Source organism: Caloenas nicobarica, unplaced genomic scaffold (assembly GCF_036013445.1).
Source record: "Caloenas nicobarica isolate bCalNic1 unplaced genomic scaffold, bCalNic1.hap1 Scaffold_96, whole genome shotgun sequence".
Lineage (NCBI taxonomy): Eukaryota > Metazoa > Chordata > Aves > Columbiformes > Columbidae > Caloenas > Caloenas nicobarica.
In genome coordinates this window covers 364,832-506,524 of record NW_027017725.1, presented here as the reverse complement: position 1 = coordinate 506,524, position 141,693 = coordinate 364,832, and positions in this window count along the sequence as shown.

Here is a 141,693-nt window from a genome sequence, read left to right as displayed (position 1 = left end):
GCCTCCCGTGTCCACTGCCAGAGCTGGCCCGGGGGCAGCCCCAGCACATCTGACAGGAAGCACTTGAGGAGCTGCTGGAATCACAGGCCAGGGGCTGAGGGAAGAAAACCTTGCATGAGGCTGCTGGAGGTTCTCCGCTGCAAGACAATCTGCTGGCAGGGCCACCTTCCAAGCTCGGCTCATGGATGCAAATCCTTTTCAACTGGATAGCAGTGGCAAGACCAAGGCAATTCCTTCTTGAGGAGCACTGCACAGCTCACCATCCTCATCTCCTACAGAGCAACGCTCAGGAGCCGTAAGAGATAGGATGTCGAGGGCTTGCAAGGGCTTGCAAGGGCTTGCAGTGCTTTGGAACACCCACTGCTGTCCTACACAGGGACAGCAAGGATTCTTGCCCACAAGGTCTATCAGCTCAGAGGCACTTGGGCACTCTGGCAAGTCCGCAAGATAGCTCCAGCTCAAGGGAGGATAGGGCTTGGGCAGCTCCTGGGAAGCATGAGCAGCCTGTGGGACAAGGAGCCAGGTCTGGCTCACATGCTCAGGGAACAGCCCATGGCCAGCACTGGGCTCAGCAAGGAACTTTTTCCCCCGGGGCACATTGGCACTGGTCCCCGGCGGTTTTTTGCCTTCCTCTGCAGTTCTCAGCACCGCCCCTTGCCACCCTTTCTTTGGGCCATTTGGCCTGGGAGCCAGCTGCTCATGCTCCACCATGCTGGCAGCCGCAGCTGCCACTTCTCAGCTCTTCCTGCAGGTAACACAAGCGCCTGGCAGGGACCAGAGCGCTTCTCATGCATCCCTGCCCAAGAAGCACAGCAGCCAAACAAATTGTGGAAGGCAAAAAGTCTGCTCGTCATCGCTACATGTCACGCTTTGGAAGAGATGCCACGGTACCACTCACCTCTTCTTCCTCTTCTTCTTCTTCTTCTTCTTCCTCCTCTTTTGTGCATGGTCAGTCCCACAACTCCTTGTCAAGGTTCTCCCTCTGCAGGAACCGCGGACAGCTTGGCCTCTATTCCTGCAGCTGCTCTCTGCAGCTCTGGGACTTGCCTTTGCCAGCCTGCAAGGGATCTTTTCTCAGGCTAAACTGAAGAATGCCTCAGCCTACTCCTGGCTACACTTGGGCTTGAGCTAATGCTTGTGAGCCTGGGTTCTGAAACAGAGTCACAAAGGGAAAAAAAATGACACGAAGAAACATAACATGAATTAACATCAAATCAAGAAAATTAATAAATTAACAACAAAATAAAATCATATTCATTGTGTTCTGTGTCTTTGAAATTGATTTTGGAACTGAAAACCCTCTGTCCTTTCAGGCAAACAGTCTCTTAGATATTGGACTGGCGGACAGGAGAGAAGAGAAGAGAGGAGAGGAGAGGAGAGGAGAGTAGAGGAGAGGAGAGGAGAGGAGAGGAGAGGAGAGGAGAGGAGAGGAGAGGAGAGGAGAGGAGAGCAGTTCTGCTCTGTCAGGCCTGCAGTTCTGCGTGACAAGCCCTGAGCTAGCCCTGAGGCCTCCATACATGATACTACAGGCAGTATTGCTACTGGAAGTAAGGCTGCACTGGCTACAAATGCACACTGTCTTTTTGCAAAAAAGGGACTCTATTAGGTTGCTTGCTCCCCTATTTTGTAGGTACAGGGACTGATTTGGAGCCAGCACCCCAAAGGCTTCCTCCAAAGGGCTGCACATATGCGGCTGTGTCACCCCCATGTCACAATGCCAGCACCCGGCAACGCAGTGGTCACCAGGCCCCACGCAGGATTCAGAGGAGCAGCCTCCCGTGTCCACTGCCAGAGCTGGCCCGGGGGCAGCCCCAGCACATCTGACAGGAAGCACTTGAGGAGCTGCTGGAATCACAGGCCAGGGGCTGAGGGAAGAAAACCTTGCATGAGGCTGCTGGAGGTTCTCCGCTGCAAGACAATCTGCTGGCAGGGCCACCTTCCAAGCTCGGCTCATGGATGCAAATCCTTTTCAACTGGATAGCAGTGGCAAGACCAAGGCAATTCCTTCTTGAGGAGCACTGCACAGCTCACCATCCTCATCTCCTACACAGCAACGCTCAGGAGCCGTAAGAGATAGGATGTCGAGGGCTTGCAAGGGCTTGCAAGGGCTTGCAGTGCTTTGGAACACCCACTGGTGTCCTACACAGGGACAGCAAGGATTCTTGCCCACAAGGTCTATCAGCTCAGAGGCACTTGGGCACTCTGGCAAGTCCGCAAGATAGCTCCAGCTCAAGGGAGGATAGGGCTTGGGCAGCTCCTGGGAAGCATGAGCAGCCTGTGGGACAAGGAGCCAGGTCTGGCTCACATGCTCAGGGAACAGCCCATGGCCAGCACTGGGCTCAGCAAGGAACTTTTTCCCCCGGGGCACATTGGCACTGGTCCCCGGCGGTTTTTTGCCTTCCTCTGCAGTTCTCAGCACCGCCCCTTGCCACCCTTTCTTTGGGCCATTTGGCCTGGGAGCCAGCTGCTCATGCTCCACCATGCTGGCAGCCGCAGCTGCCACTTCTCAGCTCTTCCTGCAGGTAACACAAGCGCCTGGCAGGGACCAGAGCCCTTCTCATGCATCCCTGCCCAAGAAGCACAGCAGCCAAACAAATTGTGGAAGGCAAAAAGTCTGCTCGTCATCGCTACATGTCACGCTTTGGAAGCGATGCCACGGTACCACTCACCTCTTCTTCCTCTTCTTCTTCTTCTTCTTCTTCCTCCTCTTTTGTGCATGGTCAGTCCCACAACTCCTTGTCAAGGTTCTCCCTCTGCAGGAACCGCGGACAGCTTGGCCTCTATTCCTGCAGCTGCTCTCTGCAGCTCTGGGACTTGCCTTTGCCAGCCTGCAAGGGATCTTTTCTCAGGCTAAACTGAAGAATGCCTCAGCCTACTCCTGGCTACACTTGGGCTTGAGCTAATGCTTGTGAGCCTGGGTTCTGAAACAGAGTCACAAAGGGAAAAAAAATGACACGAAGAAACATAACATGAATTAACATCAAATCAAGAAAATTAATAAATTAACAACAAAATAAAATCATATTCATTGTGTTCTGTGTCCTTGAAATTGATTTTGGAACCGAAAACCCTCTGTCCTTTCAGGCAAACAGTCTCTTAGATATTGGACTGGCGGACAGGAGAGAAGAGAAGAGGAGAGGAGAGGAGAGGAGAGGAGAGGAGAGGAGAGGAGAGGAGAGGAGAGGAGAGGAGAGGAGAGGAGAGGAGAGGAGAGGAGAGGAGAGGAGAGGAGAGCAGTTCTGCTCTGTCAGGCCTGCAGTTCTGCGTGACAAGCCCTGAGCTAGCCCTGAGGCCTCCATACATGATACTACAGGCAGTATTGCTACTGGAAGTAAGGCTGCACTGGCTACAAATGCACACTGTCTTTTTGCAAAAAAGGGACTCTATTAGGTTGCTTACTCCCCTATTTTGTAGGTACAGGGACTGATTTGGAGCCAGCACCCCAAAGGCTTCCTCAAAAGGGCTGCACATATGCGGCTGTGTCACCCCCATGTCACAATGCCAGCACCCGGCAACGCAGTGGTCACCAGGCCCCACGCAGGATCCAGAGGAGCAGCCTCCCGTGTCCACTGCCAGAGCTGGCCCGGGGGCAGCCCCAGCACATCTGACAGGAAGCACTTGAGGAGCTGCTGGAATCACAGGCCAGGGGCTGAGGGAAGAAAACCTTGCATGAGGCTGCTGGAGGTTCTCCGCTGCAAGACAATCTGCTGGCAGGGCCACCTTCCAAGCTCGGCTCATGGATGCAAATCCTTTTCAACTGGATAGCAGTGGCAAGACCAAGGCAATTCCTTCTTGAGGAGCACTGCACAGCTCACCATCCTCATCTCCTACACAGCAACGCTCAGGAGCCGTAAGAGATAGGATGTCGAGGGCTTGCAAGGGCTTGCAAGGGCTTGCAGTGCTTTGGAACACCCACTGCTGTCCTACACAGGGACAGCAAGGATTCTTGCCCACAAGGTCTATCAGCTCAGAGGCACTTGGGCACTCTGGCAAGTCCGCAAGATAGCTCCAGCTCAAGGGAGGATAGGGCTTGGGCAGCTCCTGGGAAGCATGAGCAGCCTGTGGGACAAGGAGCCAGGTCTGGCTCACATGCTCAGGGAACAGCCCATGGCCAGCACTGGGCTCAGCAAGGAACTTTTTCCCCCGGGGCACATTGGCACTGGTCCCCGGCGGTTTTTTGCCTTCCTCTGCAGTTCTCAGCACCGCCCCTTGCCACCCTTTCTTTGGGCCATTTGGCCTGGGAGCCAGCTGCTCATGCTCCACCATGCTGGCAGCCGCAGCTGCCACTTCTCAGCTCTTCCTGCAGGTAACACAAGCGCCTGGCAGGGACCAGAGCGCTTCTCATGCATCCCTGCCCAAGAAGCACAGCAGCCAAACAAATTGTGGAAGGCAAAAAGTCTGCTCGTCATCGCTACATGTCACGCTTTGGAAGAGATGCCACGGTACCACTCACCTCTTCTTCCTCTTCTTCTTCTTCTTCTTCTTCCTCCTCTTTTGTGCATGGTCAGTCCCACAACTCCTTGTCAAGGTTCTCCCTCTGCAGGAACCGCGGACAGCTTGGCCTCTATTCCTGCAGCTGCTCTCTGCAGCTCTGGGACTTGCCTTTGCCAGCCTGCAAGGGATCTTTTATCAGGCTAAACTGAAGAATGCCTCAGCCTACTCCTGGCTACACTTGGGCTTGAGCTAATGCTTGTGAGCCTGGGTTCTGAAACAGAGTCACAAAGGGAAAAAAAATGACACGAAGAAACATAACATGAATTAACATCAAATCAAGAAAATTAATAAATTAACAACAAAATAAAATCATATTCATTGTGTTCTGTGTCTTTGAAATTGATTTTGGAACTGAAACCCCTCTGTCCTTTCAGGCAAACAGTCTCTTAGATATTGGACTGGCGGACAGGAGAGAAGAGAAGAGGAGAGGAGAGGAGAGGAGAGGAGAGGAGAGGAGAGGAGAGGAGAGGAGAGGAGAGGAGAGGAGAGAACAGGAGAGGAGAGGAGAGGAGAGGAGAGGAGAGCAGTTCTGCTCTGTCAGGCCTGCAGTTCTGCGTGACAAGCCCTGAGCGAGCCCTGAGGCCTCCATACATGATACTACAGGCAGTATTACTACTGGAAGTAAGGCTGCACTGGCTACAAATGCACACTGTCTTTTTGCAAAAAAGGGACTCTATTAGGTTGCTTACTCCCCTATTTTGTAGGTACAGGGACTGATTTGGAGCCAGCACCCCAAAGGCTTCCTCCAAAGGGCTGCACATATGCGGCTGTGTCACCCCCATGTCACAATGCCAGCACCCGGCAACGCAGTGGTCACCAGGCCCCACGCAGGATCCAGAGGAGCAGCCTCCCGTGTCCACTGCCAGAGCTGGCCCAGGGGCAGCCCCAGCACATCTGACAGGAAGCACTTGAGGAGCTGCTGGAATCACAGGCCAGGGGCTGAGGGAAGAAAACCTTGCATGAGGCTGCTGGAGGTTCTCCGCTGCAAGACAATCTGCTGGCAGGGCCACCTTCCAAGCTCGGCTCATGGATGCAAATCCTTTGCAACTGGATAGCAGTGGCAAGACCAAGGCAATTCCTTCTTGAGGAGCACTGCACAGCTCACCATCCTCATCTCCTACAGAGCAACGCTCAGGAGCCGTAAGAGATAGGATGTCGAGGGCTTGCAAGGGCTTGCAAGGGCTTGCAGTGCTTTGGAACACCCACTGGTGTCCTACACAGGGACAGCAAGGATTCTTGCCCACAAGGTCTATCAGCTCAGAGGCACTTGGGCACTCTGGCAAGTCCGTGACATAGCTCCAGCTCAAGGGAGGATAGGGCTTGGGCAGCTCCTGGGAAGCATGAGCAGCCTGTGGGACAAGGAGCCAGGTCTGGCTCACATGCTCAGGGAACAGCCCATGGCCAGCACTGGGCTCAGCAAGGAACTTTTTCCCCCGGGGCACATTGGCACTGGTCCCCGGCGGTTTTTTGCCTTCCTCTGCAGTTCTCAGCACCGCCCCTTGCCACCATTTCTTTGGGCCATTTGGCCTGGGAGCCGCCTGCTCATGCTCCACCATGCTGGCAGCCGCAGCTGCCACTTCTCAGCTCTCCCTGCAGCTAACACAAGCGCCTGGCAGGGACCAGAGCGCTTCTCATGCATCCCTGCCCAAGAAGCACAGCAGCCAAACAAGTTGTGGAAGGCAAAAAGTCTGCTCGTCATCGCTACATGTCACGCTTTGGAAGACATGCCACGGTACCACTCACCTCTTCTTCCTCTTCTTCTTCTTCTTCTTCCTCCTCTTTTGTGCATGGTCAGTCCCACAACTCCTTGTCAAGGTTCTCCCTCTGCAGGAACCGCGGACAGCTTGGCCTCTATTCCTGCAGCTGCTCTCTGCAGCTCTGGGACTTCCCTTTGCCAGCCTGCAAGGGATCTTTTCTCAGGCTAAACTGAAGAATGCCTCAGCCTACTCCTGGCTACACTTGGGCTTGAGCTAATGCTTGTGAGCCTGGGTTCTGAAACAGAGTCACAAAGGGAAAAAAAATGACACGAAGAAACATAACATGAATTAACATCAAATCAAGAAAATTAATAAATTAACAACAAAATAAAATCATATTCTTTGTGTTCTGTGTCCTTGAAATTGATTTTGGAACTGAAAACCCTCTGTCCTTTCAGGCAAACAGTCTCTTAGATATTGGACTGGCGGACAGGAGAGAAGAGAAGAGGAGAGGAGAGGAGAGGAGAGGAGAGGAGAGGAGAGGAGAGGAGAGGAGAGGAGAGGAGAGGAGAGGAGAGGAGAGGAGAGGAGAGGAGAGGAGAGGAGAGCAGTTCTGCTCTGTCAGGCCTGCAGTTCTGCGTGACAAGCCCTGAGCTAGCCCTGAGGCCTCCATACATGATACTACAGGCAGTATTGCTACTGGAAGTAAGGCTGCACTGGCTACAAATGCACACTGTCTTTTTGCAAAAAAGGGACTCTATTAGGTTGCTTACTCCCCTATTTTGTAGGTACAGGGACTGATTTGGAGCCAGCACCCCAAAGGCTTCCTCCAAAGGGCTGCACATATGCGGCTGTGTCACCCCCATGTCACAATGCCAGCACCCGGCAACGCAGTGGTCACCAGGCCCCACGCAGGATCCAGAGGAGCAGCCTCCCGTGTCCACTGCCAGAGCTGGCCCGGGGGCAGCCCCAGCACATCTGACAGGAAGCACTTGAGGAGCTGCTGGAATCACAGGCCAGGGGCTGAGGGAAGAAAACCTTGCATGAGGCTGCTGGAGGTTCTCCGCTGCAAGACAATCTGCTGGCAGGGCCACCTTCCAAGCTCGGCTCATGGATGCAAATCCTTTTCAACTGGATAGCAGTGGCAAGACCAAGGCAATTCCTTCTTGAGGAGCACTGCACAGCTCACCATCCTCATCTCCTACAGAGCAACGCTCAGGAGCCGTAAGAGATAGGATGTCGAGGGCTTGCAAGGGCTTGCAAGGGCTTGCAGTGCTTTGGAACACCCACTGCTGTCCTACACAGGGACAGCAAGGATTCTTGCCCACAAGGTCTATCAGCTCAGAGGCACTTGGGCACTCTGGCAAGTCCGCAAGATAGCTCCAGCTCAAGGGAGGATAGGGCTTGGGCAGCTCCTGGGAAGCATGAGCAGCCTGTGGGACAAGGAGCCAGGTCTGGCTCACATGCTCAGGGAACAGCCCATGGCCAGCACTGGGCTCAGCAAGGAACTTTTTCCCCCGGGGCACATTGGCACTGGTCCCCGGCGGTTTTTTGCCTTCCTCTGCAGTTCTCAGCACCGCCCCTTGCCACCCTTTCTTTGGGCCATTTGGCCTGGGAGCCAGCTGCTCATGCTCCACCATGCTGGCAGCCGCAGCTGCCACTTCTCAGCTCTTCCTGCAGGTAACACAAGCGCCTGGCAGGGACCAGAGCGCTTCTCATGCATCCCTGCCCAAGAAGCACAGCAGCCAAACAAATTGTGGAAGGCAAAAAGTCTGCTCGTCATCGCTACATGTCACGCTTTGGAAGAGATGCCACGGTACCACTCACCTCTTCTTCCTCTTCTTCTTCTTCTTCTTCTTCCTCCTCTTTTGTGCATGGTCAGTCCCACAACTCCTTGTCAAGGTTCTCCCTCTGCAGGAACCGCGGACAGCTTGGCCTCTATTCCTGCCGCTGCTCTCTGCAGCTCTGGGACTTGCCTTTGCCAGCCTGCAAGGGATCTTTTCTCAGGCTAAACTGAAGAATGCCTCAGCCTACTCCTGGCTACACTTGGGCTTGAGCTAATGCTTGTGAGCCTGGGTTCTGAAACAGAGTCACAAAGGGAAAAAAAATGACACGAAGAAACATAACATGAATTAACATCAAATCAAGAAAATTAATAAATTAACAACAAAATAAAATCATATTCATTGTGTTCTGTGTCCTTGAAATTGATTTTGGAACTGAAACCCCTCTGTCCTTTCAGGCAAACAGTCTCTTAGATATTGGACTGGCGGACAGGAGAGAAAAGAGGAGAGGAGAGGAGAGGAGAGGAGAGGAGAGGAGAGGAGAGGAGAGGAGAGAACAGGAGAGGAGAGGAGAGGAGAGGAGAGGAGAGGAGAGGAGAGGAGAGGAGAGGAGAGGAGAGGAGAGCAGTTCTGCTCTGTCAGGCCTGCAGTTCTGCGTGACAAGCCCTGAGCGAGCCCTGAGGCCTCCATACATGATACTACAGGCAGTATTGCTACTGGAAGTAAGGCTGCACTGGCTACAAATGCACACTGTCTTTTTGCAAAAAAGGGACTCTATGAGGTTGCTTACTCCCCTATTTTGTAGCTACAGGGACTGATTTGGAGCCAGCACCCCAAAGGCTTCCTCCAAAGGGCTGCACATATGCGGCTGTGTCACCCCCATGTCACAATGCCAGCACCCGGCAACGCAGTGGTCACCAGGCCCCACGCAGGATCCAGAGGAGCAGCCTCCCGTGTCCACTGCCAGAGCTGGCCCGGGGGCAGCCCCAGCACATCTGACAGGAAGCACTTGAGGAGCTGCTGGAATCACAGGCCAGGGGCTGAGGGAAGAAAACCTTGCATGAGGCTGCTGGAGGTTCTCCGCTGCAAGACAATCTGCTGGCAGGGCCACCTTCCAAGCTCGGCTCATGGATGCAAATCCTTTTCAACTGGATAGCAGTGGCAAGACCAAGGCAATTCCTTCTTGAGGAGCACTGCACAGCTCACCATCCTCATCTCCTACAGAGCAACGCTCAGGAGCCGTAAGAGATAGGATGTCGAGGGCTTGCAAGGGCTTGCAAGGGCTTGCAGTGCTTTGGAACACCCACTGGTGTCCTACACAGGGACAGCAAGGATTCTTGCCCACAAGGTCTATCAGCTCAGAGGCACTTGGGCACTCTGGCAAGTCCGCAAGATAGCTCCAGCTCAAGGGAGGATAGGGCTTGGGCAGCTCCTGGGAAGCATGAGCAGCCTGTGGGACAAGGAGCCAGGTCTGGCTCACATGCTCAGGGAACAGCCCATGGCCAGCACTGGGCTCAGCAAGGAACTTTTTCCCCCGGGGCACATTGGCACTGGTCCCCGGCGGTTTTTTGCCTTCCTCTGCAGTTCTCAGCACCGCCCCTTGCCACCCTTTCTTTGGGCCATTTGGCCTGGGAGCCAGCTGCTCATGCTCCACCATGCTGGCAGCCGCAGCTGCCACTTCTCAGCTCTTCCTGCAGGTAACACAAGCGCCTGGCAGGGACCAGAGCGCTTCTCATGCATCCCTGCCCAAGAAGCACAGCAGCCAAACAAATTGTGGAAGGCAAAAAGTCTGCTCGTCATCGCTACATGTCACGCTTTGGAAGAGATGCCACGGTACCACTCACCTCTTCTTCCTCTTCTTCTTCTTCTTCTTCTTCCTCCTCTTTTGTGCATGGTCAGTCCCACAACTCCTTGTCAAGGTTCTCCCTCTGCAGGAACCGCGGACAGCTTGGCCTCTATTCCTGCAGCTGCTCTCTGCAGCTCTGGGACTTGCCTTTGCCAGCCTGCAAGGGATCTTTTCTCAGGCTAAACTGAAGAATGCCTCAGCCTACTCCTGGCTACACTTGGGCTTGAGCTAATGCTTGTGAGCCTGGGTTCTGAAACAGAGTCACAAAGGGAAAAAAAATGACACGAAGAAACATAACATGAATTAACATCAAATCAAGAAAATTAATAAATTAACAACAAAATAAAATCATATTCATTGTGTTCTGTGTCCTTGAAATTGATTTTGGAACTGAAACCCCTCTGTCCTTTCAGGCAAACAGTCTCTTAGATATTGGACTGGCGGACAGGAGAGAAAAGAGGAGAGGAGAGGAGAGGAGAGGAGAGGAGAGGAGAGGAGAGGAGAGAACAGGAGAGGAGAGGAGAGGAGAGGAGAGGAGAGGAGAGGAGAGCAGTTCTGCTCTGTCAGGCCTGCAGTTCTGCGTGACAAGCCCTGAGCGAGCCCTGAGGCCTCCATACATGATACTACAGGCAGTATTGCTACTGGAAGTAAGGCTGCACTGGCTACAAATGCACACTGTCTTTTTGCAAAAAAGGGACTCTATTAGGTTGCTTACTCCCCTATTTTGTAGGTACAGGGACTGATTTGGAGCCAGCACCCCAAAGGCTTCCTCCAAAGGGCTGCACATATGCGGCTGTGTCACCCCCATGTCACAATGCCAGCACCCGGCAACGCAGTGGTCACCAGGCCCCACGCAGGATCCAGAGGAGCAGCCTCCCGTGTCCACTGCCAGAGCTGGCCCGGGGGCAGCCCCAGCACATCTGACAGGAAGCACTTGAGGAGCTGCTGGAATCACAGGCCAGGGGCTGAGGGAAGAAAACCTTGCATGAGGCTGCTGGAGGTTCTCCGCTGCAAGACAATCTGCTGGCAGGGCCACCTTCCAAGCTCGGCTCATGGATGCAAATCCTTTTCAACTGGATAGCAGTGGCAAGACCAAGGCAATTCCTTCTTGAGGAGCACTGCACAGCTCACCATCCTCATCTCCTACACAGCAACGCTCAGGAGCCGTAAGAGATAGGATGTCGAGGGCTTGCAAGGGCTTGCAAGGGCTTGCAGTGCTTTGGAACACCCACTGGTGTCCTACACAGGGACAGCAAGGATTCTTGCCCACAAGATCTATCAGCTCAGAGGCACTTGGGCACTCTGGCAAGTCCGTGACATAGCTCCAGCTCAAGGGAGGATAGGGCTTGGGCAGCTCCTGGGAAGCATGAGCAGCCTGTGGGACAAGGAGCCAGGTCTGGCTCACATGCTCAGGGAACAGCCCATGGCCAGCACTGGGCTCAGCAAGGAACTTTTTCCCCCGGGGCACATTGGCACTGGTCCCCGGCGGTTTTTTGCCTTCCTCTGCAGTTCTCAGCACCGCCCCTTGCCACCATTTCTTTGGGCCATTTGGCCTGGGAGCCGCCTGCTCATGCTCCACCATGCTGGCAGCCGCAGCTGCCACTTCTCAGCTCTCCCTGCAGCTAACACAAGCGCCTGGCAGGGACCAGAGCGCTTCTCATGCATCCCTGCCCAAGAAGCACAGCAGCCAAACAAGTTGTGGAAGGCAAAAAGTCTGCTCGTCATCGCTACATGTCACGCTTTGGAAGACATGCCACGGTACCACTCACCTCTTCTTCCTCTTCTTCTTCTTCTTCTTCCTCCTCTTTTGTGCATGGTCAGTCCCACAACTCCTTGTCAAGGTTCTCCCTCTGCAGGAACCGCGGACAGCTTGGCCTCTATTCCTGCAGCTGCTCTCTGCAGCTCTGGGACTTCCCTTTGCCAGCCTGCAAGGGATCTTTTCTCAGGCTAAACTGAAGAATGCCTCAGCCTACTCCTGGCTACACTTGGGCTTGAGCTAATGCTTGTGAGCCTGGGTTCTGAAACAGAGTCACAAAGGGAAAAAAAATGACACGAAGAAACATAACATGAATTAACATCAAATCAAGAAAATTAATAAATTAACAACAAAATAAAATCATATTCTTTGTGTTCTGTGTCCTTGAAATTGATTTTGGAACTGAAAACCCTCTGTCCTTTCAGGCAAACAGTCTCTTAGATATTGGACTGGCGGACAGGAGAGAAGAGAAGAGGAGAGGAGAGGAGAGGAGAGGAGAGGAGAGGAGAGGAGAGGAGAGGAGAGGAGAGGAGAGGAGAGGAGAGGAGAGGAGAGGAGAGGAGAGGAGAGCAGTTCTGCTCTGTCAGGCCTGCAGTTCTGCGTGACAAGCCCTGAGCTAGCCCTGAGGCCTCCATACATGATACTACAGGCAGTATTGCTACTGGAAGTAAGGCTGCACTGGCTACAAATGCACACTGTCTTTTTGCAAAAAAGGGACTCTATTAGGTTGCTTACTCCCCTATTTTGTAGGTACAGGGACTGATTTGGAGCCAGCACCCCAAAGGCTTCCTCCAAAGGGCTGCACATATGCGGCTGTGTCAGCCCCATGTCACAATGCCAGCACCCGGCAACGCAGTGGTCACCAGGCCCCACGCAGGATCCAGAGGAGCAGCCTCCCGTGTCCACTGCCAGAGCTGGCCCGGGGGCAGCCCCAGCACATCTGACAGGAAGCACTTGAGGAGCTGCTGGAATCACAGGCCAGGGGCTGAGGGAAGAAAACCTTGCATGAGGCTGCTGGAGGTTCTCCGCTGCAAGACAATCTGCTGGCAGGGCCACCTTCCAAGCTCGGCTCATGGATGCAAATCCTTTTCAACTGGATAGCAGTGGCAAGACCAAGGCAATTCCTTCTTGAGGAGCACTGCACAGCTCACCATCCTCATCTCCTACAGAGCAACGCTCAGGAGCCGTAAGAGATAGGATGTCGAGGGCTTGCAAGGGCTTGCAAGGGCTTGCAGTGCTTTGGAACACCCACTGCTGTCCTACACAGGGACAGCAAGGATTCTTGCCCACAAGGTCTATCAGCTCAGAGGCACTTGGGCACTCTGGCAAGTCCGCAAGATAGCTCCAGCTCAAGGAAGGATAGGGCTTGGGCAGCTCCTGGGAAGCATGAGCAGCCTGTGGGACAAGGAGCCAGGTCTGGCTCACATGCTCAGGGAACAGCCCATGGCCAGCACTGGGCTCAGCAAGGAACTTTTTCCCCCGGGGCACATTGGCACTGGTCCCCGGCGGTTTTTTGCCTTCCTCTGCAGTTCTCAGCACCGCCCCTTGCCACCATTTCTTTGGGCCATTTGGCCTGGGAGCCGGCTGCTCATGCTCCACCATGCTGGCAGCCGCAGCTGCCACTTCTCAGCTCTCCCTGCAGCTAACACAAGCGCCTGGCAGGGACCAGAGCGCTTCTCATGCATCCCTCCCAAGAAGCACAGCAGCCAAACAAGTTGTGGAAGGCAAAAAGTCTGCTCGTCATCGCTACATGTCACGCTTTGGAAGACATGCCACGGTACCACTCACCTCTTCTTCCTCTTCTTCCTCTTCTTCTTCCTCCTCTTTTGTGCATGGTCAGTCCCACAAGTCCTTGTCAAGGTTCTCCCTCTGCAGGAACCGCGGACAGCTTGGCCTCTATTCCTGCAGCTGCTCTCTGCAGCTCTGGGACTTCCCTTTGCCAGCCTGCAAGGGATCTTTTCTCAGGCTAAACTGAAGAATGCCTCAGCCTACTCCTGGCTACACTTGGGCTTGAGCTAATGCTTGTGAGCCTGGGTTCTGAAACAGAGTCACAAAGGGAAAAAAAATGACACGAAGAAACATAACATGAATTAACATCAAATCAAGAAAATTAATAAATTAACAACAAAATAAAATCATATTCTTTGTGTTCTGTGTCCTTGAAATTGATTTTGGAACTGAAAACCCTCTGTCCTTTCAGGCAAACAGTCTCTTAGATATTGGACTGGCGGACAGGAGAGAAGAGAAGAGGAGAGGAGAGGAGAGGAGAGGAGAGGAGAGGAGAGGAGAGGAGAGGAGAGGAGAGGAGAGGAGAGGAGAGGAGAGGAGAGGAGAGGAGAGGAGAGCAGTTCTGCTCTGTCAGGCCTGCAGTTCTGCGTGACAAGCCCTGAGCTAGCCCTGAGGCCTCCATACATGATACTACAGGCAGTATTGCTACTGGAAGTAAGGCTGCACTGGCTACAAATGCACACTGTCTTTTTGCAAAAAAGGGACTCTATTAGGTTGCTTACTCCCCTATTTTGTAGGTACAGGGACTGATTTGGAGCCAGCACCCCAAAGGCTTCCTCCAAAGGGCTGCACATATGCGGCTGTGTCACCCCCATGTCACAATGCCAGCACCCGGCAACGCAGTGGTCACCAGGCCCCACGCAGGATCCAGAGGAGCAGCCTCCCGTGTCCACTGCCAGAGCTGGCCCGGGGGCAGCCCCAGCACATCTGACAGGAAGCACTTGAGGAGCTGCTGGAATCACAGGCCAGGGGCTGAGGGAAGAAAACCTTGCATGAGGCTGCTGGAGGTTCTCCGCTGCAAGACAATCTGCTGGCAGGGCCACCTTCCAAGCTCGGCTCATGGATGCAAATCCTTTGCAACTGGATAGCAGTGGCAAGACCAAGGCAATTCCTTCTTGAGGAGCACTGCACAGCTCACCATCCTCATCTCCTACAGAGCAACGCTCAGGAGCCGTAAGAGATAGGATGTCGAGGGCTTGCAAGGGCTTGCAAGGGCTTGCAGTGCTTTGGAACACCCACTGGTGTCCTACACAGGGACAGCAAGGATTCTTGCCCACAAGGTCTATCAGCTCAGAGGCACTTGGGCACTCTGGCAAGTCCGCAAGATAGCTCCAGCTCAAGGGAGGATAGGGCTTGGGCAGCTCCTGGGAAGCATGAGCAGCCTGTGGGACAAGGAGCCAGGTCTGGCTCACATGCTCAGGGAACAGCCCATGGCCAGCACTGGGCTCAGCAAGGAACTTTTTCCCCCGGGGCACATTGGCACTGGTCCCCGGCGGTTTTTTGCCTTCCTCTGCAGTTCTCAGCACCGCCCCTTGCCACCCTTTCTTTGGGCCATTTGGCCTGGGAGCCAGCTGCTCATGCTCCACCATGCTGGCAGCTGCAGCTGCCACTTCTCAGCTCTTCCTGCAGGTAACACAAGCGCCTGGCAGGGACCAGAGCGCTTCTCATGCATCCCTGCCCAAGAAGCACAGCAGCCAAACAAATTGTGGAAGGCAAAAAGTCTGCTCGTCATCGCTACATGTCACGCTTTGGAAGAGATGCCACGGTACCACTCACCTCTTCTTCCTCTTCTTCTTCTTCTTCTTCTTCCTCCTCTTTTGTGCATGGTCAGTCCCACAACTCCTTGTCAAGGTTCTCCCTCTGCAGGAACCACGGACAGCTTGGCCTCTATTCCTGCTGCTGCTCTCTGCAGCTCTGGGACTTGCCTTTGCCAGCCTGCAAGGGATCTTTTCTCAGGCTAAACTGAAGAATGCCTCAGCCTACTCCTGGCTACACTTGGGCTTGAGCTAATGCTTGTGAGCCTGGGTTCTGAAACAGAGTCACAAAGGGAAAAAAAATGACACGAAGAAACATAACATGAATTAACATAAAATCAAGAAAATTAATAAATTAACAACAAAATAAAATAAAATTCATTGTGTTCTGTGTCCTTGAAATTGATTTTGGAACTGAAACCCCTCTGTCCTTTCAGGCAAACAGTCTCTTAGATATTGGACTGGCGGACAGGAGAGAAAAGAGGAGAGGAGAGGAGAGGAGAGGAGAGGAGAGGAGAGGAGAGGAGAGGAGAGGAGAGGAGAGAACAGGAGAGGAGAGGAGAGGAGAGGAGAGGAGAGGAGAGGAGAGGAGAGGAGAGGAGAGGAGAGCAGTTCTGCTCTGTCAGGCCTGCAGTTCTGCGTGACAAGCCCTGAGCGAGCCCTGAGGCCTCCATAAATGATACTACAGGCAGTATTGCTACTGGAAGTAAGGCTGCACTGGCTACAAATGCACACTGTCTTTTTGCAAAAAAGAGACTCTATTAGGTTGCTTACTCCCCTATTTTGTAGGTACAGGGACTGATTTGGAGCCAGCACCCCAAAGGCTTCCTCCAAAGGGCTGCACATATGCGGCTGTGTCACCCCCATGTCACAATGCCAGCACCCGGCAACGCAGTGGTCACCAGGCCCCACGCAGGATCCAGAGGAGCAGCCTCCCGTGTCCACTGCCAGAGCTGGCCCGGGGGCAGCCCCAGCACATCTGACAGGAAGCACTTGAGGAGCTGCTGGAATCACAGGCCAGGGGCTGAGGGAAGAAAACCTTGCATGAGGCTGCTGGAGGTTCTCCGCTGCAAGACAATCTGCTGGCAGGGCCACCTTCCAAGCTCGGCTCATGGATGCAAATCCTTTTCAACTGGATAGCAGTGGCAAGACCAAGGCAATTCCTTCTTGAGGAGCACTGCACAGCTCACCATCCTCATCTCCTACAGAGCAACGCTCAGGAGCCGTAAGAGATAGGATGTCGAGGGCTTGCAAGGGCTTGCAAGGGCTTGCAGTGCTTTGGAACACCCACTGGTGTCCTACACAGGGACAGCAAGGATTCTTGCCCACAAGGTCTATCAGCTCAGAGGCACTTGGGCACTCTGGCAAGTCCGCAAGATAGCTCCAGCTCAAGGGAGGATAGGGCTTGGGCAGCTCCTGGGAAGCATGAGCAGCCTGTGGGACAAGGAGCCAGGTCTGGCTCACATGCTCAGGGAACAGCCCATGGCCAGCACTGGGCTCAGCAAGGAACTTTTTCCCCCGGGGCACATTGGCACTGGTCCCCGGCGTTTTTTTGCCTTCCTCTGCAGTTCTCAGCACCGCCCCTTGCCACCCTTTCTTTGGGCCATTTGGCCTGGGAGCCAGCTGCTCATGCTCCACCATGCTGGCAGCCGCAGCTGCCACTTCTCAGCTCTTCCTGCAGGTAACACAAGCGCCTGGCAGGGACCAGAGCGCTTCTCATGCATCCCTGCCCAAGAAGCACAGCAGCCAAACAAATTGTGGAAGGCAAAAAGTCTGCTCGTCATCGCTACATGTCACGCTTTGGAAGAGATGCCACGGTACCACTCACCTCTTCTTCCTCTTCTTCTTCTTCTTCTTCTTCCTCCTCTTTTGTGCATGGTCAGTCCCACAACTCCTTGTCAAGGTTCTCCCTCTGCAGGAACCACGGACAGCTTGGCCTCTATTCCTGCTGCTGCTCTCTGCAGCTCTGGGACTTCCCTTTGCCAGCCTGCAAGGGATCTTTTCTCAGGCTAAACTGAAGAATGCCTCAGCCTACTCCTGGCTACACTTGGGCTTGAGCTAATGCTTGTGAGCCTGGGTTCTGAAACAGAGTCACAAAGGGAAAAAAAATGACACGAAGAAACATAACATGAATTAACATAAAATCAAGAAAATTAATAAATTAACAACAAAATAAAATAAAATTCATTGTGTTCTGTGTCCTTGAAATTGATTTTGGAACTGAAACCCCTCTGTCCTTTCAGGCAAACAGTCTCTTAGATATTGGACTGGCGGACAGGAGAGAAAAGAGGAGAGGAGAGGAGAGGAGAGGAGAGGAGAGGAGAGGAGAGGAGAGAACAGGAGAGGAGAGGAGAGGAGAGGAGAGGAGAGGAGAGGAGAGGAGAGGAGAGGAGAGGAGAGGAGAGCAGTTCTGCTCTGTCAGGCCTGCAGTTCTGCGTGACAAGCCCTGAGCGAGCCCTGAGGCCTCCATAAATGATACTACAGGCAGTATTGCTACTGGAAGTAAGGCTGCACTGGCTACAAATGCACACTGTCTTTTTGCAAAAAAGGGACTCTATTAGGTTGCTTACTCCCCTATTTTGTAGGTACAGGGACTGATTTGGAGCCAGCACCCCAAAGGCTTCCTCCAAAGGGCTGCACATATGCGGCTGTGTCACCCCCATGTCACAATGCCAGCACCCGGCAACGCAGTGGTCACCAGGCCCCACGCAGGATCCAGAGGAGCAGCCTCCCGTGTCCACTGCCAGAGCTGGCCCGGGGGCAGCCCCAGCACATCTGACAGGAAGCACTTGAGGAGCTGCTGGAATCACAGGCCAGGGGCTGAGGGAAGAAAACCTTGCATGAGGCTGCTGGAGGTTCTCCGCTGCAAGACAATCTGCTGGCAGGGCCACCTTCCAAGCTCGGCTCATGGATGCAAATCCTTTTCAACTGGATAGCAGTGGCAAGACCAAGGCAATTCCTTCTTGAGGAGCACTGCACAGCTCACCATCCTCATCTCCTACAGAGCAACGCTCAGGAGCCGTAAGAGATAGGATGTCGAGGGCTTGCAAGGGCTTGCAAGGGCTTGCAGTGCTTTGGAACACCCACTGGTGTCCTACACAGGGACAGCAAGGATTCTTGCCCACAAGGTCTATCAGCTCAGAGGCACTTGGGCACTCTGGCAAGTCCGCAAGATAGCTCCAGCTCAAGGGAGGATAGGGCTTGGGCAGCTCCTGGGAAGCATGAGCAGCCTGTGGGACAAGGAGCCAGGTCTGGCTCACATGCTCAGGGAACAGCCCATGGCCAGCACTGGGCTCAGCAAGGAACTTTTTCCCCCGGGGCACATTGGCACTGGTCCCCGGCGGTTTTTTGCCTTCCTCTGCAGTTCTCAGCACCGCCCCTTGCCACCCTTTCTTTGGGCCATTTGGCCTGGGAGCCGGCTGCTCATGCTCCACCATGCTGGCAGCCGCAGCTGCCACTTCTCAGCTCTTCCTGCAGGTAACACAAGCGCCTGGCAGGGACCAGAGCGCTTCTCATGCATCCCTGCCCAAGAAGCACAGCAGCCAAACAAATTGTGGAAGGCAAAAAGTCTGCTCGTCATCGCTACATGTCACGCTTTGGAAGAGATGCCACGGTACCACTCACCTCTTCTTCCTCTTCTTCTTCTTCTTCTTCTTCCTCCTCTTTTGTGCATGGTCAGTCCCACAACTCCTTGTCAAGGTTCTCCCTCTGCAGGAACCGCGGACAGCTTGGCCTCTATTCCTGCAGCTGCTCTCTGCAGCTCTGGGACTTGCCTTTGCCAGCCTGCAAGGGATCTTTTATCAGGCTAAACTGAAGAATGCCTCAGCCTACTCCTGGCTACACTTGGGCTTGAGCTAATGCTTGTGAGCCTGGGTTCTGAAACAGAGTCACAAAGGGAAAAAAAATGACACGAAGAAACATAACATGAATTAACATCAAATCAAGAAAATTAATAAATTAACAACAAAATAAAATCATATTCATTGTGTTCTGTGTCTTTGAAATTGATTTTGGAACTGAAAACCCTCTGTCCTTTCAGGCAAACAGTCTCTTAGATATTGGACTGGCGGACAGGAGAGAAGAGGAGAGGAGAGGAGAGGAGAGGAGAGGAGAGGAGAGGAGAGGAGAGGAGAGGAGAGGAGAGGAGAGAACAGGAGAGGAGAGGAGAGGAGAGGAGAGGAGAGGAGAGGAGAGCAGTTCTGCTCTGTCAGGCCTGCAGTTCTGCGTGACAAGCCCTGAGCGAGCCCTGAGGCCTCCATACATGATACTACAGGCAGTATTGCTACTGGAAGTAAGGCTGCACTGGCTACAAATGCACACTGTCTTTTTGCAAAAAAGGGACTCTATTAGGTTGCTTACTCCCCTATTTTGTAGGTACAGGGACTGATTTGGAGCCAGCACCCCAAAGGCTTCCTCCAAAGGGCTGCACATATGCGGCTGTGTCACCCCCATGTCACAATGCCAGCACCCGGCAACGCAGTGGTCACCAGGCCCCACGCAGGATCCAGAGGAGCAGCCTCCCGTGTCCACTGCCAGAGCTGGCCCGGGGGCAGCCCCAGCACATCTGACAGGAAGCACTTGAGGAGCTGCTGGAATCACAGGCCAGGGGCTGAGGGAAGAAAACCTTGCATGAGGCTGCTGGAGGTTCTCCGCTGCAAGACAATCTGCTGGCAGGGCCACCTTCCAAGCTCGGCTCATGGATGCAAATCCTTTTCAACTGGATAGCAGTGGCAAGACCAAGGCAATTCCTTCTTGAGGAGCACTGCACAGCTCACCATCCTCATCTCCTACACAGCAACGCTCAGGAGCCGTAAGAGATAGGATGTCGAGGGCTTGCAAGGGCTTGCAAGGGCTTGCAGTGCTTTGGAACACCCACTGGTGTCCTACACAGGGACAGCAAGGATTCTTGCCCACAAGATCTATCAGCTCAGAGGCACTTGGGCACTCTGGCAAGTCCGTGACATAGCTCCAGCTCAAGGGAGGATAGGGCTTGGGCAGCTCCTGGGAAGCATGAGCAGCCTGTGGGACAAGGAGCCAGGTCTGGCTCACATGCTGAGGGAACAGCCCATGGCCAGCACTGGGCTCAGCAAGGAACTTTTTCCCCCGGGGCACATTGGCACTGGTCCCCGGCGGTTTTTTGCCTTCCTCTGCAGTTCTCAGCACCGCCCCTTGCCACCATTTCTTTGGGCCATTTGGCCTGGGAGCCGCCTGCTCATGCTCCACCATGCTGGCAGCCGCAGCTGCCACTTCTCAGCTCTCCCTGCAGGTAACACAAGCGCCTGGCAGGGACCAGAGCGCTTCTCATGCATCCCTGCCCAAGAAGCACAGCAGCCAAACAAGTTGTGGAAGGCAAAAAGTCTGCTCGTCATCGCTACATGTCACGCTTTGGAAGACATGCCACGGTACCACTCACCTCTTCTTCCTCTTCTTCTTCTTCTTCTTCCTCCTCTTTTGTGCATGGTCAGTCCCACAACTCCTTGTCAAGGTTCTCCCTCTGCAGGAACCGCGGACAGCTTGGCCTCTATTCCTGCAGCTGCTCTCTGCAGCTCTGGGACTTCCCTTTGCCAGCCTGCAAGGGATCTTTTCTCAGGCTAAACTGAAGAATGCCTCAGCCTACTCCTGGCTACACTTGGGCTTGAGCTAATGCTTGTGAGCCTGGGTTCTGAAACAGAGTCACAAAGGGAAAAAAAATGACACGAAGAAACATAACATGAATTAACATCAAATCAAGAAAATTAATAAATTAACAACAAAATAAAATCATATTCATTGTGTTCTGTGTCTTTGAAATTGATTTTGGAACTGAAAACCCTCTGTCTTTTCAGGCAAACAGTCTCTTAGATATTGGACTGGCGGACAGGAGAGAAGAGAAGAGGAGAGGAGAGGAGAGGAGAGGAGAGGAGAGGAGAGGAGAGGAGAGGAGAGGAGAGGAGAGGAGAGGAGAGCAGTTCTGCTCTGTCAGGCCTGCAGTTCTGCGTGACAAGCCCTGAGCTAGCCCTGAGGCCTCCATACATGATACTACAGGCAGTATTGCTACTGGAAGTAAGGCTGCACTGGCTACAAATGCACACTGTCTTTTTGCAAAAAAGGGACTCTATTAGGTTGCTTACTCCCCTATTTTGTAGCTACAGGGACTGATTTGGAGCCAGCACCCCAAAGGCTTCCTCCAAAGGGCTGCACATATGCGGCTGTGTCACCCCCATGTCACAATGCCAGCACCCGGCAACGCAGTGGTCACCAGGCCCCACGCAGGATCCAGAGGAGCAGCCTCCCGTGTCCACTGCCAGAGCTGGCCCGGGGGCAGCCCCAGCACATCTGACAGGAAGCACTTGAGGAGCTGCTGGAATCACAGGCCAGGGGCTGAGGGAAGAAAACCTTGCATGAGGCTGCTGGAGGTTCTCCGCTGCAAGACAATCTGCTGGCAGGGCCACCTTCCAAGCTCGGCTCATGGATGCAAATCCTTTTCAACTGGATAGCAGTGGCAAGACCAAGGCAATTCCTTCTTGAGGAGCACTGCACAGCTCACCATCCTCATCTCCTACAGAGCAACGCTCAGGAGCCGTAAGAGATAGGATGTCGAGGGCTTGCAAGGGCTTGCAAGGGCTTGCAGTGCTTTGGAACACCCACTGCTGTCCTACACAGGGACAGCAAGGATTCTTGCCCACAAGGTCTATCAGCTCAGAGGCACTTGGGCACTCTGGCAAGTCCGCAAGATAGCTCCAGCTCAAGGGAGGATAGGGCTTGGGCAGCTCCTGGGAAGCATGAGCAGCCTGTGGGACAAGGAGCCAGGTCTGGCTCACATGCTCAGGGAACAGCCCATGGCCAGCACTGGGCTCAGCAAGGAACTTTTTCCCCCGGGGCACATTGGCACTGGTCCCCGGCGGTTTTTTGCCTTCCTCTGCAGTTCTCAGCACCGCCCCTTGCCACCCTTTCTTTGGGCCATTTGGCCTGGGAGCCAGCTGCTCATGCTCCACCATGCTGGCAGCCGCAGCTGCCACTTCTCAGCTCTTCCTGCAGGTAACACAAGCGCCTGGCAGGGACCAGAGCGCTTCTCATGCATCCCTGCCCAAGAAGCACAGCAGCCAAACAAATTGTGGAAGGCAAAAAGTCTGCTCGTCATCGCTACATGTCACGCTTTGGAAGAGATGCCACGGTACCACTCACCTCTTCTTCCTCTTCTTCTTCTTCTTCTTCTTCCTCCTCTTTTGTGCATGGTCAGTCCCACAACTCCTTGTCAAGGTTCTCCCTCTGCAGGAACCGCGGACAGCTTGGCCTCTATTCCTGCTGCTGCTCTCTGCAGCTCTGGGACTTGCCTTTGCCAGCCTGCAAGGGATCTTTTCTCAGGCTAAACTGAAGAATGCCTCAGCCTACTCCTGGCTACACTTGGGCTTGAGCTAATGCTTGTGAGCCTGGGTTCTGAAACAGAGTCACAAAGGGAAAAAAAATGACACGAAGAAACATAACATGAATTAACATCAAATCAAGAAAATTAATAAATTAACAACAAAATAAAATCATATTCATTGTGTTCTGTGTCCTTGAAATTGAATTTGGAACTGAAAACCCTCTGTCCTTTCAGGCAAACAGTCTCTTAGATATTGGACTGGCGGACAGGAGAGAAGAGAAGAGGAGAGGAGAGGAGAGGAGGGGAGAGGAGAGGAGAGGAGAGGAGAGAACAGGAGAGGAGAGGAGAGGAGAGGAGAGGAGAGGAGAGCAGTTCTGCTCTGTCAGGCCTGCAGTTCTGCGTGACAAGCCCTGAGCGAGCCCTGAGGCCTCCATACATGATACTACAGGCAGTATTGCTACTGGAAGTAAGGCTGCACTGGCTACAAATGCACACTGTCTTTTTGCAAAAAAGGGACTCTATTAGGTTGCTTACTCCCCTATTTTGTAGGTACAGGGACTGATTTGGAGCCAGCACCCCAAAGGCTTCCTCTAAAGGGCTGCACATATGCGGCTGTGTCACCCCCATGTCACAATGCCAGCACCCGGCAACGCAGTGGTCACCAGGCCCCACGCAGGATCCAGAGGAGCAGCCTCCCGTGTCCACTGCCAGAGCTGGCCCGGGGGCAGCCCCAGCACATCTGACAGGAAGCACTTGAGGAGCTGCTGGAATCACAGGCCAGGGGCTGAGGGAAGAAAACCTTGCATGAGGCTGCTGGAGGTTCTCCGCTGCAAGACAATCTGCTGGCAGGGCCACCTTCCAAGCTCGGCTCATGGATGCAAATCCTTTTCAACTGGATAGCAGTGGCAAGACCAAGGCAATTCCTTCTTGAGGAGCACTGCACAGCTCACCATCCTCATCTCCTACACAGCAACGCTCAGGAGCCGTAAGAGATAGGATGTCGAGGGCTTGCAAGGGCTTGCAAGGGCTTGCAGTGCTTTGGAACACCCACTGGTGTCCTACACAGGGACAGCAAGGATTCTTGCCCACAAGATCTATCAGCTCAGAGGCACTTGGGCACTCTGGCAAGTCCGTGACATAGCTCCAGCTCAAGGGAGGATAGGGCTTGGGCAGCTCCTGGGAAGCATGAGCAGCCTGTGGGACAAGGAGCCAGGTCTGGCTCACATGCTCAGGGAACAGCCCATGGCCAGCACTGGGCTCAGCAAGGAACTTTTTCCCCCGGGGCACATTGGCACTGGTCCCCGGCGGTTTTTTGCCTTCCTCTGCAGTTCTCAGCACCGCCCCTTGCCACCATTTCTTTGGGCCATTTGGCCTGGGAGCCGCCTGCTCATGCTCCACCATGCTGGCAGCCGCAGCTGCCACTTCTCAGCTCTCCCTGCAGCTAACACAAGCGCCTGGCAGGGACCAGAGCGCTTCTCATGCATCCCTGCCCAAGAAGCACAGCAGCCAAACAAGTTGTGGAAGGCAAAAAGTCTGCTCGTCATCGCTACATGTCACGCTTTGGAAGAGATGCCACGGTACCACTCACCTCTTCTTCCTCTTCTTCTTCTTCTTCTTCTTCCTCCTCTTTTGTGCATGGTCAGTCCCACAACTCCTTGTCAAGGTTCTCCCTCTGCAGGAACCGCGGACAGCTTGGCCTCTATTCCTACTGCTGCTCTCTGCAGCTCTGGGACTTGCCTTTGCCAGCCTGCAAGGGATCTTTTCTCAGGCTAAACTGAAGAATGCCTCAGCCTGCTCCTGGCTACACTTGGGCTTGAGCTAATGCTTGTGAGCCTGGGTTCTGAAACAGAGTCACAAAGGGAAAAAAAATGACACGAAGAAACATAACATGAATTAACATAAAATCAAGAAAATTAATAAATTAACAACAAAATAAAATAAAATTCATTGTGTTATGTGTCCTTGAAATTGATTTTGGAACTGAAAACCCTCTGTCCTTTCAGGCAAACAGTCTCTTAGATATTGGACTGGCGGACAGGAGAGAAGAGAAGAGGAGAGGAGAGGAGAGGAGAGGAGAGGAGAGAACAGGAGAGGAGAGGAGAGGAGAGGAGAGGAGAGCAGTTCTGCTCTGTCAGGCCTGCAGTTCTGCGTGACAAGCCCTGAGCTAGCCCTGAGGCCTCCATACATGATACTATAGGCAGTATTGCTACTGGAAGTAAGGCTGCACTGGCTACAAATGCACACTGTCTTTTTGCAAAAAAGGGACTCTATTAGGTTGCTTACTCCCCTATTTTGTAGGTACAGGGACTGATTTGGAGCCAGCACCCCAAAGGCTTCCTCCAAAGGGCTGCACATATGCGGCTGTGTCACCCCCATGTCACAATGCCAGCACCCGGCAACGCAGTGGTCACCAGGCCCCACGCAGGATCCAGAGGAGCAGCCTCCCGTGTCCACTGCCAGAGCTGGCCCGGGGGCAGCCCCAGCACATCTCACAGGAAGCACTTGAGGAGCTGCTGGAATCACAGGCCAGGGGCTGAGGGAAGAAAACCTTGCATGAGGCTGCTGGAGGTTCTCCGCTGCAAGACAATCTGCTGGCAGGGCCACCTTCCAAGCTCGGCTCATGGATGCAAATCCTTTTCAACTGGATAGCAGTGGCAAGACCAAGGCAATTCCTTCTTGAGGAGCACTGCACAGCTCACCATCCTCATCTCCTACAGAGCAACGCTCAGGAGCCGTAAGAGATAGGATGTCGAGGGCTTGCAAGGGCTTGCAAGGGCTTGCAGTGCTTTGGAACACCCACTGGTGTCCTACACAGGGACAGCAAGGATTCTTGCCCACAAGGTCTATCAGCTCAGAGGCACTTGGGCACTCTGGCAAGTCCGCAAGATAGCTCCAGCTCAAGGGAGGATAGGGCTTGGGCAGCTCCTGGGAAGCATGAGCAGCCCGTGGGACAAGGAGCCAGGTCTGGCTCACATGCTCAGGGAACAGCCCATGGCCAGCACTGGGCTCAGCAAGGAACTTTTTCCCCCGGGGCACATTGGCACTGGTCCCCGGCGGTTTTTTGCCTTCCTCTGCAGTTCTCAGCACCGCCCCTTGCCACCCTTTCTTTGGGCCATTTGGCCTGGGAGCCAGCTGCTCATGCTCCACCATGCTGGCAGCCGCAGCTGCCACTTCTCAGCTCTTCCTGCAGGTAACACAAGCGCCTGGCAGGGACCAGAGCGCTTCTCATGCATCCCTGCCCAAGAAGCACAGCAGCCAAACAAATTGTGGAAGGCAAAAAGTCTGCTCGTCATCGCTACATGTCACGCTTTGGAAGAGATGCCACGGTACCACTCACCTCTTCTTCCTCTTCTTCTTCTTCTTCTTCTTCTTCCTCTTTTGTGCATGGTCAGTCCCACAACTCCTTGTCAAGGTTCTCCCTCTGCAGGAACCGCGGACAGCTTGGCCTCTATTCCTGCAGCTGCTCTCTGCAGCTCTGGGACTTGCCTTTGCCAGCCTGCAAGGGATCTTTTCTCAGGCTAAACTGAAGAATGCCTCAGCCTACTCCTGGCTACACTTGGGCTTGAGCTAATGCTTGTGAGCCTGGGTTCTGAAACAGAGTCACAAAGGGAAAAAAAATGACACGAAGAAACATAACATGAATTAACATCAAATCAAGAAAATTAATAAATTAACAAAAAAATAAAATCATATTCATTGTGTTCTGTGTCCTTGAAATTGATTTTGGAACTGAAAACCCTCTGTCCTTTCAGGCAAACAGTCTCTTAGATATTGGACTGGCGGACAGGAGAGAAAAGAGGAGAGGAAAGGAGAGGAGAGGAGAGGAGAGGAGAGGAGAGGAGAGGAGAGAACAGGAGAGGAGAGGAGAGGAGAGGAGAGGAGAGGAGAGGAGAGCAGTTCTGCTCTGTCAGGCCTGCAGTTCTGCGTGACAAGCCCTGAGCGAGCCCTGAGGCCTCCATACATGATACTACAGGCAGTATTGCTACTGGAAGTAAGGCTGCACTGGCTACAAATGCACACTGTCTTTTTGCAAAAAAGGGACTCTATTAGGTTGCTTACTCCCCTATTTTGTAGGTACAGGGACTGATTTGGAGCCAGCACCCCAAAGGCTTCCTCCAAAGGGCTGCACATATGCGGCTGTGTCACCCCCATGTCACAATGCCAGCACCCGGCAACGCAGTGGTCACCAGGCCCCACGCAGGATCCAGAGGAGCAGCCTCCCGTGTCCACTGCCAGAGCTGGCCCGGGGGCAGCCCCAGCACATCTGACAGGAAGCACTTGAGGAGCTGCTGGAATCACAGGCCAGGGGCTGAGGGAAGAAAACCTTGCATGAGGCTGCTGGAGGTTCTCCGCTGCAAGACAATCTGCTGGCAGGGCCACCTTCCAAGCTCGGCTCATGGATGCAAATCCTTTGCAACTGGATAGCAGTGGCAAGACCAAGGCAATTCCTTCTTGAGGAGCACTGCACAGCTCACCATCCTCATCTCCTACAGAGCAACGCTCAGGAGCCGTAAGAGATAGGATGTCGAGGGCTTGCAAGGGCTTGCAAGGGCTTGCAGTGCTTTGGAACACCCACTGGTGTCCTACACAGGGACAGCAAGGATTCTTGCCCACAAGGTCTATCAGCTCAGAGGCACTTGGGCACTCTGGCAAGTCCGCCAGATAGCTCCAGCTCAAGGGAGGATAGGGCTTGGGCAGCTCCTGGGAAGCATGAGCAGCCTGTGGGACAAGGAGCCAGGTCTGGCTCACATGCTCAGGGAACAGCCCATGGCCAGCACTGGGCTCAGCAAGGAACTTTTTCCCCCGGGGCACATTGGCACTGGTCCCCGGCGGTTTTTTGCCTTCCTCTGCAGTTCTCAGCACCGCCCCTTGCCACCATTTCTTTGGGCCATTTGGCCTGGGAGCCAGCTGCTCATGCTCCACCATGCTGGCAGCCGCAGCTGCCACTTCTCAGCTCTTCCTGCAGGTAACACAAGCGCCTGGCAGGGACCAGAGCGCTTCTCATGCATCCCTGCCCAAGAAGCACAGCAGCCAAACAAATTGTGGAAGGCAAAAAGTCTGCTCGTCATCGCTACATGTCACGCTTTGGAAGAGATGCCACGGTACCACTCACCTCTTCTTCCTCTTCTTCTTCTTCTTCTTCTTCCTCCTCTTTTGTGCATGGTCAGTCCCACAACTCCTTGTCAAGGTTCTCCCTCTGCAGGAACCGCGGACAGCTTGGCCTCTATTCCTGCAGCTGCTCTCTGCAGCTCTGGGACTTGCCTTTGCCAGCCTGCAAGGGATCTTTTCTCAGGCTAAACTGAAGAATGCCTCAGCCTACTCCTGGCTACACTTGGGCTTGAGCTAATGCTTGTGAGCCTGGGTTCTGAAACAGAGTCACAAAGGGAAAAAAAATGACACGAAGAAACATAACATGAATTAACATCAAATCAAGAAAATTAATAAATTAACAACAAAATAAAATCATATTCATTGTGTTCTGTGTCTTTGAAATTGATTTTGGAACTGAAAACCCTCTGTCTTTTCAGGCAAACAGTCTCTTAGATATTGGACTGGCGGACAGGAGAGAAGAGAAGAGGAGAGGAGAGGAGAGGAGAGGAGAGGAGAGGAGAGGAGAGGAGAGAACAGGAGAGCAGAGGAGAGGAGAGGAGAGGAGAGGAGAGGAGAGGAGAGAACAGGAGTGGAGAGGAGAGGAGAGGAGAGGAGAGGAGAGGAGAGGAGAGGAGAGGAGAGGAGAGGAGAGGAGAGGAGAGCAGTTCTGCTCTGTCAGGCCTGCAGTTCTGCGTGACAAGCCCTGAGCTAGCCCTGAGGCCTCCATACATGATACTACAGGCAGTATTGCTACTGGAAGTAAGGCTGCACTGGCTACAAATGCACACTGTCTTTTTGCAAAAAAGGGACTCTATTAGGTTGCTTACTCCCCTATTTTGTAGGTACAGGGACTGATTTGGAGCCAGCACCCCAAAGGCTTCCTCGAAAGGGCTGCACATATGCAGCTGTGTCACCCCCATGTCACAATGCCAGCACCCGGCAACGCAGTGGTCACCAGGCCCCACGCAGGATCCAGAGGAGCAGCCTCCCGTGTCCACTGCCAGAGCTGGCCCGGGGGCAGCCCCAGCACATCTGACAGGAAGCACTTGAGGAGCTGCTGGAATCACAGGCCAGGGGCTGAGGGAAGAAAACCTTGCAGGAGGCTGCTGGAGGTTCTCCGCTGCAAGACAATCTGCTGGCAGGGCCACCTTCCAAGCTCGGCTCATGGATGCAAATCCTTTTCAACTGGATAGCAGTGGCAAGACCAAGGCAATTCCTTCTTGAGGAGCACTGCACAGCTCACCATCCTCATCTCCTACAGAGCAACGCTCAGGAGCCGTAAGAGATAGGATGTCGAGGGCTTGCAAGGGCTTGCAAGGGCTTGCAGTGCTTTGGAACACCCACTGGTGTCCTACACAGGGACAGCAAGGATTCTTGCCCACAAGGTCTATCAGCTCAGAGGCACTTGGGCACTCTGGCAAGTCCGCAAGATAGCTCCAGCTCAAGGGAGGATAGGGCTTGGGCAGCTCCTGGGAAGCATGAGCAGCCTGTGGGACAAGGAGCCAGGTCTGGCTCACATGCTCAGGGAACAGCCCATGGCCAGCACTGGGCTCAGCAAGGAACTTTTTCCTCCGGGGCACATTGGCACTGGTCCCCGGCAGTTTTTTGCCTTCCTCTGCACTTCTCAGCACCGCCCCTTGCCACCCTTTCTTTGGGCCATTTGGCCTGGGAGCCGGCTGCTCATGCTCCACCATGCTGGCAGCCGCAGCTGCCACTTCTCAGCTCTTCCTGCAGGTAACACAAGCGCCTGGCAGGGACCAGAGTGCTTCTCATGCATCCCTGCCCAAGAAGCACAGCAGCCAAACAAATTGTGGAAGGCAAAAAGTCTGCTCGTCATCGCTACATGTCACGCTTTGGAAGAGATGCCACGGTACCACTCACCTCTTCTTCCTCTTCTTCTTCTTCTTCTTCTTCCTCCTCTTTTGTGCATGGTCAGTCCCACAAGTCCTTGTCAAGGTTCTCCCTCTGCAGGAACCGCGGACAGCTTGGCCTCTATTCCTGCTGCTGCTCTCTGCAGCTCTGGGACTTGCCTTTGCCAGCCTGCAAGGGATCTTTTCTCAGGCTAAACTGAAGAATGCCTCAGCCTACTCCTGGCTACACTTGGGCTTGAGCTAATGCTTGTGAGCCTGGGTTCTGAAACAGAGTCACAAAGGGAAAAAAAATGACACGAAGAAACATAACATGAATTAACATCAAATCAAGAAAATTAATAAATTAACAACAAAATAAAATAATATTCATTGTGTTCTGTGTCCTTGAAATTGATTTTGGAACTGAAAACCCTCTGTCCTTTCAGGCAAACAGTCTCTTAGATATTGGACTGGCGGACAGGAGAGAAGAGAAGAGGAGAGGAGAGGAGAGGAGAGGAGAGGAGAGGAGAGGAGAGGAGAGGAGAGGAGAGGAGAGGAGAGAACAGGAGAGGAGAGGAGAGGAGAGGAGAGGAGAGGAGAGGAGAGGAGAGGAGAGCAGTTCTGCTCTGTCAGGCCTGCAGTTCTGCGTGACAAGCCCTGAGCTAGCCCTGAGGCCTCCATACATGATACTACAGGCAGTATTGCTACTGGAAGGCAGGCTGCACTGGCAACAAATCCACACTGTCTTTTTGCAAAAAAGGGACTCTATGAGGTTGCTTACTCCCCTATTTTGTAGCTACAGGGACTGATTTGGAGCCAGCACCCCAAAGGCTTCCTCCAAAGGGCTGCACATATGCGGCTGTGTCACCCCCATGTCACAATGCCAGCACCCAGCAACGCAGTGGTCACCAGGCCCCACGCAGGATCCAGAGGAGCAGCCTCCCGTGTCCACTGCCAGAGCTGGCCCGGGGGCAGCCCCAGCACATCTGACAGGAAGCACTTGAGGAGCTGCTGGAATCACAGGCCAGGGGCTGAGGGAAGAAAACCTTGCATGAGGCTGCTGGAGGTTCTCCGCTGCAAGACAATCTGCTGGCAGGGCCACCTTCCAAGCTCGGCTCATGGATGCAAATCCTTTGCAACTGGATAGCAGTGGCAAGACCAAGGCAATTCCTTCTTGAGGAGCACTGCACAGCTCACCATCCTCATCTCCTACAGAGCAACGCTCAGGAGCCGTAAGAGATAGGATGTCGAGGGCTTGCAAGGGCTTGCAAGGGCTTGCAGTGCTTTGGAACACCCACTGCTGTCCTACACAGGGACAGCAAGGATTCTTGCCCACAAGGTCTATCAGCTCAGAGGCACTTGGGCACTCTGGCAAGTCCGCAAGATAGCTCCAGCTCAAGGGAGGATAGGGCTTGGGCAGCTCCTGGGAAGCATGAGCAGCCTGTGGGACAAGGAGCCAGGTCTGGCTCACATGCTCAGGGAACAGCCCATGGCCAGCACTGGGCTCAGCAAGGAACTTTTTCCCCCGGGGCACATTGGCACTGGTCCCCGGCGGTTTTTTGCCTTCCTCTGCAGTTCTCAGCACCGCCCCTTGCCACCCTTTCTTTGGGCCATTTGGCCTGGGAGCCAGCTGCTCATGCTCCACCATGCTGGCAGCCGCAGCTGCCACTTCTCAGCTCTTCCTGCAGGTAACACAAGCGCCTGGCAGGGACCAGAGCGCTTCTCATGCATCCCTGCCCAAGAAGCACAGCAGCCAAACAAATTGTGGAAGGCAAATGTCTGCTCGTCATCGCTACATGTCACGCTTTGGAAGAGATGCCACGGTACCACTCACCTCTTCTTCCTCTTCTTCTTCTTCTTCTTCTTCCTCCTCTTTTGTGCATGGTCAGTCCCACAACTCCTTGTCAAGGTTCTCCCTCTGCAGGAACCGCGGACAGCTTGGCCTCTATTCCTGCAGCTGCTCTCTGCAGCTCTGGGACTTGCCTTTGCCAGCCTGCAAGGGATCTTTTCTCAGGCTAAACTGAAGAATGCCTCAGCCTACTCCTGGCTACACTTGGGCTTGAGCTAATGCTTGTGAGCCTGGGTTCTGAAACAGAGTCACAAAGGGAAAAAAAATGACACGAAGAAACATAACATGAATTAACATCAAATCAAGAAAATTAATAAATTAACAACAAAATAAAATAATATTCATTGTGTTCTGTGTCCTTGAAATTGATTTTGGAACTGAAACCCCTCTGTCCTTTCAGGCAAACAGTCTCTTAGATATTGGACTGGCGGACAGGAGAGAAGAGAAGAGGAGAGGAGAGGAGAGGAGAGGAGAGGAGAGCAGTTCTGCTCTGTCAGGCCTGCAGTTCTGCGTGACAAGCCCTGAGCTAGCCCTGAGGCCTCCATACATGATACTACAGGCAGTATTGCTACTGGAAGTAAGGCTGCACTGGCTACAAATGCACACTGTCTTTTTGCAAAAAAGGGACTCTATTAGGTTGCTTACTCCCCTATTTTGTAGGTACAGGGACTGATTTGGAGCCAGCACCCCAAAGGCTTCCTCCAAAGGGCTGCACATATGCGGCTGTGTCAGCCCCATGTCACAATGCCAGCACCCGGCAACGCAGTGGTCACCAGGCCCCACGCAGGATCCAGAGGAGCAGCCTCCCGTGTCCACTGCCAGAGCTGGCCCGGGGGCAGCCCCAGCACATCTGACAGGAAGCACTTGAGGAGCTGCTGGAATCACAGGCCAGGGGCTGAGGGAAGAAAACCTTGCATGAGGCTGCTGGAGGTTCTCCGCTGCAAGACAATCTGCTGGCAGGGCCACCTTCCAAGCTCGGCTCATGGATGCAAATCCTTTTCAACTGGATAGCAGTGGCAAGACCAAGGCAATTCCTTCTTGAGGAGCACTGCACAGCTCACCATCCTCATCTCCTACAGAGCAACGCTCAGGAGCCGTAAGAGATAGGATGTCGAGGGCTTGCAAGGGCTTGCAAGGGCTTGCAGTGCTTTGGAACACCCACTGGTGTCCTACACAGGGACAGCAAGGATTCTTGCCCACAAGGTCTATCAGCTCAGAGGCACTTGGGCACTCTGGCAAGTCCGCAAGATAGCTCCAGCTCAAGGGAGGATAGGGCTTGGGCAGCTCCTGGGAAGCATGAGCAGCCTGTGGGACAAGGAGCCAGGTCTGGCTCACATGCTCAGGGAACAGCCCATGGCCAGCACTGGGCTCAGCAAGGAACTTTTTCCCCCGGGGCACATTGGCACTGGTCCCCGGCGGTTTTTTGCCTTCCTCTGCAGTTCTCAGCACCGCCCCTTGCCACCCTTTCTTCGGGCCATTTGGCCTGGGAGCCAGCTGCTCATGCTCCACCATGCTGGCAGCCGCAGCTGCCACTTCTCAGCTCTTCCTGCAGGTAACACAAGCGCCTGGCAGGGACCAGAGCGCTTCTCATGCATCCCTGCCCAAGAAGCACAGCAGCCAAACAAATTGTGGAAGGCAAAAAGTCTGCTCGTCATCGCTACATGTCACGCTTTGGAAGAGATGCCACGGTACCACTCACCTCTTCTTCCTCTTCTTCTTCTTCTTCTTCTTCCTCCTCTTTTGTGCATGGTCAGTCCCACAACTCCTTGTCAAGGTTCTCCCTCTGCAGGAACCGCGGACAGCTTGGCCTCTATTCCTGCAGCTGCTCTCTGCAGCTCTGGGACTTGCCTTTGCCAGCCTGCAAGGGATCTTTTCTCAGGCTAAACTGAAGAATGCCTCAGCCTACTCCTGGCTACACTTGGGCTTGAGCTAATGCTTGTGAGCCTGGGTTCTGAAACAGAGTCACAAAGGGAAAAAAAATGACACGAAGAAACATAACATGAATTAACATAAAATCAAGAAAATTAATAAATTAACAACAAAATAAAATCATATTCATTGTGTTCTGTGTCTTTGAAATTGATTTTGGAACTGAAAACCCTCTGTCCTTTCAGGCAAAGAGTCTCTTAGATATTGGACTGGCGGACAGGAGAGAAGAGAAGAGGAGAGGAGAGGAGAGGAGAGGAGAGGAGAGGAGAGGAGAGGATAGGAGAGAACAGGAGAGGAGAGGAGAGGAGAGGAGAGGAGAGGAGAGGAGAGGAGAGGAGAGGAGAGGAGAGGAGAGGAGAGGAGAGGAGAGCAGTTCTGCTCTGTCAGGCCTGCAGTTCTGCGTGACAAGCCCTGAGCTAGCCCTGAGGCCTCCATACATGATACTACAGGCAGTATTGCTACTGGAAGTAAGGCTGCACTGGCTACAAATGCACACTGTCTTTTTGCAAAAAAGGGACTCTATTAGGTTGCTTACTCCCCTATTTTGTAGGTACAGGGACTGATTTGGAGCCAGCACCCCAAAGGCTTCCTCCAAAGGGCTGCACATATGCGGCTGTGTCACCCCCATGTCACAATGCCAGCACCCGGCAACGCAGTGGTCACCAGGCCCCACGCAGGATCCAGAGGAGCAGCCTCCCGTGTCCACTGCCAGAGCTGGCCCGGGGGCAGCCCCAGCACATCTCACAGGAAGCACTTGAGGAGCTGCTGGAATCACAGGCCAGGGGCTGAGGGAAGAAAACCTTGCATGAGGCTGCTGGAGGTTCTCCACTGCAAGACAATCTGCTGGCAGGGCCACCTTCCAAGCTCGGCTCATGGATGCAAATCCTTTTCAACTGGATAGCAGTGGCAAGACCAAGGCAATTCCTTCTTGAGGAGCACTGCACAGCTCACCATCCTCATCTCCTACAGAGCAACGCTCAGGAGCCGTAAGAGATAGGATGTCGAGGGCTTGCAAGGGCTTGCAAGGGCTTGCAGTGCTTTGGAACACCCACTGGTGTCCTACACAGGGACAGCAAGGATTCTTGCCCACAAGGTCTATCAGCTCAGAGGCACTTGGGCACTCTGGCAAGTCCGCCAGATAGCTCCAGCTCAAGGGAGGATAGGGCTTGGGCAGCTCCTGGGAAGCATGAGCAGCCTGTGGGACAAGGAGCCAGGTCTGGCTCACATGCTCAGGGAACAGCCCATGGCCAGCACTGGGCTCAGCAAGGAACTTTTTCCCCCGGGGCACATTGGCACTGGTCCCCGGCGGTTTTTTGCCTTCCTCTGCAGTTCTCAGCACCGCCCCTTGCCACCCTTTCTTCGGGCCATTTGGCCTGGGAGCCAGCTGCTCATGCTCCACCATGCTGGCAGCCGCAGCTGCCACTTCTCAGCTCTTCCTGCAGGTAACACAAGCGCCTGGCAGGGACCAGAGCGCTTCTCATGCATCCCTGCCCAAGAAGCACAGCAGCCAAACAAATTGTGGAAGGCAAAAAGTCTGCTCGTCATCGCTACATGTCACGCTTTGGAAGAGATGCCACGGTACCACTCACCTCTTCTTCCTCTTCTTCTTCTTCTTCTTCTTCCTCCTCTTTTGTGCATGGTCAGTCCCACAACTCCTTGTCAAGGTTCTCCCTCTGCAGGAACCGCGGACAGCTTGGCCTCTATTCCTGCAGCTGCTCTCTGCAGCTCTGGGACTTGCCTTTGCCAGCCTGCAAGGGATCTTTTCTCAGGCTAAACTGAAGAATGCCTCAGCCTACTCCTGGCTACACTTGGGCTTGAGCTAATGCTTGTGAGCCTGGGTTCTGAAACAGAGTCACAAAGGGAAAAAAAATGACACGAAAAAACATAACATGAATTAACATCAAATCAAGAAAATTAATAAATTAACAACAAAATAAAATCATATTCATTGTGTTCTGTGTCTTTGAAATTGATTTTGGAACTGAAAAACCTCTGTCCTTTCAGGCAAACAGTCTCTTAGATATTGGACTGGTGGACAGGAGAGAAGAGGAGAGGAGAGGAGAGGAGAGGAGAGGAGAGGAGAGGAGAGGAGAGGAGAGGAGAGGAGAGGAGAGAACAGGAGAGCAGAGGAGAGGAGAGGAGAGGAGAGCAGTTCTGCTCTGTCAGGCCTGCAGTTCTGCGTGACAAGCCCTGAGCTAGCCCTGAGGCCTCCATACATGATACTACAGGCAGTATTGCTACTGGAAGTAAGGCTGCACTGGCTACAAATGCACACTGTCTTTTTGCAAAAAAGGGACTCTATTAGGTTGCTTACTCCCCTATTTTGTAGGTACAGGGACTGATTTGGAGCCAGCACCCCAAAGGCTTCCTCCAAAGGGCTGCACATATGCGGCTGTGTCACCCCCATGTCACAATGCCAGCACCCGGCAACGCAGTGGTCACCAGGCCCCACGCAGGATCCAGAGGAGCAGCCTCCCGTGTCCACTGCCAGAGCTGGCCCGGGGGCAGCCCCAGCACATCTGACAGGAAGCACTTGAGGAGCTGCTGGAATCACAGGCCAGGGGCTGAGGGAAGAAAACCTTGCATGAGGCTGCTGGAGGTTCTCCGCTGCAAGACAATCTGCTGGCAGGGCCACCTTCCAAGCTCGGCTCATGGATGCAAATCCTTTTCAACTGGACAGCAGTGGCAAGACCAAGGCAATTCCTTCTTGAGGAGCACTGCACAGCTCACCATCCTCATCTCCTACAGAGCAACGCTCAGGAGCCGTAAGAGATAGGATGTCGAGGGCTTGCAAGGGCTTGCAAGGGCTTGCAGTGCTTTGGAACACCCACTGGTGTCCTACACAGGGACAGCAAGGATTCTTGCCCACAAGGTCTATCAGCTCAGAGGCACTTGGGCACTCTGGCAAGTCCGCAAGATAGCTCCAGCTCAAGGGAGGATAGGGCTTGGGCAGCTCCTGGGAAGCATGAGCAGCCTGTGGGACAAGGAGCCAGGTCTGGCTCACATGCTCAGGGAACAGCCCATGGCCAGCACTGGGCTCAGCAAGGAACTTTTTCCCCCGGGGCACATTGGCACTGGTCCCCGGCGGTTTTTTGCCTTCCTCTGCAGTTCTCAGCACCGCCCCTTGCCACCCTTTCTTTGGGCCATTTGGCCTGGGAGCCAGCTGCTCATGCTCCACCATGCTGGCAGCCGCAGCTGCCACTTCTCAGCTCTTCCTGCAGGTAACACAAGCGCCTGGCAGGGACCAGAGCGCTTCTCATGCATCCCTGCCCAAGAAGCACAGCAGCCAAACAAATTGTGGAAGGCAAAAAGTCTGCTCGTCATCGCTACATGTCACGCTTTGGAAGAGATGCCACGGTACCACTCACCTCTTCTTCCTCTTCTTCTTCTTCTTCTTCTTCCTCCTCTTTTGTGCATGGTCAGTCCCACAACTCCTTGTCAAGGTTCTCCCTCTGCAGGAACCGCGGACAGCTTGGCCTCTATTCCTGCTGCTGCTCTCTGCAGCTCTGGGACTTGCCTTTGCCAGCCTGCAAGGGATCTTTTCTCAGGCTAAACTGAAGAATGCCTCAGCCTACTCCTGGCTACACTTGGGCTTGAGCTAATGCTTGTGAGCCTGGGTTCTGAAACAGAGTCACAAAGGGAAAAAAAATGACACGAAGAAACATAACATGAATTAACATCAAATCAAGAAAATTAATAAATTAACAACAAAATAAAATCATATTCATTGTGTTCTGTGTCTTTGAAATTGATTTTGGAACTGAAAACCCTCTGTCCTTTCAGGCAAACAGTCTCTTAGATATTGGACTGGCGGACAGGAGAGAAGAGAAGAGGAGAGGAGAGGAGAGGAGAGGAGAGGAGAGAACAGGAGAGGAGAGGAGAGGAGAGAACAGGAGAGGAGAGGAGAGGAGAGGAGAGGAGAGGAGAGGAGAGGAGAGGAGAGGAGAGGAGAGGAGAGGAGAGGAGAGGAGAGGAGAGGAGAGCAGTTCTGCTCTGTCAGGCCTGCAGTTCTGCGTGACAAGCCCTGAGCTAGCCCTGAGGCCTCCATACATGATACTACAGGCAGTATTGCTACTGGAAGTAAGGCTGCACTGGCTACAAATGCACACTGTCTTTTTGCAAAAAAGGGACTCTATTAGGTTGCTTACTCCCCTATTTTGTAGGTACAGGGACTGATTTGGAGCCAGCACCCCAAAGGCTTCCTCCAAAGGGCTGCACATATGCGGCTGTGTCACCCCCATGTCACAATGCCAGCACCCGGCAACGCAGTGGTCACCAGGCCCCACGCAGGATCCAGAGGAGCAGCCTCCCGTGTCCACTGCCAGAGCTGGCCCGGGGGCAGCCCCAGCACATCTGACAGGAATCACTTGAGGAGCTGCTGGAATCACAGGCCAGGGGCTGAGGGAAGAAAACCTTGCATGAGGCTGCTGGAGGTTCTCCGCTGCAAGACAATCTGCTGGCAGGGCCACCTTCCAAGCTCGGCTCATGGATGCAAATCCTTTTCAACTGGATAGCAGTGGCAAGACCAAGGCAATTCCTTCTTGAGGAGCACTGCACAGCTCACCATCCTCATCTCCTACAGAGCAACGCTCAGGAGCCGTAAGAGATAGGATGTCGAGGCCTTGCAAGGGCTTGCAAGGGCTTGCAGTGCTTTGGAACACCCACTGGTGTCCTACACAGGGACAGCAAGGATTCTTGCCCACAAGGTCTATCAGCTCAGAGGCACTTGGGCACTCTGGCAAGTCCGCAAGATAGCTCCAGCTCAAGGGAGGATAGGGCTTGGGCAGCTCCTGGGAAGCATGAGCAGCCTGTGGGACAAGGAGCCAGGTCTGGCTCACATGCTCAGGGAACAGCCCATGGCCAGCACTGGGCTCAGCAAGGAACTTTTTCCCCCGGGGCACATTGGCACTGGTCCCCGGCGGTTTTTTGCCTTCCTCTGCAGTTCTCAGCACCGCCCCTTGCCACCCTTTCTTTGGGCCATTTGGCCTGGGAGCCAGCTGCTCATGCTCCACCATGCTGGCAGCCGCAGCTGCCACTTCTCAGCTCTTCCTGCAGGTAACACAAGCGCCTGGCAGGGACCAGAGCGCTTCTCATGCATCCCTGCCCAAGAAGCACAGCAGCCAAACAAATTGTGGAAGGCAAAAAGTCTGCTCGTCATCGCTACATGTCACGCTTTGAAGAGATGCCACGGTACCACTCACCTCTTCTTCCTCTTCTTCTTCTTCTTCTTCTTCCTCCTCTTTTGTGCATGGTCAGTCCCACAACTCCTTGTCAAGGTTCTCCCTCTGCAGGAACCGCGGACAGCTTGGCCTCTATTCCTGCAGCTGCTCTCTGCAGCTCTGGGACTTGCCTTTGCCAGCCTGCAAGGGATCTTTTCTCAGGCTAAACTGAAGAATGCCTCAGCCTACTCCTGGCTACACTTGGGCTTGAGCTAATGCTTGTGAGCCTGGGTTCTGAAACAGAGTCACAAAGGGAAAAAAAATGACACGAAGAAACATAACATGAATTAACATCAAATCAAGAAAATTAATAAATTAACAACAAAATAAAATCATATTCATTGTGTTCTGTGTCCTTGAAATTGATTTTGGAACTGAAAACCCTCTGTCCTTTCAGGCAAACAGTCTCTTAGATATTGGACTGGCGGACAGGAGAGAAGAGAAGAGGAGAGGAGAGGAGAGGAGAGGAGAGGAGAGGAGAGGAGAGGAGAGGAGAGAACAGGAGAGGAGAGGAGAGGAGAGGAGAGGAGAGGAGAGGAGAGGAGAGGAGAGGAGAGGAGAGGAGAGGAGAGGAGAGCAGTTCTGCTCTGTCAGGCCTGCAGTTCTGCGTGACAAGCCCTGAGCTAGCCCTGAGGCCTCCATACATGATACTACAGGCAGTATTGCTACTGGAAGGAAGGCTGCACTGGCTACAAATGCACACTGTCTTTTTGCAAAAAAGGGACTCTATTAGGTTGCTTACTCCCCTATTTTGTAGGTACAGGGACTGATTTGGAGCCAGCACCCCAAAGGCTTCCTCCAAAGGGCTGCACATATGCGGCTGTGTCACCCCCATGTCACAATGCCAGCACCCGGCAACGCAGTGGTCACCAGGCCCCACGCAGGATCCAGAGGAGCAGCCTCCCGTGTCCACTGCCAGAGCTGGCCCGGGGGCAGCCCCAGCACATCTGACAGGAAGCACTTGAGGAGCTGCTGGAATCACAGGCCAGGGGCTGAGGGAAGAAAACCTTGCAGGAGGCTGCTGGAGGTTCTCCGCTGCAAGACAATCTGCTGGCAGGGCCACCTTCCAAGCTTGGCTCATGGATGCAAATCCTTTTCAACTGGATAGCAGTGGCAAGACCAAGGCAATTCCTTCTTGAGGAGCACTGCACAGCTCACCATCCTCATCTCCTACACAGCAACGCTCAGGAGCCGTAAGAGATAGGATGTCGAGGGCTTGCAAGGGCTTGCAAGGGCTTGCAGTGCTTTGGAACACCCACTGGTGTCCTACACAGGGACAGCAAGGATTCTTGCCCACAAGGTCTATCAGCTCAGAGGCACTTGGGCACTCTGGCAAGTCCGCCAGATAGCTCCAGCTCAAGGGAGGATAGGGCTTGGGCAGCTCCTGGGAAGCATGAGCAGCCTGTGGGACAAGGAGCCAGGTCTGGCTCACATGCTCAGGGAACAGCCCATGGCCAGCACTGGGCTCAGCAAGGAACTTTTTCCCCCGGGGCACATTGGCACTGGTCCCCGGCGGTTTTTTGCCTTCCTCTGCAGTTCTCAGCACCGCCCCTTGCCACCCTTTCTTTGGGCCATTTGGCCTGGGAGCCAGCTGCTCATGCTCCACCATGCTGGCAGCCGCAGCTGCCACTTCTCAGCTCTTCCTGCAGGTAACACAAGCGCCTGGCAGGGACCAGAGCGCTTCTCATGCATCCCTGCCCAAGAAGCACAGCAGCCAAACAAATTGTGGAAGGCAAAAAGTCTGCTCGTCATCGCTACATGTCACGCTTTGGAAGAGATGCCACGGTACCACTCACCTCTTCTTCCTCTTCTTCTTCTTCTTCTTCTTCCTCCTCTTTTGTGCATGGTCAGTCCCACAACTCCTTGTCAAGGTTCTCCCTCTGCAGGAACCGCGGACAGCTTGGCCTCTATTCCTGCTGCTGCTCTCTGCAGCTCTGGGACTTGCCTTTGCCAGCCTGCAAGGGATCTTTTCTCAGGCTAAACTGAAGAATGCCTCAGCCTACTCCTGGCTACACTTGGGCTTGAGCTAATGCTTGTGAGCCTGGGTTCTGAAACAGAGTCACAAAGGGAAAAAAAATGACACGAAGAAACATAACATGAATTAACATCAAATCAAGAAAATTAATAAATTAACAACAAAATAAAATCATATTCATTGTGTTCTGTGTCCTTGAAATTGATTTTGGAACTGAAAACCCTCTGTCCTTTCAGGCAAACAGTCTCTTAGATATTGGACTGGCGGACAGGAGAGAAGAGAAGAGGAGAGGAGAGGAGAGGAGAGGAGAGGAGAGGAGAGGAGAGGAGAGCAGTTCTGCTCTGTCAGGCCTGCAGTTCTGCGTGACAAGCCCTGAGCTAGCCCTGAGGCCTCCATACATGATACTACAGGCAGTATTGCTACTGGAAGGAAGGCTGCACTGGCAACAAATCCACACTGTCTTTTTGCAAAAAAGGGACTCTATTAGGTTGCTTACTCCCCTATTTTGTAGGTACAGGGACTGATTTGGAGCCAGCACCCCAAAGGCTTCCTCCAAAGGGCTGCACATATGCGGCTGTGTCACCCCCATGTCACAATGCCAGCACCCGGCAACGCAGTGGTCACCAGGCCCCACGCAGGATCCAGAGGAGCAGCCTCCCGTGTCCACTGCCAGAGCTGGCCCGGGGGCAGCCCCAGCACATCTCACAGGAAGCACTTGAGGAGCTGCTGGAATCACAGGCCAGGGGCTGAGGGAAGAAAACCTTGCAGGAGGCTGCTGGAGGTTCTCCGCTGCAAGACAATCTGCTGGCAGGGCCACCTTCCAAGCTTGGCTCATGGATGCAAATCCTTTTCAACTGGATAGCAGTGGCAAGACCAAGGCAATTCCTTCTTGAGGAGCACTGCACAGCTCACCATCCTCATCTCCTACACAGCAACGCTCAGGAGCCGTAAGAGATAGGATGTCGAGGGCTTGCAAGGGCTTGCAAGGGCTTGCAGTGCTTTGGAACACCCACTGGTGTCCTACACAGGGACAGCAAGGATTCTTGCCCACAAGGTCTATCAGCTCAGAGGCACTTGGGCACTCTGGCAAGTCCGCCAGATAGCTCCAGCTCAAGGGAGGATAGGGCTTGGGCAGCTCCTGGGAAGCATGAGCAGCCTGTGGGACAAGGAGCCAGGTCTGGCTCACATGCTCAGGGAACAGCCCATGGCCAGCACTGGGCTCAGCAAGGAACTTTTTCCCCCGGGGCACATTGGCACTGGTCCCCGGCGGTTTTTTGCCTTCCTCTGCAGTTCTCAGCACCGCCCCTTGCCACCCTTTCTTTGGGCCATTTGGCCTGGGAGCCAGCTGCTCATGCTCCACCATGCTGGCAGCCGCAGCTGCCACTTCTCAGCTCTTCCTGCAGGTAACACAAGCGCCTGGCAGGGACCAGAGCGCTTCTCATGCATCCCTGCCCAAGAAGCACAGCAGCCAAACAAATTGTGGAAGGCAAAAAGTCTGCTCGTCATCGCTACATGTCACGCTTTGGAAGAGATGCCACGGTACCACTCACCTCTTCTTCCTCTTCTTCTTCTTCTTCTTCTTCCTCCTCTTTTGTGCATGGTCAGTCCCACAACTCCTTGTCAAGGTTCTCCCTCTGCAGGAACCGCGGACAGCTTGGCCTCTATTCCTGCAGCTGCTCTCTGCAGCTCTGGGACTTGCCTTTGCCAGCCTGCAAGGGATCTTTTCTCAGGCTAAACTGAAGAATGCCTCAGCCTACTCCTGGCTACACTTGGGCTTGAGCTAATGCTTGTGAGCCTGGGTTCTGAAACAGAGTCACAAAGGGAAAAAAAATGACACGAAGAAACATAACATGAATTAACATCAAATCAAGAAAATTAATAAATTAACAACAAAATAAAATCATATTCATTGTGTTCTGTGTCCTTGAAATTGATTTTGGAACTGAAAACCCTCTGTCCTTTCAGGCAAACAGTCTCTTAGATATTGGACTGGCGGACAGGAGAGAAGAGAAGAGGAGAGGAGAGGAGAGGAGAGGAGAGGAGAGGAGAGGAGAGCAGTTCTGCTCTGTCAGGCCTGCAGTTCTGCGTGACAAGCCCTGAGCTAGCCCTGAGGCCTCCATACATGATACTACAGGCAGTATTGCTACTGGAAGGAAGGCTGCACTGGCAACAAATGCACACTGTCTTTTTGCAAAAAAGGGACTCTATTAGGTTGCTTACTCCCCTATTTTGTAGGTACAGGGACTGATTTGGAGCCAGCACCCCAAAGGCTTCCTCCAAAGGGCTGCACATATGCGGCTGTGTCACCCCCATGTCACAATGCCAGCACCCGGCAACGCAGTGGTCACCAGGCCCCACGCAGGATCCAGAGGAGCAGCCTCCCGTGTCCACTGCCAGAGCTGGCCCGGGGGCAGCCCCAGCACATCTCACAGGAAGCACTTGAGGAGCTGCTGGAATCACAGGCCAGGGGCTGAGGGAAGAAAACCTTGCAGGAGGCTGCTGGAGGTTCTCCGCTGCAAGACAATCTGCTGGCAGGGCCACCTTCCAAGCTCGGCTCATGGATGCAAATCCTTTTCAACTGGATAGCAGTGGCAAGACCAAGGCAATTCCTTCTTGAGGAGCACTGCACAGCTCACCATCCTCATCTCCTACAGAGCAACGCTCAGGAGCCGTAAGAGATAGGATGTCGAGGGCTTGCAAGGGCTTGCAAGGGCTTGCAGTGCTTTGGAACACCCACTGCTGTCCTACACAGGGACAGCAAGGATTCTTGCCCACAAGGTCTATCAGCTCAGAGGCACTTGGGCACTCTGGCAAGTCCGCAAGATAGCTCCAGCTCAAGGGAGGATAGGGCTTGGGCAGCTCCTGGGAAGCATGAGCAGCCTGTGGGACAAGGAGCCAGGTCTGGCTCACATGCTCAGGGAACAGCCCATGGCCAGCACTGGGCTCAGCAAGGAACTTTTTCCCCCGGGGCACATTGGCACTGGTCCCCGGCGGTTTTTTGCCTTCCTCTGCAGTTCTCAGCACCGCCCCTTGCCACCCTTTCTTTGGGCCATTTGGCCTGGGAGCCAGCTGCTCATGCTCCACCATGCTGGCAGCCGCAGCTGCCACTTCTCAGCTCTTCCTGCAGGTAACACAAGCGCCTGGCAGGGACCAGAGCGCTTCTCATGCATCCCTGCCCAAGAAGCACAGCAGCCAAACAAATTGTGGAAGGCAAAAAGTCTGCTCGTCATCGCTACATGTCACGCTTTGGAAGAGATGCCACGGTACCACTCACCTCTTCTTCCTCTTCTTCTTCTTCTTCTTCTTCCTCCTCTTTTGTGCATGGTCAGTCCCACAAGTCCTTGTCAAGGTTCTCCCTCTGCAGGAACCGCGGACAGCTTGGCCTCTATTCCTGCAGCTGCTCTCTGCAGCTCTGGGACTTGCCTTTGCCAGCCTGCAAGGGATCTTTTCTCAGGCTAAACTGAAGAATGCCTCAGCCTACTCCTGGCTACACTTGGGCTTGAGCTAATGCTTGTGAGCCTGGGTTCTGAAACAGAGTCACAAAGGGAAAAAAAATGACACGAAGAAACATAACATGAATTAACATCAAATCAAGAAAATTAATAAATTAACAACAAAATAAAATCATATTCATTGTGTTCTGTGTCTTTGAAATTGATTTTGGAACTGAAAACCCTCTGTCCTTTCAGGCAAACAGTCTCTTAGATATTGGACTGGCGGACAGGAGAGAAGAGAAGAGGAGAGGAGAGGAGAGGAGAGGAGAGGAGAGGAGAGGAGAGGAGAGGAGAGCAGTTCTGCTCTGTCAGGCCTGCAGTTCTGCGTGACAAGCCCTGAGCTAGCCCTGAGGCCTCCATACATGATACTACAGGCAGTATTGCTACTGGAAGTAAGGCTGCACTGGCTACAAATGCACACTGTCTTTTTGCAAAAAAGGGACTCTATTAGGTTGCTTACTCCCCTATTTTGTAGGTACAGGGACTGATTTGGAGCCAGCACCCCAAAGGCTTCCTCCAAAGGGCTGCACATATGCGGCTGTGTCACCCCCATGTCACAATGCCAGCACCCGGCAACGCAGTGGTCACCAGGCCCCACGCAGGATCCAGAGGAGCAGCCTCCCGTGTCCACTGCCAGAGCTGGCCCGGGGGCAGCCCCAGCACATCTGACAGGAAGCACTTGAGGAGCTGCTGGAATCACAGGCCAGGGGCTGAGGGAAGAAAACCTTGCATGAGGCTGCTGGAGGTTCTCCGCTGCAAGACAATCTGCTGGCAGGGCCACCTTCCAAGCTCGGCTCATGGATGCAAATCCTTTGCAACTGGATAGCAGTGGCAAGACCAAGGCAATTCCTTCTTGAGGAGCACTGCACAGCTCACCATCCTCATCTCCTACACAGCAACGCTCAGGAGCCGTAAGAGATAGGATGTCGAGGGCTTGCAAGGGCTTGCAAGGGCTTGCAGTGCTTTGGAACACCCACTGGTGTCCTACACAGGGACAGCAAGGATTCTTGCCCACAAGGTCTATCAGCTCAGAGGCACTTGGGCACTCTGGCAAGTCCGCAAGATAGCTCCAGCTCAAGGGAGGATAGGGCTTGGGCAGCTCCTGGGAAGCATGAGCAGCCTGTGGGACAAGGAGCCAGGTCTGGCTCACATGCTCAGGGAACAGCCCATGGCCAGCACTGGGCTCAGCAAGGAACTTTTTCCCCCGGGGCACATTGGCACTGGTCCCCGGCGGTTTTTTGCCTTCCTCTGCAGTTCTCAGCACCGCCCCTTGCCACCCTTTCTTTGGGCCATTTGGCCTGGGAGCCAGCTGCTCATGCTCCACCATGCTGGCAGCCGCAGCTGCCACTTCTCAGCTCTTCCTGCAGGTAACACAAGCGCCTGGCAGGGACCAGAGCGCTTCTCATGCATCCCTGCCCAAGAAGCACAGCAGCCAAACAAATTGTGGAAGGCAAAAAGTCTGCTCGTCATCGCTACATGTCACGCTTTGGAAGAGATGCCACGGTACCACTCACCTCTTCTTCCTCTTCTTCTTCTTCTTCCTCCTCTTTTGTGCATGGTCAGTCCCACAACTCCTTGTCAAGGTTCTCCCTCTGCAGGAACCGCGGACAGCTTGGCCTCTATTCCTGCAGCTGCTCTCTGCAGCTCTGGGACTTGCCTTTGCCAGCCTGCAAGGGATCTTTTCTCAGGCTAAACTGAAGAATGCCTCAGCCTACTCCTGGCTACACTTGGGCTTGAGCTAATGCTTGTGAGCCTGGGTTCTGAAACAGAGTCACAAAGGGAAAAAAAATGACACGAAGAAACATAACATGAATTAACATCAAATCAAGAAAATTAATAAATTAACAACAAAATAAAATCATATTCATTGTGTTCTGTGTCTTTGAAATTGATTTTGGAACTGAAAACCCTCTGTCCTTTCAGGCAAACAGTCTCTTAGATATTGGACTGGCGGACAGGAGAGAAGAGAAGAGAGGAGAGGAGAGGAGAGGAGAGGAGAGGAGAGGAGAGGAGAGGAGAGGAGAGGAGAGGAGAGGAGAGCAGTTCTGCTCTGTCAGGCCTGCAGTTCTGCGTGACAAGCCCTGAGCTAGCCCTGAGGCCTCCATACATGATACTACAGGCAGTATTGCTACTGGAAGTAAGGCTGCACTGGCTACAAATGCACACTGTTTTTTTGCAAAAAAGGGACTCTATTAGGTTGCTTACTCCCCTATTTTGTAGGTACAGGGACTGATTTGGAGCCAGCACCCCAAAGGCTTCCTCCAAAGGGCTGCACATATGCGGCTGTGTCACCCCCATGTCACAATGCCAGCACCCGGCAACGCAGTGGTCACCAGGCCCCACGCAGGATCCAGAGGAGCAGCCTCCCGTGTCCACTGCCAGAGCTGGCCCGGGGGCAGCCCCAGCACATCTCACAGGAAGCACTTGAGGAGCTGCTGGAATCACAGGCCAGGGGCTGAGGGAAGAAAACCTTGCATGAGGCTGCTGGAGGTTCTCCGCTGCAAGACAATCTGCTGGCAGGGCCACCTTCCAAGCTCGGCTCATGGATGCAAATCCTTTTCAACTGGATAGCAGTGGCAAGACCAAGGCAATTCCTTCTTGAGGAGCACTGCACAGCTCACCATCCTCATCTCCTACACAGCAACGCTCAGGAGCCGTAAGAGATAGGATGTCGAGGGCTTGCAAGGGCTTGCAAGGGCTTGCAGTGCTTTGGAACACCCACTGGTGTCCTACACAGGGACAGCAAGGATTCTTGCCCACAAGCTCCATCAGCTCAGAGGCACTTGGGCACTCTGGCAAGTCCGCAAGATAGCTCCAGCTCAAGGGAGGATAGGGCTTGGGCAGCTCCTGGGAAGCATGAGCAGCCTGTGGGACAAGGAGCCAGGTCTGGCTCACATGCTCAGGGAACAGCCCATGGCCAGCACTGGGCTCAGCAAGGAACTTTTTCCCCCGGGGCACATTGGCACTGGTCCCCGGCGGTTTTTTGCCTTCCTCTGCAGTTCTCAGCACCGCCCCTTGCCACCCTTTCTTTGGGCCATTTGGCCTGGGAGCCAGCTGCTCATGCTCCACCATGCTGGCAGCCGCAGCTGCCACTTCTCAGCTCTTCCTGCAGGTAACACAAGCGCCTGGCAGGGACCAGAGCGCTTCTCATGCATCCCTGCCCAAGAAGCACAGCAGCCAAACAAATTGTGGAAGGCAAAAAGTCTGCTCGTCATCGCTACATGTCACGCTTTGGAAGAGATGCCACGGTACCACTCACCTCTTCTTCCTCTTCTTCTTCTTCTTCTTCTTCCTCCTCTTTTGTGCATGGTCAGTCCCACAACTCCTTGTCAAGGTTCTCCCTCTGCAGGAACCGCGGACAGCTTGGCCTCTATTCCTGCAGCTGCTCTCTGCAGCTCTGGGACTTGCCTTTGCCAGCCTGCAAGGGATCTTTTATCAGGCTAAACTGAAGAATGCCTCAGCCTACTCCTGGCTACACTTGGGCTTGAGCTAATGCTTGTGAGCCTGGGTTCTGAAACAGAGTCACAAAGGGAAAAAAAATGACACGAAGAAACATAACATGAATTAACATCAAATCAAGAAAATTAATAAATTAACAACAAAATAAAATCATATTCATTGTGTTCTGTGTCTTTGAAATTGATTTTGGAACTGAAAACCCTCTGTCCTTTCAGGCAAACAGTCTCTTAGATATTGGACTGGCGGACAGGAGAGAAGAGAAGAGAGGAGAGGAGAGGAGAGGAGAGGAGAGGAGAGGAGAGGAGAGGAGAGGAGAGGAGAGGAGAGCAGTTCTGCTCTGTCAGGCCTGCAGTTCTGCGTGACAAGCCCTGAGCGAGCCCTGAGGCCTCCATACATGATACTACAGGCAGTATTGCTACTGGAAGTAAGGCTGCACTGGCTACAAATGCACACTGTTTTTTTGCAAAAAAGGGACTCTAGTAGGTTGCTTACTCCCCTATTTTGTAGGTACAGGGACTGATTTGGAGCCAGCACCCCAAAGGCTTCCTCCAAAGGGCTGCACATATGCGGCTGTGTCACCCCCATGTCACAATGCCAGCACCCGGCAACGCAGTGGTCACCAGGCCCCACGCAGGATCCAGAGGAGCAGCCTCCCGTGTCCACTGCCAGAGCTGGCCTGGGGGCAGCCCCAGCACATCTCACAGGAAGCACTTGAGGAGCTGCTGGAATCACAGGCCAGGGGCTGAGGGAAGAAAACCTTGCATGAGGCTGCTGGAGGTTCTCCGCTGCAAGACAATCTGCTGGCAGGGCCACCTTCCAAGCTCGGCTCATGGATGCAAATCCTTTTCAACTGGATAGCAGTGGCAAGACCAAGGCAATTCCTTCTTGAGGAGCACTGCACAGCTCACCATCCTCATCTCCTACACAGCAACGCTCAGGAGCCGTAAGAGATAGGATGTCGAGGGCTTGCAAGGGCTTGCAAGGGCTTGCAGTGCTTTGGAACACCCACTGCTGTCCTACACAGGGACAGCAAGGATTCTTGCCCACAAGGTCTATCAGCTCAGAGGCACTTGGGCACTCTGGCAAGTCCGCCAGATAGCTCCAGCTCAAGGGAGGATAGGGCTTGGGCAGCTCCTGGGAAGCATGAGCAGCCTGTGGGACAAGGAGCCAGGTCTGGCTCACATGCTCAGGGAACAGCCCATGGCCAGCACTGGGCTCAGCAAGGAACTTTTTCCCCCGGGGCACATTGGCACTGGTCCCCGGCGGTTTTTTGCCTTCCTCTGCAGTTCTCAGCACCGCCCCTTGCCACCCTTTCTTTGGGCCATTTGGCCTGGGAGCCAGCTGCTCATGCTCCACCATGCTGGCAGCCGCAGCTGCCACTTCTCAGCTCTTCCTGCAGGTAACACAAGCGCCTGGCAGGGACCAGAGCGCTTCTCATGCATCCCTGCCCAAGAAGCACAGCAGCCAAACAAATTGTGGAAGGCAAAAAGTCTGCTCGTCATCGCTACATGTCACGCTTTGGAAGCGATGCCACGGTACCACTCACCTCTTCTTCCTCTTCTTCTTCTTCTTCTTCTTCCTCCTCTTTTGTGCATGGTCAGTCCCACAACTCCTTGTCAAGGTTCTCCCTCTGCAGGAACCGCGGACAGCTTGGCCTCTATTCCTGCAGCTGCTCTCTGCAGCTCTGGGACTTGCCTTTGCCAGCCTGCAAGGGATCTTTTCTCAGGCTAAACTGAAGAATGCCTCAGCCTACTCCTGGCTACACTTGGGCTTGAGCTAATGCTTGTGAGCCTGGGTTCTGAAACAGAGTCACAAAGGGAAAAAAAATGACACGAAGAAACATAACATGAATTAACATCAAATCAAGAAAATTAATAAATTAACAACAAAATAAAATCATATTCATTGTGTTCTGTGTCCTTGAAATTGATTTTGGAACTGAAAACCCTCTGTCCTTTCAGGCAAACAGTCTCTTAGATATTGGACTGGCGGACAGGAGAGAAGAGAAGAGGAGAGGAGAGGAGAGGAGAGGAGAGGAGAGGAGAGGAGAGGAGAGGAGAGGAGAGGAGAGGAGAGGAGAGAACAGGAGAGGAGAGGAGAGGAGAGGAGAGGAGAGGAGAGGAGAGAACAGGAGAGGAGAGCAGTTCTGCTCTGTCAGGCCTGCAGTTCTGCGTGACAAGCCCTGAGCTAGCCCTGAGGCCTCCATACATGATACTACAGGCAGTATTGCTACTGGAAGTAAGGCTGCACTGGCTACAAATGCACACTGTCTTTTTGCAAAAAAGGGACTCTATTAGGTTGCTTGCTCCCCTATTTTGTAGGTACAGGGACTGATTTGGAGCCAGCACCCCAAAGGCTTCCTCCAAAGGGCTGCACATATGCGGCTGTGTCACCCCCCTGTCACAATGCCAGCACCCAGCAACGCAGTGGTCACCAGGCCCCACGCAGGATCCAGAGGAGCAGCCTCCCGTGTCCACTGCCAGAGCTGGCCCGGGGGCAGCCCCAGCACATCTGACAGGAAGCACTTGAGGAGCTGCTGGAATCACAGGCCAGGGGCTGAGGGAAGAAAACCTTGCAGGAGGCTGCTGGAGGTTCTCCGCTGCAAGACAATCTGCTGGCAGGGCCACCTTCCAAGCTCGGCTCATGGATGCAAATCCTTTTCAACTGGATAGCAGTGGCAAGACCAAGGCAATTCCTTCTTGAGGAGCACTGCACAGCTCACCATCCTCATCTCCTACAGAGCAACGCTCAGGAGCCGTAAGAGATAGGATGTCGAGGGCTTGCAAGGGCTTGCAAGGGCTTGCAGTGCTTTGGAACACCCACTGCTGTCCTACACAGGGACAGCAAGGATTCTTGCCCACAAGGTCTATCAGCTCAGAGGCACTTGGGCACTCTGGCAAGTCCGCAAGATAGCTCCAGCTCAAGGGAGGATAGGGCTTGGGCAGCTCCTGGGAAGCATGAGCAGCCTGTGGGACAAGGAGCCAGGTCTGGCTCACATGCTCAGGGAACAGCCCATGGCCAGCACTGGGCTCAGCAAGGAACTTTTTCCCCCGGGGCACATTGGCACTGGTCCCCGGCGGTTTTTTGCCTTCCTCTGCAGTTCTCAGCACCGCCCCTTGCCACCCTTTCTTTGGGCCATTTGGCCTGGGAGCCAGCTGCTCATGCTCCACCATGCTGGCAGCCGCAGCTGCCACTTCTCAGCTCTTCCTGCAGGTAACACAAGCGCCTGGCAGGGACCAGAGCGCTTCTCATGCATCCCTGCCCAAGAAGCACAGCAGCCAAACAAATTGTGGAAGGCAAAAAGTCTGCTCGTCATCGCTACATGTCACGCTTTGGAAGAGATGCCACGGTACCACTCACCTCTTCTTCCTCTTCTTCTTCTTCTTCTTCTTCCTCCTCTTTTGTGCATGGTCAGTCCCACAACTCCTTGTCAAGGTTCTCCCTCTGCAGGAACCGCGGACAGCTTGGCCTCTATTCCTGCAGCTGCTCTCTGCAGCTCTGGGACTTGCCTTTGCCAGCCTGCAAGGGATCTTTTCTCAGGCTAAACTGAAGAATGCCTCAGCCTACTCCTGGCTACACTTGGGCTTGAGCTAATGCTTGTGAGCCTGGGTTCTGAAACAGAGTCACAAAGGGAAAAAAAATGACACGAAGAAACATAACATGAATTAACATCAAATCAAGAAAATTAATAAATTAACAACAAAATAAAATCATATTCATTGTGTTCTGTGTCTTTGAAATTGATTTTGGAACTGAAAACCCTCTGTCCTTTCAGGCAAACAGTCTCTTAGATATTGGACTGGCGGACAGGAGAGAAGAGAAGAGGAGAGGAGAGGAGAGGAGAGGAGAGGAGAGGAGAGGAGAGCAGTTCTGCTCTGTCAGGCCTGCAGTTCTGCGTGACAAGCCCTGAGCTAGCCCTGAGGCCTCCATACATGATACTACAGGCAGTATTGCTACTGGAAGTAAGGCTGCACTGGCTACAAATGCACACTGTCTTTTTGCAAAAAAGGGACTCTATTAGGTTGCTTACTCCCCTATTTTGTAGGTACAGGGACTGATTTGGAGCCAGCACCCCAAAGGCTTCCTCCAAAGGGCTGCACATATGCGGCTGTGTCACCCCCATGTCACAATGCCAGCACCCGGCAACGCAGTGGTCACCAGGCCCCACGCAGGATCCAGAGGAGCAGCCTCCCGTGTCCACTGCCAGAGCTGGCCCGGGGGCAGCCCCAGCACATCTGACAGGAAGCACTTGAGGAGCTGCTGGAATCACAGGCCAGGGGCTGAGGGAAGAAAACCTTGCATGAGGCTGCTGGAGGTTCTCCGCTGCAAGACAATCTGCTGGCAGGGCCACCTTCCAAGCTCGGCTCATGGATGCAAATCCTTTTCAACTGGATAGCAGTGGCAAGACCAAGGCAATTCCTTCTTGAGGAGCACTGCACAGCTCACCATCCTCATCTCCTACAGAGCAACGCTCAGGAGCCGTAAGAGATAGGATGTCGAGGGCTTGCAAGGGCTTGCAAGGGCTTGCAGTGCTTTGGAACACCCACTGGTGTCCTACACAGGGACAGCAAGGATTCTTGCCCACAAGGTCTATCAGCTCAGAGGCACTTGGGCACTCTGGCAAGTCCGCAAGATAGCTCCAGCTCAAGGGAGGATAGGGCTTGGGCAGCTCCTGGGAAGCATGAGCAGCCTGTGGGACAAGGAGCCAGGTCTGGCTCACATGCTCAGGGAACAGCCCATGGCCAGCACTGGGCTCAGCAAGGAACTTTTTCCCCCGGGGCACATTGGCACTGGTCCCCGGCGGTTTTTTGTCTTCCTCTGCAGTTCTCAGCACCGCCCCTTGCCACCCTTTCTTCGGGCCATTTGGCCTGGGAGCCAGCTGCTCATGCTCCACCATGCTGGCAGCCGCAGCTGCCACTTCTCAGCTCTTCCTGCAGGTAACACAAGCGCCTGGCAGGGACCAGAGCGCTTCTCATGCATCCCTGCCCAAGAAGCACAGCAGCCAAACAAATTGTGGAAGGCAAAAAGTCTGCTCGTCATCGCTACATGTCACGCTTTGGAAGAGATGCCACGGTACCACTCACCTCTTCTTCCTCTTCTTCTTCTTCTTCTTCTTCCTCCTCTTTTGTGCATGGTCAGTCCCACAACTCCTTGTCAAGGTTCTCCCTCTGCAGGAACCGCGGACAGCTTGGCCTCTATTCCTGCAGCTGCTCTCTGCAGCTCTGGGACTTGCCTTTGCCAGCCTGCAAGGGATCTTTTCTCAGGCTAAACTGAAGAATGCCTCAGCCTACTCCTGGCTACACTTGGGCTTGAGCTAATGCTTGTGAGCCTGGGTTCTGAAACAGAGTCACAAAGGGAAAAAAAATGACACGAAGAAACATAACATGAATTAACATCAAATCAAGAAAATTAATAAATTAACAACAAAATAAAATCATATTCATTGTGTTCTGTGTCTTTGAAATTGATTTTGGAACTGAAAACCCTCTGTCCTTTCAGGCAAACAGTCTCTTAGATATTGGACTGGCGGACAGGAGAGAAGAGAAGAGAGGAGAGGAGAGGAGAGGAGAGGAGAGGAGAGGAGAGGAGAGGAGAGGAGAGGAGAGGAGAGGAGAGGAGAGGAGAGCAGTTCTGCTCTGTCAGGCCTGCAGTTCTGCGTGACAAGCCCTGAGCTAGCCCTGAGGCCTCCATACATGATACTACAGGCAGTATTGCTACTGGAAGTAAGGCTGCACTGGCTACAAATGCACACTGTTTTTTTGCAAAAAAGGGACTCTATTAGGTTGCTTACTCCCCTATTTTGTAGGTACAGGGACTGATTTGGAGCCAGCACCCCAAAGGCTTCCTCCAAAGGGCTGCACATATGCGGCTGTGTCACCCCCATGTCACAATGCCAGCACCCGGCAACGCAGTGGTCACCAGGCCCCACGCAGGATCCAGAGGAGCAGCCTCCCGTGTCCACTGCCAGAGCTGGCCCGGGGGCAGCCCCAGCACATCTCACAGGAAGCACTTGAGGAGCTGCTGGAATCACAGGCCAGGGGCTGAGGGAAGAAAACCTTGCATGAGGCTGCTGGAGGTTCTCCGCTGCAAGACAATCTGCTGGCAGGGCCACCTTCCAAGCTCGGCTCATGGATGCAAATCCTTTTCAACTGGATAGCAGTGGCAAGACCAAGGCAATTCCTTCTTGAGGAGCACTGCACAGCTCACCATCCTCATCTCCTACACAGCAACGCTCAGGAGCCGTAAGAGATAGGATGTCGAGGGCTTGCAAGGGCTTGCAAGGGCTTGCAGTGCTTTGGAACACCCACTGGTGTCCTACACAGGGACAGCAAGGATTCTTGCCCACAAGCTCCATCAGCTCAGAGGCACTTGGGCACTCTGGCAAGTCCGCAAGATAGCTCCAGCTCAAGGGAGGATAGGGCTTGGGCAGCTCCTGGGAAGCATGAGCAGCCTGTGGGACAAGGAGCCAGGTCTGGCTCACATGCTCAGGGAACAGCCCATGGCCAGCACTGGGCTCAGCAAGGAACTTTTTCCCCCGGGGCACATTGGCACTGGTCCCCGGCGGTTTTTTGCCTTCCTCTGCAGTTCTCAGCACCGCCCCTTGCCACCCTTTCTTTGGGCCATTTGGCCTGGGAGCCAGCTGCTCATGCTGCACCATGCTGGCAGCCGCAGCTGCCACTTCTCAGCTCTTCCTGCAGGTAACACAAGCACCTGGCAGGGACCAGAGCGCTTCTCATGCATCCCTGCCCAAGAAGCACAGCAGCCAAACAAATTGTGGAAGGCAAATGTCTGCTCGTCATCGCTACATGTCACGCTTTGGAAGAGATGCCACGGTACCACTCACCTCTTCTTCCTCTTCTTCTTCTTCTTCTTCTTCCTCCTCTTTTGTGCATGGTCAGTCCCACAACTCCTTGTCAAGGTTCTCCCTCTGCAGGAACCGCAGACAGCTTGGCCTCTATTCCTGCAGCTGCTCTCTGCAGCTCTGGGACTTGCCTTTGCCAGCCTGCAAGGGATCTTTTCTCAGGCTAAACTGAAGAATGCCTCAGCCTACTCCTGGCTACACTTGGGCTTGAGCTAATGCTTGTGAGCCTGGGTTCTGAAACAGAGTCACAAAGGGAAAAAAAAATGACACGAAGAAACATAACATGAATTAACATCAAATCAAGAAAATTAATAAATTAACAACAAAATAAAATCATATTCATTGTGTTCTGTGTCTTTGAAATTGATTTTGGAACTGAAAACCCTCTGTCCTTTCAGGCAAACAGTCTCTTAGATATTGGACTGGCGGACAGGAGAGAAGAGGAGAGGAGAGGAGAGGAGAGGAGAGGAGAGGAGAGGAGAGGAGAGGAGAGGAGAGGAGAGAACAGGAGAGGAGAGGAGAGGAGAGGAGAGGAGAGGAGAGGAGAGCAGTTCTGCTCTGTCAGGCCTGCAGTTCTGCGTGACAAGCCCTGAGCTAGCCCTGAGGCCTCCATACATGATACTACAGGCAGTATTGCTACTGGAAGTAAGGCTGCACTGGCTACAAATGCACACTGTCTTTTTGCAAAAAAGGGACTCTATTAGGTTGCTTGCTCCCCTATTTTGTAGGTACAGGGACTGATTTGGAGCCAGCACCCCAAAGGCTTCCTCCAAAGGGCTGCACATATGCGGCTGTGTCACCCCCATGTCACAATGCCAGCACCCGGCAACGCAGTGGTCACCAGGCCCCACGCAGGATCCAGAGGAGCAGCCTCCCGTGTCCACTGCCAGAGCTGGCCCGGGGGCAGCCCCAGCACATCTGACAGGAAGCACTTGAGGAGCTGCTGGAATCACAGGCCAGGGGCTGAGGGAAGAAAACCTTGCATGAGGCTGCTGGAGGTTCTCCGCTGCAAGACAATCTGCTGGCAGGGCCACCTTCCAAGCTCGGCTCATGGATGCAAATCCTTTTCAACTGGATAGCAGTGGCAAGACCAAGGCAATTCCTTCTTGAGGAGCACTGCACAGCTCACCATCCTCATCTCCTACACAGCAACGCTCAGGAGCCGTAAGAGATAGGATGTCGAGGGCTTGCAAGGGCTTGCAAGGGCTTGCAGTGCTTTGGAACACCCACTGCTGTCCTACACAGGGACAGCAAGGATTCTTGCCCACAAGGTCTATCAGCTCAGAGGCACTTGGGCACTCTGGCAAGTCCGCAAGATAGCTCCAGCTCAAGGGAGGATAGGGCTTGGGCAGCTCCTGGGAAGCATGAGCAGCCTGTGGGACAAGGAGCCAGGTCTGGCTCACATGCTCAGGGAACAGCCCATGGCCAGCACTGGGCTCAGCAAGGAACTTTTTCCCCCGGGGCACATTGGCACTGGTCCCCGGCGGTTTTTTGCCTTCCTCTGCAGTTCTCAGCACCGCCCCTTGCCACCCTTTCTTTGGGCCATTTGGCCTGGGAGCCAGCTGCTCATGCTCCACCATGCTGGCAGCCGCAGCTGCCACTTCTCAGCTCTTCCTGCAGGTAACACAAGCGCCTGGCAGGGACCAGAGCGCTTCTCATGCATCCCTGCCCAAGAAGCACAGCAGCCAAACAAATTGTGGAAGGCAAAAAGTCTGCTCGTCATCGCTACATGTCACGCTTTGGAAGCGATGCCACGGTACCACTCACCTCTTCTTCCTCTTCTTCTTCTTCTTCTTCTTCCTCCTCTTTTGTGCATGGTCAGTCCCACAACTCCTTGTCAAGGTTCTCCCTCTGCAGGAACCGCGGACAGCTTGGCCTCTATTCCTGCAGCTGCTCTCTGCAGCTCTGGGACTTGCCTTTGCCAGCCTGCAAGGGATCTTTTCTCAGGCTAAACTGAAGAATGCCTCAGCCTACTCCTGGCTACACTTGGGCTTGAGCTAATGCTTGTGAGCCTGGGTTCTGAAACAGAGTCACAAAGGGAAAAAAAATGACACGAAGAAACATAACATGAATTAACATCAAATCAAGAAAATTAATAAATTAACAACAAAATAAAATCATATTCATTGTGTTCTGTGTCCTTGAAATTGATTTTGGAACTGAAAACCCTCTGTCCTTTCAGGCAAACAGTCTCTTAGATATTGGACTGGCGGACAGGAGAGAAGAGAAGAGGAGAGGAGAGGAGAGGAGAGGAGAGGAGAGGAGAGGAGAGGAGAGGAGAGGAGAGGAGAGGAGAGGAGAGGAGAGGAGAGAACAGGAGAGGAGAGGAGAGGAGAGGAGAGGAGAGGAGAGGAGAGAACAGGAGAGGAGAGCAGTTCTGCTCTGTCAGGCCTGCAGTTCTGCGTGACAAGCCCTGAGCTAGCCCTGAGGCCTCCATACATGATACTACAGGCAGTATTGCTACTGGAAGTAAGGCTGCACTGGCTACAAATGCACACTGTCTTTTTGCAAAAAAGGGACTCTATTAGGTTGCTTGCTCCCCTATTTTGTAGGTACAGGGACTGATTTGGAGCCAGCACCCCAAAGGCTTCCTCCAAAGGGCTGCACATATGCGGCTGTGTCACCCCCATGTCACAATGCCAGCACCCGGCAACGCAGTGGTCACCAGGCCCCACGCAGGATCCAGAGGAGCAGCCTCCCGTGTCCACTGCCAGAGCTGGCCCGGGGGCAGCCCCAGCACATCTGACAGGAAGCACTTGAGGAGCTGCTGGAATCACAGGCCAGGGGCTGAGGGAAGAAAACCTTGCATGAGGCTGCTGGAGGTTCTCCGCTGCAAGACAATCTGCTGGCAGGGCCACCTTCCAAGCTCGGCTCATGGATGCAAATCCTTTGCAACTGGATAGCAGTGGCAAGACCAAGGCAATTCCTTCTTGAGGAGCACTGCACAGCTCACCATCCTCATCTCCTACAGAGCAACGCTCAGGAGCCGTAAGAGATAGGATGTCGAGGGCTTGCAAGGGCTTGCAAGGGCTTGCAGTGCTTTGGAACACCCACTGGTGTCCTACACAGGGACAGCAAGGATTCTTGCCCACAAGGTCTATCAGCTCAGAGGCACTTGGGCACTCTGGCAAGTCCGCAAGATAGCTCCAGCTCAAGGGAGGATAGGGCTTGGGCAGCTCCTGGGAAGCATGAGCAGCCTGTGGGACAAGGAGCCAGGTCTGGCTCACATGCTCAGGGAAGAGCCCATGGCCAGCACTGGGCTCAGCAAGGAACTTTTTCCCCCGGGGCACATTGGCACTGGTCCCCGGCGGTTTTTTGCCTTCCTCTGCAGTTCTCAGCACCGCCCCTTGCCACCCTTTCTTTGGGCCATTTGGCCTGGGAGCCAGCTGCTCATGCTCCACCATGCTGGCAGCCGCAGCTGCCACTTCTCAGCTCTTCCTGCAGGTAACACAAGCGCCTGGCAGGGACCAGAGCGCTTCTCATGCATCCCTGCCCAAGAAGCACAGCAGCCAAACAAATTGTGGAAGGCAAAAAGTCTGCTCGTCATCGCTACATGTCACGCTTTGGAAGAGATGCCACGGTACCACTTACCTCTTCTTCCTCTTCTTCTTCTTCTTCTTCTTCCTCCTCTTTTGTGCATGGTCAGTCCCACAACTCCTTGTCAAGGTTCTCCCTCTGCAGGAACCGCGGACAGCTTGGCCTCTATTCCTGCAGCCGCTCTCTGCAGCTCTGGGACTTGCCTTTGCCAGCCTGCAAGGGATCTTTTCTCAGGCTAAACTGAAGAATGCCTCAGCCTACTCCTGGCTACACTTGGGCTTGAGCTAATGCTTGTGAGCCTGGGTTCTGAAACAGAGTCACAAAGGGAAAAAAAATGACACGAAGAAACATAACATGAATTAACATCAAATCAAGAAAATTAATAAATTAACAACAAAATAAAATCATATTCATTGTGTTCTGTGTCCTTGAAATTGATTTTGGAACTGAAAACCCTCTGTCCTTTCAGGCAAACAGTCTCTTAGATATTGGACTGGCGGACAGGAGAGAAGAGAAGAGGAGAGGAGAGGAGAGGAGAGGAGAGGAGAGGAGAGGAGAGGAGAGGAGAGGAGAGGAGAGGAGAGGAGAGGAGAGGAGAGGAGAGGAGAGGAGAGGAGAGGAGAGGAGAGAACAGGAGAGGAGAGGAGAGGAGAGGAGAGGAGAGGAGAGGAGAGGAGAGGAGAGGAGAGCAGTTCTGCTCTGTCAGGCCTGCAGTTCTGCGTGACAAGCCCTGAGCTAGCCCTGAGGCCTCCATACATGATACTACAGGCAGTATTGCTACTGGAAGTAAGGCTGCACTGGCTACAAATGCACACTGTCTTTTTGCAAAAAAGGGACTCTATTAGGTTGCTTACTCCCCTATTTTGTAGGTACAGGGACTGATTTGGAGCCAGCACCCCAAAGGCTTCCTCCAAAGGGCTGCACATATGCGGCTGTGTCACCCCCATGTCACAATGCCAGCACCCGGCAACGCAGTGGTCACCAGGCCCCACGCAGGATCCAGAGGAGCAGCCTCCCGTGTCCACTGCCAGAGCTGGCCCGGGGGCAGCCCCAGCACATCTGACAGGAAGCACTTGAGGAGCTGCTGGAATCACAGGCCAGGGGCTGAGGGAAGAAAACCTTGCATGAGGCTGCTGGAGGTTCTCCGCTGCAAGACAATCTGCTGGCAGGGCCACCTTCCAAGCTCGGCTCATGGATGCAAATCCTTTTCAACTGGATAGCAGTGGCAAGACCAAGGCAATTCCTTCTTGAGGAGCACTGCACAGCTCACCATCCTCATCTCCTACAGAGCAACGCTCAGGAGCCGTAAGAGATAGGATGTCGAGGGCTTGCAAGGGCTTGCAAGGGCTTGCAGTGCTTTGGAACACCCACTGGTGTCCTACACAGGGACAGCAAGGATTCTTGCCCACAAGGTCTATCAGCTCAGAGGCACTTGGGCACTCTGGCAAGTCCGCAAGATAGCTCCAGCTCAAGGGAGGATAGGGCTTGGGCAGCTCCTGGGAAGCATGAGCAGCCTGTGGGACAAGGAGCCAGGTCTGGCTCACATGCTCAGGGAACAGCCCATGGCCAGCACTGGGCTCAGCAAGGAACTTTTTCCCCCGGGGCACATTGGCACTGGTCCCCGGCGGTTTTTTGCCTTCCTCTGCAGTTCTCAGCACCGCCCCTTGCCACCCTTTCTTTGGGCCATTTGGCCTGGGAGCCAGCTGCTCATGCTCCACCATGCTGGCAGCCGCAGCTGCCACTTCTCAGCTCTTCCTGCAGGTAACACAAGCGCCTGGCAGGGACCAGAGCGCTTCTCATGCATCCCTGCCCAAGAAGCACAGCAGCCAAACAAATTGTGGAAGGCAAAAAGTCTGCTCGTCATCGCTACATGTCACGCTTTGGAAGAGATGCCACGGTACCACTCACCTCTTCTTCCTCTTCTTCTTCTTCTTCTTCTTCTTCTTCTTCTTCTTCTTCTTCTTCCTCCTCTTTTGTGCATGGTCAGTCCCACAACTCCTTGTCAAGGTTCTCCCTCTGCAGGAACCGCGCACAGCTTGGCCTCTATTCCTGCTGCTGCTCTCTGCAGCTCTGGGACTTGCCTTTGCCAGCCTGCAAGGGATCTTTTCTCAGGCTAAACTGAAGAATGCCTCAGCCTACTCCTGGCTACACTTGGGCTTGAGCTAATGCTTGTGAGCCTGGGTTCTGAAACAGAGTCACAAAGGGAAAAAAAATGACACGAAGAAACATAACATGAATTAACATCAAATCAAGAAAATTAATAAATTAACAACAAAATAAAATCATATTCATTGTGTTCTGTGTACTTGAAATTGATTTTGGAACTGAAAACCCTCTGTCCTTTCAGGCAAACAGTCTCTTAGATATTGGACTGGCGGACAGGAGAGAAGAGAAGAGGAGAGGAGAGGAGAGGAGAGGAGAGGAGAGGAGAGGAGAGGAGAGGAGAGGAGAGGAGAGGAGAGGAGAGGAGAGGAGAGGAGAGGAGAGGAGAGAACAGGAGAGGAGAGGAGAGGAGAGGAGAGGAGAGGAGAGGAGAGGAGAGGAGAGGAGAGCAGTTCTGCTCTGTCAGGCCTGCAGTTCTGCGTGACAAGCCCTGAGCTAGCCCTGAGGCCTCCAGACATGATACTACAGGCAGTATTGCTACTGGAAGTAAGGCTGCACTGGCAACAAATCCACACTGTCTTTTTGCAAAAAAGGGACTCTATTAGGTTGCTTACTCCCCTATTTTGTAGGTACAGGGACTGATTTGGAGCCAGCACCCCAAAGGCTTCCTCCAAAGGGCTGCACATATGCGGCTGTGTCACCCCCATGTCACAATGCCAGCACCCGGCAACGCAGTGGTCACCAGGCCCCACGCAGGATCCAGAGGAGCAGCCTCCCGTGTCCACTGCCAGAGCTGGCCCGGGGGCAGCCCCAGCACATCTCACAGGAAGCACTTGAGGAGCTGCTGGAATCACAGGCCAGGGGCTGAGGGAAGAAAACCTTGCATGAGGCTGCTGGAGGTTCTCCGCTGCAAGACAATCTGCTGGCAGGGCCACCTTCCAAGCTCGGCTCATGGATGCAAATCCTTTTCAACTGGATAGCAGTGGCAAGACCAAGGCAATTCCTTCTTGAGGAGCACTGCACAGCTCACCATCCTCATCTCCTACAGAGCAACGCTCAGGAGCCGTAAGAGATAGGATGTCGAGGGCTTGCAAGGGCTTGCAAGGGCTTGCAGTGCTTTGGAACACCCACTGGTGTCCTACACAGGGACAGCAAGGATTCTTGCCCACAAGGTCTATCAGCTCAGAGGCACTTGGGCACTCTGGCAAGTCCGCAAGATAGCTCCAGCTCAAGGGAGGATAGGGCTTGGGCAGCTCCTGGGAAGCATGAGCAGCCTGTGGGACAAGGAGCCAGGTCTGGCTCACATGCTCAGGGAACAGCCCATGGCCAGCACTGGGCTCAGCAAGGAACTTTTTCCCCCGGGGCACATTGGCACTGGTCCCCGGCGGTTTTTTGCCTTCCTCTGCAGTTCTCAGCACCGCCCCTTGCCACCCTTTCTTTGGGCCATTTGGCCTGGGAGCCAGCTGCTCATGCTCCACCATGCTGGCAGCCGCAGCTGCCACTTCTCAGCTCTTCCTGCAGGTAACACAAGCGCCTGGCAGGGACCAGAGCGCTTCTCATGCATCCCTGCCCAAGAAGCACAGCAGCCAAACAAATTGTGGAAGGCAAAAAGTCTGCTCGTCATCGCTACATGTCACGCTTTGGAAGAGATGCCACGGTACCACTCACCTCTTCTTCCTCTTCTTCTTCTTCTTCTTCTTCCTCCTCTTTTGTGCATGGTCAGTCCCACAACTCCTTGTCAAGGTTCTCCCTCTGCAGGAACCGCGGACAGCTTGGCCTCTATTCCTGCAGCTGCTCTCTGCAGCTCTGGGACTTGCCTTTGCCAGCCTGCAAGGGATCTTTTCTCAGGCTAAACTGAAGAATGCCTCAGCCTACTCCTGGCTACACTTGGGCTTGAGCTAATGCTTGTGAGCCTGGGTTCTGAAACAGAGTCACAAAGGGAAAAAAAATGACACGAAGAAACATAACATGAATTAACATCAAATCAAGAAAATTAATAAATTAACAACAAAATAAAATCATATTCATTGTGTTCTGTGTCTTTGAAATTGATTTTGGAACTGAAAACCCTCTGTCCTTTCAGGCAAACAGTCTCTTAGATATTGGACTGGCGGACAGGAGAGAAGAGAAGAGAGGAGAGGAGAGGAGAGGAGAGGAGAGGAGAGGAGAGGAGAGGAGAGGAGAGGAGAGGAGAGGAGAGGAGAGGAGAGGAGAGGAGAGGAGAGGAGAGGAGAGGAGAGGAGAGCAGTTCTGCTCTGTCAGGCCTGCAGTTCTGCGTGACAAGCCCTGAGCTAGCCCTGAGGCCTCCATACATGATACTACAGGCAGTATTGCTACTGGAAGTAAGGCTGCACTGGCTACAAATGCACACTGTCTTTTTGCAAAAAAGGGACTCTATTAGGTTGCTTGCTCCCCTATTTTGTAGGTACAGGGACTGATTTGGAGCCAGCACCCCAAAGGCTTCCTCCAAAGGGCTGCACATATGCGGCTGTGTCACCCCCATGTCACAATGCCAGCACCCGGCAACGCAGTGGTCACCAGGCCCCACGCAGGATTCAGAGGAGCAGCCTCCCGTGTCCACTGCCAGAGCTGGCCCGGGGGCAGCCCCAGCACATCTCACAGGAAGCACTTGAGGAGCTGCTGGAATCACAGGCCAGGGGCTGAGGGAAGAAAACCTTGCATGAGGCTGCTGGAGGTTCTCCGCTGCAAGACAATCTGCTGGCAGGGCCACCTTCCAAGCTCGGCTCATGGATGCAAATCCTTTTCAACTGGATAGCAGTGGCAAGACCAAGGCAATTCCTTCTTGAGGAGCACTGCACAGCTCACCATCCTCATCTCCTACACAGCAACGCTCAGGAGCCGTAAGAGATAGGATGTCGAGGGCTTGCAAGGGCTTGCAAGGGCTTGCAGTGCTTTGGAACACCCACTGGTGTCCTACACAGGGACAGCAAGGATTCTTGCCCACAAGGTCTATCAGCTCAGAGGCACTTGGGCACTCTGGCAAGTCCGCAAGATAGCTCCAGCTCAAGGGAGGATAGGGCTTGGGCAGCTCCTGGGAAGCATGAGCAGCCTGTGGGACAAGGAGCCAGGTCTGGCTCACATGCTCAGGGAACAGCCCATGGCCAGCACTGGGCTCAGCAAGGAACTTTTTCCCCCGGGGCACATTGGCACTGGTCCCCGGCGGTTTTTTGCCTTCCTCTGCAGTTCTCAGCACCGCCCCTTGCCACCCTTTCTTTGGGCCATTTGGCCTGGGAGCCGGCTGCTCATGCTCCACCATGCTGGCAGCCGCAGCTGCCACTTCTCAGCTCTTCCTGCAGGTAACACAAGCGCCTGGCAGGGACCAGAGCGCTTCTCATGCATCCCTGCCCAAGAAGCACAGCAGCCAAACAAATTGTGGAAGGCAAAAAGTCTGCTCGTCATCGCTACATGTCACGCTTTGGAAGAGATGCCACGGTACCACTCACCTCTTCTTCCTCTTCTTCTTCTTCTTCTTCTTCCTCCTCTTTTGTGCATGGTCAGTCCCACAACTCCTTGTCAAGGTTCTCCCTCTGCAGGAACCGCGGACAGCTTGGCCTCTATTCCTGCTGCTGCTCTCTGCAGCTCTGGGACTTGCCTTTGCCAGCCTGCAAGGGATCTTTTCTCAGGCTAAACTGAAGAATGCCTCAGCCTACTCCTGGCTACACTTGGGCTTGAGCTAATGCTTGTGAGCCTGGGTTCTGAAACAGAGTCACAAAGGGAAAAAAAATGACACGAAGAAACATAACATGAATTAACATCAAATCAAGAAAATTAATAAATTAACAACAAAATAAAATCATATTCATTGTGTTCTGTGTCTTTGAAATTGATTTTGGAACTGAAAACCCTCTGTCCTTTCAGGCAAACAGTCTCTTAGATATTGGACTGGCGGACAGGAGAGAAGAGAAGAGGAGAGGAGAGGAGAGGAGAGGAGAGGAGAGGAGAGGAGAGGAGAGGAGAGGAGAGGAGAGGAGAGGAGAGGAGAGGAGAGGAGAGAACAGGAGAGGAGAGGAGAGGAGAGGAGAGGAGAGGAGAGGAGAGGAGAGCAGTTCTGCTCTGTCAGGCCTGCAGTTCTGCGTGACAAGCCCTGAGCGAGCCCTGAGGCCTCCATACATGATACTACAGGCAGTATTGCTACTGGAAGTAAGGCTGCACTGGCTACAAACGCACACTGTCTTTTTGCAAAAAAGGGACTCTATTAGGTTGCTTACTCCCCTATTTTGTAGGTACAGGGACTGATTTGGAGCCAGCACCCCAAAGGCTTCCTCCAAAGGGCTGCACATATGCGGCTGTGTCACCCCCATGTCACAATGCCAGCACCCGGCAACGCAGTGGTCACCAGGCCCCACGCAGGATCCAGAGGAGCAGCCTCCCGTGTCCACTGCCAGAGCTGGCCCGGGGGCAGCCCCAGCACATCTGACAGGAAGCACTTGAGGAGCTGCTGGAATCACAGGCCAGGGGCTGAGGGAAGAAAACCTTGCATGAGGCTGCTGGAGGTTCTCCGCTGCAAGACAATCTGCTGGCAGGGCCACCTTCCAAGCTCGGCTCATGGATGCAAATCCTTTTCAACTGGATAGCAGTGGCAAGACCAAGGCAATTCCTTCTTGAGGAGCACTGCACAGCTCACCATCCTCATCTCCTACAGAGCAACGCTCAGGAGCCGTAAGAGATAGGATGTCGAGGGCTTGCAAGGGCTTGCAAGGGCTTGCAGTGCTTTGGAACACCCACTGGTGTCCTACACAGGGACAGCAAGGATTCTTGCCCACAAGATCTATCAGCTCAGAGGCACTTGGGCACTCTGGCAAGTCCGTGACATAGCTCCAGCTCAAGGGAGGATAGGGCTTGGGCAGCTCCTGGGAAGCATGAGCAGCCTGTGGGACAAGGAGCCAGGTCTGGCTCACATGCTCAGGGAACAGCCCATGGCCAGCACTGGGCTCAGCAAGGAACTTTTTCCCCCGGGGCACATTGGCACTGGTCCCCGGCGGTTTTTTGCCTTCCTCTGCAGTTCTCAGCACCGCCCCTTGCCACCATTTCTTTGGGCCATTTGGCCTGGGAGCCGCCTGCTCATGCTCCACCATGCTGGCAGCCGCAGCTGCCACTTCTCAGCTCTCCCTGCAGCTAACACAAGCGCCTGGCAGGGACCAGAGCGCTTCTCATGCATCCCTGCCCAAGAAGCACAGCAGCCAAACAAGTTGTGGAAGGCAAAAAGTCTGCTCGTCATCGCTACATGTCACGCTTTGGAAGACATGCCACGGTACCACTCACCTCTTCTTCCTCTTCTTCTTCTTCTTCTTCCTCCTCTTTTGTGCATGGTCAGTCCCACAACTCCTTGTCAAGGTTCTCCCTCTGCAGGAACCGCGGACAGCTTGGCCTCTATTCCTGCAGCTGCTCTCTGCAGCTCTGGGACTTCCCTTTGCCAGCCTGCAAGGGATCTTTTCTCAGGCTAAACTGAAGAATGCCTCAGCCTACTCCTGGCTACACTTGGGCTTGAGCTAATGCTTGTGAGCCTGGGTTCTGAAACAGAGTCACAAAGGGAAAAAAAATGACACGAAGAAACATAACATGAATTAACATCAAATCAAGAAAATTAATAAATTAACAACAAAATAAAATCATATTCTTTGTGTTCTGTGTCCTTGAAATTGATTTTGGAACTGAAAACCCTCTGTCCTTTCAGGCAAACAGTCTCTTAGATATTGGACTGGCGGACAGGAGAGAAGAGAAGAGGAGAGGAGAGGAGAGGAGAGGAGAGGAGAGGAGAGGAGAGGAGAGGAGAGGAGAGGAGAGGAGAGGAGAGGAGAGGAGAGGAGAGGAGAGGAGAGGAGAGGAGAGCAGTTCTGCTCTGTCAGGCCTGCAGTTCTGCGTGACAAGCCCTGAGCTAGCCCTGAGGCCTCCATACATGATACTACAGGCAGTATTGCTACTGGAAGTAAGGCTGCACTGGCTACAAATGCACACTGTCTTTTTGCAAAAAAGGGACTCTATTAGGTTGCTTACTCCCCTATTTTGTAGGTACAGGGACTGATTTGGAGCCAGCACCCCAAAGGCTTCCTCCAAAGGGCTGCACATATGCGGCTGTGTCACCCCCATGTCACAATGCCAGCACCCGGCAACGCAGTGGTCACCAGGCCCCACGCAGGATCCAGAGGAGCAGCCTCCCGTGTCCACTGCCAGAGCTGGCCCGGGGGCAGCCCCAGCACATCTGACAGGAAGCACTTGAGGAGCTGCTGGAATCACAGGCCAGGGGCTGAGGGAAGAAAACCTTGCATGAGGCTGCTGGAGGTTCTCCGCTGCAAGACAATCTGCTGGCAGGGCCACCTTCCAAGCTCGGCTCATGGATGCAAATCCTTTTCAACTGGATAGCAGTGGCAAGACCAAGGCAATTCCTTCTTGAGGAGCACTGCACAGCTCACCATCCTCATCTCCTACACAGCAACGCTCAGGAGCCGTAAGAGATAGGATGTCGAGGGCTTGCAAGGGCTTGCAAGGGCTTGCAGTGCTTTGGAACACCCACTGGTGTCCTACACAGGGACAGCAAGGATTCTTGCCCACAAGGTCTATCAGCTCAGAGGCACTTGGGCACTCTGGCAAGTCCGCCAGATAGCTCCAGCTCAAGGGAGGATAGGGCTTGGGCAGCTCCTGGGAAGCATGAGCAGCCTGTGGGACAAGGAGCCAGGTCTGGCTCACATGCTCAGGGAACAGCCCATGGCCAGCACTGGGCTCAGCAAGGAACTTTTTCCCCCGGGGCACATTGGCACTGGTCCCCGGCGGTTTTTTGCCTTCCTCTGCAGTTCTCAGCACCGCCCCTTGCCACCATTTCTTTGGGCCATTTGGCCTGGGAGCCGCCTGCTCATGCTCCACCATGCTGGCAGCCGCAGCTGCCACTTCTCAGCTCTTCCTGCAGGTAACACAAGCGCCTGGCAGGGACCAGAGCGCTTCTCATGCATCCCTGCCCAAGAAGCACAGCAGCCAAACAAGTTGTGGAAGGCAAAAAGTCTGCTCGTCATCGCTACATGTCACGCTTTGGAAGACATGCCACGGTACCACTCACCTCTTCTTCCTCTTCTTCTTCTTCTTCTTCCTCCTCTTTTGTGCATGGTCAGTCCCACAACTCCTTGTCAAGGTTCTCCCTCTGCAGGAACCACGGACAGCTTGGCCTCTATTCCTGCAGCTGCTCTCTGCAGCTCTGGGACTTCCCTTTGCCAGCCTGCAAGGGATCTTTTCTCAGGCTAAACTGAAGAATGCCTCAGCCTACTCCTGGCTACACTTGGGCTTGAGCTAATGCTTGTGAGCCTGGGTTCTGAAACAGAGTCACAAAGGGAAAAAAAATGACACGAAGAAACATAACATGAATTAACATCAAATCAAGAAAATTAATAAATTAACAACAAAATAAAATCATATTCTTTGTGTTCTGTGTCCTTGAAATTGATTTTGGAACTGAAAACCCTCTGTCCTTTCAGGCAAACAGTCTCTTAGATATTGGACTGGCGGACAGGAGAGAAGAGAAGAGGAGAGGAGAGGAGAGGAGAGGAGAGGAGAGGAGAGGAGAGGAGAGGAGAGCAGTTCTGCTCTGTCAGGCCTGCAGTTCTGCGTGACAAGCCCTGAGCTAGCCCTGAGGCCTCCATACATGATACTACAGGCAGTATTGCTACTGGAAGTAAGGCTGCACTGGCTACAAATGCACACTGTCTTTTTGCAAAAAAGGGACTCTATTAGGTTGCTTACTCCCCTATTTTGTAGGTACAGGGACTGATTTGGAGCCAGCACCCCAAAGGCTTCCTCCAAAGGGCTGCACATATGCGGCTGTGTCACCCCCATGTCACAATGCCAGCACCCGGCAACGCAGTGGTCACCAGGCCCCACGCAGGATCCAGAGGAGCAGCCTCCCGTGTCCACTGCCAGAGCTGGCCCGGGGGCAGCCCCAGCACATCTGACAGGAAGCACTTGAGGAGCTGCTGGAATCACAGGCCAGGGGCTGAGGGAAGAAAACCTTGCATGAGGCTGCTGGAGGTTCTCCGCTGCAAGACAATCTGCTGGCAGGGCCACCTTCCAAGCTCGGCTCATGGATGCAAATCCTTTGCAACTGGATAGCAGTGGCAAGACCAAGGCAATTCCTTCTTGAGGAGCACTGCACAGCTCACCATCCTCATCTCCTACAGAGCAACGCTCAGGAGCCGTAAGAGATAGGATGTCGAGGGCTTGCAAGGGCTTGCAAGGGCTTGCAGTGCTTTGGAACACCCACTGCTGTCCTACACAGGGACAGCAAGGATTCTTGCCCACAAGGTCTATCAGCTCAGAGGCACTTGGGCACTCTGGCAAGTCCGCAAGATAGCTCCAGCTCAAGGAAGGATAGGGCTTGGGCAGCTCCTGGGAAGCATGAGCAGCCTGTGGGACAAGGAGCCAGGTCTGGCTCACATGCTCAGGGAACAGCCCATGGCCAGCACTGGGCTCAGCAAGGAACTTTTTCCCCCGGGGCACATTGGCACTGGTCCCCGGCGGTTTTTTGCCTTCCTCTGCAGTTCTCAGCACCGCCCCTTGCCACCCTTTCTTTGGGCCATTTGGCCTGGGAGCCGGCTGCTCATGCTCCACCATGCTGGCAGCCGCAGCTGCCACTTCTCAGCTCTTCCTGCAGGTAACACAAGCGCCTGGCAGGGACCAGAGCGCTTCTCATGCATCCCTCCCAAGAAGCACAGCAGCCAAACAAGTTGTGGAAGGCAAAAAGTCTGCTCGTCATCGCTACATGTCACGCTTTGGAAGACATGCCACGGTACCACTCACCTCTTCTTCCTCTTCTTCCTCTTCTTCTTCCTCCTCTTTTGTGCATGGTCAGTCCCACAACTCCTTGTCAAGGTTCTCCCTCTGCAGGAACCGCGGACAGCTTGGCCTCTATTCCTGCAGCTGCTCTCTGCAGCTCTGGGACTTCCCTTTGCCAGCCTGCAAGGGATCTTTTCTCAGGCTAAACTGAAGAATGCCTCAGCCTACTCCTGGCTACACTTGGGCTTGAGCTAATGCTTGTGAGCCTGGGTTCTGAAACAGAGTCACAAAGGGAAAAAAAATGACACGAAGAAACATAACATGAATTAACATCAAATCAAGAAAATTAATAAATTAACAACAAAATAAAATCATATTCTTTGTGTTCTGTGTCCTTGAAATTGATTTTGGAACTGAAAACCCTCTGTCCTTTCAGGCAAACAGTCTCTTAGATATTGGACTGGCGGACAGGAGAGAAGAGAAGAGGAGAGGAGAGGAGAGGAGAGGAGAGGAGAGGAGAGGAGAGGAGAGGAGAGGAGAGGAGAGGAGAGGAGAGGAGAGGAGAGGAGAGGAGAGGAGAGCAGTTCTGCTCTGTCAGGCCTGCAGTTCTGCGTGACAAGCCCTGAGCTAGCCCTGAGGCCTCCATACATGATACTACAGGCAGTATTGCTACTGGAAGTAAGGCTGCACTGGCAACAAATCCACACTGTCTTTTTGCAAAAAAGGGACTCTATTAGGTTGCTTACTCCCCTATTTTGTAGGTACAGGGACTGATTTGGAGCCAGCACCCCAAAGGCTTCCTCCAAAGGGCTGCACATATGCGGCTGTGTCACCCCCATGTCACAATGCCAGCACCCGGCAACGCAGTGGTCACCAGGCCCCACGCAGGATCCAGAGGAGCAGCCTCCCGTGTCCACTGCCAGAGCTGGCCCGGGGGCAGCCCCAGCACATCTGACAGGAAGCACTTGAGGAGCTGCTGGAATCACAGGCCAGGGGCTGAGGGAAGAAAACCTTGCATGAGGCTGCTGGAGGTTCTCCGCTGCAAGACAATCTGCTGGCAGGGCCACCTTCCAAGCTCGGCTCATGGATGCAAATCCTTTGCAACTGGATAGCAGTGGCAAGACCAAGGCAATTCCTTCTTGAGGAGCACTGCACAGCTCACCATCCTCATCTCCTACAGAGCAACGCTCAGGAGCCGTAAGAGATAGGATGTCGAGGCCTTGCAAGGGCTTGCAAGGGCTTGCAGTGCTTTGGAACACCCACTGGTGTCCTACACAGGGACAGCAAGGATTCTTGCCCACAAGGTCTATCAGCTCAGAGGCACTTGGGCACTCTGGCAAGTCCGCAAGATAGCTCCAGCTCAAGGGAGGATAGGGCTTGGGCAGCTCCTGGGAAGCATGAGCAGCCTGTGGGACAAGGAGCCAGGTCTGGCTCACATGCTCAGGGAACAGCCCATGGCCAGCACTGGGCTCAGCAAGGAACTTTTTCCCCCGGGGCACATTGGCACTGGTCCCCGGCGGTTTTTTGCCTTCCTCTGCAGTTCTCAGCACCGCCCCTTGCCACCATTTCTTTGGGCCATTTGGCCTGGGAGCCAGCTGCTCATGCTCCACCATGCTGGCAGCCGCAGCTGCCACTTCTCAGCTCTTCCTGCAGGTAACACAAGCGCCTGGCAGGGACCAGAGCGCTTCTCATGCATCCCTGCCCAAGAAGCACAGCAGCCAAACAAATTGTGGAAGGCAAAAAGTCTGCTCGTCATCGCTACATGTCACGCTTTGGAAGAGATGCCACGGTACCACTCACCTCTTCTTCCTCTTCTTCTTCTTCTTCTTCTTCCTCCTCTTTTGTGCATGGTCAGTCCCACAACTCCTTGTCAAGGTTCTCCCTCTGCAGGAACCGCGGACAGCTTGGCCTCTATTCCTGCAGCTGCTCTCTGCAGCTCTGGGACTTGCCTTTGCCAGCCTGCAAGGGATCTTTTCTCAGGCTAAACTGAAGAATGCCTCAGCCTACTCCTGGCTACACTTGGGCTTGAGCTAATGCTTGTGAGCCTGGGTTCTGAAACAGAGTCACAAAGGGAAAAAAAATGACACGAAGAAACATAACATGAATTAACATCAAATCAAGAAAATTAATAAATTAACAACAAAATAAAATCATATTCTTTGTGTTCTGTGTCCTTGAAATTGATTTTGGAACTGAAAACCCTCTGTCCTTTCAGGCAAACAGTCTCTTAGATATTGGACTGGCGGACAGGAGAGAAGAGAAGAGGAGAGGAGAGGAGAGGAGAGGAGAGGAGAGGAGAGGAGAGCAGTTCTGCTCTGTCAGGCCTGCAGTTCTGCGTGACAAGCCCTGAGCTAGCCCTGAGGCCTCCATACATGATACTACAGGCAGTATTGCTACTGGAAGTAAGGCTGCACTGGCTACAAATGCACACTGTCTTTTTGCAAAAAAGGGACTCTATTAGGTTGCTTACTCCCCTATTTTGTAGGTACAGGGACTGATTTGGAGCCAGCACCCCAAAGGCTTCCTCCAAAGGGCTGCACATATGCGGCTGTGTCACCCCCATGTCACAATGCCAGCACCCGGCAACGCAGTGGTCACCAGGCCCCACGCAGGATCCAGAGGAGCAGCCTCCCGTGTCCACTGCCAGAGCTGGCCCGGGGGCAGCCCCAGCACATCTGACAGGAAGCACTTGAGGAGCTGCTGGAATCACAGGCCAGGGGCTGAGGGAAGAAAACCTTGCATGAGGCTGCTGGAGGTTCTCCGCTGCAAGACAATCTGCTGGCAGGGCCACCTTCCAAGCTCGGCTCATGGATGCAAACCCTTTGCAACTGGATAGCAGTGGCAAGACCAAGGCAATTCCTTCTTGAGGAGCACTGCACAGCTCACCATCCTCATCTCCTACAGAGCAACGCTCAGGAGCCGTAAGAGATAGGATGTCGAGGGCTTGCAAGGGCTTGCAAGGGCTTGCAGTGCTTTGGAACACCCACTGGTGTCCTACACAGGGACAGCAAGGATTCTTGCCCACAAGGTCTATCAGCTCAGAGGCACTTGGGCACTCTGGCAAGTCCGCAAGATAGCTCCAGCTCAAGGGAGGATAGGGCTTGGGCAGCTCCTGGGAAGCATGAGCAGCCTGTGGGACAAGGAGCCAGGTCTGGCTCACATGCTCAGGGAACAGCCCATGGCCAGCACTGGGCTCAGCAAGGAACTTTTTCCCCCGGGGCACATTGGCACTGGTCCCCGGCGGTTTTTTGCCTTCCTCTGCAGTTCTCAGCACCGCCCCTTGCCACCCTTTCTTTGGGCCATTTGGCCTGGGAGCCAGCTGCTCATGCTCCACCATGCTGGCAGCCGCAGCTGCCACTTCTCAGCTCTTCCTGCAGGTAACACAAGCGCCTGGCAGGGACCAGAGCGCTTCTCATGCATCCCTGCCCAAGAAGCACAGCAGCCAAACAAATTGTGGAAGGCAAAAAGTCTGCTCGTCATCGCTACATGTCACGCTTTGGAAGAGATGCCACGGTACCACTCACCTCTTCTTCCTCTTCTTCTTCTTCTTCTTCTTCCTCCTCTTTTGTGCATGGTCAGTCCCACAACTCCTTGTCAAGGTTCTCCCTCTGCAGGAACCGCGGACAGCTTGGCCTCTATTCCTGCAGCTGCTCTCTGCAGCTCTGGGACTTGCCTTTGCCAGCCTGCAAGGGATCTTTTCTCAGGCTAAACTGAAGAATGCCTCAGCCTACTCCTGGCTACACTTGGGCTTGAGCTAATGCTTGTGAGCCTGGGTTCTGAAACAGAGTCACAAAGGGAAAAAAAATGACACGAAGAAACATAACATGAATTAACATAAAATCAAGAAAATTAATAAATTAACAACAAAATAAAATAAAATTCATTGTGTTCTGTGTCCTTGAAATTGATTTTGGAACTGAAACCCCTCTGTCCTTTCAGGCAAACAGTCTCTTAGATATTGGACTGGCGGACAGGAGAGAAAAGAGGAGAGGAGAGGAGAGGAGAGGAGAGGAGAGGAGAGGAGAGGAGAGGAGAGGAGAGGAGAGGAGAGAACAGGAGAGGAGAGGAGAGGAGAGGAGAGGAGAGGAGAGGAGAGGAGAGGAGAGGAGAGGAGAGCAGTTCTGCTCTGTCAGGCCTGCAGTTCTGCGTGACAAGCCCTGAGCGAGCCCTGAGGCCTCCATACATGATACTACAGGCAGTATTGCTACTGGAAGGAAGGCTGCACTGGCAACAAATCCACACTGTCTTTTTGCAAAAAAGGGACTCTATTAGGTTGCTTACTCCCCTGTTTTGTAGGTACAGGGACTGATTTGGAGCCAGCACCCCAAAGGCTTCCTCCAAAGGGCTGCACATATGCGGCTGTGTCACCCCCATGTCACAATGCCAGCACCCGGCAACGCAGTGGTCACCAGGCCCCACGCAGGATCCAGAGGAGCAGCCTCCCGTGTCCACTGCCAGAGCTGGCCCGGGGGCAGCCCCAGCACATCTCACAGGAAGCACTTGAGGAGCTGCTGGAATCACAGGCCAGGGGCTGAGGGAAGAAAACCTTGCATGAGGCTGCTGGAGGTTCTCCGCTGCAAGACAATCTGCTGGCAGGGCCACCTTCCAAGCTCGGCTCATGGATGCAAATCCTTTTCAACTGGATAGCAGTGGCAAGACCAAGGCAATTCCTTCTTGAGGAGCACTGCACAGCTCACCATCCTCATCTCCTACAGAGCAACGCTCAGGAGCCGTAAGAGATAGGATGTCGAGGGCTTGCAAGGGCTTGCAAGGGCTTGCAGTGCTTTGGAACACCCACTGGTGTCCTACACAGGGACAGCAAGGATTCTTGCCCACAAGGTCTATCAGCTCAGAGGCACTTGGGCACTCTGGCAAGTCCGCAAGATAGCTCCAGCTCAAGGGAGGATAGGGCTTGGGCAGCTCCTGGGAAGCATGAGCAGCCTGTGGGACAAGGAGCCAGGTCTGGCTCACATGCTCAGGGAACAGCCCATGGCCAGCACTGGGCTCAGCAAGGAACTTTTTCCCCCGGGGCACATTGGCACTGGTCCCCGGCGGTTTTTTGCCTTCCTCTGCAGTTCTCAGCACCACCCCTTGCCACCCTTTCTTTGGGCCATTTGGCCTGGGAGCCGGCTGCTCATGCTCCACCATGCTGGCAGCCGCAGCTGCCACTTCTCAGCTCTTCCTGCAGGTAACACAAGCGCCTGGCAGGGACCAGAGCGCTTCTCATGCATCCCTGCCCAAGAAGCACAGCAGCCAAACAAATTGTGGAAGGCAAAAAGTCTGCTCGTCATCGCTACATGTCACGCTTTGGAAGAGATGCCACGGTACCACTCACCTCTTCTTCCTCTTCTTCTTCTTCTTCTTCTTCCTCCTCTTTTGTGCATGGTCAGTACCACAACTCCTTGTCAAGGTTCTCCCTCTGCAGGAACCGCGGACAGCTTGGCCTCTATTCCTGCAGCTGCTCTCTGCAGCTCTGGGACTTGCCTTTGCCAGCCTGCAAGGGATCTTTTCTCAGGCTAAACTGAAGAATGCCTCAGCCTACTCCTGGCTACACTTGGGCTTGAGCTAATGCTTGTGAGCCTGGGTTCTGAAACAGAGTCACAAAGGGAAAAAAAATGACACGAAGAAACATAACATGAATTAACATCAAATCAAGAAAATTAATAAATTAACAACAAAATAAAATCATATTCATTGTGTTCTGTGTCTTTGAAATTGATTTTGGAACTGAAAACCCTCTGTCCTTTCAGGCAAACAGTCTCTTAGATATTGGACTGGCGGACAGGAGAGAAGAGGAGAGGAGAGGAGAGGAGAGGAGAGGAGAGGAGAGGAGAGGAGAGGAGAGAACAGGAGAGGAGAGGAGAGGAGAGGAGAGGAGAGGAGAGGAGAGCAGTTCTGCTCTGTCAGGCCTGCAGTTCTGCGTGACAAGCCCTGAGCGAGCCCTGAGGCCTCCATACATGATACTACAGGCAGTATTGCTACTGGAAGTAAGGCTGCACTGGCTACAAATGCACACTGTCTTTTTGCAAAAAAGGGACTCTATTAGGTTGCTTACTCCCCTATTTTGTAGGTACAGGGACTGATTTGGAGCCAGCACCCCAAAGGCTTCCTCCAAAGGGCTGCACATATGCGGCTGTGTCACCCCCATGTCACAATGCCAGCACCCGGCAACGCAGTGGTCACCAGGCCCCACGCAGGATCCAGAGGAGCAGCCTCCCGTGTCCACTGCCAGAGCTGGCCCGGGGGCAGCCCCAGCACATCTGACAGGAAGCACTTGAGGAGCTGCTGGAATCACAGGCCAGGGGCTGAGGGAAGAAAACCTTGCATGAGGCTGCTGGAGGTTCTCCGCTGCAAGACAATCTGCTGGCAGGGCCACCTTCCAAGCTCGGCTCATGGATGCAAATCCTTTGCAACTGGATAGCAGTGGCAAGACCAAGGCAATTCCTTCTTGAGGAGCACTGCACAGCTCACCATCCTCATCTCCTACACAGCAACGCTCAGGAGCCGTAAGAGATAGGATGTCGAGGGCTTGCAAGGGCTTGCAAGGGCTTGCAGTGCTTTGGAACACCCACTGGTGTCCTACACAGGGACAGCAAGGATTCTTGCCCACAAGATCTATCAGCTCAGAGGCACTTGGGCACTCTGGCAAGTCCGTGACATAGCTCCAGCTCAAGGGAGGATAGGGCTTGGGCAGCTCCTGGGAAGCATGAGCAGCCTGTGGGACAAGGAGCCAGGTCTGGCTCACATGCTCAGGGAACAGCCCATGGCCAGCACTGGGCTCAGCAAGGAACTTTTTCCCCCGGGGCACATTGGCACTGGTCCCCGGCGGTTTTTTGCCTTCCTCTGCAGTTCTCAGCACCGCCCCTTGCCACCATTTCTTTGGGCCATTTGGCCTGGGAGCCGCCTGCTCATGCTCCACCATGCTGGCAGCCGCAGCTGCCACTTCTCAGCTCTCCCTGCAGGTAACACAAGCGCCTGGCAGGGACCAGAGCGCTTCTCATGCATCCCTGCCCAAGAAGCACAGCAGCCAAACAAGTTGTGGAAGGCAAAAAGTCTGCTCGTCATCGCTACATGTCACGCTTTGGAAGACATGCCACGGTACCACTCACCTCTTCTTCCTCTTCTTCTTCTTCTTCTTCCTCCTCTTTTGTGCATGGTCAGTCCCACAACTCCTTGTCAAGGTTCTCCCTCTGCAGGAACCGCGGACAGCTTGGCCTCTATTCCTGCAGCTGCTCTCTGCAGCTCTGGGACTTCCCTTTGCCAGCCTGCAAGGGATCTTTTCTCAGGCTAAACTGAAGAATGCCTCAGCCTACTCCTGGCTACACTTGGGCTTGAGCTAATGCTTGTGAGCCTGGGTTCTGAAACAGAGTCACAAAGGGAAAAAAAATGACACGAAGAAACATAACATGAATTAACATCAAATCAAGAAAATTAATAAATTAACAACAAAATAAAATCATATTCATTGTGTTCTGTGTCCTTGAAATTGATTTTGGAACTGAAAACCCTCTGTCCTTTCAGGCAAACAGTCTCTTAGATATTGGACTGGCGGACAGGAGAGAAGAGGAGAGGAGAGGAGAGGAGAGGAGAGGAGAGGAGAGGAGAGGAGAGGAGAGGAGAGGAGAGGAGAGCAGTTCTGCTCTGTCAGGCCTGCAGTTCTGCGTGACAAGCCCTGAGCTAGCCCTGAGGCCTCCATACATGATACTACAGGCAGTATTGCTACTGGAAGTAAGGCTGCACTGGCTACAAATGCACACTGTCTTTTTGCAAAAAAGGGACTCTATTAGGTTGCTTACTCCCCTATTTTGTAGCTACAGGGACTGATTTGGAGCCAGCACCCCAAAGGCTTCCTCCAAAGGGCTGCACATATGCGGCTGTGTCACCCCCATGTCACAATGCCAGCACCCGGCAACGCAGTGGTCACCAGGCCCCACGCAGGATCCAGAGGAGCAGCCTCCCGTGTCCACTGCCAGAGCTGGCCCGGGGGCAGCCCCAGCACATCTGACAGGAAGCACTTGAGGAGCTGCTGGAATCACAGGCCAGGGGCTGAGGGAAGAAAACCTTGCATGAGGCTGCTGGAGGTTCTCCGCTGCAAGACAATCTGCTGGCAGGGCCACCTTCCAAGCTCGGCTCATGGATGCAAATCCTTTTCAACTGGATAGCAGTGGCAAGACCAAGGCAATTCCTTCTTGAGGAGCACTGCACAGCTCACCATCCTCATCTCCTACACAGCAACGCTCAGGAGCCGTAAGAGATAGGATGTCGAGGCCTTGCAAGGGCTTGCAAGGGCTTGCAGTGCTTTGGAACACCCACTGGTGTCCTACACAGGGACAGCAAGGATTCTTGCCCACAAGGTCTATCAGCTCAGAGGCACTTGGGCACTCTGGCAAGTCCGCAAGATAGCTCCAGCTCAAGGGAGGATAGGGCTTGGGCAGCTCCTGGGAAGCATGAGCAGCCTGTGGGACAAGGAGCCAGGTCTGGCTCACATGCTCAGGGAACAGCCCATGGCCAGCACTGGGCTCAGCAAGGAACTTTTTCCCCCGGGGCACATTGGCACTGGTCCCCGGCGGTTTTTTGCCTTCCTCTGCAGTTCTCAGCACCGCCCCTTGCCACCCTTTCTTTGGGCCATTTGGCCTGGGAGCCAGCTGCTCATGCTCCACCATGCTGGCAGCCGCAGCTGCCACTTCTCAGCTCTTCCTGCAGGTAACACAAGCGCCTGGCAGGGACCAGAGCGCTTCTCATGCATCCCTGCCCAAGAAGCACAGCAGCCAAACAAATTGTGGAAGGCAAAAAGTCTGCTCGTCATCGCTACATGTCACGCTTTGGAAGAGATGCCACGGTACCACTCACCTCTTCTTCCTCTTCTTCTTCTTCTTCTTCTTCCTCCTCTTTTGTGCATGGTCAGTCCCACAACTCCTTGTCAAGGTTCTCCCTCTGCAGGAACCGCGGACAGCTTGGCCTCTATTCCTGCTGCTGCTCTCTGCAGCTCTGGGACTTGCCTTTGCCAGCCTGCAAGGGATCTTTTCTCAGGCTAAACTGAAGAATGCCTCAGCCTACTCCTGGCTACACTTGGGCTTGAGCTAATGCTTGTGAGCCTGGGTTCTGAAGCAGAGTCACAAAGGGAAAAAAAATGACACGAAGAAACATAACATGAATTAACATCAAATCAAGAAAATTAATAAATTAACAACAAAATAAAATCATATTCATTGTGTTCTGTGTCCTTGAAATTGATTTTGGAACTGAAAACCCTCTGTCCTTTCAGGCAAACAGTCTCTTAGATATTGGACTGGCGGACAGGAGAGAAGAGGAGAGGAGAGGAGAGGAGGGGAGAGGAGAGGAGAGGAGAGGAGAGAACAGGAGAGGAGAGGAGAGGAGAGGAGAGGAGAGGAGAGCAGTTCTGCTCTGTCAGGCCTGCAGTTCTGCGTGACAAGCCCTGAGCGAGCCCTGAGGCCTCCATACATGATACTACAGGCAGTATTGCTACTGGAAGTAAGGCTGCACTGGCTACAAATGCACACTGTCTTTTTGCAAAAAAGGGACTCTATTAGGTTGCTTACTCCCCTATTTTGTAGGTACAGGGACTGATTTGGAGCCAGCACCCCAAAGGCTTCCTCTAAAGGGCTGCACATATGCGGCTGTGTCACCCCCATGTCACAATGCCAGCACCCGGCAACGCAGTGGTCACCAGGCCCCACGCAGGATCCAGAGGAGCAGCCTCCCGTGTCCACTGCCAGAGCTGGCCCGGGGGCAGCCCCAGCACATCTGACAGGAAGCACTTGAGGAGCTGCTGGAATCACAGGCCAGGGGCTGAGGGAAGAAAACCTTGCATGAGGCTGCTGGAGGTTCTCCGCTGCAAGACAATCTGCTGGCAGGGCCACCTTCCAAGCTCGGCTCATGGATGCAAATCCTTTTCAACTGGATAGCAGTGGCAAGACCAAGGCAATTCCTTCTTGAGGAGCACTGCACAGCTCACCATCCTCATCTCCTACACAGCAACGCTCAGGAGCCGTAAGAGATAGGATGTCGAGGGCTTGCAAGGGCTTGCAAGGGCTTGCAGTGCTTTGGAACACCCACTGGTGTCCTACACAGGGACAGCAAGGATTCTTGCCCACAAGATCTATCAGCTCAGAGGCACTTGGGCACTCTGGCAAGTCCGTGACATAGCTCCAGCTCAAGGGAGGATAGGGCTTGGGCAGCTCCTGGGAAGCATGAGCAGCCTGTGGGACAAGGAGCCAGGTCTGGCTCACATGCTCAGGGAACAGCGATGGCCAGCACTGGGCTCAGCAAGGAACTTTTTCCCCCGGGGCACATTGGCACTGGTCCCCGGCGGTTTTTTGCCTTCCTCTGCAGTTCTCAGCACCGCCCCTTGCCACCATTTCTTTGGGCCATTTGGCCTGGGAGCCGCCTGCTCATGCTCCACCATGCTGGCAGCCGCAGCTGCCACTTCTCAGCTCTCCCTGCAGCTAACACAAGCGCCTGGCAGGGACCAGAGCGCTTCTCATGCATCCCTGCCCAAGAAGCACAGCAGCCAAACAAGTTGTGGAAGGCAAAAAGTCTGCTCGTCATCGCTACATGTCACGCTTTGGAAGAGATGCCACGGTACCACTCACCTCTTCTTCCTCTTCTTCTTCTTCTTCTTCTTCCTCCTCTTTTGTGCATGGTCAGTCCCACAACTCCTTGTCAAGGTTCTCCCTCTGCAGGAACCGCGGACAGCTTGGCCTCTATTCCTACTGCTGCTCTCTGCAGCTCTGGGACTTGCCTTTGCCAGCCTGCAAGGGATCTTTTCTCAGGCTAAACTGAAGAATGCCTCAGCCTGCTCCTGGCTACACTTGGGCTTGAGCTAATGCTTGTGAGCCTGGGTTCTGAAACAGAGTCACAAAGGGAAAAAAAATGACACGAAGAAACATAACATGAATTAACATAAAATCAAGAAAATTAATAAATTAACAACAAAATAAAATAAAATTCATTGTGTTATGTGTCCTTGAAATTGATTTTGGAACTGAAAACCCTCTGTCCTTTCAGGCAAACAGTCTCTTAGATATTGGACTGGCGGACAGGAGAGAAGAGAAGAGGAGAGGAGAGGAGAGGAGAGGAGAGGAGAGAACAGGAGAGGAGAGGAGAGGAGAGGAGAGGAGAGCAGTTCTGCTCTGTCAGGCCTGCAGTTCTGCGTGACAAGCCCTGAGCTAGCCCTGAGGCCTCCATACATGATACTATAGGCAGTATTGCTACTGGAAGTAAGGCTGCACTGGCTACAAATGCACACTGTCTTTTTGCAAAAAAGGGACTCTATTAGGTTGCTTACTCCCCTATTTTGTAGGTACAGGGACTGATTTGGAGCCAGCACCCCAAAGGCTTCCTCCAAAGGGCTGCACATATGCGGCTGTGTCACCCCCATGTCACAATGCCAGCACCCGGCAACGCAGTGGTCACCAGGCCCCACGCAGGATCCAGAGGAGCAGCCTCCCGTGTCCACTGCCAGAGCTGGCCCGGGGGCAGCCCCAGCACATCTCACAGGAAGCACTTGAGGAGCTGCTGGAATCACAGGCCAGGGGCTGAGGGAAGAAAACCTTGCATGAGGCTGCTGGAGGTTCTCCGCTGCAAGACAATCTGCTGGCAGGGCCACCTTCCAAGCTCGGCTCATGGATGCAAATCCTTTTCAACTGGATAGCAGTGGCAAGACCAAGGCAATTCCTTCTTGAGGAGCACTGCACAGCTCACCATCCTCATCTCCTACAGAGCAACGCTCAGGAGCCGTAAGAGATAGGATGTCGAGGGCTTGCAAGGGCTTGCAAGGGCTTGCAGTGCTTTGGAACACCCACTGGTGTCCTACACAGGGACAGCAAGGATTCTTGCCCACAAGGTCTATCAGCTCAGAGGCACTTGGGCACTCTGGCAAGTCCGCAAGATAGCTCCAGCTCAAGGGAGGATAGGGCTTGGGCAGCTCCTGGGAAGCATGAGCAGCCCGTGGGACAAGGAGCCAGGTCTGGCTCACATGCTCAGGGAACAGCCCATGGCCAGCACTGGGCTCAGCAAGGAACTTTTTCCCCCGGGGCACATTGGCACTGGTCCCCGGCGGTTTTTTGCCTTCCTCTGCAGTTCTCAGCACCACCCCTTGCCACCCTTTCTTTGGGCCATTTGGCCTGGGAGCCAGCTGCTCATGCTCCACCATGCTGGCAGCCGCAGCTGCCACTTCTCAGCTCTTCCTGCAGGTAACACAAGCGCCTGGCAGGGACCAGAGCGCTTCTCATGCATCCCTGCCCAAGAAGCACAGCAGCCAAACAAATTGTGGAAGGCAAAAAGTCTGCTCGTCATCGCTACATGTCACGCTTTGGAAGAGATGCCACGGTACCACTCACCTCTTCTTCCTCTTCTTCTTCTTCTTCTTCTTCCTCCTCTTTTGTGCATGGTCAGTCCCACAAGTCCTTGTCAAGGTTCTCCCTCTGCAGGAACCGCGGACAGCTTGGCCTCTATTCCTGCAGCTGCTCTCTGCAGCTCTGGGACTTGCCTTTGCCAGCCTGCAAGGGATCTTTTCTCAGGCTAAACTGAAGAATGCCTCAGCCTACTCCTGGCTACACTTGGGCTTGAGCTAATGCTTGTGAGCCTGGGTTCTGAAACAGAGTCACAAAGGGAAAAAAAATGACACGAAGAAACATAACATGAATTAACATCAAATCAAGAAAATTAATAAATTAACAACAAAATAAAATCATATTCATTGTGTTCTGTGTCCTTGAAATTGATTTTGGAACTGAAAACCCTCTGTCCTTTCAGGCAAACAGTCTCTTAGATATTGGACTGGCGGACAGGAGAGAAAAGAGGAGAGGAGAGGAGAGGAGAGGAGAGGAGAGGAGAGGAGAGAACAGGAGAGGAGAGGAGAGGAGAGGAGAGGAGAGGAGAGGAGAGCAGTTCTGCTCTGTCAGGCCTGCAGTTCTGCGTGACAAGCCCTGAGCGAGCCCTGAGGCCTCCATACATGATACTACAGGCAGTATTGCTACTGGAAGTAAGGCTGCACTGGCTACAAATGCACACTGTCTTTTTGCAAAAAAGGGACTCTATTAGGTTGCTTACTCCCCTATTTTGTAGGTACAGGGACTGATTTGGAGCCAGCACCCCAAAGGCTTCCTCCAAAGGGCTGCACATATGCGGCTGTGTCACCCCCATGTCACAATGCCAGCACCCGGCAACGCAGTGGTCACCAGGCCCCACGCAGGATCCAGAGGAGCAGCCTCCCGTGTCCACTGCCAGAGCTGGCCCGGGGGCAGCCCCAGCACATCTGACAGGAAGCACTTGAGGAGCTGCTGGAATCACAGGCCAGGGGCTGAGGGAAGAAAACCTTGCATGAGGCTGCTGGAGGTTCTCCGCTGCAAGACAATCTGCTGGCAGGGCCACCTTCCAAGCTCGGCTCATGGATGCAAATCCTTTTCAACTGGATAGCAGTGGCAAGACCAAGGCAATTCCTTCTTGAGGAGCACTGCACAGCTCACCATCCTCATCTCCTACAGAGCAACGCTCAGGAGCCGTAAGAGATAGGATGTCGAGGGCTTGCAAGGGCTTGCAAGGGCTTGCAGTGCTTTGGAACACCCACTGGTGTCCTACACAGGGACAGCAAGGATTCTTGCCCACAAGGTCTATCAGCTCAGAGGCACTTGGGCACTCTGGCAAGTCCGCAAGATAGCTCCAGCTCAAGGGAGGATAGGGCTTGGGCAGCTCCTGGGAAGCATGAGCAGCCTGTGGGACAAGGAGCCAGGTCTGGCTCACATGCTCAGGGAACAGCCCATGGCCAGCACTGGGCTCAGCAAGGAACTTTTTCCCCCGGGGCACATTGGCACTGGTCCCCGGCGGTTTTTTGCCTTCCTCTGCAGTTCTCAGCACCGCCCCTTGCCACCATTTCTTTGGGCCATTTGGCCTGGGAGCCAGCTGCTCATGCTCCACCATGCTGGCAGCCGCAGCTGCCACTTCTCAGCTCTTCCTGCAGGTAACAGAAGCGCCTGGCAGGGACCAGAGCGCTTCTCATGCATCCCTGCCCAAGAAGCACAGCAGCCAAACAAATTGTGGAAGGCAAAAAGTCTGCTCGTCATCGCTACATGTCACGCTTTGGAAGAGATGCCACGGTACCACTCACCTCTTCTTCCTCTTCTTCTTCTTCTTCTTCTTCCTCCTCTTTTGTGCATGGTCAGTCCCACAACTCCTTGTCAAGGTTCTCCCTCTGCAGGAACCGCGGACAGCTTGGCCTCTATTCCTGCAGCTGCTCTCTGCAGCTCTGGGACTTGCCTTTGCCAGCCTGCAAGGGATCTTTTCTCAGGCTAAACTGAAGAATGCCTCAGCCTACTCCTGGCTACACTTGGGCTTGAGCTAATGCTTGTGAGCCTGGGTTCTGAAACAGAGTCACAAAGGGAAAAAAAATGACACGAAGAAACATAACATGAATTAACATCAAATCAAGAAAATTAATAAATTAACAACAAAATAAAATCATATTCATTGTGTTCTGTGTCTTTGAAATTGATTTTGGAACTGAAAACCCTCTGTCCTTTCAGGCAAACAGTCTCTTAGATATTGGACTGGCGGACAGGAGAGAAGAGAAGAGGAGAGGAGAGGAGAGGAGAGGAGAGGAGAGGAGAGGAGAGGAGAGGAGAGGAGAGAACAGGAGAGCAGAGGAGAGGAGAGGAGAGGAGAGGAGAGGAGAGGAGAGGAGAGAACAGGAGTGGAGAGGAGAGGAGAGGAGAGGAGAGGAGAGGAGAGGAGAGGAGAGGAGAGGAGAGGAGAGGAGAGCAGTTCTGCTCTGTCAGGCCTGCCGTTCTGCGTGACAAGCCCTGAGCTAGCCCTGAGGCCTCCATACATGATACTACAGGCAGTATTGCTACTGGAAGTAAGGCTGCACTGGCTACAAATGCACACTGTCTTTTTGCAAAAAAGGGACTCTATTAGGTTGCTTACTCCCCTATTTTGTAGGTACAGGGACTGATTTGGAGCCAGCACCCCAAAGGCTTCCTCCAAAGGGCTGCACATATGCAGCTGTGTCACCCCCATGTCACAATGCCAGCACCCGGCAACGCAGTGGTCACCAGGCCCCACGCAGGATCCAGAGGAGCAGCCTCCCGTGTCCACTGCCAGAGCTGGCCCGGGGGCAGCCCCAGCACATCTGACAGGAAGCACTTGAGGAGCTGCTGGAATCACAGGCCAGGGGCTGAGGGAAGAAAACCTTGCAGGAGGCTGCTGGAGGTTCTCCGCTGCAAGACAATCTGCTGGCAGGGCCACCTTCCAAGCTCGGCTCATGGATGCAAATCCTTTTCAACTGGATAGCAGTGGCAAGACCAAGGCAATTCCTTCTTGAGGAGCACTGCACAGCTCACCATCCTCATCTCCTACAGAGCAACGCTCAGGAGCCGTAAGAGATAGGATGTCGAGGGCTTGCAAGGGCTTGCAAGGGCTTGCAGTGCTTTGGAACACCCACTGGTGTCCTACACAGGGACAGCAAGGATTCTTGCCCACAAGGTCTATCAGCTCAGAGGCACTTGGGCACTCTGGCAAGTCCGCAAGATAGCTCCAGCTCAAGGGAGGATAGGGCTTGGGCAGCTCCTGGGAAGCATGAGCAGCCTGTGGGACAAGGAGCCAGGTCTGGCTCACATGCTCAGGGAACAGCCCATGGCCAGCACTGGGCTCAGCAAGGAACTTTTTCCTCCGGGGCACATTGGCACTGGTCCCCGGCGGTTTTTTGCCTTCCTCTGCACTTCTCAGCACCGCCCCTTGCCACCCTTTCTTTGGGCCATTTGGCCTGGGAGCCGGCTGCTCATGCTCCACCATGCTGGCAGCCGCAGCTGCCACTTCTCAGCTCTTCCTGCAGGTAACACAAGCGCCTGGCAGGGACCAGAGTGCTTCTCATGCATCCCTGCCCAAGAAGCACAGCAGCCAAACAAATTGTGGAAGGCAAAAAGTCTGCTCGTCATCGCTACATGTCACGCTTTGGAAGAGATGCCACGGTACCACTCACCTCTTCTTCCTCTTCTTCTTCTTCTTCTTCTTCCTCCTCTTTTGTGCATGGTCAGTCCCACAAGTCCTTGTCAAGGTTCTCCCTCTGCAGGAACCGCGGACAGCTTGGCCTCTATTCCTGCTGCTGCTCTCTGCAGCTCTGGGACTTGCCTTTGCCAGCCTGCAAGGGATCTTTTCTCAGGCTAAACTGAAGAATGCCTCAGCCTACTCCTGGCTACACTTGGGCTTGAGCTAATGCTTGTGAGCCTGGGTTCTGAAACAGAGTCACAAAGGGAAAAAAAATGACACGAAGAAACATAACATGAATTAACATCAAATCAAGAAAATTAATAAATTAACAACAAAATAAAATCATATTCATTGTGTTCTGTGTCCTTGAAATTGATTTTGGAACTGAAAACCCTCTGTCCTTTCAGGCAAACAGTCTCTTAGATATTGGACTGGCGGACAGGAGAGAAGAGAAGACGAGAGGAGAGGAGAGGAGAGGAGAGGAGAGGAGAGGAGAGGAGAGGAGAGGAGAGGAGAGAACAGGAGAGGAGAGGAGAGGAGAGGAGAGGAGAGGAGAGGAGAGCAGTTCTGCTCTGTCAGGCCTGCAGTTCTGCGTGACAAGCCCTGAGCTAGCCCTGAGGCCTCCATACATGATACTACAGGCAGTATTGCTACTGGAAGGCAGGCTGCACTGGCAACAAATCCACACTGTCTTTTTGCAAAAAAGGGACTCTATGAGGTTGCTTACTCCCCTATTTTGTAGCTACAGGGACTGATTTGGAGCCAGCACCCCAAAGGCTTCCTCCAAAGGGCTGCACATATGCGGCTGTGTCACCCCCATGTCACAATGCCAGCACCCAGCAACGCAGTGGTCACCAGGCCCCACGCAGGATCCAGAGGAGCAGCCTCCCGTGTCCACTGCCAGAGCTGGCCCGGGGGCAGCCCCAGCACATCTGACAGGAAGCACTTGAGGAGCTGCTGGAATCACAGGCCAGGGGCTGAGGGAAGAAAACCTTGCATGAGGCTGCTGGAGGTTCTCCGCTGCAAGACAATCTGCTGGCAGGGCCACCTTCCAAGCTCGGCTCATGGATGCAAATCCTTTGCAACTGGATAGCAGTGGCAAGACCAAGGCAATTCCTTCTTGAGGAGCACTGCACAGCTCACCATCCTCATCTCCTACAGAGCAACGCTCAGGAGCCGTAAGAGATAGGATGTCGAGGGCTTGCAAGGGCTTGCAAGGGCTTGCAGTGCTTTGGAACACCCACTGGTGTCCTACACAGGGACAGCAAGGATTCTTGCCCACAAGGTCTATCAGCTCAGAGGCACTTGGGCACTCTGGCAAGTCCGCAAGATAGCTCCAGCTCAAGGGAGGATAGGGCTTGGGCAGCTCCTGGGAAGCATGAGCAGCCTGTGGGACAAGGAGCCAGGTCTGGCTCACATGCTCAGGGAACAGCCCATGGCCAGCACTGGGCTCAGCAAGGAACTTTTTCCCCCGGGGCACATTGGCACTGGTCCCCGGCGGTTTTTTGCCTTCCTCTGCAGTTCTCAGCACCGCCCCTTGCCACCCTTTCTTTGGGCCATTTGGCCTGGGAGCCAGCTGCTCATGCTCCACCATGCTGGCAGCCGCAGCTGCCACTTCTCAGCTCTTCCTGCAGGTAACACAAGCGCCTGGCAGGGACCAGAGCGCTTCTCATGCATCCCTGCCCAAGAAGCACAGCAGCCAAACAAATTGTGGAAGGCAAATGTCTGCTCGTCATCGCTACATGTCACGCTTTGGAAGAGATGCCACGGTACCACTCACCTCTTCTTCCTCTTCTTCTTCTTCTTCTTCTTCCTCCTCTTTTGTGCATGGTCAGTCCCATAACTCCTTGTCAAGGTTCTCCCTCTGCAGGAACCGCGGACAGCTTGGCCTCTATTCCTGCAGCTGCTCTCTGCAGCTCTGGGACTTGCCTTTGCCAGCCTGCAAGGGATCTTTTCTCAGGCTAAACTGAAGAATGCCTCAGCCTACTCCTGGCTACACTTGGGCTTGAGCTAATGCTTGTGAGCCTGGGTTCTGAAACAGAGTCACAAAGGGAAAAAAAAATGACACGAAGAAACATAACATGAATTAACATCAAATCAAGAAAATTAATAAATTAACAACAAAATAAAATAATATTCATTGTGTTCTGTGTCCTTGAAATTGATTTTGGAACTGAAACCCCTCTGTCCTTTCAGGCAAACAGTCTCTTAGATATTGGACTGGCGGACAGGAGAGAAGAGAAGAGGAGAGGAGAGGAGAGGAGAGGAGAGGAGAGCAGTTCTGCTCTGTCAGGCCTGCAGTTCTGCGTGACAAGCCCTGAGCTAGCCCTGAGGCCTCCATACATGATACTACAGGCAGTATTGCTACTGGAAGTAAGGCTGCACTGGCTACAAATGCACACTGTCTTTTTGCAAAAAAGGGACTCTATTAGGTTGCTTACTCCCCTATTTTGTAGGTACAGGGACTGATTTGGAGCCAGCACCCCAAAGGCTTCCTCCAAAGGGCTGCACATATGCGGCTGTGTCACCCCCATGTCACAATGCCAGCACCCGGCAACGCAGTGGTCACCAGGCCCCACGCAGGATCCAGAGGAGCAGCCTCCCGTGTCCACTGCCAGAGCTGGCCCGGGGGCAGCCCCAGCACATCTGACAGGAAGCACTTGAGGAGCTGCTGGAATCACAGGCCAGGGGCTGAGGGAAGAAAACCTTGCATGAGGCTGCTGGAGGTTCTCCGCTGCAAGACAATCTGCTGGCAGGGCCACCTTCCAAGCTCGGCTCATGGATGCAAATCCTTTTCAACTGGATAGCAGTGGCAAGACCAAGGCAATTCCTTCTTGAGGAGCACTGCACAGCTCACCATCCTCATCTCCTACAGAGCAACGCTCAGGAGCCGTAAGAGATAGGATGTCGAGGGCTTGCAAGGGCTTGCAAGGGCTTGCAGTGCTTTGGAACACCCACTGGTGTCCTACACAGGGACAGCAAGGATTCTTGCCCACAAGGTCTATCAGCTCAGAGGCACTTGGGCACTCTGGCAAGTCCGCAAGATAGCTCCAGCTCAAGGGAGGATAGGGCTTGGGCAGCTCCTGGGAAGCATGAGCAGCCTGTGGGACAAGGAGCCAGGTCTGGCTCACATGCTCAGGGAACAGCCCATGGCCAGCACTGGGCTCAGCAAGGAACTTTTTCCCCCGGGGCACATTGGCACTGGTCCCCGGCGGTTTTTTGCCTTCCTCTGCAGTTCTCAGCACCGCCCCTTGCCACCCTTTCTTCGGGCCATTTGGCCTGGGAGCCAGCTGCTCATGCTCCACCATGCTGGCAGCCGCAGCTGCCACTTCTCAGCTCTTCCTGCAGGTAACACAAGCGCCTGGCAGGGACCAGAGCGCTTCTCATGCATCCCTGCCCAAGAAGCACAGCAGCCAAACAAATTGTGGAAGGCAAAAAGTCTGCTCGTCATCGCTACATGTCACGCTTTGGAAGAGATGCCACGGTACCACTCACCTCTTCTTCCTCTTCTTCTTCTTCTTCTTCTTCCTCCTCTTTTGTGCATGGTCAGTCCCACAAGTCCTTGTCAAGGTTCTCCCTCTGCAGGAACCGCGGACAGCTTGGCCTCTATTCCTGCAGCTGCTCTCTGCAGCTCTGGGACTTGCCTTTGCCAGCCTGCAAGGGATCTTTTCTCAGGCTAAACTGAAGAATGCCTCAGCCTACTCCTGGCTACACTTGGGCTTGAGCTAATGCTTGTGAGCCTGGGTTCTGAAACAGAGTCACAAAGGGAAAAAAAATGACACGAAGAAACATAACATGAATTAACATCAAATCAAGAAAATTAATAAATTAACAACAAAATAAAATCATATTCATTGTGTTCTGTGTCTTTGAAATTGATTTTGGAACTGAAAACCCTCTGTCCTTTCAGGCAAACAGTCTCTTAGATATTGGACTGGCGGACAGGAGAGAAGAGAAGAGGAGAGGAGAGGAGAGGAGAGGAGAGGAGAGGAGAGGATAGGAGAGAACAGGAGAGGAGAGGAGAGGAGAGGAGAGGAGAGGAGAGGAGAGGAGAGGAGAGGAGAGGAGAGGAGAGGAGAGGAGAGGAGAGGAGAGCAGTTCTGCTCTGTCAGGCCTGCAGTTCTGCGTGACAAGCCCTGAGCTAGCCCTGAGGCCTCCATACATGATACTACAGGCAGTATTGCTACTGGAAGTAAGGCTGCACTGGCTACAAATGCACACTGTCTTTTTGCAAAAAAGGGACTCTATTAGGTTGCTTACTCCCCTATTTTGTAGGTACAGGGACTGATTTGGAGCCAGCACCCCAAAGGCTTCCTCCAAAGGGCTGCACATATGCGGCTGTGTCACCCCCATGTCACAATGCCAGCACCCGGCAACGCAGTGGTCACCAGGCCCCACGCAGGATCCAGAGGAGCAGCCTCCCGTGTCCACTGCCAGAGCTGGCCCGGGGGCAGCCCCAGCACATCTCACAGGAAGCACTTGAGGAGCTGCTGGAATCACAGGCCAGGGGCTGAGGGAAGAAAACCTTGCATGAGGCTGCTGGAGGTTCTCCGCTGCAAGACAATCTGCTGGCAGGGCCACCTTCCAAGCTCGGCTCATGGATGCAAATCCTTTTCAACTGGATAGCAGTGGCAAGACCAAGGCAATTCCTTCTTGAGGAGCACTGCACAGCTCACCATCCTCATCTCCTACAGAGCAACGCTCAGGAGCCGTAAGAGATAGGATGTCGAGGGCTTGCAAGGGCTTGCAAGGGCTTGCAGTGCTTTGGAACACCCACTGGTGTCCTACACAGGGACAGCAAGGATTCTTGCCCACAAGGTCTATCAGCTCAGAGGCACTTGGGCACTCTGGCAAGTCCGCCAGATAGCTCCAGCTCAAGGGAGGATAGGGCTTGGGCAGCTCCTGGGAAGCATGAGCAGCCTGTGGGACAAGGAGCCAGGTCTGGCTCACATGCTCAGGGAACAGCCCATGGCCAGCACTGGGCTCAGCAAGGAACTTTTTCCCCCGGGGCACATTGGCACTGGTCCCCGGCGGTTTTTTGCCTTCCTCTGCAGTTCTCAGCACCGCCCCTTGCCACCCTTTCTTCGGGCCATTTGGCCTGGGAGCCAGCTGCTCATGCTCCACCATGCTGGCAGCCGCAGCTGCCACTTCTCAGCTCTTCCTGCAGGTAACACAAGCGCCTGGCAGGGACCAGAGCGCTTCTCATGAATCCCTGCCCAAGAAGCACAGCAGCCAAACAAATTGTGGAAGGCAAAAAGTCTGCTCGTCATCGCTACATGTCACGCTTTGGAAGAGATGCCACGGTACCACTCACCTCTTCTTCCTCTTCTTCTTCTTCTTCTTCTTCCTCCTCTTTTGTGCATGGTCAGTCCCACAACTCCTTGTCAAGGTTCTCCCTCTGCAGGAACCGCGGACAGCTTGGCCTCTATTCCTGCAGCTGCTCTCTGCAGCTCTGGGACTTGCCTTTGCCAGCCTGCAAGGGATCTTTTCTCAGGCTAAACTGAAGAATGCCTCAGCCTACTCCTGGCTACACTTGGGCTTGAGCTAATGCTTGTGAGCCTGGGTTCTGAAACAGAGTCACAAAGGGAAAAAAAATGACACGAAAAAACATAACATGAATTAACATCAAATCAAGAAAATTAATAAATTAACAACAAAATAAAATCATATTCATTGTGTTCTGTGTCTTTGAAATTGATTTTGGAACTGAAAACCCTCTGTCCTTTCAGGCAAACAGTCTCTTAGATATTGGACTGGTGGACAGGAGAGAAGAGGAGAGGAGAGGAGAGGAGAGGAGAGGAGAGGAGAGGAGAGGAGAGGAGAGAACAGGAGAGCAGAGGAGAGGAGAGGAGAGGAGAGCAGTTCTGCTCTGTCAGGCCTGCAGTTCTGCGTGACAAGCCCTGAGCTAGCCCTGAGGCCTCCATACATGATACTACAGGCAGTATTGCTACTGGAAGTAAGGCTGCACTGGCTACAAATGCACACTGTCTTTTTGCAAAAAAGGGACTCTATTAGGTTGCTTACTCCCCTATTTTGTAGGTACAGGGACTGATTTGGAGCCAGCACCCCAAAGGCTTCCTCCAAAGGGCTGCACATATGCGGCTGTGTCACCCCCATGTCACAATGCCAGCACCCGGCAACGCAGTGGTCACCAGGCCCCACGCAGGATCCAGAGGAGCAGCCTCCCGTGTCCACTGCCAGAGCTGGCCCGGGGGCAGCCCCAGCACATCTGACAGGAAGCACTTGAGGAGCTGCTGGAATCACAGGCCAGGGGCTGAGGGAAGAAAACCTTGCATGAGGCTGCTGGAGGTTCTCCGCTGCAAGACAATCTGCTGGCAGGGCCACCTTCCAAGCTCGGCTCATGGATGCAAATCCTTTTCAACTGGATAGCAGTGGCAAGACCAAGGCAATTCCTTCTTGAGGAGCACTGCACAGCTCACCATCCTCATCTCCTACAGAGCAACGCTCAGGAGCCGTAAGAGATAGGATGTCGAGGGCTTGCAAGGGCTTGCAAGGGCTTGCAGTGCTTTGGAACACCCACTGGTGTCCTACACAGGGACAGCAAGGATTCTTGCCCACAAGGTCTATCAGCTCAGAGGCACTTGGGCACTCTGGCAAGTCCGCAAGATAGCTCCAGCTCAAGGGAGGATAGGGCTTGGGCAGCTCCTGGGAAGCATGAGCAGCCTGTGGGACAAGGAGCCAGGTCTGGCTCACATGCTCAGGGAACAGCCCATGGCCAGCACTGGGCTCAGCAAGGAACTTTTTCCCCCGGGGCACATTGGCACTGGTCCCCGGCGGTTTTTTGCCTTCCTCTGCAGTTCTCAGCACCGCCCCTTGCCACCCTTTCTTTGGGCCATTTGGCCTGGGAGCCAGCTGCTCATGCTCCACCATGCTGGCAGCCGCAGCTGCCACTTCTCAGCTCTTCCTGCAGGTAACACAAGCGCCTGGCAGGGACCAGAGCGCTTCTCATGCATCCCTGCCCAAGAAGCACAGCAGCCAAACAAATTGTGGAAGGCAAAAAGTCTGCTCGTCATCGCTACATGTCACGCTTTGGAAGAGATGCCACGGTACCACTCACCTCTTCTTCCTCTTCTTCTTCTTCTTCTTCTTCCTCCTCTTTTGTGCATGGTCAGTCCCACAACTCCTTGTCAAGGTTCTCCCTCTGCAGGAACCGCGGACAGCTTGGCCTCTATTCCTGCTGCTGCTCTCTGCAGCTCTGGGACTTGCCTTTGCCAGCCTGCAAGGGATCTTTTCTCAGGCTAAACTGAAGAATGCCTCAGCCTACTCCTGGCTACACTTGGGCTTGAGCTAATGCTTGTGAGCCTGGGTTCTGAAACAGAGTCACAAAGGGAAAAAAAATGACACGAAGAAACATAACATGAATTAACATCAAATCAAGAAAATTAATAAATTAACAACAAAATAAAATCATATTCATTGTGTTCTGTGTCTTTGAAATTGATTTTGGAACTGAAAACCCTCTGTCCTTTCAGGCAAACAGTCTCTTAGATATTGGACTGGCGGACAGGAGAGAAGAGAAGAGGAGAGGAGAGGAGAGGAGAGGAGAGAACAGGAGAGGAGAGGAGAGGAGAGAACAGGAGAGGAGAGGAGAGGAGAGGAGAGGAGAGGAGAGGAGAGGAGAGGAGAGCAGTTCTGCTCTGTCAGGCCTGCAGTTCTGCGTGACAAGCCCTGAGCTAGCCCTGAGGCCTCCATACATGATACTACAGGCAGTATTGCTACTGGAAGTAAGGCTGCACTGGCTACAAATGCACACTGTCTTTTTGCAAAAAAGGGACTCTATTAGGTTGCTTACTCCCCTATTTTGTAGGTACAGGGACTGATTTGGAGCCAGCACCCCAAAGGCTTCCTCCAAAGGGCTGCACATATGCGGCTGTGTCACCCCCATGTCACAATGCCAGCACCCGGCAACGCAGTGGTCACCAGGCCCCACGCAGGATCCAGAGGAGCAGCCTCCCGTGTCCACTGCCAGAGCTGGCCCGGGGGCAGCCCCAGCACATCTGACAGGAAGCACTTGAGGAGCTGCTGGAATCACAGGCCAGGGGCTGAGGGAAGAAAACCTTGCATGAGGCTGCTGGAGGTTCTCCGCTGCAAGACAATCTGCTGGCAGGGCCACCTTCCAAGCTCGGCTCATGGATGCAAATCCTTTGCAACTGGATAGCAGTGGCAAGACCAAGGCAATTCCTTCTTGAGGAGCACTGCACAGCTCACCATCCTCATCTCCTACAGAGCAACGCTCAGGAGCCGTAAGAGATAGGATGTCGAGGGCTTGCAAGGGCTTGCAAGGGCTTGCAGTGCTTTGGAACACCCACTGGTGTCCTACACAGGGACAGCAAGGATTCTTGCCCACAAGGTCTATCAGCTCAGAGGCACTTGGGCACTCTGGCAAGTCCGCAAGATAGCTCCAGCTCAAGGGAGGATAGGGCTTGGGCAGCTCCTGGGAAGCATGAGCAGCCTGTGGGACAAGGAGCCAGGTCTGGCTCACATGCTCAGGGAACAGCCCATGGCCAGCACTGGGCTCAGCAAGGAACTTTTTCCCCCGGGGCACATTGGCACTGGTCCCCGGCGGTTTTTTGCCTTCCTCTGCAGTTCTCAGCACCGCCCCTTGCCACCCTTTCTTTGGGCCATTTGGCCTGGGAGCCAGCTGCTCATGCTCCACCATGCTGGCAGCCGCAGCTGCCACTTCTCAGCTCTTCCTGCAGGTAACACAAGCGCCTGGCAGGGACCAGAGCGCTTCTCATGCATCCCTGCCCAAGAAGCACAGCAGCCAAACAAATTGTGGAAGGCAAAAAGTCTGCTCGTCATCGCTACATGTCATGCTTTGGAAGAGATGCCACGGTACCACTCACCTCTTCTTCCTCTTCTTCTTCTTCTTCTTCTTCCTCCTCTTTTGTGCATGGTCAGTCCCACAAGTCCTTGTCAAGGTTCTCCCTCTGCAGGAACCGCGGACAGCTTGGCCTCTATTCCTGCAGCTGCTCTCTGCAGCTCTGGGACTTGCCTTTGCCAGCCTGCAAGGGATCTTTTCTCAGGCTAAACTGAAGAATGCCTCAGCCTACTCCTGGCTACACTTGGGCTTGAGCTAATGCTTGTGAGCCTGGGTTCTGAAACAGAGTCACAAAGGGAAAAAAAATGACACGAAGAAACATAACATGAATTAACATCAAATCAAGAAAATTAATAAATTAACAACAAAATAAAATCATATTCTTTGTGTTCTGTGTCCTTGAAATTGATTTTGGAACTGAAAACCCTCTGTCCTTTCAGGCAAACAGTCTCTTAGATATTGGACTGGCGGACAGGAGAGAAGAGAAGAGGAGAGGAGAGGAGAGGAGAGGAGAGGAGAGGAGAGGAGAGGAGAGGAGAGGAGAGGAGAGGAGAGGAGAGGAGAGGAGAGGAGAGGAGAGGAGAGGAGAGCAGTTCTGCTCTGTCAGGCCTGCAGTTCTGCGTGACAAGCCCTGAGCTAGCCCTGAGGCCTCCATACATGATACTACAGGCAGTATTGCTACTGGAAGTAAGGCTGCACTGGCTACAAATGCACACTGTCTTTTTGCAAAAAAGGGACTCTATTAGGTTGCTTACTCCCCTATTTTGTAGGTACAGGGACTGATTTGGAGCCAGCACCCCAAAGGCTTCCTCCAAAGGGCTGCACATATGCGGCTGTGTCACCCCCATGTCACAATGCCAGCACCCGGCAACGCAGTGGTCACCAGGCCCCACGCAGGATCCAGAGGAGCAGCCTCCCGTGTCCACTGCCAGAGCTGGCCCGGGGGCAGCCCCAGCACATCTGACAGGAAGCACTTGAGGAGCTGCTGGAATCACAGGCCAGGGGCTGAGGGAAGAAAACCTTGCAGGAGGCTGCTGGAGGTTCTCCGCTGCAAGACAATCTGCTGGCAGGGCCACCTTCCAAGCTCGGCTCATGGATGCAAATCCTTTTCAACTGGATAGCAGTGGCAAGACCAAGGCAATTCCTTCTTGAGGAGCACTGCACAGCTCACCATCCTCATCTCCTACACAGCAACGCTCAGGAGCCGTAAGAGATAGGATGTCGAGGCCTTGCAAGGGCTTGCAAGGGCTTGCAGTGCTTTGGAACACCCACTGGTGTCCTACACAGGGACAGCAAGGATTCTTGCCCACAAGGTCTATCAGCTCAGAGGCACTTGGGCACTCTGGCAAGTCCGCAAGATAGCTCCAGCTCAAGGGAGGATAGGGCTTGGGCAGCTCCTGGGAAGCATGAGCAGCCTGTGGGACAAGGAGCCAGGTCTGGCTCACATGCTCAGGGAACAGCCCATGGCCAGCACTGGGCTCAGCAAGGAACTTTTTCCCCCGGGGCACATTGGCACTGGTCCCCGGCGGTTTTTTGCCTTCCTCTGCAGTTCTCAGCACCGCCCCTTGCCACCCTTTCTTTGGGCCATTTGGCCTGGGAGCCGGCTGCTCATGCTCCACCATGCTGCCAGCCGCAGCTGCCACTTCTCAGCTCTCCCTGCAGCTAACACAAGTGCCTGGCAGGGACCAGAGCGCTTCTCATGCATCCCTGCCCAAGAAGCACAGCAGCCAAACAAATTGTGGAAGGCAAAAAGTCTGCTCGTCATCGCTACATGTCACGCTTTGGAAGAGATGCCACGGTACCACTCACCTCTTCTTCCTCTTCTTCTTCTTCTTCTTCTTCCTCCTCTTTTGTGCATGGTCAGTCCCACAACTCCTTGTCAAGGTTCTCCCTCTGCAGGAACCGCGGACAGCTTGGCCTCTATTCCTGCAGCTGCTCTCTGCAGCTCTGGGACTTGCCTTTGCCAGCCTGCAAGGGATCTTTTCTCAGGCTAAACTGAAGAATGCCTCAGCCTACTCCTGGCTACACTTGGGCTTGAGCTAATGCTTGTGAGCCTGGGTTCTGAAACAGAGTCACAAAGGGAAAAAAAATGACACGAAGAAACATAACATGAATTAACATCAAATCAAGAAAATTAATAAATTAACAACAAAATAAAATCATATTCATTGTGTTCTGTGTCCTTGAAATTGATTTTGGAACTGAAAACCCTCTGTCCTTTCAGGCAAACAGTCTCTTAGATATTGGACTGGCGGACAGGAGAGAAGAGAAGAGGAGAGGAGAGGAGAGGAGAGGAGAGGAGAGGAGAGGAGAGAACAGGAGAGGAGAGGAGAGGAGAGGAGAGGAGAGGAGAGGAGAGGAGAGGAGAGGAGAGGAGAGGAGAGGAGAGGAGAGGAGAGCAGTTCTGCTCTGTCAGGCCTGCAGTTCTGCGTGACAAGCCCTGAGCTAGCCCTGAGGCCTCCATACATGATACTACAGGCAGTATTGCTACTGGAAGGAAGGCTGCACTGGCTACAAATGCACACTGTCTTTTTGCAAAAAAGGGACTCTATTAGGTTGCTTACTCCCCTATTTTGTAGGTACAGGGACTGATTTGGAGCCAGCACCCCAAAGGCTTCCTCCAAAGGGCTGCACATATGCGGCTGTGTCACCCCCATGTCACAATGCCAGCACCCGGCAACGCAGTGGTCACCAGGCCCCACGCAGGATCCAGAGGAGCAGCCTCCCGTGTCCACTGCCAGAGCTGGCCCGGGGGCAGCCCCAGCACATCTGACAGGAAGCACTTGAGGAGCTGCTGGAATCACAGGCCAGGGGCTGAGGGAAGAAAACCTTGCAGGAGGCTGCTGGAGGTTCTCCGCTGCAAGACAATCTGCTGGCAGGGCCACCTTCCAAGCTCGGCTCATGGATGCAAATCCTTTTCAACTGGATAGCAGTGGCAAGACCAAGGCAATTCCTTCTTGAGGAGCACTGCACAGCTCACCATCCTCATCTCCTACACAGCAACGCTCAGGAGCCGTAAGAGATAGGATGTCGAGGGCTTGCAAGGGCTTGCAAGGGCTTGCAGTGCTTTGGAACACCCACTGGTGTCCTACACAGGGACAGCAAGGATTCTTGCCCACAAGGTCTATCAGCTCAGAGGCAGTTGGGCACTCTGGCAAGTCCGCCAGATAGCTCCAGCTCAAGGGAGGATAGGGCTTGGGCAGCTCCTGGGAAGCATGAGCAGCCTGTGGGACAAGGAGCCAGGTCTGGCTCACATGCTCAGGGAACAGCCCATGGCCAGCACTGGGCTCAGCAAGGAACTTTTTCCCCCGGGGCACATTGGCACTGGTCCCCGGCGGTTTTTTGCCTTCCTCTGCAGTTCTCAGCACCGCCCCTTGCCACCCTTTCTTTGGGCCATTTGGCCTGGGAGCCAGCTGCTCATGCTCCACCATGCTGGCAGCCGCAGCTGCCACTTCTCAGCTCTTCCTGCAGGTAACACAAGCGCCTGGCAGGGACCAGAGCGCTTCTCATGCATCCCTGCCCAAGAAGCACAGCAGCCAAACAAATTGTGGAAGGCAAAAAGTCTGCTCGTCATCGCTACATGTCACGCTTTGGAAGAGATGCCACGGTACCACTCACCTCTTCTTCCTCTTCTTCTTCTTCTTCTTCTTCCTCCTCTTTTGTGCATGGTCAGTCCCACAACTCCTTGTCAAGGTTCTCCCTCTGCAGGAACCGCGGACAGCTTGGCCTCTATTCCTGCAGCTGCTCTCTGCAGCTCTGGGACTTGCCTTTGCCAGCCTGCAAGGGATCTTTTCTCAGGCTAAACTGAAGAATGCCTCAGCCTACTCCTGGCTACACTTGGGCTTGAGCTAATGCTTGTGAGCCTGGGTTCTGAAACAGAGTCACAAAGGGAAAAAAAATGACACGAAGAAACATAACATGAATTAACATCAAATCAAGAAAATTAATAAATTAACAACAAAATAAAATCATATTCATTGTGTTCTGTGTCCTTGAAATTGATTTTGGAACTGAAAACCCTCTGTCCTTTCAGGCAAACAGTCTCTTAGATATTGGACTGGCGGACAGGAGAGAAGAGAAGAGGAGAGGAGAGGAGAGGAGAGGAGAGGAGAGGAGAGGAGAGCAGTTCTGCTCTGTCAGGCCTGCAGTTCTGCGTGACAAGCCCTGAGCTAGCCCTGAGGCCTCCGTACATGATACTACAGGCAGTATTGCTACTGGAAGGAAGGCTGCACTGGCAACAAATCCACACTGTCTTTTTGCAAAAAAGGGACTCTATTAGGTTGCTTACTCCCCTATTTTGTAGGTACAGGGACTGATTTGGAGCCAGCACCCCAAAGGCTTCCTCCAAAGGGCTGCACATATGCGGCTGTGTCACCCCCATGTCACAATGCCAGCACCCGGCAACGCAGTGGTCACCAGGCCCCACGCAGGATCCAGAGGAGCAGCCTCCCGTGTCCACTGCCAGAGCTGGCCCGGGGGCAGCCCCAGCACATCTCACAGGAAGCACTTGAGGAGCTGCTGGAATCACAGGCCAGGGGCTGAGGGAAGAAAACCTTGCAGGAGGCTGCTGGAGGTTCTCCGCTGCAAGACAATCTGCTGGCAGGGCCACCTTCCAAGCTCGGCTCATGGATGCAAATCCTTTTCAACTGGATAGCAGTGGCAAGACCAAGGCAATTCCTTCTTGAGGAGCACTGCACAGCTCACCATCCTCATCTCCTACAGAGCAACGCTCAGGAGCCGTAAGAGATAGGATGTCGAGGGCTTGCAAGGGCTTGCAAGGGCTTGCAGTGCTTTGGAACACCCACTGGTGTCCTACACAGGGACAGCAAGGATTCTTGCCCACAAGGTCTATCAGCTCAGAGGCAGTTGGGCACTCTGGCAAGTCCGCCAGATAGCTCCAGCTCAAGGGAGGATAGGGCTTGGGCAGCTCCTGGGAAGCATGAGCAGCCTGTGGGACAAGGAGCCAGGTCTGGCTCACATGCTCAGGGAACAGCCCATGGCCAGCACTGGGCTCAGCAAGGAACTTTTTCCCCCGGGGCACATTGGCACTGGTCCCCGGCGGTTTTTTGCCTTCCTCTGCAGTTCTCAGCACCGCCCCTTGCCACCCTTTCTTTGGGCCATTTGGCCTGGGAGCCAGCTGCTCATGCTCCACCATGCTGGCAGCCGCAGCTGCCACTTCTCAGCTCTTCCTGCAGGTAACACAAGCGCCTGGCAGGGACCAGAGCGCTTCTCATGCATCCCTGCCCAAGAAGCACAGCAGCCAAACAAATTGTGGAAGGCAAAAAGTCTGCTCGTCATCGCTACATGTCACGCTTTGGAAGAGATGCCACGGTACCACTCACCTCTTCTTCCTCTTCTTCTTCTTCTTCTTCTTCCTCCTCTTTTGTGCATGGTCAGTCCCACAAGTCCTTGTCAAGGTTCTCCCTCTGCAGGAACCGCGGACAGCTTGGCCTCTATTCCTGCTGCTGCTCTCTGCAGCTCTGGGACTTGCCTTTGCCAGCCTGCAAGGGATCTTTTCTCAGGCTAAACTGAAGAATGCCTCAGCCTACTCCTGGCTACACTTGGGCTTGAGCTAATGCTTGTGAGCCTGGGTTCTGAAACAGAGTCACAAAGGGAAAAAAAATGACACGAAGAAACATAACATGAATTAACATCAAATCAAGAAAATTAATAAATTAACAACAAAATAAAATCATATTCATTGTGTTCTGTGTCTTTGAAATTGATTTTGGAACTGAAAACCCTCTGTCCTTTCAGGCAAACAGTCTCTTAGATATTGGACTGGCGGACAGGAGAGAAGAGAAGAGGAGAGGAGAGGAGAGGAGAGGAGAGGAGAGGAGAGCAGTTCTGCTCTGTCAGGCCTGCAGTTCTGCGTGACAAGCCCTGAGCTAGCCCTGAGGCCTCCATACATGATACTACAGGCAGTATTGCTACTGGAAGTAAGGCTGCACTGGCTACAAATGCACACTGTCTTTTTGCAAAAAAGGGACTCTATTAGGTTGCTTACTCCCCTATTTTGTAGGTACAGGGACTGATTTGGAGCCAGCACCCCAAAGGCTTCCTCCAAAGGGCTGCACATATGCGGCTGTGTCACCCCCATGTCACAATGCCAGCACCCGGCAACGCAGTGGTCACCAGGCCCCACGCAGGATCCAGAGGAGCAGCCTCCCGTGTCCACTGCCAGAGCTGGCCCGGGGGCAGCCCCAGCACATCTCACAGGAAGCACTTGAGGAGCTGCTGGAATCACAGGCCAGGGGCTGAGGGAAGAAATCCTTGCATGAGGCTGCTGGAGGTTCTCCGCTGCAAGACAATCTGCTGGCAGGGCCACCTTCCAAGCTCGGCTCATGGATGCAAATCCTTTTCAACTGGATAGCAGTGGCAAGACCAAGGCAATTCCTTCTTGAGGAGCACTGCACAGCTCACCATCCTCATCTCCTACAGAGCAACGCTCAGGAGCCGTAAGAGATAGGATGTCGAGGGCTTGCAAGGGCTTGCAAGGGCTTGCAGTGCTTTGGAACACCCACTGGTGTCCTACACAGGGACAGCAAGGATTCTTGCCCACAAGGTCTATCAGCTCAGAGGCACTTGGGCACTCTGGCAAGTCCGCAAGATAGCTCCAGCTCAAGGGAGGATAGGGCTTGGGCAGCTCCTGGGAAGCATGAGCAGCCTGTGGGACAAGGAGCCAGGTCTGGCTCACATGCTCAGGGAACAGCCCATGGCCAGCACTGGGCTCAGCAAGGAACTTTTTCCCCCGGGGCACATTGGCACTGGTCCCCGGCGGTTTTTTGCCTTCCTCTGCAGTTCTCAGCACCGCCCCTTGCCACCCTTTCTTTGGGCCATTTGGCCTGGGAGCCAGCTGCTCATGCTCCACCATGCTGGCAGCCGCAGCTGCCACTTCTCAGCTCTTCCTGCAGGTAACACAAGCGCCTGGCAGGGACCAGAGCGCTTCTCATGCATCCCTGCCCAAGAAGCACAGCAGCCAAACAAATTGTGGAAGGCAAAAAGTCTGCTCGTCATCGCTACATGTCACGCTTTGGAAGAGATGCCACGGTACCACTCACCTCTTCTTCCTCTTCTTCTTCTTCTTCTTCTTCCTCCTCTTTTGTGCATGGTCAGTCCCACAACTCCTTGTCAAGGTTCTCCCTCTGCAGGAACCGCGGACAGCTTGGCCTCTATTCCTGCAGCTGCTCTCTGCAGCTCTGGGACTTGCCTTTGCCAGCCTGCAAGGGATCTTTTATCAGGCTAAACTGAAGAATGCCTCAGCCTACTCCTGGCTACACTTGGGCTTGAGCTAATGCTTGTGAGCCTGGGTTCTGAAACAGAGTCACAAAGGGAAAAAAAATGACACGAAGAAACATAACATGAATTAACATCAAATCAAGAAAATTAATAAATTAACAACAAAATAAAATCATATTCATTGTGTTCTGTGTCTTTGAAATTGATTTTGGAACTGAAAACCCTCTGTCCTTTCAGGCAAACAGTCTCTTAGATATTGGACTGGCGGACAGGAGAGAAGAGAAGAGAGGAGAGGAGAGGAGAGGAGAGGAGAGGAGAGGAGAGGAGAGGAGAGGAGAGGAGAGGAGAGGAGAGCAGTTCTGCTCTGTCAGGCCTGCAGTTCTGCGTGACAAGCCCTGAGCGAGCCCTGAGGCCTCCATACATGATACTACAGGCAGTATTGCTACTGGAAGTAAGGCTGCACTGGCTACAAATGCACACTGTTTTTTTGCAAAAAAGGGACTCTATTAGGTTGATTACTCCCCTATTTTGTAGGTACAGGGACTGATTTGGAGCCAGCACCCCAAAGGCTTCCTCCAAAGGGCTGCACATATGCGGCTGTGTCACCCCCATGTCACAATGCCAGCACCCGGCAACGCAGTGGTCACCAGGCCCCACGCAGGATCCAGAGGAGCAGCCTCCCGTGTCCACTGCCAGAGCTGGCCCGGGGGCAGCCCCAGCACATCTCACAGGAAGCACTTGAGGAGCTGCTGGAATCACAGGCCAGGGGCTGAGGGAAGAAAACCTTGCATGAGGCTGCTGGAGGTTCTCCGCTGCAAGACAATCTGCTGGCAGGGCCACCTTCCAAGCTCGGCTCATGGATGCAAATCCTTTTCAACTGGATAGCAGTGGCAAGACCAAGGCAATTCCTTCTTGAGGAGCACTGCACAGCTCACCATCCTCATCTCCTACACAGCAACGCTCAGGAGCCGTAAGAGATAGGATGTCGAGGGCTTGCAAGGGCTTGCAAGGGCTTGCAGTGCTTTGGAACACCCACTGGTGTCCTACACAGGGACAGCAAGGATTCTTGCCCACAAGCTCCATCAGCTCAGAGGCACTTGGGCACTCTGGCAAGTCCGCAAGATAGCTCCAGCTCAAGGGAGGATAGGGCTTGGGCAGCTCCTGGGAAGCATGAGCAGCCTGTGGGACAAGGAGCCAGGTCTGGCTCACATGCTCAGGGAACAGCCCATGGCCAGCACTGGGCTCAGCAAGGAACTTTTTCCCCAGGGGCACATTGGCACTGGTCCCCGGCGGTTTTTTGCCTTCCTCTGCAGTTCTCAGCACCGCCCCTTGCCACCCTTTCTTTGGGCCATTTGGCCTGGGAGCCAGCTGCTCATGCTGCACCATGCTGGCAGCCGCAGCTGCCACTTCTCAGCTCTTCCTGCAGGTAACACAAGCACCTGGCAGGGACCAGAGCGCTTCTCATGCATCCCTGCCCAAGAAGCACAGCAGCCAAACAAATTGTGGAAGGCAAATGTCTGCTCGTCATCGCTACATGTCACGCTTTGGAAGAGATGCCACGGTACCACTCACCTCTTCTTCCTCTTCTTCTTCTTCTTCTTCTTCCTCCTCTTTTGTGCATGGTCAGTCCCACAACTCCTTGTCAAGGTTCTCCCTCTGCAGGAACCGCGGACAGCTTGGCCTCTATTCCTGCAGCTGCTCTCTGCAGCTCTGGGACTTGCCTTTGCCAGCCTGCAAGGGATCTTTTCTCAGGCTAAACTGAAGAATGCCTCAGCCTACTCCTGGCTACACTTGGGCTTGAGCTAATGCTTGTGAGCCTGGGTTCTGAAACAGAGTCACAAAGGGAAAAAAAATGACACGAAGAAACATAACATGAATTAACATCAAATCAAGAAAATTAATAAATTAACAACAAAATAAAATCATATTCATTGTGTTCTGTGTCTTTGAAATTGATTTTGGAACTGAAAACCCTCTGTCCTTTCAGGCAAACAGTCTCTTAGATATTGGACTGGCGGACAGGAGAGAAGAGGAGAGGAGAGGAGAGGAGAGGAGAGGAGAGGAGAGGAGAGGAGAGGAGAGGAGAGAACAGGAGAGGAGAGGAGAGGAGAGGAGAGGAGAGGAGAGGAGAGCAGTTCTGCTCTGTCAGGCCTGCAGTTCTGCGTGACAAGCCCTGAGCTAGCCCTGAGGCCTCCATACATGATACTACAGGCAGTATTGCTACTGGAAGTAAGGCTGCACTGGCTACAAATGCACACTGTCTTTTTGCAAAAAAGGGACTCTATTAGGTTGCTTGCTCCCCTATTTTGTAGGTACAGGGACTGATTTGGAGCCAGCACCCCAAAGGCTTCCTCCAAAGGGCTGCACATATGCGGCTGTGTCACCCCCATGTCACAATGCCAGCACCCGGCAACGCAGTGGTCACCAGGCCCCACGCAGGATCCAGAGGAGCAGCCTCCCGTGTCCACTGCCAGAGCTGGCCCGGGGGCAGCCCCAGCACATCTGACAGGAAGCACTTGAGGAGCTGCTGGAATCACAGGCCAGGGGCTGAGGGAAGAAAACCTTGCATGAGGCTGCTGGAGGTTCTCCGCTGCAAGACAATCTGCTGGCAGGGCCACCTTCCAAGCTCGGCTCATGGATGCAAATCCTTTTCAACTGGATAGCAGTGGCAAGACCAAGGCAATTCCTTCTTGAGGAGCACTGCACAGCTCACCATCCTCATCTCCTACACAGCAACGCTCAGGAGCCGTAAGAGATAGGATGTCGAGGCCTTGCAAGGGCTTGCAAGGGCTTGCAGTGCTTTGGAACACCCACTGGTGTCCTACACAGGGACAGCAAGGATTCTTGCCCACAAGGTCTATCAGCTCAGAGGCACTTGGGCACTCTGGCAAGTCCGCAAGATAGCTCCAGCTCAAGGGAGGATAGGGCTTGGGCAGCTCCTGGGAAGCATGAGCAGCCTGTGGGACAAGGAGCCAGGTCTGGCTCACATGCTCAGGGAACAGCCCATGGCCAGCACTGGGCTCAGCAAGGAACTTTTTCCCCCGGGGCACATTGGCACTGGTCCCCGGCGGTTTTTTGCCTTCCTCTGCAGTTCTCAGCACCGCCCCTTGCCACCCTTTCTTTGGGCCATTTGGCCTGGGAGCCAGCTGCTCATGCTCCACCATGCTGGCAGCCGCAGCTGCCACTTCTCAGCTCTTCCTGCAGGTAACACAAGCGCCTGGCAGGGACCAGAGCGCTTCTCATGCATCCCTGCCCAAGAAGCACAGCAGCCAAACAAATTGTGGAAGGCAAAAAGTCTGCTCGTCATCGCTACATGTCACGCTTTGGAAGAGATGCCACGGTACCACTCACCTCTTCTTCCTCTTCTTCTTCTTCTTCTTCTTCCTCCTCTTTTGTGCATGGTCAGTCCCACAACTCCTTGTCAAGGTTCTCCCTCTGCAGGAACCGCGGACAGCTTGGCCTCTATTCCTGCAGCTGCTCTCTGCAGCTCTGGGACTTGCCTTTGCCAGCCTGCAAGGGATCTTTTCTCAGGCTAAACTGAAGAATGCCTCAGCCTACTCCTGGCTACACTTGGGCTTGAGCTAATGCTTGTGAGCCTGGGTTCTGAAACAGAGTCACAAAGGGAAAAAAAATGACACGAAGAAACATAACATGAATTAACATCAAATCAAGAAAATTAATAAATTAACAACAAAATAAAATCATATTCATTGTGTTCTGTGTCCTTGAAATTGATTTTGGAACTGAAAACCCTCTGTCCTTTCAGGCAAACAGTCTCTTAGATATTGGACTGGCGGACAGGAGAGAAGAGAAGAGGAGAGGAGAGGAGAGGAGAGGAGAGGAGAGGAGAGGAGAGGAGAGGAGAGGAGAGGAGAGGAGAGGAGAGGAGAGGAGAGGAGAGGAGAGAACAGGAGAGGAGAGGAGAGGAGAGGAGAGGAGAGAACAGGAGAGAACAGGAGAGGAGAGCAGTTCTGCTCTGTCAGGCCTGCAGTTCTGCGTGACAAGCCCTGAGCTAGCCCTGAGGCCTCCATACATGATACTACAGGCAGTATTGCTACTGGAAGTAAGGCTGCACTGGCTACAAATGCACACTGTCTTTTTGCAAAAAAGGGACTCTATTAGGTTGCTTGCTCCCCTATTTTGTAGGTACAGGGACTGATTTGGAGCCAGCACCCCAAAGGCTTCCTCCAAAGGGCTGCACATATGCGGCTGTGTCACCCCCATGTCACAATGCCAGCACCCAGCAACGCAGTGGTCACCAGGCCCCACGCAGGATCCAGAGGAGCAGCCTCCCGTGTCCACTGCCAGAGCTGGCCCGGGGGCAGCCCCAGCACATCTGACAGGAAGCACTTGAGGAGCTGCTGGAATCACAGGCCAGGGGCTGAGGGAAGAAAACCTTGCAGGAGGCTGCTGGAGGTTCTCCGCTGCAAGACAATCTGCTGGCAGGGCCACCTTCCAAGCTCGGCTCATGGATGCAAATCCTTTTCAACTGGATAGCAGTGGCAAGACCAAGGCAATTCCTTCTTGAGGAGCACTGCACAGCTCACCATCCTCATCTCCTACAGAGCAACGCTCAGGAGCCGTAAGAGATAGGATGTCGAGGGCTTGCAAGGGCTTGCAAGGGCTTGCAGTGCTTTGGAACACCCACTGCTGTCCTACACAGGGACAGCAAGGATTCTTGCCCACAAGGTCTATCAGCTCAGAGGCACTTGGGCACTCTGGCAAGTCCGCAAGATAGCTCCAGCTCAAGGGAGGATAGGGCTTGGGCAGCTCCTGGGAAGCATGAGCAGCCTGTGGGACAAGGAGCCAGGTCTGGCTCACATGCTCAGGGAACAGCCCATGGCCAGCACTGGGCTCAGCAAGGAACTTTTTCCCCCGGGGCACATTGGCACTGGTCCCCGGCGGTTTTTTGCCTTCCTCTGCAGTTCTCAGCACCACCCCTTGCCACCCTTTCTTTGGGCCATTTGGCCTGGGAGCCAGCTGCTCATGCTCCACCATGCTGGCAGCCGCAGCTGCCACTTCTCAGCTCTTCCTGCAGGTAACACAAGCGCCTGGCAGGGACCAGAGCGCTTCTCATGCATCCCTGCCCAAGAAGCACAGCAGCCAAACAAATTGTGGAAGGCAAAAAGTCTGCTCGTCATCGCTACATGTCACGCTTTGGAAGCGATGCCACGGTACCACTCACCTCTTCTTCCTCTTCTTCTTCTTCTTCTTCTTCCTCCTCTTTTGTGCATGGTCAGTCCCACAACTCCTTGTCAAGGTTCTCCCTCTGCAGGAACCGCGGACAGCTTGGCCTCTATTCCTGCAGCCGCTCTCTGCAGCTCTGGGACTTGCCTTTGCCAGCCTGCAAGGGATCTTTTCTCAGGCTAAACTGAAGAATGCCTCAGCCTACTCCTGGCTACACTTGGGCTTGAGCTAATGCTTGTGAGCCTGGGTTCTGAAACAGAGTCACAAAGGGAAAAAAAATGACACGAAGAAACATAACATGAATTAACATCAAATCAAGAAAATTAATAAATTAACAACAAAATAAAATCATATTCATTGTGTTCTGTGTCCTTGAAATTGATTTTGGAACTGAAAACCCTCTGTCCTTTCAGGCAAACAGTCTCTTAGATATTGGACTGGCGGACAGGAGAGAAGAGAAGAGGAGGGGAGAGGAGAGGAGAGGAGAGGAGAGGAGAGGAGAGGAGAGGAGAGAACAGGAGAGGAGAGGAGAGGAGAGGAGAGGAGAGGAGAGGAGAGGAGAGGAGAGGAGAGGAGAGCAGTTCTGCTCTGTCAGGCCTGCAGTTCTGCGTGACAAGCCCTGAGCGAGCCCTGAGGCCTCCATACATGATACTACAGGCAGTATTGCTACTGGAAGTAAGGCTGCACTGGCTACAAATGCACACTGTCTTTTTGCAAAAAAGGGACTCTATTAGGTTGCTTACTCCCCTATTTTGTAGGTACAGGGACTGATTTGGAGCCAGCACCCCAAAGGCTTCCTCCAAAGGGCTGCACATATGCGGCTGTGTCACCCCCATGTCACAATGCCAGCACCCGGCAACGCAGTGGTCACCAGGCCCCACGCAGGATCCAGAGGAGCAGCCTCCCGTGTCCACTGCCAGAGCTGGCCCGGGGGCAGCCCCAGCACATCTGACAGGAAGCACTTGAGGAGCTGCTGGAATCACAGGCCAGGGGCTGAGGGAAGAAAACCTTGCATGAGGCTGCTGGAGGTTCTCCGCTGCAAGACAATCTGCTGGCAGGGCCACCTTCCAAGCTCGGCTCATGGATGCAAATCCTTTTCAACTGGATAGCAGTGGCAAGACCAAGGCAATTCCTTCTTGAGGAGCACTGCACAGCTCACCATCCTCATCTCCTACAGAGCAACGCTCAGGAGCCGTAAGAGATAGGATGTCGAGGGCTTGCAAGGGCTTGCAAGGGCTTGCAGTGCTTTGGAACACCCACTGGTGTCCTACACAGGGACAGCAAGGATTCTTGCCCACAAGGTCTATCAGCTCAGAGGCACTTGGGCACTCTGGCAAGTCCGCAAGATAGCTCCAGCTCAAGGGAGGATAGGGCTTGGGCAGCTCCTGGGAAGCATGAGCAGCCTGTGGGACAAGGAGCCAGGTCTGGCTCACATGCTCAGGGAACAGCCCATGGCCAGCACTGGGCTCAGCAAGGAACTTTTTCCCCCGGGGCACATTGGCACTGGTCCCCAGCGGTTTTTTGCCTTCCTCTGCAGTTCTCAGCACCGCCCCTTGCCACCCTTTCTTTGGGCCATTTGGCCTGGGAGCCAGCTGCTCATGCTCCACCATGCTGGCAGCCGCAGCTGCCACTTCTCAGCTCTTCCTGCAGGTAACACAAGCGCCTGGCAGGGACCAGAGCGCTTCTCATGCATCCCTGCCCAAGAAGCACAGCAGCCAAACAAATTGTGGAAGGCAAAAAGTCTGCTCGTCATCGCTACATGTCACGCTTTGGAAGAGATGCCACGGTACCACTCACCTCTTCTTCCTCTTCTTCTTCTTCTTCTTCTTCCTCCTCTTTTGTGCATGGTCAGTCCCACAAGTCCTTGTCAAGGTTCTCCCTCTGCAGGAACCGCGGACAGCTTGGCCTCTATTCCTGCAGCTGCTCTCTGCAGCTCTGGGACTTGCCTTTGCCAGCCTGCAAGGGATCTTTTCTCAGGCTAAACTGAAGAATGCCTCAGCCTACTCCTGGCTACACTTGGGCTTGAGCTAATGCTTGTGAGCCTGGGTTCTGAAACAGAGTCACAAAGGGAAAAAAAATGACACGAAGAAACATAACATGAATTAACATCAAATCAAGAAAATTAATAAATTAACAACAAAATAAAATCATATTCATTGTGTTCTGTGTCTTTGAAATTGATTTTGGAACTGAAAACCCTCTGTCCTTTCAGGCAAACAGTCTCTTAGATATTGGACTGGCGGACAGGAGAGAAGAGAAGAGAGGAGAGGAGAGGAGAGGAGAGGAGAGGAGAGGAGAGGAGAGGAGAGGAGAGGAGAGGAGAGGAGAGGAGAGGAGAGGAGAGCAGTTCTGCTCTGTCAGGCCTGCAGTTCTGCGTGACAAGCCCTGAGCTAGCCCTGAGGCCTCCATACATGATACTACAGGCAGTATTGCTACTGGAAGTAAGGCTGCACTGGCTACAAATGCACACTGTCTTTTTGCAAAAAAGGGACTCTATTAGGTTGCTTGCTCCCCTATTTTGTAGGTACAGGGACTGATTTGGAGCCAGCACCCCAAAGGCTTCCTCCAAAGGGCTGCACATATGCGGCTGTGTCACCCCCATGTCACAATGCCAGCACCCGGCAACGCAGTGGTCACCAGGCCCCACGCAGGATTCAGAGGAGCAGCCTCCCGTGTCCACTGCCAGAGCTGGCCCGGGGGCAGCCCCAGCACATCTGACAGGAAGCACTTGAGGAGCTGCTGGAATCACAGGCCAGGGGCTGAGGGAAGAAAACCTTGCATGAGGCTGCTGGAGGTTCTCCGCTGCAAGACAATCTGCTGGCAGGGCCACCTTCCAAGCTCGGCTCATGGATGCAAATCCTTTTCAACTGGATAGCAGTGGCAAGACCAAGGCAATTCCTTCTTGAGGAGCACTGCACAGCTCACCATCCTCATCTCCTACACAGCAACGCTCAGGAGCCGTAAGAGATAGGATGTCGAGGGCTTGCAAGGGCTTGCAAGGGCTTGCAGTGCTTTGGAACACCCACTGGTGTCCTACACAGGGACAGCAAGGATTCTTGCCCACAAGCTCCATCAGCTCAGAGGCACTTGGGCACTCTGGCAAGTCCGCAAGATAGCTCCAGCTCAAGGGAGGATAGGGCTTGGGCAGCTCCTGGCAAGCATGAGCAGCCTGTGGGACAAGGAGCCAGGTCTGGCTCACATGCTCAGGGAACAGCCCATGGCCAGCACTGGGCTCAGCAAGGAACTTTTTCCCCCGGGGCACATTGGCACTGGTCCCCGGCGGTTTTTTGCCTTCCTCTGCAGTTCTCAGCACCGCCCCTTGCCACCCTTTCTTTGGGCCATTTGGCCTGGGAGCCAGCTGCTCATGCTCCACCATGCTGGCAGCCGCAGCTGCCACTTCTCAGCTCTTCCTGCAGGTAACACAAGCGCCTGGCAGGGACCAGAGCCCTTCTCATGCATCCCTGCCCAAGAAGCACAGCAGCCAAACAAATTGTGGAAGGCAAAAAGTCTGCTCGTCATCGCTACATGTCACGCTTTGGAAGCGATGCCACGGTACCACTCACCTCTTCTTCCTCTTCTTCTTCTTCTTCTTCTTCCTCCTCTTTTGTGCATGGTCAGTCCCACAACTCCTTGTCAAGGTTCTCCCTCTGCAGGAACCGCGGACAGCTTGGCCTCTATTCCTGCAGCTGCTCTCTGCAGCTCTGGGACTTGCCTTTGCCAGCCTGCAAGGGATCTTTTCTCAGGCTAAACTGAAGAATGCCTCAGCCTACTCCTGGCTACACTTGGGCTTGAGCTAATGCTTGTGAGCCTGGGTTCTGAAACAGAGTCACAAAGGGAAAAAAAATGACACGAAGAAACATAACATGAATTAACATCAAATCAAGAAAATTAATAAATTAACAACAAAATAAAATCATATTCATTGTGTTCTGTGTCCTTGAAATTGATTTTGGAACTGAAAACCCTCTGTCCTTTCAGGCAAACAGTCTCTTAGATATTGGACTGGCGGACAGGAGAGAAGAGGAGAGGAGAGGAGAGGAGAGGAGAGGAGAGGAGAGGAGAGGAGAGGAGAGAACAGGAGAGGAGAGGAGAGGAGAGGAGAGGAGAGGAGAGGAGAGGAGAGGAGAGGAGAGGAGAGGAGAGGAGAGAGGAGAGGAGAGCAGTTCTGCTCTGTCAGGCCTGCAGTTCTGCGTGACAAGCCCTGAGCTAGCCCTGAGGCCTCCATACATGATACTACAGGCAGTATTGCTACTGGAAGTAAGGCTGCACTGGCTACAAATGCACACTGTCTTTTTGCAAAAAAGGGACTCTATTAGGTTGCTTACTCCCCTATTTTGTAGGTACAGGGACTGATTTGGAGCCAGCACCCCAAAGGCTTCCTCCAAAGGGCTGCACATATGCGGCTGTGTCACCCCCATGTCACAATGCCAGCACCCGGCAACGCAGTGGTCACCAGGCCCCACGCAGGATCCAGAGGAGCAGCCTCCCGTGTCCACTGCCAGAGCTGGCCCGGGGGCAGCCCCAGCACATCTGACAGGAAGCACTTGAGGAGCTGCTGGAATCACAGGCCAGGGGCTGAGGGAAGAAAACCTTGCATGAGGCTGCTGGAGGTTCTCCGCTGCAAGACAATCTGCTGGCAGGGCCACCTTCCAAGCTCGGCTCATGGATGCAAATCCTTTTCAACTGGATAGCAGTGGCAAGACCAAGGCAATTCCTTCTTGAGGAGCACTGCACAGCTCACCATCCTCATCTCCTACACAGCAACGCTCAGGAGCCGTAAGAGATAGGATGTCGAGGGCTTGCAAGGGCTTGCAAGGGCTTGCAGTGCTTTGGAACACCCACTGCTGTCCTACACAGGGACAGCAAGGATTCTTGCCCACAAGGTCTATCAGCTCAGAGGCACTTGGGCACTCTGGCAAGTCCGCAAGATAGCTCCAGCTCAAGGGAGGATAGGGCTTGGGCAGCTCCTGGGAAGCATGAGCAGCCTGTGGGACAAGGAGCCAGGTCTGGCTCACATGCTCAGGGAACAGCCCATGGCCAGCACTGGGCTCAGCAAGGAACTTTTTCCCCCGGGGCACATTGGCACTGGTCCCCGGCGGTTTTTTGCCTTCCTCTGCAGTTCTCAGCACCGCCCCTTGCCACCCTTTCTTTGGGCCATTTGGCCTGGGAGCCAGCTGCTCATGCTCCACCATGCTGGCAGCCGCAGCTGCCACTTCTCAGCTCTTCCTGCAGGTAACACAAGCGCCTGGCAGGGACCAGAGCGCTTCTCATGCATCCCTGCCCAAGAAGCACAGCAGCCAAACAAATTGTGGAAGGCAAAAAGTCTGCTCGTCATCGCTACATGTCACGCTTTGGAAGAGATGCCACGGTACCACTCACCTCTTCTTCCTCTTCTTCTTCTTCTTCTTCTTCCTCCTCTTTTGTGCATGGTCAGTCCCACAACTCCTTGTCAAGGTTCTCCCTCTGCAGGAACCGCGGACAGCTTGGCCTCTATTCCTGCAGCTGCTCTCTGCAGCTCTGGGACTTGCCTTTGCCAGCCTGCAAGGGATCTTTTCTCAGGCTAAACTGAAGAATGCCTCAGCCTACTCCTGGCTACACTTGGGCTTGAGCTAATGCTTGTGAGCCTGGGTTCTGAAACAGAGTCACAAAGGGAAAAAAAATGACACGAAGAAACATAACATGAATTAACATCAAATCAAGAAAATTAATAAATTAACAACAAAATAAAATCATATTCATTGTGTTCTGTGTCCTTGAAATTGATTTTGGAACTGAAAACCCTCTGTCCTTTCAGGCAAACAGTCTCTTAGATATTGGACTGGCGGACAGGAGAGAAGAGAAGAGGAGAGGAGAGGAGAGGAGAGGAGAGGAGAGGAGAGGAGAGGAGAGGAGAGGAGAGGAGAGGAGAGGAGAGGAGAGAACAGGAGAGGAGAGGAGAGGAGAGCAGTTCTGCTCTGTCAGGCCTGCAGTTCTGCGTGACAAGCCCTGAGCTAGCCCTGAGGCCTCCATACATGATACTACAGGCAGTATTGCTACTGGAAGTAAGGCTGCACTGGCTACAAATGCACACTGTCTTTTTGCAAAAAAGGGACTCTATTAGGTTGCTTACTCCCCTATTTTGTAGGTACAGGGACTGATTTGGAGCCAGCACCCCAAAGGCTTCCTCCAAAGGGCTGCACATATGCGGCTGTGTCACCCCCATGTCACAATGCCAGCACCCGGCAACGCAGTGGTCACCAGGCCCCACGCAGGATCCAGAGGAGCAGCCTCCCGTGTCCACTGCCAGAGCTGGCCCGGGGGCAGCCCCAGCACATCTGACAGGAAGCACTTGAGGAGCTGCTGGAATCACAGGCCAGGGGCTGAGGGAAGAAAACCTTGCATGAGGCTGCTGGAGGTTCTCCGCTGCAAGACAATCTGCTGGCAGGGCCACCTTCCAAGCTCGGCTCATGGATGCAAATCCTTTTCAACTGGATAGCAGTGGCAAGACCAAGGCAATTCCTTCTTGAGGAGCACTGCACAGCTCACCATCCTCATCTCCTACACAGCAACGCTCAGGAGCCGTAAGAGATAGGATGTCGAGGGCTTGCAAGGGCTTGCAAGGGCTTGCAGTGCTTTGGAACACCCACTGGTGTCCTACACAGGGACAGCAAGGATTCTTGCCCACAAGGTCTATCAGCTCAGAGGCACTTGGGCACTCTGGCAAGTCCGCAAGATAGCTCCAGCTCAAGGGAGGATAGGGCTTGGGCAGCTCCTGGGAAGCATGAGCAGCCTGTGGGACAAGGAGCCAGGTCTGGCTCACATGCTCAGGGAACAGCCCATGGCCAGCACTGGGCTCAGCAAGGAACTTTTTCCCCCGGGGCACATTGGCACTGGTCCCCGGCGGTTTTTTGCCTTCCTCTGCAGTTCTCAGCACCGCCCCTTGCCACCCTTTCTTTGGGCCATTTGGCCTGGGAGCCAGCTGCTCATGCTCCACCATGCTGGCAGCCGCAGCTGCCACTTCTCAGCTCTTCCTGCAGGTAACACAAGCGCCTGGCAGGGACCAGAGCGCTTCTCATGCATCCCTGCCCAAGAAGCACAGCAGCCAAACAAATTGTGGAAGGCAAAAAGTCTGCTCGTCATCGCTACATGTCACGCTTTGGAAGAGATGCCACGGTACCACTCACCTCTTCTTCCTCTTCTTCTTCTTCTTCTTCTTCCTCCTCTTTTGTGCATGGTCAGTCCCACAACTCCTTGTCAAGGTTCTCCCTCTGCAGGAACCGCGGACAGCTTGGCCTCTATTCCTGCAGCTGCTCTCTGCAGCTCTGGGACTTGCCTTTGCCAGCCTGCAAGGGATCTTTTCTCAGGCTAAACTGAAGAATGCCTCAGCCTACTCCTGGCTACACTTGGGCTTGAGCTAATGCTTGTGAGCCTGGGTTCTGAAACAGAGTCACAAAGGGAAAAAAAATGACACGAAGAAACATAACATGAATTAACATCAAATCAAGAAAATTAATAAATTAACAACAAAATAAAATCATATTCATTGTGTTCTGTGTCCTTGAAATTGATTTTGGAACTGAAAACCCTCTGTCCTTTCAGGCAAACAGTCTCTTAGATATTGGACTGGCGGACAGGAGAGAAGAGAAGAGGAGAGGAGAGGAGAGGAGAGGAGAGGAGAGGAGAGGAGAGGAGAGGAGAGAACAGGAGAGGAGAGGAGAGGAGAGGAGAGGAGAGGAGAGGAGAGGAGAGGAGAGGAGAGGAGAGCAGTTCTGCTCTGTCAGGCCTGCAGTTCTGCGTGACAAGCCCTGAGCTAGCCCTGAGGCCTCCATACATGATACTACAGGCAGTATTGCTACTGGAAGTAAGGCTGCACTGGCTACAAATGCACACTGTCTTTTTGCAAAAAAGGGACTCTATTAGGTTGCTTACTCCCCTATTTTGTAGGTACAGGGACTGATTTGGAGCCAGCACCCCAAAGGCTTCCTCCAAAGGGCTGCACATATGCGGCTGTGTCACCCCCATGTCACAATGCCAGCACCCGGCAACGCAGTGGTCACCAGGCCCCACGCAGGATCCAGAGGAGCAGCCTCCCGTGTCCACTGCCAGAGCTGGCCCGGGGGCAGCCCCAGCACATCTGACAGGAAGCACTTGAGGAGCTGCTGGAATCACAGGCCAGGGGCTGAGGGAAGAAAACCTTGCATGAGGCTGCTGGAGGTTCTCCGCTGCAAGACAATCTGCTGGCAGGGCCACCTTCCAAGCTCGGCTCATGGATGCAAATCCTTTTCAACTGGATAGCAGTGGCAAGACCAAGGCAATTCCTTCTTGAGGAGCACTGCACAGCTCACCATCCTCATCTCCTACAGAGCAACGCTCAGGAGCCGTAAGAGATAGGATGTCGAGGGCTTGCAAGGGCTTGCAAGGGCTTGCAGTGCTTTGGAACACCCACTGGTGTCCTACACAGGGACAGCAAGGATTCTTGCCCACAAGGTCTATCAGCTCAGAGGCACTTGGGCACTCTGGCAAGTCCGCAAGATAGCTCCAGCTCAAGGGAGGATAGGGCTTGGGCAGCTCCTGGGAAGCATGAGCAGCCTGTGGGACAAGGAGCCAGGTCTGGCTCACATGCTCAGGGAACAGCCCATGGCCAGCACTGGGCTCAGCAAGGAACTTTTTCCCCCGGGGCACATTGGCACTGGTCCCCGGCGGTTTTTTGCCTTCCTCTGCAGTTCTCAGCACCGCCCCTTGCCACCCTTTCTTTGGGCCATTTGGCCTGGGAGCCAGCTGCTCATGCTCCACCATGCTGGCAGCCGCAGCTGCCACTTCTCAGCTCTTCCTGCAGGTAACACAAGCGCCTGGCAGGGACCAGAGCCCTTCTCATGCATCCCTGCCCAAGAAGCACAGCAGCCAAACAAATTGTGGAAGGCAAAAAGTCTGCTCGTCATCGCTACATGTCACGCTTTGGAAGAGATGCCACGGTACCACTCACCTCTTCTTCCTCTTCTTCTTCTTCTTCTTCTTCCTCCTCTTTTGTGCATGGTCAGTCCCACAACTCCTTGTCAAGGTTCTCCCTCTGCAGGAACCGCGGACAGCTTGGCCTCTATTCCTGCAGCTGCTCTCTGCAGCTCTGGGACTTCCCTTTGCCAGCCTGCAAGGGATCTTTTCTCAGGCTAAACTGAAGAATGCCTCAGCCTACTCCTGGCTACACTTGGGCTTGAGCTAATGCTTGTGAGCCTGGGTTCTGAAACAGAGTCACAAAGGGAAAAAAAATGACACGAAGAAACATAACATGAATTAACATCAAATCAAGAAAATTAATAAATTAACAACAAAATAAAATCATATTCATTGTGTTCTGTGTCCTTGAAATTGATTTTGGAACTGAAAACCCTCTGTCCTTTCAGGCAAACAGTCTCTTAGATATTGGACTGGCGGACAGGAGAGAAGAGAAGAGGAGAGGAGAGGAGAGGAGAGGAGAGGAGAGGAGAGGAGAGGAGAGGAGAGGAGAGGAGAGGAGAGGAGAGGAGAGAACAGGAGAGGAGAGGAGAGGAGAGGAGAGGAGAGGAGAGGAGAGCAGTTCTGCTCTGTCAGGCCTGCAGTTCTGCGTGACAAGCCCTGAGCGAGCCCTGAGGCCTCCATACATGATACTACAGGCAGTATTGCTACTGGAAGTAAGGCTGCACTGGCTACAAATGCACACTGTCTTTTTGCAAAAAAGGGACTCTATTAGGTTGCTTACTCCCCTATTTTGTAGGTACAGGGACTGATTTGGAGCCAGCACCCCAAAGGCTTCCTCCAAAGGGCTGCACATATGCGGCTGTGTCACCCCCATGTCACAATGCCAGCACCCGGCAACGCAGTGGTCACCAGGCCCCACGCAGGATCCAGAGGAGCAGCCTCCCGTGTCCACTGCCAGAGCTGGCCCGGGGGCAGCCCCAGCACATCTGACAGGAAGCACTTGAGGAGCTGCTGGAATCACAGGCCAGGGGCTGAGGGAAGAAAACCTTGCATGAGGCTGCTGGAGGTTCTCCGCTGCAAGACAATCTGCTGGCAGGGCCACCTTCCAAGCTCGGCTCATGGATGCAAATCCTTTTCAACTGGATAGCAGTGGCAAGACCAAGGCAATTCCTTCTTGAGGAGCACTGCAGAGCTCACCATCCTCATCTCCTACAGAGCAACGCTCAGGAGCCGTAAGAGATAGGATGTCGAGGGCTTGCAAGGGCTTGCAAGGGCTTGCAGTGCTTTGGAACACCCACTGGTGTCCTACACAGGGACAGCAAGGATTCTTGCCCACAAGGTCTATCAGCTCAGAGGCACTTGGGCACTCTGGCAAGTCCGCAAGATAGCTCCAGCTCAAGGGAGGATAGGGCTTGGGCAGCTCCTGGGAAGCATGAGCAGCCTGTGGGACAAGGAGCCAGGTCTGGCTCACATGCTCAGGGAACAGCCCATGGCCAGCACTGGGCTCAGCAAGGAACTTTTTCCCCCGGGGCACATTGGCACTGGTCCCCGGCGGTTTTTTGCCTTCCTCTGCAGTTCTCAGCACCGCCCCTTGCCACCCTTTCTTTGGGCCATTTGGCCTGGGAGCCAGCTGCTCATGCTCCACCATGCTGGCAGCCGCAGCTGCCACTTCTCAGCTCTTCCTGCAGGTAACACAAGCGCCTGGCAGGGACCAGAGCGCTTCTCATGCATCCCTGCCCAAGAAGCACAGCAGCCAAACAAATTGTGGAAGGCAAATGTCTGCTCGTCATCGCTACATGTCACGCTTTGGAAGAGATGCCACGGTACCACTCACCTCTTCTTCCTCTTCTTCTTCTTCTTCTTCTTCCTCCTCTTTTGTGCATGGTCAGTCCCACAACTCCTTGTCAAGGTTCTCCCTCTGCAGGAACCGCGGACAGCTTGGCCTCTATTCCTGCAGCTGCTCTCTGCAGCTCTGGGACTTGCCTTTGCCAGCCTGCAAGGGATCTTTTCTCAGGCTAAACTGAAGAATGCCTCAGCCTACTCCTGGCTACACTTGGGCTTGAGCTAATGCTTGTGAGCCTGGGTTCTGAAACAGAGTCACAAAGGGAAAAAAAATGACACGAAGAAACATAACATGAATTAACATCAAATCAAGAAAATTAATAAATTAACAACAAAATAAAATCATATTCATTGTGTTCTGTGTCTTTGAAATTGATTTTGGAACTGAAAACCCTCTGTCCTTTCAGGCAAACAGTCTCTTAGATATTGGACTGGCGGACAGGAGAGAAGAGAAGAGAGGAGAGGAGAGGAGAGGAGAGGAGAGGAGAGGAGAGGAGAGAACAGGAGAGGAGAGGAGAGGAGAGGAGAGGAGAGGAGAGGAGAGGAGAGGAGAGGAGAGGAGAGGAGAGGAGAGGAGAGGAGAGGAGAGCAGTTCTGCTCTGTCAGGCCTGCAGTTCTGCGTGACAAGCCCTGAGCTAGCCCTGAGGCCTCCATACATGATACTACAGGCAGTATTGCTACTGGAAGTAAGGCTGCACTGGCTACAAATGCACACTGTCTTTTTGCAAAAAAGGGACTCTATTAGGTTGCTTACTCCCCTATTTTGTAGGTACAGGGACTGATTTGGAGCCAGCACCCCAAAGGCTTCCTCCAAAGGGCTGCACATATGCGGCTGTGTCACCCCCATGTCACAATGCCAGCACCCGGCAACGCAGTGGTCACCAGGCCCCACGCAGGATCCAGAGGAGCAGCCTCCCGTGTCCACTGCCAGAGCTGGCCCGGGGGCAGCCCCAGCACATCTGACAGGAAGCACTTGAGGAGCTGCTGGAATCACAGGCCAGGGGCTGAGGGAAGAAAACCTTGCAGGAGGCTGCTGGAGGTTCTCCGCTGCAAGACAATCTGCTGGCAGGGCCACCTTCCAAGCTCGGCTCATGGATGCAAATCCTTTTCAACTGGATAGCAGTGGCAAGACCAAGGCAATTCCTTCTTGAGGAGCACTGCACAGCTCACCATCCTCATCTCCTACAGAGCAACGCTCAGGAGCCCTAAGAGATAGGATGTCGAGGGCTTGCAAGGGCTTGCAAGGGCTTGCAGTGCTTTGGAACACCCACTGGTGTCCTACACAGGGACAGCAAGGATTCTTGCCCACAAGGTCTATCAGCTCAGAGGCACTTGGGCACTCTGGCAAGTCCGCAAGATAGCTCCAGCTCAAGGGAGGATAGGGCTTGGGCAGCTCCTGGGAAGCATGAGCAGCCTGTGGGACAAGGAGCCAGGTCTGGCTCACATGCTCAGGGAACAGCCCATGGCCAGCACTGGGCTCAGCAAGGAACTTTTTCCCCCGGGGCACATTGGCACTGGTCCCCGGCGGTTTTTTGCCTTCCTCTGCAGTTCTCAGCACCGCCCCTTGCCACCCTTTCTTTGGGCCATTTGGCCTGGGAGCCAGCTGCTCATGCTCCACCATGCTGGCAGCCGCAGCTGCCACTTCTCAGCTCTTCCTGCAGGTAACACAAGCGCCTGGCAGGGACCAGAGCGCTTCTCATGCATCCCTGCCCAAGAAGCACAGCAGCCAAACAAATTGTGGAAGGCAAATGTCTGCTCGTCATCGCTACATGTCACGCTTTGGAAGAGATGCCACGGTACCACTCACCTCTTCTTCCTCTTCTTCTTCTTCTTCTTCTTCCTCCTCTTTTGTGCATGGTCAGTCCCACAAGTCCTTGTCAAGGTTCTCCCTCTGCAGGAACCGCGGACAGCTTGGCCTCTATTCCTGCAGCTGCTCTCTGCAGCTCTGGGACTTGCCTTTGCCAGCCTGCAAGGGATCTTTTCTCAGGCTAAACTGAAGAATGCCTCAGCCTACTCCTGGCTACACTTGGGCTTGAGCTAATGCTTGTGAGCCTGGGTTCTGAAACAGAGTCACAAAGGGAAAAAAAATGACACGAAGAAACATAACATGAATTAACATCAAATCAAGAAAATTAATAAATTAACAACAAAATAAAATCATATTCATTGTGTTCTGTGTCTTTGAAATTGATTTTGGAACTGAAAACCCTCTGTCCTTTCAGGCAAACAGTCTCTTAGATATTGGACTGGCGGACAGGAGAGAAGAGAAGAGAGGAGAGGAGAGGAGAGGAGAGGAGAGGAGAGGAGAGGAGAGGAGAGGAGAGGAGAGGAGAGGAGAGGAGAGGAGAGGAGAGGAGAGGAGAGGAGAGGAGAGAACAGGAGAGGAGTGGAGAGGAGAGGAGAGGAGAGGAGAGGAGAGAACAGGAGAGGAGTGGAGAGGAGAGGAGAGGAGAGGAGAGGAGAGGAGAGGAGAGGAGAGGAGAGGAGAGGAGAGCAGTTCTGCTCTGTCAGGCCTGCAGTTCTGCGTGACAAGCCCTGAGCTAGCCCTGAGGCCTCCATACATGATACTACAGGCAGTATTGCTACTGGAAGTAAGGCTGCACTGGCTACAAATGCACACTGTCTTTTTGCAAAAAAGGGACTCTATTAGGTTGCTTACTCCCCTATTTTGTAGCTACAGGGACTGATTTGGAGCCAGCACCCCAAAGGCTTCCTCCAAAGGGCTGCACATATGCGGCTGTGTCACCCCCATGTCACAATGCCAGCACCCAGCAACGCAGTGGTCACCAGGCCCCACGCAGGATTCAGAGGAGCAGCCTCCCGTGTCCACTGCCAGAGCTGGCCCGGGGGCAGCCCCAGCACATCTGACAGGAAGCACTTGAGGAGCTGCTGGAATCACAGGCCAGGGGCTGAGGGAAGAAAACCTTGCATGAGGCTGCTGGGGGTTCTCCGCTGCAAGACAATCTGCTGGCAGGGCCACCTTCCAAGCTCGGCTCATGGATGCAAATCCTTTTCAACTGGATAGCAGTGGCAAGACCAAGGCAATTCCTTCTTGAGGAGCACTGCACAGCTCACCATCCTCATCTCCTACAGAGCAACGCTCAGGAGCCGTAAGAGATAGGATGTCGAGGGCTTGCAAGGGCTTGCAAGGGCTTGCAGTGCTTTGGAACACCCACTGGTGTCCTACACAGGGACAGCAAGGATTCTTGCCCACAAGGTCTATCAGCTCAGAGGCACTTGGGCACTCTGGCAAGTCCGCAAGATAGCTCCAGCTCAAGGGAGGATAGGGCTTGGGCAGCTCCTGGGAAGCATGAGCAGCCTGTGGGACAAGGAGCCAGGTCTGGCTCACATGCTCAGGGAACAGCCCATGGCCAGCACTGGGCTCAGCAAGGAACTTTTTCCCCCGGGGCACATTGGCACTGGTCCCCGGCGGTTTTTTGCCTTCCTCTGCAGTTCTCAGCACCACCCCTTGCCACCCTTTCTTTGGGCCATTTGGCCTGGGAGCCAGCTGCTCATGCTCCACCATGCTGGCAGCCGCAGCTGCCACTTCTCAGCTCTTCCTGCAGGTAACACAAGCGCCTGGCAGGGACCAGAGCGCTTCTCATGCATCCCTGCCCAAGAAGCACAGCAGCCAAACAAATTGTGGAAGGCAAAAAGTCTGCTCGTCATCGCTACATGTCACGCTTTGGAAGAGATGCCACGGTACCACTTACCTCTTCTTCCTCTTCTTCTTCTTCTTCTTCTTCCTCCTCTTTTGTGCATGGTCAGTCCCACAACTCCTTGTCAAGGTTCTCCCTCTGCAGGAACCGTGGACAGCTTGGCCTCTATTCCTGCAGCCGCTCTCTGCAGCTCTGGGACTTGCCTTTGCCAGCCTGCAAGGGATCTTTTCTCAGGCTAAACTGAAGAATGCCTCAGCCTACTCCTGGCTACACTTGGGCTTGAGCTAATGCTTGTGAGCCTGGGTTCTGAAACAGAGTCACAAAGGGAAAAAAAATGACACGAAGAAACATAACATGAATTAACATCAAATCAAGAAAATTAATAAATTAACAACAAAATAAAATCATATTCATTGTGTTCTGTGTCCTTGAAATTGATTTTGGAACTGAAAACCCTCTGTCCTTTCAGGCAAACAGTCTCTTAGATATTGGACTGGCGGACAGGAGAGAAGAGAAGAGGAGAGGAGAGGAGAGGAGAGGAGAGGAGAGGAGAGGAGAGGAGAGGAGAGGAGAGGAGAGGAGAGGAGAGGAGAGGAGTGGAGAGGAGAGGAGAGGAGAGAACAGGAGAGGAGTGGAGAGGAGAGGAGAGGAGAGGAGAGGAGAGGAGAGGAGAGGAGAGGAGAGCAGTTCTGCTCTGTCAGGCCTGCAGTTCTGCGTGACAAGCCCTGAGCTAGCCCTGAGGCCTCCATACATGATACTACAGGCAGTATTGCTACTGGAAGTAAGGCTGCTCTGGCTACAAATGCACACTGTCTTTTTGCAAAAAAGGGACTCTATTAGGTTGCTTACTCCCCTATTTTGTAGGTACAGGGACTGATTTGGAGCCAGCACCCCAAAGGCTTCCTCCAAAGGGCTGCACATATGCGGCTGTGTCACCCCCATGTCACAATGCCAGCACCCGGCAACGCAGTGGTCACCAGGCCCCACGCAGGATCCAGAGGAGCAGCCTCCCGTGTCCACTGCCAGAGCTGGCCCGGGGGCAGCCCCAGCACATCTGACAGGAAGCACTTGAGGAGCTGCTGGAATCACAGGCCAGGGGCTGAGGGAAGAAAACCTTGCATGAGGCTGCTGGAGGTTCTCCGCTGCAAGACAATCTGCTGGCAGGGCCACCTTCCAAGCTCGGCTCATGGATGCAAATCCTTTTCAACTGGATAGCAGTGGCAAGACCAAGGCAATTCCTTCTTGAGGAGCACTGCACAGCTCACCATCCTCATCTCCTACAGAGCAACGCTCAGGAGCCGTAAGAGATAGGATGTCGAGGGCTTGCAAGGGCTTGCAAGGGCTTGCAGTGCTTTGGAACACCCACTGCTGTCCTACACAGGGACAGCAAGGATTCTTGCCCACAAGGTCTATCAGCTCAGAGGCACTTGGGCACTCTGGCAAGTCCGCAAGATAGCTCCAGCTCAAGGGAGGATAGGGCTTGGGCAGCTCCTGGGAAGCATGAGCAGCCTGTGGGACAAGGAGCCAGGTCTGGCTCACATGCTCAGGGAACAGCCCATGGCCAGCACTGGGCTCAGCAAGGAACTTTTTCCCCCGGGGCACATTGGCACTTGTCCCCGGCGGTTTTTTGCCTTCCTCTGCAGTTCTCAGCACCGCCCCTTGCCACCCTTTCTTTGGGCCATTTGGCCTGGGAGCCAGCTGCTCATGCTCCACCATGCTGGCAGCCGCAGCTGCCACTTCTCAGCTCTTCCTGCAGGTAACACAAGCGCCTGGCAGGGACCAGAGCGCTTCTCATGCATCCCTGCCCAAGAAGCACAGCAGCCAAACAAATTGTGGAAGGCAAAAAGTCTGCTCGTCATCGCTACATGTCACGCTTTGGAAGAGATGCCACGGTACCACTCACCTCTTCTTCCTCTTCTTCTTCTTCTTCTTCTTCCTCCTCTTTTGTGCATGGTCAGTCCCACAACTCCTTGTCAAGGTTCTCCCTCTGCAGGAACCGCGGACAGCTTGGCCTCTATTCCTGCAGCTGCTCTCTGCAGCTCTGGGACTTGCCTTTGCCAGCCTGCAAGGGATCTTTTCTCAGGCTAAACTGAAGAATGCCTCAGCCTACTCCTGGCTACACTTGGGCTTGAGCTAATGCTTGTGAGCCTGGGTTCTGAAACAGAGTCACAAAGGGAAAAAAAATGACACGAAGAAACATAACATGAATTAACATCAAATCAAGAAAATTAATAAATTAACAACAAAATAAAATCATATTCATTGTGTTCTGTGTCTTTGAAATTGATTTTGGAACTGAAAACCCTCTGTCCTTTCAGGCAAACAGTCTCTTAGATATTGGACTGGCGGACAGGAGAGAAGAGAAGAGAGGAGAGGAGAGGAGAGGAGAGGAGAGGAGAGGAGAGGAGAGGAGAGAACAGGAGAGGAGAGGAGAGGAGAGGAGAGGAGAGGAGAGCAGTTCTGCTCTGTCAGGCCTGCAGTTCTGCGTGACAAGCCCTGAGCTAGCCCTGAGGCCTCCATACATGATACTACAGGCAGTATTGCTACTGGAAGTAAGGCTGCACTGGCTACAAATGCACACTGTCTTTTTGCAAAAAAGGGACTCTATTAGGTTGCTTACTCCCCTATTTTGTAGGTACAGGGACTGATTTGGAGCCAGCACCCCAAAGGCTTCCTCCAAAGGGCTGCACATATGCGGCTGTGTCACCCCCATGTCACAATGCCAGCACCCGGCAACGCAGTGGTCACCAGGCCCCACGCAGGATCCAGAGGAGCAGCCTCCCGTGTCCACTGCCAGAGCTGGCCCGGGGGCAGCCCCAGCACATCTGACAGGAAGCACTTGAGGAGCTGCTGGAATCACAGGCCAGGGGCTGAGGGAAGAAAACCTTGCAGGAGGCTGCTGGAGGTTCTCCGCTGCAAGACAATCTGCTGGCAGGGCCACCTTCCAAGCTCGGCTCATGGATGCAAATCCTTTTCAACTGGATAGCAGTGGCAAGACCAAGGCAGTTCCTTCTTGAGGAGCACTGCACAGCTCACCATCCTCATCTCCTACAGAGCAACGCTCAGGAGCCGTAAGAGATAGGATGTCGAGGGCTTGCAAGGGCTTGCAAGGGCTTGCAGTGCTTTGGAACACCCACTGGTGTCCTACACAGGGACAGCAAGGATTCTTGCCCACAAGGTCTATCAGCTCAGAGGCACTTGGGCACTCTGGCAAGTCCGCAAGATAGCTCCAGCTCAAGGGAGGATAGGGCTTGGGCAGCTCCTGGCAAGCATGAGCAGCCTGTGGGACAAGGAGCCAGGTCTGGCTCACATGCTCAGGGAACAGCCCATGGCCAGCACTGGGCTCAGCAAGGAACTTTTTCCCCTGGGGCACATTGGCACTGGTCCCCAGCGGTTTTTTGCCTTCCTCTGCAGTTCTCAGCACCGCCCCTTGCCACCCTTTCATTGGGCCATTTGGCCTGGGAGCCAGCTGCTCATGCTCCACCATGCTGGCAGCCGCAGCTGCCACTTCTCAGCTCTTCCTGCAGGTAACACAAGCGCCTGGCAGGGACCAGAGCCCTTCTCATGCATCCCTGCCCAAGAAGCACAGCAGCCAAACAAATTGTGGAAGGCAAAAAGTCTGCTCGTCATCGCTACATGTCACGCTTTGGAAGAGATGCCACGGTACCACTCACCTCTTCTTCCTCTTCTTCTTCTTCTTCTTCTTCCTCCTCTTTTGTGCATGGTCAGTCCCACAAGTCCTTGTCAAGGTTCTCCCTCTGCAGGAACCGCGGACAGCTTGGCCTCTATTCCTGCAGCTGCTCTCTGCAGCTCTGGGACTTGCCTTTGCCAGCCTGCAAGGGATCTTTTCTCAGGCTAAACTGAAGAATGCCTCAGCCTACTCCTGGCTACACTTGGGCTTGAGCTAATGCTTGTGAGCCTGGGTTCTGAAACAGAGTCACAAAGGGAAAAAAAATGACACGAAGAAACATAACATGAATTAACATCAAATCAAGAAAATTAATAAATTAACAAGAAAATAAAATCATATTCATTGTGTTCTGTGTCTTTGAAATTGATTTTGGAACTGAAAACCCTCTGTCCTTTCAGGCAAACAGTCTCTTAGATATTGGACTGGCGGACAGGAGAGAAGAGAAGAGAGGAGAGGAGAGGAGAGGAGAGGAGAGGAGAGGAGAGGAGAGGAGAGGAGAGGAGAGGAGAGGAGAGGAGAGGAGTGGAGAGGAGAGGAGAGGAGAGAACAGGAGAGGAGTGGAGAGGAGAGGAGAGGAGAGGAGAGGAGAGGAGAGGAGAGGAGAGGAGAGGAGAGCAGTTCTGCTCTGTCAGGCCTGCAGTTCTGCGTGACAAGCCCTGAGCTAGCCCTGAGGCCTCCATACATGATACTACAGGCAGTATTGCTACTGGAAGTAAGGCTGCTCTGGCTACAAATGCACACTGTCTTTTTGCAAAAAAAGGGACTCTTTTAGGTTGCTTACTCCCCTATTTTGTAGGTACAGGGACTGATTTGGAGCCAGCACCCCAAAGGCTTCCTCCAAAGGGCTGCACATATGCGGCTGTGTCACCCCCATGTCACAATGCCAGCACCCGGCAACGCAGTGGTCACCAGGCCCCACGCAGGATCCAGAGGAGCAGCCTCCCGTGTCCACTGCCAGAGCTGGCCCGGGGGCAGCCCCAGCACATCTGACATGAAGCACTTGAGGAGCTGCTGGAATCACAGGCCAGGGGCTGAGGGAAGAAAACCTTGCATGAGGCTGCTGGAGGTTCTCCGCTGCAAGACAATCTGCTGGCAGGGCCACCTTCCAAGCTCGGCTCATGGATGCAAATCCTTTTCAACTGGATAGCAGTGGCAAGACCAAGGCAATTCCTTCTTGAGGAGCACTGCACAGCTCACCATCCTCATCTCCTACAGAGCAACGCTCAGGAGCCGTAAGAGATAGGATGTCGAGGGCTTGCAAGGGCTTGCAAGGGCTTGCAGTGCTTTGGAACACCCACTGCTGTCCTACACAGGGACAGCAAGGATTCTTGCCCACAAGGTCTATCAGCTCAGAGGCACTTGGGCACTCTGGCAAGTCCGCAAGATAGCTCCAGCTCAAGGGAGGATAGGGCTTGGGCAGCTCCTGGGAAGCATGAGCAGCCTGTGGGACAAGGAGCCAGGTCTGGCTCACATGCTCAGGGAACAGCCCATGGCCAGCACTGGGCTCAGCAAGGAACTTTTTCCCCCGGGGCACATTGGCACTGGTCCCCGGCGGTTTTTTGCCTTCCTCTGCAGTTCTCAGCACCGCCCCTTGCCACCCTTTCTTTGGGCCATTTGGCCTGGGAGCCAGCTGCTCATGCTCCACCATGCTGGCAGCCGCAGCTGCCACTTCTCAGCTCTTCCTGCAGGTAACACAAGCGCCTGGCAGGGACCAGAGCGCTTCTCATGCATCCCTGCCCAAGAAGCACAGCAGCCAAACAAATTGTGGAAGGCAAAAAGTCTGCTCGTCATCGCTACATGTCACGCTTTGGAAGAGATGCCACGGTACCACTCACCTCTTCTTCCTCTTCTTCTTCTTCTTCTTCTTCCTCCTCTTTTGTGCATGGTCAGTCCCACAACTCCTTGTCAAGGTTCTCCCTCTGCAGGAACCGCGGACAGCTTGGCCTCTATTCCTGCAGCTGCTCTCTGCAGCTCTGGGACTTGCCTTTGCCAGCCTGCAAGGGATCTTTTCTCAGGCTAAACTGAAGAATGCCTCAGCCTACTCCTGGCTACACTTGGGCTTGAGCTAATGCTTGTGAGCCTGGGTTCTGAAACAGAGTCACAAAGGGAAAAAAAATGACACGAAGAAACATAACATGAATTAACATCAAATCAAGAAAATTAATAAATTAACAACAAAATAAAATCATATTCATTGTGTTCTGTGTCTTTGAAATTGATTTTGGAACTGAAAACCCTCTGTCCTTTCAGGCAAACAGTCTCTTAGATATTGGACTGGCGGACAGGAGAGAAGAGAAGAGAGGAGAGGAGAGGAGAGGAGAGGAGAGGAGAGGAGAGGAGAGGAGTGGAGAGGAGAGGAGAGGAGAGGAGAGGAGAGCAGTTCTGCTCTGTCAGGCCTGCAGTTCTGCGTGACAAGCCCTGAGCTAGCCCTGAGGCCTCCATACATGATACTACAGGCAGTATTGCTACTGGAAGTAAGGCTGCACTGGCTACAAATGCACACTGTCTTTTTGCAAAAAAAGGGACTCTATTAGGTTGCTTACTCCCCTATTTTGTAGGTACAGGGACTGATTTGGAGCCAGCACCCCAAAGGCTTCCTCCAAAGGGCTGCACATATGCGGCTGTGTCACCCCCATGTCACAATGCCAGCACCCGGCAACGCAGTGGTCACCAGGCCCCACGCAGGATCCAGAGGAGCAGCCTCCCGTGTCCACTGCCAGAGCTGGCCCGGGGGCAGCCCCAGCACATCTGACAGGAAGCACTTGAGGAGCTGCTGGAATCACAGGCCAGGGGCTGAGGGAAGAAAACCTTGCATGAGGCTGCTGGAGGTTCTCCGCTGCAAGACAATCTGCTGGCAGGGCCACCTTCCAAGCTCGGCTCATGGATGCAAATCCTTTGCAACTGGATAGCAGTGGCAAGACCAAGGCAGTTCCTTCTTGAGGAGCACTGCACAGCTCACCATCCTCATCTCCTACAGAGCAACGCTCAGGAGCCGTAAGAGATAGGATGTCGAGGGCTTGCAAGGGCTTGCAAGGGCTTGCAGTGCTTTGGAACACCCACTGGTGTCCTACACAGGGACAGCAAGGATTCTTGCCCACAAGGTCTATCAGCTCAGAGGCACTTGGGCACTCTGGCAAGTCCGCAAGATAGCTCCAGCTCAAGGGAGGATAGGGCTTGGGCAGCTCCTGGCAAGCATGAGCAGCCTGTGGGACAAGGAGCCAGGTCTGGCTCACATGCTCAGGGAACAGCCCATGGCCAGCACTGGGCTCAGCAAGGAACTTTTTCCCCTGGGGCACATTGGCACTGGTCCCCAGCGGTTTTTTGCCTTCCTCTGCAGTTCTCAGCACCGCCCCTTGCCACCCTTTCTTTGGGCCATTTGGCCTGGGAGCCAGCTGCTCATGCTCCACCATGCTGGCAGCCGCAGCTGCCACTTCTCAGCTCTTCCTGCAGGTAACACAAGCGCCTGGCAGGGACCAGAGCCCTTCTCATGCATCCCTGCCCAAGAAGCACAGCAGCCAAACAAATTGTGGAAGGCAAAAAGTCTGCTCGTCATCGCTACATGTCACGCTTTGGAAGAGATGCCACGGTACCACTCACCTCTTCTTCCTCTTCTTCTTCTTCTTCTTCTTCCTCCTCTTTTGTGCATGGTCAGTCCCACAACTCCTTGTCAAGGTTCTCCCTCTGCAGGAACCGCGGACAGCTTGGCCTCTATTCCTGCAGCTGCTCTCTGCAGCTCTGGGACTTGCTTTTGCCAGCCTGCAAGGGATCTTTTCTCAGGCTAAACTGAAGAATGCCTCAGCCTACTCCTGGCTACACTTGGGCTTGAGCTAATGCTTGTGAGCCTGGGTTCTGAAACAGAGTCACAAAGGGAAAAAAAATGACACGAAGAAACATAACATGAATTAACATCAAATCAAGAAAATTAATAAATTAACAACAAAATAAAATCATATTCATTGTGTTCTGTGTCTTTGAAATTGATTTTGGAACTGAAAACCCTCTGTCCTTTCAGGCAAACAGTCTCTTAGATATTGGACTGGCGGACAGGAGAGAAGAGAAGAGAGGAGAGGAGAGAACAGGAGAGGAGTGGAGAGGAGAGGAGAGGAGAGGAGAGGAGAGGAGAGGAGAGGAGAGGAGAGGAGAGGAGAGCAGTTCTGCTCTGTCAGGCCTGCAGTTCTGCGTGACAAGCCCTGAGCTAGCCCTGAGGCCTCCATACATGATACTACAGGCAGTATTGCTACTGGAAGTAAGGCTGCACTGGCTACAAATGCACACTGTCTTTTTGCAAAAAAGGGACTCTATTAGGTTGCTTACTCCCCTATTTCGTAGGTACAGGGACTGATTTGGAGCCAGCACCCCAAAGGCTTCCTCCAAAGGGCTGCACATATGCGGCTGTGTCACCCCCATGTCACAATGCCAGCACCCGGCAACGCAGTGGTCACCAGGCCCCACGCAGGATCCAGAGGAGCAGCCTCCCGTGTCCACTGCCAGAGCTGGCCCGGGGGCAGCCCCAGCACATCTGACAGGAAGCACTTGAGGAGCTGCTGGAATCACAGGCCAGGGGCTGAGGGAAGAAAACCTTGCAGGAGGCTGCTGGAGGTTCTCCGCTGCAAGACAATCTGCTGGCAGGGCCACCTTCCAAGCTCGGCTCATGGATGCAAATCCTTTTCAACTGGATAGCAGTGGCAAGACCAAGGCAATTCCTTCTTGAGGAGCACTGCACAGCTCACCATCCTCATCTCCTACAGAGCAACGCTCAGGAGCCCTAAGAGATAGGATGTCGAGGGCTTGCAAGGGCTTGCAAGGGCTTGCAGTGCTTTGGAACACCCACTGGTGTCCTACACAGGGACAGCAAGGATTCTTGCCCACAAGCTCCATCAGCTCAGAGGCACTTGGGCACTCTGGCAAGTCCGCCAGATAGCTCCAGCTCAAGGGAGGATAGGGCTTGGGCAGCTCCTGGGAAGCATGAGCAGCCTGTGGGACAAGGAGCCAGGTCTGGCTCACATGCTCAGGGAACAGCCCATGGCCAGCACTGGGCTCAGCAAGGAACTTTTTCCCCCGGGGCACATTGGCACTGGTCCCCGGCGGTTTTTTGCCTTCCTCTGCAGTTCTCAGCACCGCCCCTTGCCACCCTTTCTTTGGGCCATTTGGCCTGGGAGCCAGCTGCTCATGCTCCACCATGCTGGCAGCCGCAGCTGCCACTTCTCAGCTCTTCCTGCAGGTAACACAAGCGCCTGGCAGGGACCAGAGCGCTTCTCATGCATCCCTGGCCAAGAAGCACAGCAGCCAAACAAATTGTGGAAGGCAAAAAGTCTGCTCGTCATCGCTACATGTCACGCTTTGGAAGCGATGCCACGGTACCACTCACCTCTTCTTCCTCTTCTTCTTCTTCTTCTTCTTCCTCCTCTTTTGTGCATGGTCAGTCCCACAACTCCTTGTCAAGGTTCTCCCTCTGCAGGAACCGCGGACAGCTTGGCCTCTATTCCTGCTGCTGCTCTCTGCAGCTCTGGGACTTGCCTTTGCCAGCCTGCAAGGGATCTTTTCTCAGGCTAAACTGAAGAATGCCTCAGCCTACTCCTGGCTACACTTGGGCTTGAGCTAATGCTTGTGAGCCTGGGTTCTGAAACAGAGTCACAAAGGGAAAAAAAATGACACGAAGAAACATAACATGAATTAACATCAAATCAAGAAAATTAATAAATTAACAACAAAATAAAATCATATTCATTGTGTTCTGTGTCCTTGAAATTGATTTTGGAACTGAAAACCCTCTGTCCTTTCAGGCAAACAGTCTCTTAGATATTGGACTGGCGGACAGGAGAGAAGAGAAGAGGAGAGGAGAGGAGAGGAGAGGAGAGGAGAGGAGAGGAGAGGAGAGGAGAGGAGAGGAGAGGAGAGGAGAGGAGAGCAGTTCTGCTCTGTCAGGCCTGCAGTTCTGCGTGACAAGCCCTGAGCTAGCCCTGAGGCCTCCATACATGATACTACAGGCAGTATTGCTACTGGAAGTAAGGCTGCACTGGCTACAAATGCACACTGTCTTTTTGCAAAAAAGGGACTCTATTAGGTTGCTTACTCCCCTATTTCGTAGGTACAGGGACTGATTTGGAGCCAGCACCCCAAAGGCTTCCTCCAAAGGGCTGCACATATGCGGCTGTGTCACCCCCATGTCACAATGCCAGCACCCGGCAACGCAGTGGTCACCAGGCCCCACGCAGGATCCAGAGGAGCAGCCTCCCGTGTCCACTGCCAGAGCTGGCCCGGGGGCAGCCCCAGCACATCTGACAGGAAGCACTTGAGGAGCTGCTGGAATCACAGGCCAGGGGCTGAGGGAAGAAAACCTTGCAGGAGGCTGCTGGAGGTTCTCCGCTGCAAGACAATCTGCTGGCAGGGCCACCTTCCAAGCTCGGCTCATGGATGCAAATCCTTTTCAACTGGATAGCAGTGGCAAGACCAAGGCAATTCCTTCTTGAGGAGCACTGCACAGCTCACCATCCTCATCTCCTACAGAGCAACGCTCAGGAGCCCTAAGAGATAGGATGTCGAGGGCTTGCAAGGGCTTGCAAGGGCTTGCAGTGCTTTGGAACACCCACTGGTGTCCTACACAGGGACAGCAAGGATTCTTGCCCACAAGCTCCATCAGCTCAGAGGCACTTGGGCACTCTGGCAAGTCCGCCAGATAGCTCCAGCTCAAGGGAGGATAGGGCTTGGGCAGCTCCTGGGAAGCATGAGCAGCCTGTGGGACAAGGAGCCAGGTCTGGCTCACATGCTCAGGGAACAGCCCATGGCCAGCACTGGGCTCAGCAAGGAACTTTTTCCCCCGGGGCACATTGGCACTGGTCCCCGGCGGTTTTTTGCCTTCCTCTGCAGTTCTCAGCACCGCCCCTTGCCACCCTTTCTTTGGGCCATTTGGCCTGGGAGCCAGCTGCTCATGCTCCACCATGCTGGCAGCCGCAGCTGCCACTTCTCAGCTCTTCCTGCAGGTAACACAAGCGCCTGGCAGGGACCAGAGCGCTTCTCATGCATCCCTGCCCAAGAAGCACAGCAGCCAAACAAATTGTGGAAGGCAAAAAGTCTGCTCGTCATCGCTACATGTCACGCTTTGGAAGCGATGCCACGGTACCACTCACCTCTTCTTCCTCTTCTTCTTCTTCTTCTTCTTCCTCCTCTTTTGTGCATGGTCAGTCCCACAACTCCTTGTCAAGGTTCTCCCTCTGCAGGAACCGCGCACAGCTTGGCCTCTATTCCTGCTGCTGCTCTCTGCAGCTCTGGGACTTGCCTTTGCCAGCCTGCAAGGGATCTTTTCTCAGGCTAAACTGAAGAATGCCTCAGCCTACTCCTGGCTACACTTGGGCTTGAGCTAATGCTTGTGAGCCTGGGTTCTGAAACAGAGTCACAAAGGGAAAAAAAATGACACGAAGAAACATAACATGAATTAACATCAAATCAAGAAAATTAATAAATTAACAACAAAATAAAATCATATTCATTGTGTTCTGTGTCCTTGAAATTGATTTTGGAACTGAAAACCCTCTGTCCTTTCAGGCAAACAGTCTCTTAGATATTGGACTGGCGGACAGGAGAGAAGAGAAGAGGAGAGGAGAGGAGAGGAGAGGAGAGGAGAGGAGAGGAGAGGAGAGGAGAGGAGAGGAGAGGAGAGGAGAGGAGAGGAGAGGAGAGGAGAGGAGAGGAGAGGAGAGGAGAGGAGAGGAGAGGAGAGGAGAGCAGTTCTGCTCTGTCAGGCCTGCAGTTCTGCGTGACAAGCCCTGAGCTAGCCCTGAGGCCTCCATACATGATACTACAGGCAGTATTGCTACTGGAAGTAAGGCTGCACTGGCTACAAATGCACACTGTCTTTTTGCAAAAAAGGGACTCTATTAGGTTGCTTACTCCCCTATTTTGTAGGTACAGGGACTGATTTGGAGCCAGCACCCCAAAGGCTTCCTCCAAAGGGCTGCACATATGCGGCTGTGTCACCCCCATGTCACAACGCCAGCACCCGGCAACGCAGTGGTCACCAGGCCCCACGCAGGATCCAGAGGAGCAGCCTCCCGTGTCCACTGCCAGAGCTGGCCCGGGGGCAGTCCCAGCACATCTGACAGGAAGCACTTGAGGAGCTGCTGGAATCACAGGCCAGGGGCTGAGGGAAGAAAACCTTGCATGAGGCTGCTGGAGGTTCTCCGCTGCAAGACAATCTGCTGGCAGGGCCACCTTCCAAGCTTGGCTCATGGATGCAAATCCTTTTCAACTGGATAGCAGTGGCAAGACCAAGGCAATTCCTTCTTGAGGAGCACTGCACAGCTCACCATCCTCATCTCCTACAGAGCAACGCTCAGGAGCCGTAAGAGATAGGATGTCGAGGGCTTGCAAGGGCTTGCAAGGGCTTGCAGTGCTTTGGAACACCCACTGCTGTCCTACACAGGGACAGCAAGGATTCTTGCCCACAAGGTCTATCAGCTCAGAGGCACTTGGGCACTCTGGCAAGTCCGCAAGATAGCTCCAGCTCAAGGGAGGATAGGGCTTGGGCAGCTCCTGGGAAGCATGAGCAGCCTGTGGGACAAGGAGCCAGGTCTGGCTCACATGCTCAGGGAACAGCCCATGGCCAGCACTGGGCTCAGCAAGGAACTTTTTCCCCCGGGGCACATTGGCACTGGTCCCCGGCGGTTTTTTGCCTTCCTCTGCAGTTCTCAGCACCGCCCCTTGCCACCATTTCTTTGGGCCATTTGGCCTGGGAGCCAGCTGCTCATGCTCCACCATGCTGGCAGCCGCAGCTGCCACTTCTCAGCTCTTCCTGCAGGTAACACAAGCGCCTGGCAGGGACCAGAGCGCTTCTCATGCATCCCTGCCCAAGAAGCACAGCAGCCAAACAAATTGTGGAAGGCAAAAAGTCTGCTCGTCATCGCTACATGTCACGCTTTGGAAGAGATGCCACGGTACCACTCACCTCTTCTTCCTCTTCTTCTTCTTCTTCTTCTTCCTCCTCTTTTGTGCATGGTCAGTCCCACAACTCCTTGTCAAGGTTCTCCCTCTGCAGGAACCGCGGACAGCTTGGCCTCTATTCCTGCAGCTGCTCTCTGCAGCTCTGGGACTTGCCTTTGCCAGCCTGCAAGGGATCTTTTCTCAGGCTAAACTGAAGAATGCCTCAGCCTACTCCTGGCTACACTTGGGCTTGAGCTAATGCTTGTGAGCCTGGGTTCTGAAACAGAGTCACAAAGGGAAAAAAAATGACACGAAGAAACATAACATGAATTAACATCAAATCAAGAAAATTAATAAATTAACAACAAAATAAAATCATATTCATTGTGTTCTGTGTCTTTGAAATTGATTTTGGAACTGAAAACCCTCTGTCCTTTCAGGCAAACAGTCTCTTAGATATTGGACTGGCGGACAGGAGAGAAGAGAAGAGGAGAGGAGAGGAGAGGAGAGGAGAGGAGAGGAGAGGAGAGAACAGGAGAGGAGAGGAGAGGAGAGGAGAGGAGAGGAGAGGAGAGGAGAGGAGAGGAGAGGAGAGGAGAGGAGTTCTGCTCTGTCAGGCCTGCAGTTCTGCGTGACAAGCCCTGAGCTAGCCCTGAGGCCTCCATACATGATACTACAGGCAGTATTGCTACTGGAAGTAAGGCTGCACTGGCTACAAATGCACACTGTCTTTTTGCAAAAAAGGGACTCTATGAGGTTGCTTACTCCCCTATTTTGTAGGTACAGGGACTGATTTGGAGCCAGCACCCCAAAGGCTTCCTCCAAAGGGCTGCACATATGCGGCTGTGTCACCCCCATGTCACAATGCCAGCACCCGGCAACGCAGTGGTCACCAGGCCCCACGCAGGATCCAGAGGAGCAGCCTCCCGTGTCCACTGCCAGAGCTGGCCCGGGGGCAGCCCCAGCACATCTGACAGGAAGCACTTGAGGAGCTGCTGGAATCACAGGCCAGGGGCTGAGGGAAGAAAACCTTGCATGAGGCTGCTGGAGGTTCTCCGCTGCAAGACAATCTGCTGGCAGGGCCACCTTCCAAGCTCGGCTCATGGATGCAAATCCTTTGCAACTGGATAGCAGTGGCAAGACCAAGGCAATTCCTTCTTGAGGAGCACTGCACAGCTCACCATCCTCATCTCCTACAGAGCAACGCTCAGGAGCCGTAAGAGATAGGATGTCGAGGGCTTGCAAGGGCTTGCAAGGGCTTGCAGTGCTTTGGAACACCCACTGCTGTCCTACACAGGGACAGCAAGGATTCTTGCCCACAAGGTCTATCAGCTCAGAGGCACTTGGGCACTCTGGCAAGTCCGCAAGATAGCTCCAGCTCAAGGGAGGATAGGGCTTGGGCAGCTCCTGGGAAGCATGAGCAGCCTGTGGGACAAGGAGCCAGGTCTGGCTCACATGCTCAGGGAACAGCCCATGGCCAGCACTGGGCTCAGCAAGGAACTTTTTCCCCCGGGGCACATTGGCACTGGTCCCCGGCGGTTTTTTGCCTTCCTCTGCAGTTCTCAGCACCGCCCCTTGCCACCCTTTCTTTGGGCCATTTGGCCTGGGAGCCAGCTGCTCATGCTCCACCATGCTGGCAGCCGCAGCTGCCACTTCTCAGCTCTTCCTGCAGGTAACACAAGCGCCTGGCAGGGACCAGAGCGCTTCTCATGCATCCCTGCCCAAGAAGCACAGCAGCCAAACAAATTGTGGAAGGCAAAAAGTCTGCTCGTCATCGCTACATGTCACGCTTTGGAAGCGATGCCACGGTACCACTCACCTCTTCTTCCTCTTCTTCTTCTTCTTCTTCTTCCTCCTCTTTTGTGCATGGTCAGTCCCACAACTCCTTGTCAAGGTTCTCCCTCTGCAGGAACCGCGGACAGCTTGGCCTCTATTCCTGCAGCTGCTCTCTGCAGCTCTGGGACTTGCCTTTGCCAGCCTGCAAGGGATCTTTTCTCAGGCTAAACTGAAGAATGCCTCAGCCTACTCCTGGCTACACTTGGGCTTGAGCTAATGCTTGTGAGCCTGGGTTCTGAAACAGAGTCACAAAGGGAAAAAAAATGACACGAAGAAACATAACATGAATTAACATCAAATCAAGAAAATTAATAAATTAACAACAAAATAAAATCATATTCATTGTGTCCTTGAAATTGATTTTGGAACTGAAACCCCTCTGTCCTTTCAGGCAAACAGCCTCTTAGTTATTGGACTGGCGGACAGGGGAGGAGAGGAGAGGAGAGGAGAGGAGAGGAGAGGAGAGCAGTTCTGCTCTGTCAGGCCTGCAGTTCTGCGTGACAAGCCCTGAGCTAGCCCTGAGGCCTCCATACATGATACCACAGGCAGTATTGCTACTGGAAGTAAGGCTGCACTGGCAACAAATCCATGTCTTTTTGCAAAAAAGGGACTCTATTAGGTTGCTTACTCCCCTATTTTATAGGTACAGGGACTGATTTGGAGCCAGCACCTCAAAGGCTTCCTCCAAAGGGCTGCACATATGCGGCTGTGTCACCCCCATGTCACAATGCCAGCACCCGGCAACGCAGTGGTCACGCGGCCCCACGCAGGATCCAGAGGAGCAGCCTCCCGTGTCCACTGCCAGAGCTGGCCCGGGGGCAGCCCCAGCACATCTGACAGGAAGCACTTGAGGAGCTGCTGGAATCACAGGCCAGGGGCTGAGGGAAGAAAACCTTGCATGAGGCTGCTGGAGGTTCTCCGCTGCAAGACAATCTGCTGGCAGGGCCACCTTCCAAGCTCGGCTCATGGATGCAAATCCTTTTCAACTGGATAGCAGTGGCAAGACCAAGGCAATTCCTTCTTGAGGGGCACTGCACAGCTCACCATCCTCATCTCCTACAGAGCAACGCTCAGGAGCCGTAAGAGATAGGACGTCAAGGGCTTGCAAGGGCTTGCAAGGGCTTGCAGTGCTTTGGAACACCCACTGGTGTCCTACACAGGGACAGCAAGGATTCTTGCCCACAAGGTCTATCAGCTCAGAGGCACTTGGGCACTCTGGCAAGTCCGCCAGATAGCTCCAGCTCAAGGGAGGATAGGGCTTGGGCAGCTCCTGGGAAGCATGAGCAGCCTGTGGGACAAGGAGCCAGGTCTGGCTCACATGCTCAGGGAACAGCCCATGGCCAGCACTGGGCTCAGCAAGGAACTTTTTCCCCCGGGGCACATTGGCACTGGTCCCCGGCGGTTTTTTGCCTTCCTCTGCACTTCTCAGCACCGCCCATTGCCACCATTTCTTTGGGCCATTTGGCCTGGGAGCCGGCTGCTCATGCTCCACCATGCTGGCAGCCGCAGCTGCCACTTCTCAGCTCTTCCTGCAGCTAACACAAGCGCCTGGCAGGGACCAGAGCGCTTCTCATGCATCCCTGGCCAAGAAGCACAGCAGCCAAACAAGTTGTGGAAGGCAAAAAGTCTGCTTGTCATCACTAGATGTCACGCTTTGGAAGAGATGCCACGGTACCACTCACCTCTTCTTCCTCTTCTTCCTCTTCTTCTTCTTCTTCTTCTTCCTCTTCTTCTTCTTCTTCTTCTTCCTCTTTTGTGCATGGTCAGTCCCACAACTCCTTGTCAAGGTTCTCCCTCTGCAGGAACCGCGCACAGCTTGGCCTCTATTCCTGCTGCTGCTCTCTGCAGCTCTGGGACTTGCCTTTGCCAGCCTGCAAGGGATCTTTTCTCAGGCTAAACTGAAGAATGCCTCAGCCTACTCCTGGCTACACTTGGGCTTGAGCTAATGCTTGTGAGCCTGGGTTCTGAAACAGAGTCACAAAGGGAAAAAAAATGACACGAAGAAACATAACATGAATTAACATCAAATCAAGAAAATTAATAAATTAACAACAAAATAAAATCATATTCATTGTGTTCTGTGTCCTTGAAATTGATTTTGGAACTGAAAACCCTCTGTCCTTTCAGGCAAACAGTCTCTTAGATATTGGACTGGCGGACAGGAGAGAAGAGAAGAGGAGAGGAGAGGAGAGGAGAGGAGAGGAGAGGAGAGGAGAGGAGAGAACAGGAGAGGAGAGGAGAGGAGAGGAAGGAGAGGAGAGGAGAGGAGAGGAGAGGAGAGGAGAGGAGAGGAGAGGAGAGGAGAGGAGAGGAGAGGAGAGGAGAGGAGAGGAGAGCAGTTCTGCTCTGTCAGGCCTGCAGTTCTGCGTGACAAGCCCTGAGCTAGCCCTGAGGCCTCCATACATGATACTACAGGCAGTATTGCTACTGGAAGTAAGGCTGCTCTGGCTACAAATGCACACTGTCTTTTTGCAAAAAAGGGACTCTATTAGGTTGCTTACTCCCCTATTTTGTAGGTACAGGGACTGATTTGGAGCCAGCACCCCAAAGGCTTCCTCCAAAGGGCTGCACATATGCGGCTGTGTCACCCCCATGTCACAATGCCAGCACCCGGCAACGCAGTGGTCACCAGGCCCCACGCAGGATCCAGAGGAGCAGCCTCCCGTGTCCACTGCCAGAGCTGGCCCGGGGGCAGCCCCAGCACATCTCACAGGAAGCACTTGAGGAGCTGCTGGAATCACAGGCCAGGGGCTGAGGGAAGAAAACCTTGCATGAGGCTGCTGGAGGTTCTCCGCTGCAAGACAATCTGCTGGCAGGGCCACCTTCCAAGCTCGGCTCATGGATGCAAATCCTTTTCAACTGGATAGCAGTGGCAAGACCAAGGCAGTTCCTTCTTGAGGAGCACTGCACAGCTCACCATCCTCATCTCCTACAGAGCAACGCTCAGGAGCCGTAAGAGATAGGATGTCGAGGGCTTGCAAGGGCTTGCAAGGGCTTGCAGTGCTTTGGAACACCCACTGGTGTCCTACACAGGGACAGCAAGGATTCTTGCCCACAAGGTCTATCAGCTCAGAGGCACTTGGGCACTCTGGCAAGTCCGCAAGATAGCTCCAGCTCAAGGGAGGATAGGGCTTGGGCAGCTCCTGGCAAGCATGAGCAGCCTGTGGGACAAGGAGCCAGGTCTGGCTCACATGCTCAGGGAACAGCCCATGGCCAGCACTGGGCTCAGCAAGGAACTTTTTCCCCTGGGGCACATTGGCACTGGTCCCCGGCGGTTTTTTGCCTTCCTCTGCAGTTCTCAGCACCGCCCCTTGCCACCCTTTCATTGGGCCATTTGGCCTGGGAGCCAGCTGCTCATGCTCCACCATGCTGGCAGCCGCAGCTGCCACTTCTCAGCTCTTCCTGCAGGTAACACAAGCGCCTGGCAGGGACCAGAGCCCTTCTCATGCATCCCTGCCCAAGAAGCACAGCAGCCAAACAAATTGTGGAAGGCAAAAAGTCTGCTCGTCATCGCTACATGTCACGCTTTGGAAGAGATGCCACGGTACCACTCACCTCTTCTTCCTCTTCTTCTTCTTCTTCTTCTTCCTCCTCTTTTGTGCATGGTCAGTCCCACAACTCCTTGTCAAGGTTCTCCCTCTGCAGGAACCGCGGACAGCTTGGCCTCTATTCCTGCAGCTGCTCTCTGCAGCTCTGGGACTTGCCTTTGCCAGCCTGCAAGGGATCTTTTCTCAGGCTAAACTGAAGAATGCCTCAGCCTACTCCTGGCTACACTTGGGCTTGAGCTAATGCTTGTGAGCCTGGGTTCTGAAACAGAGTCACAAAGGGAAAAAAAATGACACGAAGAAACATAACATGAATTAACATCAAATCAAGAAAATTAATAAATTAACAAGAAAATAAAATCATATTCATTGTGTTCTGTGTCTTTGAAATTGATTTTGGAACTGAAAACCCTCTGTCCTTTCAGGCAAACAGTCTCTTAGATATTGGACTGGCGGACAGGAGAGAAGAGAAGAGAGGAGAGGAGAGGAGAGGAGAGGAGAGGAGAGGAGAGGAGAGGAGAGGAGTGGAGAGGAGAGGAGAGGAGAGAACAGGAGAGGAGTGGAGAGGAGAGGAGAGGAGAGGAGAGGAGAGGAGAGGAGAGGAGAGGAGAGCAGTTCTGCTCTGTCAGGCCTGCAGTTCTGCGTGACAAGCCCTGAGCTAGCCCTGAGGCCTCCATACATGATACTACAGGCAGTATTGCTACTGGAAGTAAGGCTGCTCTGGCTACAAATGCACACTGTCTTTTTGCAAAAAAGGGACTCTATTAGGTTGCTTACTCCCCTATTTTGTAGGTACAGGGACTGATTTGGAGCCAGCACCCCAAAGGCTTCCTCCAAAGGGCTGCACATATGCGGCTGTGTCACCCCCATGTCACAATGCCAGCACCCGGCAACGCAGTGGTCACCAGGCCCCACGCAGGATCCAGAGGAGCAGCCTCCCGTGTCCACTGCCAGAGCTGGCCCGGGGGCAGCCCCAGCACATCTGACAGGAAGCACTTGAGGAGCTGCTGGAATCACAGGCCAGGGGCTGAGGGAAGAAAACCTTGCATGAGGCTGCTGGAGGTTCTCCGCTGCAAGACAATCTGCTGGCAGGGCCACCTTCCAAGCTCGGCTCATGGATGCAAATCCTTTGCAACTGGATAGCAGTGGCAAGACCAAGGCAATTCCTTCTTGGGGAGCACTGCACAGCTCACCATCCTCATCTCCTACAGAGCAACGCTCAGGAGCCGTAAGAGATAGGATGTCGAGGGCTTGCAAGGGCTTGCAAGGGCTTGCAGTGCTTTGGAACACCCACTGGTGTCCTACACAGGGACAGCAAGGATTCTTGCCCACAAGGTCTATCAGCTCAGAGGCACTTGGGCACTCTGGCAAGTCCGCAAGATAGCTCCAGCTCAAGGGAGGATAGGGCTTGGGCAGCTCCTGGGAAGCATGAGCAGCCTGTGAGACAAGGAGCCAGGTCTGGCTCACATGCTCAGGGAACAGCCCATGGCCAGCACTGGGCTCAGCAAGGAACTTTTTCCCCCGGGGCACATTGGCACTGGTCCCCGGCGGTTTTTTGCCTTCCTCTGCAGTTCTCAGCACCGCCCCTTGCCACCCTTTCTTTGGGCCATTTGGCCTGGGAGCCAGCTGCTCATGCTCCACCATGCTGGCAGCCGCAGCTGCCACTTCTCAGCTCTCCCTGCAGCTAACACAAGCGCCTGGCAGGGACCAGAGCGCTTCTCATGCATCCCTGCCCAAGAAGCACAGCAGCCAAACAAATTGTGGAAGGCAAAAAGTCTGCTCGTCATCGCTACATGTCACGCTTTGGAAGAGATGCCACGGTACCACTCACCTCTTCTTCCTCTTCTTCTTCTTCTTCTTCTTCCTCCTCTTTTGTGCATGGTCAGTCCCACAAGTCCTTGTCAAGGTTCTCCCTCTGCAGGAACCGCGGACAGCTTGGCCTCTATTCCTGCAGCTGCTCTCTGCAGCTCTGGGACTTGCCTTTGCCAGCCTGCAAGGGATCTTTTCTCAGGCTAAACTGAAGAATGCCTCAGCCTACTCCTGGCTACACTTGGGCTTGAGCTAATGCTTGTGAGCCTGGGTTCTGAAACAGAGTCACAAAGGGAAAAAAAATGACACGAAGAAACATAACATGAATTAACATCAAATCAAGAAAATTAATAAATTAACAACAAAATAAAATCATATTCATTGTGTTCTGTGTCTTTGAAATTGATTTTGGAACTGAAAACCCTCTGTCCTTTCAGGCAAACAGTCTCTTAGATATTGGACTGGCGGACAGGAGAGAAGAGAAGAGAGGAGAGGAGAGGAGAGGAGAGGAGAGGAGAGGAGAGGAGTGGAGAGGAGAGGAGAGGAGAGAACAGGAGAGGAGTGGAGAGGAGAGGAGAGGAGAGGAGAGGAGAGGAGAGGAGAGGAGAGGAGAGGAGAGCAGTTCTGCTCTGTCAGGCCTGCAGTTCTGCGTGACAAGCCCTGAGCTAGCCCTGAGGCCTCCATACATGATACTACAGGCAGTATTGCTACTGGAAGTAAGGCTGCACTGGCTACAAATGCACACTGTCTTTTTGCAAAAAAGGGACTCTATTAGGTTGCTTACTCCCCTATTTTGTAGGTACAGGGACTGATTTGGAGCCAGCACCCCAAAGGCTTCCTCCAAAGGGCTGCACATATGCGGCTGTGTCACCCCCATGTCACAATGCCAGCACCCAGCAACGCAGTGGTCACCAGGCCCCACGCAGGATCCAGAGGAGCAGCCTCCCGTGTCCACTGCCAGAGCTGGCCCGGGGGCAGCCCCAGCACATCTGACAGGAAGCACTTGAGGAGCTGCTGGAATCACAGGCCAGGGGCTGAGGGAAGAAAACCTTGCATGAGGCTGCTGGAGGTTCTCCGCTGCAAGACAATCTGCTGGCAGGGCCACCTTCCAAGCTCGGCTCATGGATGCAAATCCTTTTCAACTGGATAGCAGTGGCAAGACCAAGGCAGTTCCTTCTTGAGGAGCACTGCACAGCTCACCATCCTCATCTCCTACAGAGCAACGCGCAGGAGCCGTAAGAGATAGGATGTCGAGGGCTTGCAAGGGCTTGCAAGGGCTTGCAGTGCTTTGGAACACCCACTGGTGTCCTACACAGGGACAGCAAGGATTCTTGCCCACAAGGTCTATCAGCTCAGAGGCACTTGGGCACTCTGGCAAGTCCGCAAGATAGCTCCAGCTCAAGGGAGGATAGGGCTTGGGCAGCTCCTGGGAAGCATGAGCAGCCTGTGGGACAAGGAGCCAGGTCTGGCTCACATGCTCAGGGAACAGCCCATGGCCAGCACTGGGCTCAGCAAGGAACTTTTTCCCCTGGGGCACATTGGCACTGGTCCCCAGCGGTTTTTTGCCTTCCTCTGCAGTTCTCA